Source organism: Balaenoptera musculus, chromosome 20 (assembly GCF_009873245.2).
Source record: "Balaenoptera musculus isolate JJ_BM4_2016_0621 chromosome 20, mBalMus1.pri.v3, whole genome shotgun sequence".
Lineage (NCBI taxonomy): Eukaryota > Metazoa > Chordata > Mammalia > Artiodactyla > Balaenopteridae > Balaenoptera > Balaenoptera musculus.
In genome coordinates this window covers 49,931,901-50,035,334 of record NC_045804.1, presented here as the reverse complement: position 1 = coordinate 50,035,334, position 103,434 = coordinate 49,931,901, and the positions used below count along the sequence as shown (strand labels likewise).

Sequence of the window (103,434 nt, the reverse complement as noted above, 5' to 3'; positions counted from 1 at the left end):
GGAGGTCTGAAACCCCACTCTTTGGCCCTTCTTTGTCCTTTTCTACACAGGAGATCTTGCCCCAAAAGACGGAATGGATACTCTGGTGTCTATAAGAAACTATTTCAGGGTAAGGTTCCCTAGTTGGCATTCTAAAGGTTGTAAGAATGAGCAATTTTGTACCCCTCCAAGGACTCCTGTGACTGGGATGGATTGAAATGTTTTCTGTGCCACCTTGGTGTTTACCACAGAGTATGTTGCACCTGTAACAGAAAGTTAATCAGCTCATTCCCCACTGTCAATTTTACCTGGGGCTCCTGTGGGGAAATTGGAATTGGGCACCTCAAGTCCAAGGGAGCTCCCCGCCGGGCCTCTTTGTTTATCAGGGTGTTCCTCTCTTTCTACCATCTGAGAGGCTCCTGACTTTTATTGGTTTCCTTCCTATTTAGCCTATGGCAATCTTTTTTTCCAGTACCTTTCCTCCTTACAATAAGTGCATTTGTTCCTTTCCCAATGGTGGCTGACCTCTCTTTGGGTCACTCACCTTCTGGCGAGTGCCACTGCCAGAAAAATGGCGTTGTCTTTTGCATCTTCTTTCTTCTGTTGTTGTTCTCTGTTGTTGAACCCTTTAAAAGCAAGATCTACCAATGGAGAAGGGTTCATTCCAAATTTACCACCTAACTTTCATAATTTTCTTCTTATGTCTGGGGCGTTTTGCCCAATGAAGATTAAATTTACCATTCCAGTATTTTCAGGGGCCTCAGGATCTGCATCATTGTAACATCTGTAGGCCTGATAAATCTTCATTTGGTTTTTGCTGAATTTCTTGAATTTTGTTCAAAATCTTGCTTGGATTCCCCTTTTCAAAGCCTTGCCAAGATGCACTCATGGTAGTGCTCTGATAAGGGCATTCCTCTCTCATCAGGGTCCAGTGGGCTTCAGGTGTACCATGTGGGTCTGTTAGGTGGAGTTGCTTCCCTGGCCTGATCAATGACCATTCTCCTTTCATATAGAGGATCCTCCCTATGAACAAGTCTGAGGGGGAGAAAGGACTCTGCATCTGTAGAAGCCCAGTCTGCTGGCCGTTTGCAGGCCCCTATGGGATAACAGCATAAGGGAAATTGCCCTGCCCCACGAGTGCCTCCTGGCCCAAATTGGGTCACATCTTAGATGGTGATACCAGACCAGGTCCCTGTGCCCTAGGAACTAACACAAGATTTTCTTTTTTTTATATAAATTTATTTATTTTTGGCTGCATTGGGTCTTCGTTGCTGCGCGCAGGCTTTCTCTAGTTGCGGCAAGTGGGGGCTACTCTTCATTGTGGTGCGTGGGCTTCTCATTGCGGTGGCTTCTCATTGCGGTGGCTTCTCTTGTGGAGCACGGGCTCTAGGCACACGGGCTTCAGTAGTTGTGGCCACTCGGGCTCAGTAGTTGTGGCTCACGGGCTCTAGAGCGCAGGCTCAGTAGTTGTGAGCACGGGCTTAGTTGCTCCGCGGCATGTGGGATCTTCCCAGACCAGGGCTCGAACCCGTGTCCCCTGCATTGGCAGGCGGATTCTCAACCACTGCGCCACCAGGGAAGCCCCAACAGAGGATTTTCTAATTGATCCCTATCAGAAGGGGGAGCCAGTCTGACCACTTTCTGAGCCCCAGCGTCAGGAATTGGGGCCAAGTAGGAACAAGAGATGGTGGAAGGGGTGGATGTATTGGCAAAATGGCTGAAGCAGCTGGGACAGCCAGCTCCACCAGAGGATGGAGTGACCTATCCCTCACCCTTCCCTTGGGTTTCTTTTACCACAAGGTGACAACTGTCTCACTTTTCCTCACCCTGATGTAATAGCACAAAAGCTTGCACATAGCGGATTTCATGATTCTTCCCCACCTCTTCACAGAATAGCTATTGAGCCATTCAAAAGCCACTGTAAAACCATAAATAGCAGTTGATCATCTCTAACCATTCAAAGGATGCCTTTTTGCCTGGGCATCAACCAACTTGGCTGAATTCTGGAATGGGGCTTTTGGTGATTTTAAGAACCAAGTGGAATCTTTCTCTTCTCCCTGGGAATGTCTCACTTTTGGACCAGAGCAGACAGGCTTTTTCCATTCCTTTCCTCCATCTGACATCAGTAAAAGTTTTAAATATCGCAAAACTGATTTGGCTCTAACTGAAGAAATGATACCAAAACAAAATGAAACCAAAAACCCAAAGGACAAACAGAAAACCTTAAATAAACCCTCAAGTTTGGTCTTGGGGTTTAACATATACCGATGACACGGAGACCACAGATGAACACAGCAAAGGTGGCAGTATATGGTACACAGGGTTCCAGGATAACGCTGCATAAACCCCTTGTGGGGATCCTAACGGCTACTGTGGCCACACATTTTCATCTTCCTAGTCACGGTTTCATAGCTATAATCAGACCACTTATCCAAAATGTGCCTCAGACGACTTTCTTTAGGTATACTTGAAACATCCCCCCCCCCACCCCACCTTTTATTTTTTTGGCCACATCACGTGGCTTGCGGGATCTCAGTTCCCCGGCTAAGGACTGAACCCAGGCCACAGCAGTGAAAGTGCCAAATCCTAACCACTAGATCACCAGGGAACTCCCCATTCTCCATTTCTTAAAAAACAAAAAAATTTATTTATTTATTTATTTATTTATTTATGGCTGTGTTGGGTCTTTGTTGCTGCGTGCGGGCTTTCTCTAGTTGCAGAGAGCGGGGGCTACTCTTCGTTGTGGTGCACGGGCTTGTCACTGCCGTGGCTTCTCTTGTTGCGGAGCACGGGCTTCAGTAGTTGTGGTGCTCGGGCTTAGTTGCTCCGCGGCAAGTGGGATCTTCCCAGACCAGGGCTCGAACCCGTGTCCTCTGCATTGGCAGGCGGATTCTTAACCACTGCACTACCAGGGAAGCCACATTCCCCATTTTTTAAAGACATAAATACAAGACAAACAAAACAAACAGCACAGGGACGTCCCTGGTAGTCCAGTGGTTAAGACTCTGCGCTCCCAGTGCAGGGGGCCCGGGTTCAATCCCTGGTCGGGGAACTAGATCCCGCATGCCGCACCTAAAAGAGCCTGCATGTGGCAACTAAGATCCAGCGCAGCCAAAAATAAAACAACAACAACAACACCAGAAACCCCAGAAAACAAAAACACCCAGCACACACAAACCAGCACAGCCAAAGAAATGAACCAGTTCACGAATTGGGTAAAAGGCCACCAACTATTTCCTCTTATCCTCTTTCCAACATGGTACCCCACTCAAATACAAAACAAATTGGCTTCTTCTGGAGAAAAAAGCCCCAGAGAGGAGATGAAGTCTCCAGCTTTACACACTGGAGTGACTTACCCCACAGTATGAAGCCTGCCGGCTCCCAGATGTTGATTCCTTTGTTCCAGCTGCCAAGAGCTGGGGCAGCCAGTGCAGCTTCAGGGAACTTGAAAAGGAATCTCCTCAGGACGAGCGGTCCCAACAGCTGCTAGGGCCTTACCCCAAAATTCCCCAAGCAGAGCTGGCCGGCCACGAGCAGCAAGAGCCCTGGCTGGCTTATACTGCTTGCCATACGACAGGCCAACAGGTCGAGTAACAAGTAGCTGGGGCAGGGAATCGTGACTTTATTCAGAAAGCCGGCAGACTGAGAAGATGGGGGCCTAGCGTCCCAGTAAACCATCTTCCCTGCGTTAGAATTCAGGCTTCTTTTATACTAAAAGAGGAGGGGGTATAAGTCCTGGTTCTGGCCAGACTCCAGAAGGGATTTCTTCCTTGCTGCAGCTATTCACAGGTGGGCCTGGTCAGGCAGTTTCCTTGTGAGCTAAACAAAGGTATTTTAGCTTCATGCTCATTGCCTGGGAGGCAGGGTTCCCAGAGATGGGCCATCATATGTAATTTAAGCTTATAGGCAACATTCGTTTAGTGACTAACTTGTAAGAGAATACAAAGTTTCTTCTCCCTATTACAGTCACACAAGTAGATTGGCAACAATGCATGAGACTTACTAATAAGGACCTCCTGTAGAGCACAGGGTACTCTACTCAGTACTCTGTAATGACCTATATGGGAAAAGAATCTTAAAAAGAGTGGATATATGTATATGTATAACTGATTCACTTTGCTGTACACCTGAAACTAACACAACATTGTAAATCAACTATACTCTGATAAAAATTTTTAAAAAAAGCATAGAGATTATACCTGATGATATTTACACTGAAAAAACAAAAACAAGAAACAAAAACCAAAAAACGCATGAGAATTATAATCAGCTTTTTCTTCTTTCTTTCTTTCTTTTTTCTTTTTCTGGCCATGCCTCGCGGCTTGCGAGATCTCAGTTCGCCAACGGCAGTGAAAGCCTGGAATCCTAACCGCTAGGCCACTGGAGAACTCCCTATAATCAGCTTTACTGATCATGGATACCTGTGTTCGTTTTACAGGTCACAAAACCCTTTCATGTCCACCATTTTGGGATCTCCTTCTTCTACTTCTGAGCTCCTTCATAACCGCCCCCCTGTTACAAGCAAGAACACTGAATGTCCACACAGCTTGTCCATTTCGCCACATGTCCTTGAAGCCTTGGCTCCCACTGTTAACTGCCTTTTCATTGCTTGTTTTCCACTTCAGACGCCCAGAAAGAATCTCCTTGGCCCAGCTCACCTTCCTGCACATGGCTGATACGGGCACTGAATCTAAAATCTGTGCTGCTGCTTATTCCACAGCCTCTCGGTGAGGGCTGGGCCAAGGCTTGTTGTGATAAATACAGATATTTATTTAAACATTAATAGGGGGTTTCCCTGGTGGCGCAGTGGTTGAGAATCTGCCTGCCAATGCAGGGGACACGGGTTCGAGCCCTGGTCTGGGAAGATCCCACATGCCACGGAGCAACTGGGCCCGTGAGCCACAATTACTGAGCCTGCGCGTCTGGAGCCTGTGCTCCACAACAAGAGAGGCCGTGATGGTGAGAGGCCCGCGCACTGCGATGAAGAGTGGTCCCCACTTGCCACAACTAGAGAAAGCCCTCGCACAGAAATGAAGACCCAATACAGTCATAAATAAATAAATAAATGAACATTAATAGGCACCTACAAGGTTCCCTACACAGGGCCAGATGCTCTGATTAAACAGATGAATAAGCCATGGCCCCAAGGAGGAGGGAGAGACCTCACAGGGTGAAAAGCAGAAACCATGGAGGCTGTAGGTAGGGTCCCGTGTCACTTAGCTTCTTTGCATTGCAAGAGTCAGATCCACCAGCTAGGTTTCCTGTAGGTTTCCACATAGACTGGGACAACATGGACCAATGTCAGAGGCCAGGGCAGCCCTGGGGACCTGCCCCTCCTGCCTCTGCTCTGTCTGCACTGGGCTCCTCTCACACCTGCCTTTTCTCTCTACTTTGTATATCCTCTTTCTACTGTGTGGTCTCTGCTTTCTCGTGGCTTCTGCATCATTTCATCTAAGGTCTTGGCCACAAATTGACCTCGGCTTTTCTCTTCAGGTGCAGCCAATTCAGCCTTTGCTGCCCAACGCCATGAGGCTTCGGGTGCAGGCACGGAAGGGTGCTGGGGTGGGCCTAAGACACCCCGTTTACCGAGGGTGGTGTGTGTGGCCACTCGACCAGTGCCTTCCATCCCTTACCAACCCAGCCTGCCTCCTACACATTTAGCTCCCAAAACACCCCGTCATGATTCCATTCTCACTGCCACAACTGAAGATGCACTATATCCTTCCCGGCAGGATTGAAATATCTTGCTGCCAAAAGTGATGGCGGCAGGGGCCCTTCAGAAAAGCTCTCAACCTCAGAGTCCAGTGTCCTCGGGTTTACATACAGTCTCCTCCAGGTGTGATTTCTGTCCATTCCCCAAACTATGGGCTAAATCCTCAGTTTAATCACCATCACTACATCATGTATAAATGATACATCACACACACACACACACACACCACATCATATAAGATACGATAGTGGGACAAAACTACGCTTGGACCAACAACCTGCATGTCAGAGAGTAGTCTGGGGTGGAGGGACAGTGAGTAGAAATCCTCGTCCCTGATCCCCAAACCCACGTACTGCAGCCTGCGCTGGCCCCAGGCGTCTATCACGTTCTACAGGAGAGCCCTTTGCTGCAGTCCTCGGCCAGGGCTGTAACTCGTGGGTGGAGGTCTTGCTCAGACCAGTGAATCCTATGGGCATTTCTTGCAGAATCAGCACATCAGAAAATCTGGGGAGTCTCCAGGAGGGGCTCTGACCTACCCCCCTGCCCCTCCCCAACCCCCACAGTGGTCCCTTCCTGCCAGTGCTGGGCCCGGAGCTGAGCCGGCATCTTTCCCGTGTTTGCTCAGGATAACCATTGCCTGAGGGCCTGAGACGCCAACACTGGTGGAGTCAAGCACCTGATCTAGGCCCGGGTTCTGTACGTTATAATGAAAATTCCACAGAACCTCAGTGGGCTGCCTGGCACTTTTGTTTCTGGGGACGCCTTGACTTCCAAGCTGGAGCCAAAGATCTCAGCTCAACAGGAAGCCACTCCCTTCACCTCCCGGCTCTTGGCTGGCAACTCAGAACAGCTGCGCTGCCCCCGGCTGCCAGGCCTGCCAGCTGGGTTCCTTAGCCATCAGCACCTCACAGGGGAAACGTCCCCAGGCTGGCCTGCCGAGGCCCCACCATAGGCAACAGAGGGGCTCCTCTTTCTTTCATGAACAGGGAGAGTGGGTCTGGCTGAGCCAGGACAGGGCAGTGATTTCTAGGCCGTCTCCCTCACTGGGACCTAAGCTCTCGGATCACTGAGACCTTGCTGGGTTCCTGTGTTCATGGCACATGGCACAGAGCCTAGGATATAACAGGCTCCATAAACGTTTACTGGATAAATGAGTAAGAATAAATGAATGTGTAATCTTCCCAGCACCCTCCCTTCTACTGAGAAGTGTTCTTCTCAAACCATGTGACCCCAGAGGAACTGCCAGGTACTTAGAGACACCTCCCCCACCCGGCCCGAGTCGGTGGGTCCAGGGCAGGACACCTGACCCCAGCCAGACTAAAGAAAGTCCTTCCTGGGAATTTTGTTAAACAGGAACTCAGGAAGTCAGTCTCTCCCTGCTGTAGGAGCCGCAAGATGTGAAATTCAGATGCATGAGACAGCCACGTTCATTCCTTGCATTTCACGTGGAGTGAGAGAGAATGTGGTTGATACTCAAAGACGAGTAGAGGCAAGAAAGGGCCTCCAGCGTCCTAGCCCCTGGCTCTAGGAATTCCTGAGGCCCAGCTGTGCTTGTCTCCTCCTGCAGGCTGGTTGCCCAACGATTCCTTTGATTGAATGAGGTACCTCAGTATCTTTCCAGTAAATCCCCCTTTTCTTGGCTTAAAAATATTAAGATTTAAGAAAAATAAACTGAGGGACTCCCCCGGTGGTGCAGCGGTAAAGACTCCATGCTCCCAATGCAGGGGGTCCGGGTTCGATCCCTGGTCCGGGAACTAGGTCTCACATGCCTACAGATTCTGCATGCCACAACTAAAAAAGACCCTGCATTCCACAACGAAGATCCCGCCCGCAGCAACAAAGATCCCGTGTGCCACAACTAAGACCCAGTGCAGCCAATTAAATAAATAGATAAATAAATAAATAAATAAATAAATAAATAAATAAATAAATATTTTTAAAAATTTATTAAAAAAAGAAAAAACAAAAGAAAGCGAAACAGGTATAAAAGAAAACAAAAATGCCCAGGAAAAACCTCTCTGACAATAAAAAAGCAATACATGCCAATGCTAGAAAAATGGAAGAGTCCAGAAAGAAGCAGTGAAAATCAAAAACTTTCCTCTTCCCAAAGGTTAACAGCTTCCTGTAAATCAGATTCTCCTAGACCAAAGTCCAGCATATGTGTGTGAGTATATGTATGTATATATACATATATACATACATACATGTTTACGTATTTATTTCACGTATACAAGAAGCATCAGAGTATGTTTACTATTTTGTAACTTTTTCTCCCTCAGCGTATTGTAGAGATTGGCTTGTATCATCACACACAAGTCTTCCCCATTCTCCTTAACCGCTGCAGTGTTCTACTGCATGCATGTACCATAGATAATTTAGGCAGTTCCCAATGGATAGACATTTAAGAAGCTAACCATTTTGGGTTTTGCAATCACACACTATGCAACCATATGCATGCATTTATCTTTGGCAGACCTTTATCCATAAGGTAAATTTCTAGCAGTGAAATTCCTAGGGCAAAGGGTTCATGCATTAGAAAAAAGCAACTACTGATGCCTTTTCCCATGTTGTTCTCCAAAAAGCATGCACGCACTTACATTCACACCGACACAACATGAGGATACCTGTTTCCTCATACCCTCCCCAGGACAGCATATTACCAAACTTAAAATTTTTTGCCAAACCAACAGGTGAACATTACTGTCTCATTATTTTGATTTACAAGTCTTGATGAAGAAAACTGAGTTTTTTTTCAGCAGTTATCTTGGCCATATATATGTATATATTAAAAAAAAACCCTGCTCATTCATATCAATGAACAAAATAATATTTATTCTAATATATGAGAATCTGCAATATAATGAAGATAAAATATTACACCAATGTTGAAAACTAGGGGACTTCCCTGGAGGTCCAGTGGTTAAGACTCCATGTGTCCACCGCAGGGAGCACGGGTTCAATCCCTGGTTGGGGAACTAAGATCCCACATGCTACAGTGTGGCCAAAAAAAAAAAATTTTTCTTTTTTTGAAAACTAGGTTAATCAAATAAATGCTTTGGGACAACTGGAGAACCAATCATCAAAATAGCCACCAGACCCTCATCTCTTCCACCAGGTGGATCAGATATTTGAATGTAAATTGAAGCCAAGAAAGTCCTAGAATGAAACAAGGATTGATGTATTCATCATCCTGGAGAGAAGGTCTTTCTTCCCTTCCCTGGAGCCCAAAATCAGAGGCCATAAAGAAAAAGAAAAAAAATGCAGAAAACTTCTGTAGGGTCAAAAAATCAAAGGCAAGCAAATAACAAAGTGGGAGAAAATACCTGCGACCAGTGACATCTCCTTTATTAATAAAGTGCTCATAGAAGCCCTAAAAAGCTGACAAGGTGGTGAACTCACTTGGGCTGTTGGCTCTGTCTTCAAATGTAGAAGCTCTGCTATAAAACTGTGAGAAACCCCTGGGGAGAGAGGAGGTGGTTGGTCCTGGGGTCGGAGGGAACTGGCAGCCAGAGCGGAGGGTGGCTGGCTCCACTGGAAAGAGGTGAAAAGGGTGAAGAGTCATGATAAATACCTTCAAAAAGGGAGGGCGGAAATGAACGGGTAGGGGAAAGAGAGGGAGAGAGAGAGGAAGAGGAGGCAGGCAGCACAGCTGTCCCCTTGGGGGACCCTTGAGAATCCGGGGACGCTGAGCGCATCCAGGGCGCCCGGAGGCCCGGGGTGAAGGGTTCGCTCTCCCAGGGCAGCGCTCTCTGTACCGACTTGGGTAAAGAAGAAAAAAGTCCTTGGGACTTGGTACAGGAAAGAAAGTTCATACTCGTCATCTTGTTAAATGAGATCTCCAATCAACTTTTTAAAAATTAATTAATTAATTAATGTTTGGCTGCATTGGGTCTTCGTTGCTGCACGCGGGCTTTCTCTAGTTGCATTGAGCTGGGGACTCTTCATTGCGGTGCGCGGGCTTTTCACTGCGGTGGCTTCTCTTGTTGTGGAGCACGGGCTCTAGGCGGACAGGCTTCAGTAGTTGTGGCTCATGGGCTCTAGAGCACAGGCTCAGTAGTTGTGGCGCACGGGCTTAGTTGCTCCGCGGCATGTGGGATCTTCCCAGACCAGGGCTCAAACCCGTGTCCCCTGCATTGGCAGGCGGATTCCTAACCACTGCACGACCAGGGAAGTCCCTCCAATCAACTTTTCACTTCAGGACAGAAGACAAGAAAATGAATCAGGACGGAAAGTCTCAGTATCAGCCAAGAACCGAGAGCACCTTCACGGGAAGTTTCTACACCTCGTGGGCCTGGCTTCAGAGGTGATGCCACAATAGATGTGTAGATGCGCCACCGGGATTCCGCCAATTTTGAAGGCCCAGGAGAAAATGATTCAAAGTCAGAGAAAAACCACTAAGAACTCCCAGTTCCTGACAGCCTGATGAAATGGGACTCCTCAAGCCAAGAGGATGCAAAAGGCAATTATAAATGAATTGTGTTAGATCCGGTGGTTCATACTCCTAAACTCTCACTATTGACACTCTTAGTATTTATACTTATATATTAAAAGTAGTGGCGGGACTTCCCTGGTGGTGCAGTGGTTAAGAATCCTCCTGCCAATGCAGGGGACATGGGTTCGAGCCTTGGTCGGGGAAGATCCCACATGCCACGGAGCAACTAAGCCCATGCGCCACAACTATTGAGCCTGCGTGCCTAGAGCCGGTGCTCCACAGCAAGAGAAGCCACCGCAATGAGAAGCGCCTGCACCACAACAAAGAGTAGCCTCAAATCGCGGCAACTAGAGAAAGCCCGCGCGCAGCAACAAGACCCAACGCTGCCAAAAATAAATAAATTTATAAAAGCATGCATTTCCGGGGGCTTCCCTGTTGGCGCAGTGGTTGGGAGTGTGCCTGCCAATGCAGGGGACACGGGTTCGAGCCCTGGTCTGGGAGGATCCCACATGCCGCGGAGCGACTGGGCCCGTGAGCCACAATTGCTGAGCCTGCGCGTCTGGAGCCTGTGCTCCGCAACGGAAGAGAACGCGATGGTGGGAGGCCCGCGCACTGCGATGAAGAGTGGCCCCCGCTTGCCGCAACTGGAGAAAGCCCTCGCACAGAAACGAAGACCCAACACAGCCATAAATAAATAAAATTAAAAAAAAAAAAAAAAAAGCACGCATTTCTACCTGACCCAGGAATTCCATTCCTAGGACTTTATCTGAGAGAGAGAAAAGCTTATGTCTGCCAAAGATTTGCACACAAACCAGATCAAGCGTTGCTTGGCTACGAGGACCGACAGGAAGGGGCACAAGGGAATAGATGAAAATGTCTATCTTGATGGGGTGGTGATTACACGGATGGACACATTTGTCAAAACTCATGGAACTGTACACCTCAGATCTGTGTATTTCTCTGCATATATAAATTATTTCTCAATTTAAAAGGTTATTAGGGAATTCCCCAGCGGTCCAGTGGTTAGGACTCTGCGCCTTCACCACCAAGGGCCTGGGGAACTAAGATCCCACAAGCCACATGGTGTGGCCAAAAAAAATTAAAAAGGTTATTAGTTTAAAAAATTAAAGTAAGACATTGTTTAAATGCACAACAGAGGACTACTTACAGAGCATTTATAGAGCATAGATCTCAGTATTATAATTCTAAAAGGCCATTTTAAATACAGTCAGCCCTCTGTATACGTGGACACAGAACCTGTGGGTACAGAGGGCCGACTGTATATACCCAAAAAAGGGGGAAATATCAGTAAACTGAAGCAGAACGAAGCAGTGATAAAGAATAACTAGTGATGAAATGGTGAAAGATCTCTCCTCCCAGCGAACCCACATGCAGGTAGCTTTATGGATGAGTTCTACCAAACTTTCAAGGAACAGATCATCTGTATTTTATATAATTTGTTCCGGAAAATAGAAGAAGAAGGCAAGCCAACCAGTTTTATGAAATTTTTACTCCAGCTAAGGACAGACAAGAAAATAAAAATATAGGCTTCACTCACTTATGAACATAAACGTGAAAATCCTATATAAAATACGGGCCAACCAAATCCAAAGTTTATTGGAAAAGAAATTATCCAATCTGATTGCGTCAAGTTTGCCCTGGGAATGCCAGGATGATGTGCCACCCCACATTCTTCCTCCCTGACAGAACCCCATCTTGCTGGGAACAGCGTGTGTGTGCCCCAGACCCAAAGGCTGAGTCACCATTAGTCACAGCCATTCCCTGCTCCTCTGCCAGACACTCAGAATGCAAACCTCTCTTGCAGCCAGAAGCACCGTGATCCATTTCTGACTAATGACACCAGGACAAGTCAGCTGGGGGAGGAGGCGTCTGTGAAACTTTAACCTTTCTGGTGAAAGGAGAGTCACTTATGGTTAAGCAGTTTTGCGCTTCTTTTCCTGCTCTTTCCCTTTCACCACCAGATTTATGCCTTTGAATGTGGTAGCCAGCTTGCACTTCATGAGGTGACTAGGCATGAGGACAAAAAGCAGTGTGCTGAGGATGGCAAAATAGAAAGATGGACTCCTTCTACTGGAGGACACCATCAAGCTGCTGGACCAACCTGAGATGGTCCATCTCCAGGCTGCTTGTTAAGAAGTTACTGCCCTTTGGGAATTCCCTGGCAGTCTAGTGGTTAGGACTCCACACTTTCAATGCCGAGGGCCTGGGTTCAATCCCTCGTCGGGAACTAAGAACCCTCAGGCCACAATGAGTGGTCAAAATAAAGAAATAAAATTTAAAAAAAAAAGAAAGAAGAAGTTACTGCCCTTAGGTTTTAAGATACAATTGCTGGTATTCTGTTACATGCAGTTGAGACCATTTCTACCAATTCAAATGGTTTATCATCAGAAAATCTACCACTATTATTAATTACATTAGTGGAATAAAGGAGAAAGAGCACATGATTGCATAATTTGAAATAGGAAAAGCTCAGAGTGCAATGCCTAATTTTAATCTTTAAAACTTCAGAAAACTAGGAATAGAAACAACTTATCTAAGTTGAAAGACCATATATTGAAAACTTGTAGGGGGACTTCCCTGGTGGCCCAGTGGTTAAGAATCTGCTTGCCGGGTTTCCCTGGTGGCGCAGTGGTTGAGAGTCTGCTTGCCAATGCAGGGGACACGGGTTCGAGCCTTGGTCCGGGAAGATCCCACATGCTGCGGAACAGCTGAGCCTGTGTGCCACAACTGCCGAGCCTGTGCTCTACAGCCCACAGGCCACAACTACTGAAGCCCGTGTGCCACAACTACTGAAGCCCTAGCGCCTGAAGGTCGTGCTCCGCAACAGGAGAGGCCACCGCAATGAGAGGCCTGTGCGCCACAGCAAAGAGTAGCCCCCGCTCGTCGCAACTGGAGGGAGCCCGTGCGCAGCGGCAAGGACCCAACGCAGCCAGAGATAAATGAATAAGATAAATAAACTTAAAAAAAAAAAAAAGAATCTGCCTGCCAATGCAGGGGACACGGGTTTGAGCCCTGGTCCGGGAAGATCCCATATGCCGCAGAGCAACTAAGCCCGTGCACCACAACTACTGAGGCTGCGCTCTAGAGCCTGCAAGCCACAACTACAGAGCCCGCATGCTGCAACTACTGAAGCCCATGCGCCTAGAGCCCATGCTCTGCAACAAGAGAAGGCACTGCAATGAGAAGCCCACGCACCACAACGAAGAGCAGCCCCTGCTCTCTGCAACTAGAGAAAGCCCGTGCACAGCAATAAAGACCCAACACAGCCAAAAATAAACTAATTAATTTAAAAAAACCAAACCTATAGGGGACTTCCCTCGTGGTCCAGTGGTTAAAATGCCATGCTTCCAATGCAGGGGGCACGGGTTCAATCCTTGGTTGGGGAACTAAGACCCCTCACATGCCTTGTGGCGTGGCCAAACAAAACAAAAACAGCCCTATAATTAACATATTTAACGATGCCCTCCCTGTAAACCTGGGTATAAGATGGGATTGCCACTACTGCAACATTGGGGGTCCTGACCAATGTGCTAAGATAAGAAAAAGAAATAAGCAGTATAGAGACAGGAAAGGTAAAGGTAAACCTGTTGTTACCTGTGATGATATGATCACCTATGTAGAAAATCTATCAGAAACAATAAGCAAACTATTAGAACCAATAGGAGAGTCAGGGACTTTGATGGCTACAGGAAAAATTTAATACTAATAGCTCTCCATTACAATTTTAATCAACTAGGAATTATAGAAAACAAAATAGCATTCACAATAGTAATAAGATATATAAAGTATTCAGAACTTAATTAAGAATGTTCTTTACATTTACATAAAGCGTTTCTGGAAAAAAATTGAAAATGTTAAAGGACATAAAGTTTTGGTATAAATAGATCAACTATTTGTTTGGATGGGTCAACTCAATATCATAAAGATGTTAATTCTCCCTAAAATAATATATAAGTTAAATTTTCAGGAACTTGACAAACTTATTCCAAAATGTATATGACAGTATAGAGGTACATGAATAGCCACATCGGTTTTGAAAAAGAAGAGAAAAGATGAGGGAATCACCCTGCCAAAGAGTAAAACATATCATGAAAGCCATAGCAAACAAACAAACAACAGCAAACACACACACACACAGTTGGTATTGCTCAGTAACTGACAAGAGGAGGAAACTGACCAGAGAGTGCAGAAACAGCCCATGTGCCTATGGAAGCTTGATATAGGATAAAGGTCGGATGATGTCAGTGGGATCAAGGTAGATTAGCAGATAGGGTACGTAGCCACCTCATGCTATGGAGGAAAAAAGAAAAAAAAAAAGCTGTATCCCTACCTCATACCATATACAAAAGTAAACTCCAGAGAGATTAAGGACTTTAAAACATATGGTAAAACTACAAAGCTAACAAAAGAAAATGTAGGAGAGTATTTTTGTGACCTTGAGGTGGAATCTTTTTTTTTTTAATTATTATTTTTATTTATTTATTTATTTATTTTTGGCTGAGTTGGATCTTCGTTGCTGCATGTGGGCTTTCTCTAGTTGCGGTGAGCAGGGGCTACTCTCCGTTGCGGTGCACGGGCTCCTCACTGCAGTGGCTTCTCTTGCTGCGGAGCACGGGCTCTAGGCATGCGGGCTTCAGTAGTTGTGGCGCGTGGGCTCAGTAGTTGTGGCTCGTGGGCTCTAGAGCACAGGCTCAGTAGTTGTGGTGCACGGGCTTAGTTGCTCTGCAGCATGTGGGATCTTCCCGGACCAGGGATCGAACCCATGTCCCCTGCACTGGCAGGCAGACTCTTAACCACGGCGCCACGAGGGAAGCCTGAGGTGGAATCTTCTTAAACAAGATACCAAACCCACAAACCATAAAGGGAAACATTGATGGATCTGAATACATTAAAATTAAGAATCTCTGTTCAGGAGCTTGGGGTTTCTTTGGGCCTGAGCCACTCATCTCCTTGCATGGTCCTGCAATAAACCTTTCTCTGCTCCACAAAAAAGAATTTCTGTTCAGACACACAGACATAGAGAACAGACTTGTGGTTGCAGGTGGTGGGGGGAATGGATGGATTGGGAGTTTGGGATTAGCAGACGCAAACTGTTGTATAGAGAATGGATGAACAACAAGGTCCTACTGGGGACTTTCCTGGAGGTTCAGTTGTTAAGAATCTGCCTTCTACTGCAGGGGACACAGGTTCAATCCCTGGTGGAAGAACTAAGATCCCGCGTGCCTCGGGACAACTAAGCCCACGTGCCACAACTACTGAGCCCGTGCAATCTGGAGCCCAGGCGCCACCACTAGAGAGAAGTCCACACGCCACACAAAGAGCCCATGGACGCAACAAAAGATCCTGCATGATGCAACTAAGACCTGACACAGCCAAATAAATAAATAAATAAAGAGGTCCTCTGTATAGCACAGGGAACTATATTCAATACCCTGTGATAACCATTATGAAAAAGAATGCATATAATATAGATACAAAACTGAATCACTTTGCTGTACAGAAATTAACACAACATCCTATATCAACTATACTTCAGTAAAATAAATTTTTTAAATAAATAAATAAGAAAAGAGTTTCTGTTCAACAAAGGACATCACAGACCCTACCCACTGTTGTCTGCCTCTTCTGCTTACATTCATTCACTTATTCGATAAATATTTATTAAACACTATGCCAGGCACTGGAGCTACAACAGTGAACAAAATACACAACAGTGAACGTGATCCCTGCAGAAATGTGGCTGGACTGGCGTTGTTGAGTGACAGAGCAGGGCGAGTACATTCTCCCAAAATGGCCTCTTTTCAGCAAAATGTGCAGGTAGTATTTCGGCAGGATCGTTATTAAGACTATAATAAAAAGACACTAGAGGAAGCATATAAAAGTGAGGTATGAGACACAGAGAGACAAGCCAAGGAGGTGTCTTATTTGATGTGGTCATTCCCTTCCATCCATGCAGCACTTTCTACCCCTACAGCATGGGCCATGTTTCTGACTGCCTGCTGTCCCAAAGCTTGCCGTCTGGAGGGGTAGACGGACATTAAAACAAGAGTGTCATCATAGCTTTGGCAGGGCTGTAGGGGACTTACATGCAGTAACAAATCCAGTCTAGGGAGCTCGAGAACAACTACCCACCCCATCCCAGAATTATCCAGAGCTAGAGCCACCAAACCATCATAGCCCCCCTGATGGAGCACTCACGCTTAGAGTCCGAGAGGGCCCCAGGGGCTGCCCAGCTAGTGGCTTTACCCTACAAACACTGGATAGAAATATTCCATTCCACCTGCTGACACTCAGGTTCAGTTCCATGAAACCCAACTTCTTTCTTCCTTCCTTCCCCCCTTCCTTTCCTTCCCTCCCTCCCTCCCTCCCTCCCTCCCTCCTTCCTTCTTCCTTTCTTTTGGCTGAGCCAGGTCTTAGTGTGGGCACACGGGATCTTCGTTGCGGCATGTGGACTTCTTAGTTGCGGCATGTGGACTCCTAGTTGTAGCATGCAAACTCTTAACTTGCAGCATGCATGCGGGATCTAGTTCCCCACCAGGGATCGAACCAGGCCCCATGAATTGGAGTGCAGAGTCTTACCCACTGGACCACGAGGGAAGTCCCGAAACCACACTTCTGATTCTAATTTTTGTTTTAGTTGGGTTCTTTTGGTTACAAGGAAAAGGAATGAAGTTAAGTCACCTAAAAAAAGTTTCTCAACCTTCACAGCCATAATTGACTCGTGCAGTGGGTGATCCTGGCTAAAGTTTCATTAGGAACCCGATATTTACATGCTATCAAAGCATCTCCCCACAAAAGTGCTTCTTAGTTACAAAAGGAAAAATAGTATCTTGATAATGGAGACTGGGTAGATTCCCTTAACCAAACTCTCAAGGTTTTAACATCACCAGTAATGGGTCAGATTGATATAACATATCTCCTGAAATAATGCACTGAGAAAGACACATCACTCTTGTAATATTCCTGCCAGAAAAACAACCCAAATCCAATCGTGAGAAACATCAGATAAATTGAGGAAACTCTACATAACTGAGGGATATTCTTTGTAAGTACTGGATGATAGTTTTCAAAAATGCCAAAGTCATGAAAAATAAAAACAGGTTAAGGAACTAAAGGAAACTAAGAGATATGGTCCTGGATGGATTCTGGATTGGGGATAAAAGCTATAAAGGACGTATTTCAGACAATTGGCACGATGGGAAATGAACTATGTATTGGATTATAGTATTGTATCAATATTAAATTTCTTGAAATTAATAACTATACTGCAGTTATGTAAGAAAATGTCCTTGTTTTTTAGGAAATATGTTAAAATATAGTGGTAAAGGACATGATGTCTCCAACTTACTCTCAAATGTTTCAGGAAAAAACACGTAAGAGAGAAAAAGTGATAAAGCGAACGAGACAAAATGTTAACAAATGGTGAGTCCCAGCCAAGTTGATACATAAAATTAACCATCACAATATACATGTGATGTTTATTGTCAACTGCAATAAATTTAGAAGTTTGCAATAAAAAGTTAGCCAAATCCACCTGAGAGCTTTTCTGCTCCTGGGATGATGGAATAGATTACTTTTTCCTATTCCACCTGCTAAGTACAACTAGACATTATATATAAAGCAAACATCAAGAGACGAAGAGGAGAGAAGAAGGCAGAAAGGCTAGGGACCTCGGATCCAAGGAATAGCACGAAGATGGTGAGTTCCCTGGGTTTTCTTTTGCCTCAAATGTCCCAGACTTGGAGGTAAAGAAATCAGCAACCTGGAAACACCACAGACACATCCCCAACAAAAGCCTGCTCTCTCTAGCCAAAGGGGAAGGAAAGGGACAGCCTAATAAGACAGAAAACTTCGAAAATAACCACTCGATTCCAGCCAAATATTACAGAAAAAACTTCAGCCCACCCACACCCATACTAGCAAAGACCAAGTGATGAGCATAGATTTCCACCCTCCCCAGGCTTGCCACGAGGCACCCCAACATCTCTGCCAGGGTGGTTTCCAAGAAGGCCAAGGAGGGTGAGGGGACTTTCACCCCAGCCCGCCGGTAATGAGGCCTCTCACACTCAGGGTCCATGGAGACTACGTGGGAGCCTGGACCTCATCCAGACTGGCAGTTGCGAGGCATCCCTGCTGGGGTGGTGTCCGAGGAGCCCTCCTGGAGAGAAAACTTTCACTCATTTCTGCAGTACTGAGGCCATTCTCATCCAAGGGGCAGTGGAGACCACGTGGGGAACTAGAACTCCCACCCTCATCCATGAGATGTCAACAGAGGCTGAATGGGAAACTTGAACCTCTGCCTCCACCTGGCAGTAAAAGTAAAACGGCAGCAACACCCTTTTCCCTGCCAGAGCAGTGGCAGAAAAAGCCAGCTGAAACAGAAGGGTTAAATAAGATCCAGAGTCTCATAAAATAACGTTACGATGTCCATGCTTCATTAAAAAATTAGTCATCATGGGGCTTCCCTGGTGGGCAGGTGGTTAGGAGTCCGCCTGCCAATGCAGGGGACATGGGTTCGAGCCCTGGTCCGGGAAGATCCCACATGCTGCCGGAACAACTAAGCCTGTGCGCCACAACTACTGAGCCTGCGCTCTAGAGCCTGTGAGCCACAACTACTGAAGCCTGCGTGCCTAGAGCCCGTGCTCCGCAACAGAGAAGCCACCGCAATGAGAAGCCCGCCGCACTGCAACGAAGAGTAGTCCCCACCCGCCGCAACTAGAGAAGGCCTGCATGCAGCAACGAAGACCCAACGCAGCCAAAATAAATAAATAAAAATTTATTTTAAAAAATTTAGTCATACCAAAACTGGGAAGAGCTCAAACTGAATGAAAAAAGCCAATCCGTAGCTGCCACCACACAAAGGACAGAGATGTTAGGACTATCTGAAAAATATTTTAAAGCAGCCACGATAAAATGCTTTAACAAGAAATTATGCATATGCTTGAAAACAAATGAAAAAACAGAAGCTTCAGCAAAGAAATAGAAGATCTAGAGAAGAACCAAATGGAAATTTTAGAGCTAAAAATTTAATAACTGAAATGAAAGGTCAGGGAACAGTCTCAACAACAGAATGAAGGGGACAGAGAAAAGAATCAGTGAGCTGAAAGATTTAATAATAGAAATCACCCATTCTGAATAACAGAGAGAAAGAAGACTAAAAAAAACATAGTCTCCCATGGGAGCTGTGGGACTATAACAAAAGATCTACTATTGTGTCAACAGAGTCCCAGAAACAGAGGAGAAGGAGGATGAGGCTGAAACAGTTCTCAAGGAAATAATAGCTGAAAACTACCCAAATTTGGCCAGAGACATAAACTTACACATGTAAGAAGCTGAGCAAACCCCAAACAGGATAAAGTCAAAGAATAACCCAAAGATAAAGCCCCCCAAAATAAACATGCAACTACCATATGACCCAGAAATTCCATTCCTGAGCAATTTTTCCCAGGGAAATGAAGACTTATGTTCACACCCAAATCTGCACATTAATGTTTATAGCAGATCTATTTGTAATAAGCCAACAGCTGGAATCAGTCCACACGTCCTTCCGTTGGTAAACAGATAAACTGCAGAACATACATACTAGGGAAGACTACTCAGAAATAAAAAGAAATGAACTCCTGACGCACACAACAACCTGTATGAATCTCCAGAGAATTATGCTGAGTGGAAAAAAAAAAAGTTCCAAAAGGTTATATACTGTATGATCCCATTTATATAACATTCTTGAAACGACAAGATTATAGCAATGAAGAACAGATTAGTAGTTGTCAGGGGATAAGGAGGGGTGGGGAGGTAGGAAGGAAGAGGGTGAGGCTATCAAAGGGCAACATGAGGGAGGCTTATGGTGACGGAAATGTTCTGACAGAACATGTCAGTATCATCGTTTTGATATTGTATGTACTACAGTTTTAAAAAAATATTTATTTATTTGGCTGTGCCCGGTCTTAGACGCGGCATGCAAGATCTTTAGTTGCGGCATGTGGGATCTAGTTCCCTGAAGGGGGATCGAACCGGGGCCCCCTCCCTTGGGAGCACAGAGTATTAGCCACTGGACCACCAGGGAAGTCCCTGTACTACAGTTTTGCAAGATATTACCATTGGGGAAAATTGGGTAACGAGTACACGGAATCTCTGTCTTATTTCTTACAACTGCATGTGAATCGATAATTATCTCAAATAAAAAGTTTAATTTTTAAAAGTCTACTTGAAATTTAAAAAATATCTTTGTAAATAATTCTACTTTTAAAAAAAGACAAGAAAAAATAGAAAATACAATCTTTAAGCCCATTATGTTGCAAGTAACAATTCCAATAGCAATCAGTTTAAGAAATAAATAAGAGGATTTTTGGTTCACTGAACTTCAAAATTGGTTTGATACAGCATTTCAATGATGCCAAGGAGATTTTTTTTTTCATTATACCTCTCCTGACATTAGCTTCATCCTAAGGCCAGATCCCCTTATGATCACAAGATGGGTGCCAACAGCTCACCTGGGGTTACATATTTCCTTGTCTACAGCCAGAGGAAGTATGTATACCTCAAGCATCCAACAGAAGTCTTGGGCTTCATTATGAAAGGACCAACTTACTTCCTGTGTCTGTGCTTGGACCAATCACTCTGACCATGGAATACCCTGACCAGCTTGTATCAGGGTACTTGTCAAAGGGGAGGAAGTCTAGTGACTGACTTAGGTTCACTCATGCAGCTGGGACAGAGTCATTCGCACGAAAAATTCTAAGGATGGGGTAGGAGTAATTTCTCAAAAGAAAAAAAAGAGGAAAAGCTGAATGGGTCTTGAGTAGACCTCCAACTAACGACTTCTGCTCAAACTCTTTAAAAATGAACCACAACCAGAGCCCTGAATTGGATTTCTTTGGATGCATGCAACAGAAATCAACTCTACCTAACTTAATCCAACACAGACTTCTTGGAAAGATGCAGAAGCTCACGGGGTACAAGTGAACACTGGAAATCCAGGACTGCTAAGGGATTAGGTGAGGCTGAGGAGTTAGTAGCAGGAACTATTCTACAGCTTTTCCTGAGCACTTTGTTGTAATGAATCAAGTCCAGTTCTATTTTCTCTTCTTTTGTCACCTCATTCACCATTTGAAATCCTAGGAGAGGGAGTATGGTTGTCCATGATTAGGTCACATCTCTGGGCTGAACTCAGGTGGTAACAGGAAGGATCTAGTGGAAGGAACTTCCAAAGACATTTTGGTTTCCAAAGCAAGAGGCCAGAATACCTACTCCCATCAAGTATACGCTAATCTGGGGAGGTGTAATCTCTTAAAAGGAAATGGGGGTCCTTATTTTAGAGGAATAGATGCTGGATATAAAAATTACAAATATTCATCTTAGGTATTAGATGATAAAAAATGTGAGATGGCACAAAGCAGCACTCAAATGAAAAGTATAAATTAAGTGAATTTACCTGCAAAGCAAGAAAGATTGAAAATAAGTCAACGAAGATTTCAACTCAAGAAGGCAGAAAGAGAACATGAAAATAAGCTCATCAGAAACTAACAAAATGTTGTAAATCAACTATACTTCAATAAAATAAATTTTAGGGACTTCCCTGGTAGTCCAGTGGTTAGGACTCCCTCCCAATGCAGGGGGCCCGGGTTCCATCCCTGGTCGGGGAACTATATCCCAGATGCCGCAACTAAGAGCCCGCATGCTGCAACTAAAAAAAAAAAAAAGGTCCCACATTCCCGCATGCCACAACAAAGATCCCGTGTGCCGCAGCTAAGACCCGGCATGGCCAAGTAAATAAATAAATAAACAAAAATATTTTTTAAAAAGACAATCCTTTAAAAATAAATTAGTTAAAAAAAAGAAAAGAAGCTCAAAGTATGAGAAATTATTAAAGATAAAAGTAGACATCTGTCATCAAATAAAAAAACCCAACAATTGACTAGTAAAAATAATAAATCTCGTTCTTTAGTCCAATAAAATAGACCAATCTTTGGCAAGTCTGGTGAATAAAGAAAGAAGGGCAGGGAGGAAGACAGAAAAGAGGAAGAGCAAAAATACAAACAAACAACATTAGGGGTCATAACTACACATATGGAGATTTTAACAAATGATAAAAGTATAAAATGTTCAAACTTGCAATAATAAATTGAACTGCCACATGAAATAGATATTTTATTAGAAAAATATCAGTTACTAAAATTGACTCAAGATGTAGAATCTTCAATAGACAAACAGAGTAGGAATTGGAAAGGTATTCAAGGAGCTTTCCCCCAAATGTCATCAGGTCCAGATGGTTTTATAGGTGAATTCCACCAAAACTGCATGGAAAATCCCTATGATCTCTAACTTTTCCAGAGGCTCTAAAAATTTCCAACTTATTTTACAAGGCCAGTATAACTCTGACAACAAAACAAAAGAACAGAATAAGACAAAGGCCCCTCAAAAGAAATCTATGGGCCACTCCTATTTTCTAACTTCGATGTAAAAGTTCTAAATAAAATGTGAGCAAACCAACCTATAATTATATCTAAAGAATAATTCATAATGGCCAAGTAGGGTTAATCCCAAACATTCAAAGATGCAAAATTAGAAACAATTCAGGACGTCGACAAGTGAAGAAAATAAAACATTAGGACCGGGCTTCCCTGGTGGCACAGTGGATGGGAGTCTGCCTGCCAATGCAGGGGACACGGGTTCGAGCCCTGGTCTGGGAGGATCCCACATGCCACGGAGCAACTAAGCCTGTGAGCCACAACTACTGAGCCTGCGCATCTGGAGCTTGTGCTCCGCAACGGGAGAGGCCGCGACAGTGAGAGGCCCGCGCACCGCGATGAAGAGTGGCCCCCGCTCGCCACAACTGGAGAAAGCCCTCGCACAGAAATGAAGACCCAACACAGCCAAAAATAAATAAATTAATTAATTAATTAAAAAAAAAAACAAAAAACATTAGGACCATTTCAGTAGGTGCCAAAGTATATGAATCTCTTCTCTCTGTCTGCAAAATCCTTCAACTTAGAAACCTTTGGAGAAGCAGAACCTGCCTCCTATTACAGAAGCTGAAAATGCCAGATACTTGCTTTCCCAGACTCCCTTGCAGCTGGGTCACAGGTACAAGACGAATCAGACTCACACCCAGACTCTGAATCAGGAGCTAGTATCACAAAGGGGTAGGGATGATGCAGGATTCTCTCTCTGCAGCCGGGAGGTTGTGGTAACGCTGAGTTCCTGGCTCAGCAGCTGCAGCGGAGCAAGCTTCAGGGACCTGGTCTTGCAGCAGGCGCAGAGGTTTGCTCACCAGACTGGTTCTGCAGACTGGCTCTGGGCACTGCTCCTAGCTACACAGTCCCACGTCTGGTTCTGCAGCCCTCACTGAGAAGTCTGTGAAGTAGCCAACGTATTTTTATTTTTATTTTGGCTGCACCATGCGGCATGCAGGATCTTAGTTCCCCGACCAATGTCCCCTGCAGTGGAAGCGTGGAGTCTTAACCACTGGACTGCCAGGGAAGTCCAAAATGTATTTTTAATAAATTCCTTTTCAGCCTAAATTAGGCAGAACATTTCCTGTTACTTACAACTAAAAATCCTAATTGGTGCCAAAGTGGCAAAAAAACCAACCGCCTTAGGGGCCTTACTCCACGTCAGGGCCTCTGTCTATGCAGCTCTCCCCCTCACTTCTTGCTGCTTAGTGCCTCGTTTCCTCCATGTTTTCAAGTACTTTTTGCAGCCGGCAAATTATATAAATGGCAAATCTATGGATTAACTGCATCTGGCTCAAGTGTCCACCCCTTGTCCAGTCACCAGTCAGCAGATAGGGGCAGGCTCACGCAGCTGCATGGTGCCCCTTCTAGGGACAGTTGATAGGACATTTTCATCATTGGAAGGGGCCATGGACCAACAGATATGATGGCTTACTTTCTGAAACAGGCACCTAACCTGGTCTTGGGAAATCCTAACAGGCTTTCCAGAGGAAGAAATCCTGGGCTGGAACTTTCCAGATAAGTAAGAGTTAGGCAGAAGGGGATAAGGGGTGAGAAGAAGGGTCCAGGCACAAGAAAGAGAATAACCTAGAGTGAAGGGTGGAGTGTTAAGAGATGGGGCTGGACAGGTGAGCAAGGGTCAGATCACGCGGGACCCTGTAGGCCACATTAGGGATGTTAGACTCCCTCCTGAGGGCTACAAGGAGCCATTGGTGACTTTCAGGCAGTGGAAGGATATGAGAAAATCTGCATTTCTGAAAGACCACTTGGGTGGGGAGAAGGAGGGGAGTTAGAAAGTTGGGAGAGCATTAGGGAGGCTGCTGCAGTGAAGCAGTGGAGAGAACATGGCACCCCGGACAAGGAATGGTGGCAGGGGGGATGGGAAGGGGTGGGTTTGAGGGGCATTAGGAGGTAAAATCAGGGACTTCCCTGGCGGTCCAGTGGTTAAGACTCCACGCTCCCAATGCAGGGGGCCAGGGTTCAATCCCTGGACAGAACTAGATCCCGTATGCCGCAATGAAGATCCCACATGAGGCAACGAAGATCCCGTGTGCTGCAACTAAGATCCGGCGTGGCCAAATAAATAAACTAATTAATTAATTTTAAAAAAAAGAATTCTTAAAAAAAAAAGGAGGTAAAATCAGCTGGACTTGATAGCAGGTTGCATGTGGGAATGGAGGGGGGTAATTAAGGATGACTATCAGGGATTTTGTTTATACTGGTTGAAGGGCTACATAAATGAGTGGATGAAAGAACCACTCACCAGGTTGGACAACACAGGAGGATTAGCTGTTTGGAGACAGATGATGAGCTCAGTTTTGAACATATTGCTTCAGGGCCTTTGGGAGAGCCAAGAAATCCAAAAGGCAGTGGGACATATGTGTTCGGGTCTCAGGAGAGGGGTCTGGGCTAGAGACAAAGATTTGAGAGTCACTGGGGGACAGGTGGTGGTCGAAGGCAAGGGAATGGATGAGGAGACTCTCAGGTGTTTGTGTAGCGTAAGAGAAGAGGAGGGCCAAAGACCGAATTCTGGGGGCATGTTAATTTTTCATGAAGGGCAGGGGGAAGAAGAATCCACAAAGGACATTGAGAAGGGTCAGCCAGAGAGGCAAGAGGAAAACCAAGAAAAAATTACTCTCAGATAAACAACAGGGTCCTAATGTGTAGCACAAGGAACTGTATTCAACATCCTGGGATAAACCATAATGGAAAAGAATATGAAAAAGAATATATGTGTATATGTGTATAACTGAGTCACTTTGCTGTAACAGCAGAAATTAACACAACATTGTAAATCAACTATACTTCAATAAAAAATAAGCTTAAAAATAAATTTAAAAAGAAAAAATTACTGTCATGAGTCCCAAAGTGGGAGTGGCCACAGGTGTTCAGGCTTTGGAAAACAAGTAAGATCATGTGGAGGAGTGTCCAGTGGATGGAGAGGGTTGGGGGTCAATGGTGACCATGGTAAGAACTGAGTCCATGGAGTGGGAGTGGGGGAGAAACAGCCTAGAGTGGGATGAGGAGGGAGAGGGAGGCGAGGGTTAAAGTTAGGCAATTCGAAGAACGCAGCTGTGGGACTTCCCTGGCGGTCCAGTGGTTAAGACTCTGCACTCCCAATGCAGAGGGCACGAGTTCGGGGAAGATCCCGCATGCCGTGTGGTGCGGCCAAAAAAAAGAAAAAAAAAGAAGAAGAAAGAATGCAGCTGTGAAGGGGAAATGAGAGGGGCAGCTGGAGAGGTTTTTTTAAAAGCTGGAAGAGAGTGGTGGCTGGAGTCCACTCCCCATCTCCTGGTGTAGAAGGACAGTAGGCAAGAGCGGGACCAAAAGGAGGGCTTGGGGAAGGTTGTGGAAGGAGGTGATAAAGGCCTGTGTCCGGGAGGGAGGCCGTTCCCCGGGTCCCCGGAGCCCCTATCGGGCTGGCATTTCCTCCCCATCTCCACCCCCTTCCTGCCGCTGACCAGGCCCTCCCTGGAGCTGGAAGAGAGAAGGACCAAGTCACACCCTGGAAGAAGCTCTGTGGCTCCGGAGGTCTTTCTGCTGGCCTGTAAGCTGGGGCCGGGGGAGGAGGGGGCCTGAGGGACGGATACCAGCCAAGGACCTGGAGCTAGCAGTTTAGGCTTTGGGGGGCAAGGGGAGGAGAGGGGAGTGGAGGCGGGGAGGTGTGGGAGCTGAGTTTCTGGAAGGGATCCTGGAAGCTGCAGTGCGGGCTAGGGCCTGGAGGAATACTGCCGGGGGGTGGAGGGGTGCCCACTCAAGCCCCCCTTGCCCACAGGTCCCCATGCCTCTCTTCCTCTTGCTGCTCCTGCTGCCAAGCCCTTCACACTCCCACCCGATCTGTGGCATCAGCAAAGTGGTCAGCGAGGTGGAAATGAACTGTGAAAATAAGGGTCTGAAGGCACCACCTCCAGATCTGCAAGCAGAAACCAACATCCTCCGCCTGGGTGGGAACCCTCTGGGCACCTTCTCCATGGTGTCCATGGTGAATCTGACTCACCTCACTCAGCTGCACCTGGAGAAGAGCCAGCTGACCAGCCTGCAGACTGACGCGACGCTGCCCCGGCTGGAGACCCTGATTATATCCCACAATACGCTGAGAAGCCTGCCCTTGTTGGGACGGGCGCTGCCGGCACTCTATACCCTGGACGTCTCCTTCAACGAGCTGGCCTCATTGTCTCCTGATGCCCTGGATGGCCTGAGCCACCTCCATGAGCTCTACTTGCGTGGCAACAAGCTGAAGACTCTGCCCCCGCGGCTCCTGCAGCCCACGCCCAAGCTGAAGAAGCTCAACCTGGCTGAAAACGGGTTGAGTGAGCTGCCCCCTGGGTTCCTGGATGGGTTGGAGGAACTTGACACCCTCTACCTCCAGCGGAACTTGCTGCGCACAATACCAAAGGGCTTCTTTGGGGACCTCCTCCTGCCTTTTTCTTTTTTCCACGACAACACCTGGTTCTGTGACTGCGGGATCCTCTATTTCAGCCGCTGGCTGCAGGACAATGCCAACAACGTGTACATATGGAAGGAGGGCGTGGACGCCAAGGCCATGACCCCCAACGTGACGAGCGTGGGGTGTGTCAATCTGCCCAACACGTTTGTCTACACCTACTCAGGGGAGGGCTGCCACACCCCTGGCGACAGGGACAGCATAGACTACGACGTCTACGAAGAGGATGACGAGGTGCCTGCCACAAGGGCTGCGGGCAGCTTCTCTACCCACACCAGCGCCCACACCACCCACTGGGGCCTGCTTTACTCAGTGCCGACTGCTCCGCTAGGTCCCCAAGTGTCCTCCTTGCCTCCAACTAAGGAACAGACCACGTTCCGAATTTCTACAGGACCCATCACATTCTCCAAAACTCTAAAACCCACCCCAGAGCCCACAACCCCGAGCACCCCAGAGCCCACAGCCCTGAGCACCCCAGAGCCCACAGCCCTGAGCACCCCAGAGCCCACAGCCCAGAGCACCCCAGAGCCCACAGCCCAGAGCACCCCAGAGCCCACAGCCCCGAGCACCTCAGAGCCCACAGCCCAGAGCACCCCAGAGCCCACAGCCCCGAGCACCCCAGAGCCCACAGCCCCGAGCACCCCAGAGCCCACAGCCCAGAGCACCCCAGAGCCCACAGCCCCGAGCACCTCAGAGCCCACAAGCGAGACCTCAGGACCCACCATATCCTTAACCTCCACAGAACCCACTTCACTTCCCACTATCTTAGAATCCACCACAGCCACCATCTCTGAATTTGTCAACCTCCTGAAGGCCCAGGGGGTGGCTCAGTGGAATGTGGAGAGTTCCAGAAACGACCCTATCCTCAACTCTGACTTCTGCTGCCTCTTCCTGGGCTTCTATATCTTGGGTCTCCTCTGGCTCCTCTTTGCCTCTGTGGTCCTCATCCTGCTGCTGTTCTGGGTCCAGCACGTGAAACCACAGGCCCTGGCCACAGTCACGCACACCTCACATCTAGAGCTGCAGAGGGGAAGGCAAGTGACAGTGGCCCGGGCCTGGCTGCTTTTCCTCCAAGGCTCGCTCCCCACTTTCCGCTCTAGCCTCTTCCTGTGGGTGCGGCCTAATGGCCGTGTGGGGCCTCTGCTGGCAGGACGGCGGCCCTCAGCCCTGAGCATGGGTCGTGGTCAGGACCTGCTAGGGACAGTGGGCGTTAGGTACTCTGGCCACAGCCTCTGAGGGGGGGTGGTTTGGGGACCTCGAGAGAGACTCTGATGGGCTTTCCTATTGGGATCTAGCTGGGGGCGGGTGGGTACAGAGTACAGGGTCGGGGGAGGGCTTCATTACTGCTTCTTTGTCAGGAGCCTCCTCTGCCCACCCCGGGCACACAATCCCAGACCCAGCATATCTGGAGAGGTAGTGAGATGGAGGAGTTGGGTGGGTCACAGAACAAAGAGAGCTCCTGATGCTGCATGGACGGCGGGGTTCCCAGACCACTAGGTTATTACCATCACTTTGGGGAAGTTTTAGGAAAAAGCAAACAACAAACAGAATATAGCACGGTTCCCACATGTATCCGTGTATTGAAGGAAACTTGGGAAGAGATGTCAAGATGTGAGCCCTGATTGTCTCTGGATGGTATAAATACAGGTGGTTTTATTTTCTATTCCTCTGCTTAGCATTTTCTGCTTTTCCACCATCATATATTATTTGTATCATAAAAATAATTTAAAAATAAAACGTTCGTTCTTTTGGAGAGGGAAACGAGGCTGGGGCACCGTCACCAGTATTCCCAAGGCCCCAGCTGCCCCACCCTAGTTGCACTGCTCACTCCCAAAAGCTCTAGTCTTGGCCTGCACTTCCCCTGCCTGGGGTGCCTTTTCCCTCCTCCAAGGGTAACCACCCACCAGGCCAACCACAAGCAAGTTCCAGCTCAAGATCCAGAAGTTTCCTGGGAGCTCAGTGGTACTACTGAGGCTATCTGCCTGCAACCTGCAGTACTAGGACAGGTGGGTGCCTCCTGGCACCTGTGGCCTCAGAAACGCAGCTCTCCTGCTCTGCCTGGGGCAGCAGGACTGGGGAGGGGAGGGCCTGGCAGTGAGTGCCACCTTGGTGGGTTTTACTGAACTACTCTCGGTTTCCTGCTGTCAAGCCAGGAGGTAGGCAGATGGAGCCCAGTTCTCTCCTCTGGTGCCATGGATTCTGCCATTCACCTGACCACGTCGGGTAGGGCTTTCTCTCCTGCCTCCAGCCCAAGCCAACACTTAGGGCCCAGAGAATGGGAGTGAGGGCTGAGCCTTTCTGGCTCCACGGAGACCCCTTCCTCCAGATGGTGCAGGAAGAATCCTCCTAACCTGCAACCCTGACCGCATCTTTCTCCTGCTCTGAACTCTTTCCGATATAGAGAACAACTCCTGAGCTTGGCGATCGAGGACTTCCGTGCACCAACCCATCTAACAGTGAGGCTTCCCCTCCCACAGCAGACACTTCACAGCCTGTGCTCCAGTTATTACAAACTTTGCAGAGATCACCTGCTCCCCAGCGTTTCTCCTCTAAGCCTTTGCTCTCAGTGGGCCAGGGGTGCTGCCCCGCCCCACTTGCCTGGCCAGTCGGGTACTGTGCACCGTCTCCCCTCGCCCAGGCTGGCGCGGGTGCCCCGCATCACCCTGCAACGGTCTGTTGCTGACTCCCAGTTTCCCTGTGTCATCCTCCCCTCTGGACTTAGCACTCCTTAAGGACAAGGTCCAGGCTTCAAGTGTCTCAAAGTGGCCCCTGTGGCCCAGGCCAGCATGTGCATGGAGAGGGTAAGAGAAGAGGCAGAGGTGGGAGGGCCCGACTGCACCGCCAGGCTGCTGAGCTCAACTTCTACTGACGAGGTTCTGCCAAGGCGACAGTTCCCACCTGCCGTCTGCCTGTCCCCTGGCCTGGCTCTGGAGAAGCCTTCGGGCCTCGTGCAGCCCAGCCCTCCTTCCAATTGACCTTCCTATGCCCTTTTATGCCCCAAGAGGTTCCTAAGCTCCTTGAGGGCAGGGCCTGGGAGTCTCACATCTCCTAAAGAAATGGAGAAGGCTGTCACTCTCCCCAGCCTACAGCCCACATCAAGCCTCCAGGCTCTGGGGGCCCGGCTCCGTGCCCACTCTGCCCCCGACAGGTCAGCCTTCCCCTCTCAGACTCTATTCCCTCCCTCTTCAGGCTGCGGAAACAGTCACCAGACCCCAGAGGTTTTTCCTGGGGATTACATGAGATGACCTGGGCGTCTGTTGCATTCTTGAGCGAGGGGCTGGGAAGCAACACACAGGGCCTGGAGTTTGGGTTTTTCTCACCCTTCAGCTGCTGCGACATGACTGATTTACATAACATTTGCATAAAAACAGCGGATACTTTTTCTTTAATAATTTTTCTTAAAAACTCCAGTTCCTGTTCTCCAGGGGCATCCGCTTCTTTGTCCAGTCTCCTCCCCCTCCTGCGCCCACAACTCTCCAGATTTGGGGGTGGTGTCATCAATCCAATTTATTGATTACGTCCTCAGTGAAAGGGAGGAAGGAAGGGCCATGTCCTCCCACTGCAGACCTTTGATCATCTTGACAGCTTCGGCTCTCTCCTGTCCCCTCAGCTCTGCCTTGGTTTCCCCACTGAGAAGGGGGGCCTTCTGCTGTACTATGTGCCCTGAAACTAATACCCAAGAGGAGGCCAGAAATCTGCAGGGAGCTTTCCACCTCCGTGCAAGGCATAGGCAGGGACAGAGAGATCATGATGATTAGGACAAGGAGGGCGAGCTGGAGCAGGGGCAGGACAGACCAAAAGTCCTTTATCACAGAGGAGGGAACCATACTGTGGAGGGAAAATAAATAGAGGGGCCCAGGGCAGCAGAGTCTAGGTCCCCTGGGGGGCACACTGACTGTAGGAGCAGCGGGCGAGTGGGAGCCCCGGCACAGCGGCTCCAGGCCCCTCGCTCGCCTCAGCCACTGAGGAAGAGACGCTTGTAGGCCTTGTTCATCTGCTCCAAGAAGATGAAAGTGAGGACAGTGTGGGGACCCAGGCGGGCATAGTATGGTGTAAAGCCCTTCCACAGACTGAAGAAGCCCTCGTAGCGGACGACCTTCACCAGCACATCCTAGACAGTCAGGCAGGCACGGCACTGAGGCTGGGACCTGGCCTCTGGGACCCTCTTCCTCTTACCCAGCTATCCCCCACCCCCACTCCCAGGGCATCCAATCCTGCAGCCCAAGCCCCTAGCCCTGCTTCCTCACCAGCCCGTTCTTGTATTCCGGCTTCCCGTCAATCATTCGCATGTTCTGGATCCTGAAGGAGAGGAGGCAGGGGCATGAGAGACATAAAGGGGGCTCTCCCGTCCGTCTTCAGGCCCAGGTCTGCATACTCACCGGGTCTTGGCAATGTCCACAGGCATAGAGGCAGCAGTGGTGACCAGGCCGCTGATCATGCTGGCACAGAAGTGGCACAGGATGTTGTCAGAGAAGTAGCCTGGAGGAGGCAGAGCAGGGGGTGGCAGTCAGCTCACAGCTGGCCCAGGCTAGGCTGGGAGCTGAGGGCCCAGCTCTGGGTCTCACCTGAGTCCAGTAAAAACTGCTTGGACTGGGAGTAGGAGGCGAGCTGGGCGGCATTGACGACGACGGCCCGAGCCATGGTAGGGATGCAGCCCTGGGGTGGGTGGGATGGGGGAGAAGTCAGAAATGTCCAAGACCTGACCCCACATCCCCAGTCTCCAGCCCCTTCACTCACCCTCCAAAGTGTGGGGACGCCCTCTTCTCGGACAATTCGAATCAGGGCATTAAACACGTTTTTGTAGCCACGGCGCTGGTCAGCTGGAAGCCTGGTGGGAAGGTAGGGAGAGGCCAAGTTTGGGATAGACCACCCTGCCCCCACAGGAGCAAAGAAAGGGAAGCCAGAATGCTGTGAACAGGTGAATGCTGTGCTCTAGATCTAGAATAAGAAATCAGTTCTTTCATTCTAGATTCCAGGGAATGGGGCTGGGGGCAGGCTCAGACCTGGAACTCACCGGCCATCAGCGGTCATGCGGATAAGAGCCACCTCTGCTGGTGTTCCCACAAAGGCACCAGTTGCACCTGCAGTCATGCCAATCAGGGCCTTCAGCAGAAAGCCAGGGGGTGTACCATCAGCCCCAGTCAGGCGCTCAAACAGCACAGTATAGATACCGAGGCGAGTAGTGGTATAGGTGGCCTGGCGCAGCAGGCCAGCTGACAGCCTGGGGAGCGAAGGGGTCAGTGCATCAAGCCAAAGTCTAGAGCTGTCAACCCACACCCTACCCCCATCCTTTGGCCCCAGTACCCGGTGTAAATGCCCCTCAGCCCTTCTGCCCTCAGAATGCTGGTGAGGGCATGGAAGCTGGTTTTGTATTCTCGTGTCTTGGCTCCTTCCCCACTCAGCTGCATCCGGTTCTTCACCAGGTCCAGGGGCTGCACAAAAACTGTAGCTCCCATCCTGGGGGAAGACAGGGGTGGAGTCAAGGGCTAGGTGTCCCAGATCTACCAAGGCCCCCTGGAGCCCGGCAACAAGAGATCACAAAGGGCAGGGCCTGCCATGCGATTGACTACATATATTCAGGAAGCTGGTGGGCATGTGTACAAGAGTCTCTGCGTGTACCAAGAACAATGGGTCTGAAAAGTCCAGCGGTCCAGTAGGGGCCATGCAATGAAAGTGTTCCATGCAGCTCCCAGGGTGTCAAGCAGTGACCCAGAGACTGCATCCAGTCCGACCCAAGGAGGAGAGGTGGGCATTCATGACCTAGGACTCCACGTAGTCCAGCAGGAGCCATGCAATGACCTGAAACCCCAAACAGCCCCGCAGAGCCAAGCAATGGGTTGGGAAACTCAGATGGCCTGGTGGGGGTCGTATATGCAGCCCAGAAGGGGCCCTGCGATGGGTGAAAAGATCCTAGCAGCCCATCAAGGACCTCGTAATACGATGGGGACAGCAATGACCCCGTGTCACCTCGGTTCACTGCAACACACCCAAAGAACAGGGCCCGGTTCCTGGCACCCGTCCCTGCCTCCTCCTGTCCCATCCCTGGGGCCTGAGCTTACCCGGCCAGGCCCCCAAACAGGAACTTGACGGACTTAGGAGAGGTACGGGGCTTCCCGTTCACCCCAGAAGCCCCGGGACTCGCCGTCGCCGCCATCGCCACTCAATGGCCCTCGGCTCCCGGACCCGTGCGCGCGCAGCCCCGCTCGCGCCCAAGGTGACACCGCGCGCGCAACAGGGGCAAGGGCGCGCGCGTATACCCCGGAGCTCAGGTCCAGCGCCAGCTGGAAGTTGGCGCAGGCGCGAGCGCAAAGGCGTCCGGGAGTAAGGCGGAGCTGAAGGAGGAGCTTCAAGAATGGGTGAGGGGACGGGGTGCAGCTATTTAGGCAGCCAGAGCACAGGCGCAATTTTCGTCGAATTGGAGTCGCGGGAAAATAGAGAGGAGGGTATTTGAAGATCTCGCGAGATCGAGTGAACTAGACTAGCCAGAATTAGGCGGTCTCTCGCGATAATACAGGAAGCCGTCAGCAGGTGGGAGGGAGCGTGGTGACGACTCTCGCGAGACTTGAAGGTACGGCGGCTGCGGCCAGAGGGAGCAGGAGAGGTTCGTAAACCGGACCCCTGAGGGATCCCGGGCACTAGCGGAGAAGCGACTAAGTCGTCTTCTGGGACCTCGGTGCTCCTTTCATCTCCACAGGCACTCCCTCCACCTCTAACCTTTCTTTTAATCGGCCTTTTAGGACCGGAAGTCCTTCGTCTTGAGCGTCCATTGCTGGAAGCGGCCTGACTTTCTTTGCCGGAAACCCTTTTCCAGGGGATGGAAAGACGGCCCACCTGGCCGGAAGTCCCACCTCCTTGAGCTCCCCCACCCTTCCAGAAGTTTTTCTGTCACCTGTGCTTGCCTCCGTTCTCTTTCCCCGTTTTATTCCTGTACCAGAAAGGGGTATTTTTGGTGTCTCCCAGCTCCATTAAACGGGTTGGCTGTCTCACTCCCCGAATCGGGGGTCCTTCCCCGCGCCCCCATGTAGCTGGGAAGTGGGACCTGGGGGTGGTTGAACCCCTGGGATCCTGAAGGAGGGCAAGAGAGGGCGCAGAACTCCGTTTCTGCTCCTGTTATCGGGACGCGGCCTCCTCCGCCTCTCCCCTCCCGCTACCATGCACCCTGCGGCCTTCCCGCTTCCTGTGGTTGTGGCCACTGTGCTGTGGGGAGCGGCCCCCACCCGGGGGCTCATTCGAGCGGTGAGTCTGAGGGACCGTTAGGAGAAGGGCGCTGAAGGGATAGGTTGCAGGTTGAAGGGCAAACATGGACTCTTTTGTCCGCAGATCTCGGACCACAATGCCAGCATGGACTTTGCAGACCTCCCAGCTCTCTTTGGGGCTGCTTTGAGCCAGGAGGGACTTCAGGTGATTTTCTTCCCTCTTTCCTGTTTCTCTGAATTCTCCCTACTGGGTAGGGGTTGAGGAGCCTTTCTTGGGTGAAGCTGGAGGTAGGAAAAGAGTCAAGTTAGGAACTAAGTGCAAGAGCACATCTAGTGTGGTGGAATCCAGAATCTGGAGGGAGAATACAAAGTCTACTCCTAGGACTCTGAGCCTTAGAAGGGAGACTGAAAGTGGACTAATAAAAGGCAGGACGAGTGGTGCGTATCAGTAGGGTCTCTAGAGCCAGTTACTGGTTTTATGACCTTGGACAAATTATTTCTCTGAGTCTTAGTTTGTTTTACTGTAAAATGGGATAGTAATAGAAGTTATCACATGTATTATTTTGAGAATTAAATTAGATAAGCAATTTTGTAGTAGTTTTTCACAAAGACTGCCACATAGCAAGAACTTAGTTGGGTCATAGATATCAGTATAGTTGTTTGTAAGATAGGTAATTGGAAAATTAAAGGGAGGTGTTAAAAAAATTCAACTGAGTAGATTTTAAAGCTCTTACTGGCTTTTATTTAATGACCCATGAATCAGGCAGCATTCCACCGAGCAGAAAGGATCTTTGAAGAACTATACAAAATGAAAGACTCACAGCCAGAAGGGGGTGGGGCAAGGAAGTTATACTAGCAAAGATTTGTTTGTCTGTGGCAAGATCTCCTTTCTTTAGGGGACTGCAGGGGGTCTACCAGGCAGATTACCTCACTAGTGCTGACCAAGTAACTCCAGATAGAGTGGTTTAAGATTCTATTCCTGGGGGAGGCTAAAATTATAATTAAGTATTGAGTTTGGTGACATGGGGGTCAGCACAAATAACTCCATTTGGGTTTGGTCTTGTGTATTTTTTAAACAGGAGAATATGTTCCCTAAGAGTATGTATTAGAGCAGGGAATGTGAAACAACTTGAGAAAGTGACGTGGATGAATGGAGAATTGAATTACAATCAGTGGGAAACTGGAAGGCAAAAGAATTAGCTAGGAGTGTGGAGTATATATTAGTTTATCTGGGAAAGGGGGAGGGATGATGGAGGGTCTGGTAAAGGGATGTTGTTTGATGTGATTGCATCTTCAGGAGGCTAAGAGAAGAGGTAGATGTCTGACTTTGGTGGGATGCTCAGACCCCAGGAATGAGCTCAGACCCCACTGACCTGTGGGGGCCAGTGTGCTTGGTGGGACCTGTGGGGAGCAGCACCTAGGGAGATGAAATCCAGCTGTTGTTTGCTTCTCTTCTCCAGGGCTTCCTTGTGGAGGCTCACCCAGACAATGCCTGCAGCCCCATTGCCCCACCACCCCCAGCCCCGGTCAACGGGTCAGTCTTTATTGCACTGCTTCGAAGATTCGACTGCAACTTTGACCTCAAGGTTGCTGAATGTGGAGTGGGAGCTGGGAGGCTGAGGGTAAAAAAGGCACCAGGAATGGAAGGTGGCAAGGCCCATGATGGCTCCTTATCTGCCTTGTCTCCCTAGGTCCTAAATGCTCAGAGGGCTGGGTATGGTGCAGCTGTGGTACACAATGTGAATTCCAATGAACTTCTGAATATGGTGTGGAATAGTGGTAAGGTTGGAGGATCTGGACAGCTGGGTTTTCAGTAGAGCTTAGACTGAGAGATGGCGGGAGGGCTGAAGCCTTAGGGAAAAGAAATCAGTCCTTTAGGTGGAATGGGGCAAGAGAGCCAAATGCCAGGGTTACCAAAGGATTCGTATGGAAGGTTGGGTCCCAAGTGTAATGCCCTAATCCCTGCAGAGGAAATCCAGCAGCAGATCTGGATCCCGTCTGTGTTTATTGGGGAGAGAAGCTCCGAGTACCTGCGTGCCCTCTTTGTCTACGAGAAGGGGTAGGACGTGTCCCTCCTTCCCACTCTTCCTTCAGCACTTCCATGCCAGCCTGGAGTCCAAGCCCGTGCCCCAACCATTCAGCCTCAGGCCCATCATGCTCTGCCTCTTGGTACTTTCCTCCCATCCCCTTCCGCCTCCATGGGCCCTGTCCAGAGCCAGTTACTTTGTCCCTCTTCCTTTGTCCCTTTGCCTTTCCTGCCCCTCTGATATTCGTCTTCCTTTTCCCAGGGCTCGGGTGCTTCTGGTTCCAGACAATAGCTTCCCCTTGGGCTATTACCTCATCCCTTTCACAGGGATTGTGGGACTGCTGGTTTTGGCCATGGGAGCAGTGATGGTGAGTAGCTCAGGGACCAAGATGGGAAGAGCTGAGGCCTTTAAAGCCAGACTGGCTCTGGGGTTGCAAGATAGGGCTGGTTTGTATGGGATTGTCCAGATTTTTCTCTAAGACTAATCATCCACTCCCCCTTTCACCAGATAGTTCGTTGTATCCAGCACAGGAAACGGCTCCAGAGGAATCGACTGACCAAAGAGCAACTGAAACAGATTCCTACACATGACTATCAAAAGGGTGAGGAGGGTGGAGGACAGCAGGCCTTTCCCACTATTTCCCTGGTTCTGAAGGAGTTGGAGCCCAGGAGGAAAGAGGCAGAGATGGCAGGGAGGTGTCAGCTTGAGATGCCTCCTTTCCTCCTCTTTTTACGCATACATACAATGAGGACAGGACAGGATTAGAGCAGGAGATGGAAAGCAAAAATGATTAAATGTAATAGTTGGGGTTGGGGGGGTGAGATGGAGGACCTTGCTCATAAGAGGGAAGGTGGAGAAAGCAGAAAAATGGAAGGAGTGGGGTAGATTTCGCCAGAGAAGCAAGACACAGGTAAGGAGGGGCTGGGTCTTAGGCACTGGAGCCTCCAGTGCCCATATAAGGCTATGGCAGAAGCCCTGCCCCATTTCTGCTCCTCCCACTCCCTATCTCTCCACCCTCACACCTCCCCCCAAAAACCCACTTCCCTTCTTACCTCTGTTTCTCTACTTGTTCTAACCTCGGATTCCTCATGTTCTATCCTGCTCCAGTCTCAGCTCTTCTACTGGCTCTGTAGAACCAGAGAAGATAACTTTTGCAGGGTTTAGCTCCACCACAGGCCTCCCAGAGTGAGTTCTTGTGGGCCCTGGTCCAGAATGGCTCAGTAAAAGAACTCCTTTCTTCTTCCACCAGGAGACCAGTATGATGTGTGTGCCATCTGCCTGGATGAATATGAGGATGGGGACAAGCTGAGGGTGCTCCCCTGCGCTCACGGTGAGGCCCTCACTTCCTGTGCCCGTGCCCCCCCCCCCCCACTCCACCAGCAGGCACCACACGCTTCACCTCATTCCTCTTGGCAGCTTATCACATCCGCTGTGTGGACCCCTGGCTCACTCAGACCCGGAAGACCTGCCCCATCTGCAAGCAGCCTGTTCATCGGGGTCCTGGGGATGAGGAGCAGGAGGAAGAAACCCAGGGGCAAGAGGGTGATGAGGAAGGGGAGCCAAGGGACCACCCGGCTTCAGAACGGACCCCACTTCTGGGCTCCACCCCCACACCTCCCACCTCCTTTGGCTCTCTAGCCCCAGCTCCCCTAGCCCTTCCTGGGTCTTCCACAGATCCCTCACCCTCTACCTCTGCAGCGGCCATCCTGGTCTAGTAGTCCCCTTTCCCCTCTCCCCTCCACCTCTGATGACCTATTTGCACAGCTCCTCTTCCTCTCTACAGTCTTCTACGTTGAGGGATAGGAGACGTTTCCACCCCAGGTTTCTCCCTTACCCAACTCCATCCTCTTGAAGGGGTTGGGGTTACAAAGGGATGGGGTTTTCATTTATTGGGTTAATAAAATTGTTTTTGTGGACTAAGGGTGAGATCATTCTCACACGGGTAAACTTATCATTTTGGGGAATTGCCCCTTTCTGTCATGCACGGGCAAGGGAAGCGGGGAGGCTAACCTGTAGCCCTAAGGGCAGCCCCAGTAGGCATCTGTTGTGACTCCGTGAGGGGGAGCCCCACCCACATTTGAGGATGACTCAACTGGCCCTGCCTTGCACGCAGGCCTGGACCCATTCTTAGTCTGGATGGCTCTATTCCATTATCCACCAATTCAGTTAGCACCCTGAGGACCTAGGTACGGCTGGCCCACCTGGCCAGGTAGGCCTGAAGCAGGTGTTTAATCCTGGACATGAAAGCAAGCTCAAAACCCTAGACTTTGTAGTGCCTCAACCCTTCTGCTGCTTCTAACCCCAAGCCAGGATGAAGGAGGCAGACCACAGTGGCTGTCCTCCATCCTGACACCCAGGCTAAAACCACACAGCACCTTGTCAGTATAATCTTTTTTATTCAGGAAAAAAAACCAAAAAAAAAAGTTTTCCAACCACACACAGGAGGGGTATGGGTTGGGGGAAGGGTGTCTGTCCATCCAGCCCAGGCCCCCAGCCCATGTGGTTTTGGCAGCAATAAGGGGTGTGGGGTAATGGCCCAAAAAATAAAAATGGTGTATGTATGTGTGGGAAGGAGAGGGGTGCAAAAGCAGTGGGGAATGACAGACGAGGTCAGTACTGGGAACGCCGCAGGTGGGAGGCCATTTCATGACATTTCTTGTTGATCGTACCACCGTGGATACCTTCTTTGCCCATCAGCAGGACTAGCGCTGGAGGAAAGAGAAAGGAGGCTAGGACCCAGGTGTCACAATCCCACCCCCGGCCAGCTGTTCAGCAGCTGTCCAGCCCTGGGGGCTGTAACCCAACCTCATCTCTCCCAACCCCCCACACACAGGCAGGCTGTCAGTCACCCTGAAACAATAGGGCTTTTCAAAAGAGGAAAATCAAGCTTAAAGGCTGGAAAGGAACATAGTAAAATTTAGAGGTCAAAGGCTTGTGGACAGTTGACTCGTGTTCAGGCTAGAAACGGCTGTGGATGAGCCTGCCACCTCCAATTTTTAAGAAAAGAGCTCAAAACACAAGAGCTAAATGCTGGCTTATGACCAACAGTCTACCTCCTCCAAGAAAATAGTTTCTCATCTGAAAAGGCTCAAGGCAAGAAGGAACTTAAGAGATAATACAGTTCAACTTCTTCACACTGTAAGATGAGGAACTGAGAACTGAAGGGACAATCCAATGTCCCAGCATCCAGCAGGCTGGGAGTAGAAACCTGGTCTGATCCCTTCATACTGGGTGATCCACACAGAAGAACCCAAAAGATTAATAGAAGGAAGTACATTAGATTTTGGAGTTAGAGAAAGGGTAAGACTCAAACTCACTCTTGGTAGTCAGGGTGACAGTGATATTGAAGGTGGGGGCTCCGCAGCTGCTCTTGGTACGAAGATCCATGGTAAAGTCCCCTTCCTGCATCATTGAGTCCCGGATCACAGAACATTTCTGGCCCCCAAGCGTTAGCCCATTCACGAAAAAACTTGACCGGTCTTTGCCAACCAGGGTACCAACCTCAGCTGGCTGGAAGGGGAATCAAGCACCCATCAAGTTAGTCAGTACACCAAGGTTCCCACCTTCTTCTCCAAGGACCCACCTGCCTTCCATTTCTCCGGGAAGCTAAACCCCTGGGGGGGTAGATGTGTATGTTATGTGCTTTGTACACATCCATGAAATTTGAGATACTCAGGACTGTTGGAAGTTAGTACACCAAAAAAACACGATCTTCAAACCTAGAGAACGGTAATAAGGGACAACATATTCCTCTGGAGACTTAGATGTCGTTTACTAGGGAAAGCAAACCCAGGAAATAAAGGGGGACAAAAAGCAGTTAAGAGACTGGAGTGGAATGGAGTGGGGAGCCTTTGGATGCTCAGAACTCCTTCAGGAAAAGCAGAAGCAAAGAGGGGAAGGGAGGGGGCGGGCAAAGCAGGCGAAGCAACTTTGCCCTTATTTGGTCAAAGGTTCTGCAGGAGTTGTTAGGGGCCCGGACGCCTGGGTCTCCAAGTAACCTAGAGTTTAGGTCCAGGTATTTATGCTGTAAGATGAAGCAGATGCCTGGGGGCTTTCCGGGAAAGTTGAAAAACTTTTGTAGGGGACCTGGGTCTAGACCCGGCAAGCCAGCTCTCGGGTCTAGATACCCAAGGGAACGTATCTCCCCCTCCCCCTTAACACCCCAAATCCCCACATCCGGTACCCTCCCGCCCGGAAATCCCCTTCCCCCCCATTTCGAACTTCCGCTCCCCCTCCCCACTTCCGGGCAGTGTGGACAGAGGAGGTGGTGATGGGGACAGCAGTAGTCGTCCCTTGTTCCTTCACTTATACTGTCCTAGAACTTCTCACAAAGTTCCCCTGCTGCAGGCCCCGCCGGATGGCGGGAAGGGAGGGTGAGGGGACTTCCGGGGCTGGCCTCACAGGAATGTTGAGTCCAACGTGCCTACTTGGGGTGGGGGGAGGTCGTGTGGCGGCCTAGCCCTCTCTTACGGACTTGGGAGGGGCAGGGAGCCCACGGAGGACGGGCATGGGACCCAGGCCATGCGACTGGGGCTCCCTCCCCCATAAAAAGGAACAATGTGGTGGAGGGGGCGCGAGCTGGCGGCCGGAAGTGGAGCTAGGGGTCCAGGGGTCCCCAAGTCCCTTCTCAATCACAATCCCGAGCGGAAATTGCGGTGCGTGCCCGACCCACCCTGGAGGAGGCGGAAGTGGGCCGCCGCACCGGGCGGTGCGCCCCTCCCCGCCCTGTGTCCCGGATGTAACGCCCCGTCGCGGAAAGCGGGGCGGCGGGCTGGCTAGGCGCCGCCGCCCGGGGCGTAGGACTCAGGCGGCCAAGGAGGGACCCGCTCACGTGCAGCCGCCATTCGCGCCACTTCCAGGACAAGGACCGGGTCACGGCCTTTCGCTGCCCTCCCCAGACCGCGCCCGCCACCACCCAAGTCCCTCCCTCAGGGTGCAAGCCCGGCCAGTCTCCGCGCAGGCCTCGCAGTACCGTGATGTTGACGAAGGTCTTCCCGGGGACGGCGGCCCAGACGGAGGGCGAGTCCTTATAGCCCACGATGGCCGCGTCCTGACACATCCCGTCCGCCATGAGGTTTTCGATGTAGGCGTTCCAGCCGGCCATGGCGCTGCTACTGGGGTGCTCTCGGGGCTGCTGCTGGGGCCACGGGCTGGGCTCGGGCTGCCTCGGGCTGGCGGGCGGGGGAAGGCGGAGAGCTTGGGGCACGCGCTGCTGTCCGGACCGCGGCTCTGCTAGCAGTGCAGCAGCCCTCGCACCGCCACTTCCTGCTCCTCCCCACCCCCCTAGATTTTTATTTGCAAAGGGAGGTGGGGGCGGGGCCTGCTCCCCATCCCCTCCCTCCCTCTCCTCGCCTGCCCAGATAGCGAACTTTGCAAATGCAATTTAAAAAATCCCTCCCCCTACTGCAAAATTTGCAGAGTTCGATGGAAAGCGACGCAAGAAGGATGGGGGGCGGGGGTGGGTTAGGGTTAGGGCTCCCTCCACTTCGCATAGAATATCAGTCAGACTTTGGTGTACGGAAAGGGAGTGAGCCAGAAGGAGGAAGGAAAGTGAAAAGAGAAAGAATTAGCAAACTGCAAATTTAGCAAATTAAAGAGGGTTCGGGTAACTCAGGGTTAAACGGAATGACTCCCCCTTCCCCCACCTCTGCCGGGGCGGGGGGGGGTTGGGGGAAAGGAACGGCGGGCGGCGGCGGCGCCTGCGCCCGCGCCTGCGCCCGGGCCGGGAGGGAAAGCGCGTGGCGCGGTTGGGGTTGGCAGCTGGCTTCGCGGGCGCACGCCCGGGCGCACCGGGCGGGACGGATTTGGACCCCTTGCGAAGGAAGGCCGGCCGGGGACGTGTCTCCCGCGGGGCGGAAGGGGCGGGGGCGAGGCGTGCGCATTGCCGCTTCTAACCCCTTGATTTTTATTCAAGAAATAAGGGAGTAAAGGGAAATTTGACAAAATACCCCGGCCGTTTTCAGAGTTGAAGGCATCCACCAGGGACACTTCTGTCCCCAGCATCTACCCGGGCGGCACAAGTGGCACTGGCTGGAGCCCACCTGGACTCCAGGGGATTATCCCTCGCGCTGGATCAACTCCAGCCTCAGGCCTCACCCCCACGTCCCAGCTCCGCCCGTCCCCCGGTCAGCAGTTTGGGTCACCGGCCGTGCCCCTTGGCCCGTCTCTGCAGAGGTCACTGAGCGACCGTGGGGCGAGACTGGCGGACCTATTTTTCAAGGCGGAAGAATACTAAGTGGTTTCAAGATTGCAACTTTTTCAAGAAGGGGAAAGTCCCTTCTACTTTGGCCCGTTAGGTTTTTCCTTCTTTTTCAGTAAAACTTATGGTAAGAACTTGTGTCCGACTAGTTCACTCACCGCCCACCGGGAAGAGGGTGGGGCAGGACCGGAGGCCTGCTTAGGTGAACTAGCCCTTGCTGGCCGCCCGGGCAGCTGAGGGGCTTGGCCACTTCCGGTCCCTCGGGGGAGGGGCGCCTCCCGGGCGGGAAGGGGCTCCGCTCCTCTCCGGTCCTCCGCAGCGAGCGCGGTGCCCTCGCGGCCACTCCGAACCCCAAGGGGCATCCGACGCTCCCCGAACCCCTGTTCCTCGACAGCCGCGGTGGCTGAGTCACTGGGCGGCTCGGGCGGGGCCGCATGCGGGCACGTGGCGGCGCTCCCCGCCCGCCGTCTCCTGACCCTTGGCCTGCCGCACCCACTACCCCAGGGTGGAAATCTCCCGAGAGGGAGCGGCCAGAGATAAGGCGGGGAAGGCGAGATGGAAGACCAGGGGTAGGGATCCTGAGGTGGGGGCTGGGAGACACACCGCGGGGCAGGCAGGGCGGGGAGGGGAGCTCGGGAGAGAGCCCGGGGGTGAGTCACCGGGCGACGGCCGCTGCGGCGCCGGCGGGAAGGGCTTCCAAGTCGGGGGCGACGAGCAGGGAAGCCGATGACCCTCGTTCGCCGGCCGGCCGGCCGGAGCCCGGGCGTGCCCTCAGCTCCCGGCAGGGGCTGCAGCCAAAGTCGGGGCAGACCTCACTCCCGCCAGGCCCGCCGAGGCGGAGAGAGTCACCGAGTGCAGAGACCCACTTCCCTGCAATGCTGCTAGCCGACCACCCGACTGGCCCCCGGCGGTCAGACGCTCAGAAAGGGCCACCCCCTCCTCCCGTCCATTCATTTTTTTCACTTTTGATTCAGCATCATTCACTGATGGGCTGGGATCACGACCTGAAGCGCCTGCGGTCGGTGGGGAAACGGCTCCTGACTGTCTCCACGCAGAGCGATAAGTGCTGTCCTAGCGCTATCAGTAGGGCGCCGCGCCAACTCTGAGGGCCTGTCTAAATTCGTCAGCCCGTCCCCTCCCCCACTGCCCTTGCTGGCCGAGAGAGGGTAGGATGGGGTGGAGCCGAGGGAGGCCGCAATGGGGACCCTGAGAGGTGAGGCTCTCTCACCTTCTGAGTGGGGAGTTCAATTTTAGAGCTCAGAGCTTGCCCAGAACCCCCTGCCCCTGCCCCCATTGAGGACAGAGGCAGTCCCCCGCCCTCTAAGTGAGCTGAGCACGTGTGGATGTCGTTCCTGCAGCCCCTCTTCCAGGCCCCCTCCCCAGCCCTGCAGGACTCAGGTTACCCCTGGCCTTTCCTAAAGGGCACTAATTCCTCAACCTTTGCAAAACAGGAATAGAATCCTGGGGAGGGGAGAAACACCCCCCCCAATTCTGAAGCCCCTCCCCTGTTTCTCCCCAGGAGTGGAATTAAAAATAAGGATTTTATTGGGGAACAGAGAGAAAGGAGGGGGTAGTCATTGATCTTTTGGGAAGGGGGCAGGTGTCTAGGGCCAAAGGCTTCTGTTTTAGGCTATAGTGGGCACTTGGCTGCCAGCCCGGCTGGAGGGGGATGATGGAGAGGGTGAGAGGCGGGGCTGGCTGGGGTACAGGGTGGCTGGAGGATAAATGCCCAGCCTGAGAGGGGGTGAGCTGACACTGTCCCAGCTGCCACCTAGACTCTGAGCCCAGCGAAGAAATCCCAGGTCTGGTGAATCTTTCAGCCCTGGGGGGTAGGGGTGGTAAAAGGTGAGGGTGGTGCCACTTGGAGAAGGGGGAGAAATGTCAGCATTCTTTTCCTTCTGTGACTGGGGGTGCTTGAGAAGCCTGGAGGGGTTGGAGCAAGCAGGATGGGGGTGCCCAAGGACAGGGAAACAAACGAGACTGTGAAGAGAGGCAGGCAGAGACGATGGAGAAGCGTGGTTAGAGTTGGAGCCAGGTGGGGGAATCTGGGGCCCCTGAGGATTCGGAGAAGGCTGAGGAGCAGGAAAATGAGGTAGACTAACAGGAGAGGATCCGAGGGCTAGGAATCCGGGGAGAACAGAGTACTTGGCCAGAGGGTGGAGGGAGAAGGCAGAAGTGCAGCTTTGCAGGAGGTGGGGTTGAGCAAGTAGTGGAGTTTTAAGAGAGGCCTCCAGATTCTTAAGATGGGAGAGTGGAATAGGAGCTGTTCTGAGTGGGGGAGGGACTGAGCCTGCCACTTTGGTCTGTGACCTTTTTGTGGGATATTTTTAGCTCCAGCACCTGCCTTCTTGGGGCGGGAAGACTCTTAAAGGGCAAGGGATTTGGGGTTCCTTAAGGGGTCAACTGTCCACACTCACTCACACCTCTCGCCCTGCAGCCATGGCCATGCAGAAAATCTTTGCCCGAGAAATCCTGGACTCCAGGGGCAACCCCACAGTGGAGGTGGACCTGCACACGGCCAAGGGTAACACAGGCCCATTGAATGGGTTTACCTGGGAAGACCCCAACTCCATCTGCCTTTGCCCCCCAACTCTATGCCACATCCACTCCTTTCTCTGGGATCCCCTCTCCCAGCCTTCTTCCCAGGCCTTGCTCTTCCAGCCTGCTCCCCAGCAGGGAGCAGCACAAGTCTCTCTACACTGCCTCCTGTCCCTGGGCTCAGAGAGGAGACAGCAGCCCTTTGGGGGTGAATGGGACTGACCTTCTGTGATCTTCCAATTCCTCCCACCTCAGGCCGATTCCGAGCAGCTGTGCCCAGTGGAGCTTCCACAGGTATCTATGAAGCTCTGGAACTAAGAGATGGAGACAAATCTCGCTACCTGGGGAAAGGTGAGGAAAGACCAAGGGGGTGGTTTCAGGACGTGGTATGCGATGTCTGCACAGGGTAGAGGACGGGAACCCAAAGCTCTTGAGGAGCTGGGGGCCACGGGAAGAGACCTAATTGAATAGAAGATCTGAACCCCCTGCTTCGGCCTCTAGGGGTCCTGAAGGCCGTGGAACACATCAATAAGACTCTAGGCCCCGCACTGCTGGAAAAGGCAAGTGGAGGGAGGACCCTCTCTCCCCCTCATCTGCTACCTGGTCCCAAGCAGCTCAGGCTTGGCCAACCATCCCATCCGCCCCAAATACCTGCACTTCTGTTTCCTCCAGCACATGCCCTGACTCCTGAGAAATCTAACCTCTGTTCTCCCCTCCTCAAACCTGCCCTTCCAGAAACTAAGCGTGGTGGATCAAGAAAAAGTTGACAAATTTATGATTGAGCTGGATGGGACAGAGAATAAGTGTGAGTGAAGGGCTAGGGACAGGGGACGGGATGGGCTGTGGGAGGGGCAGGGGAGAGACCGCGGACTGAGGTCTGGTTAGGATTATTTCTGTGTCTCGCATTTTGGGGCACACCGTAACTGGCTGGATTTGTATTCATCGCACAGGCATTTCCTGATGCCTGCCCTGTGCCAGGCTTGGGCCGGGCTGTGGACACAGCCGTGAAGCCGACACATTCCCCTGGGCTGGGTGTTCCCAGAGCACCTCAGGCTGCTGGGGAGAGATCTGTTAACAAACTCGGTGCCCAGTGGTTTGGAGTTCTGGATTCTTTCTGGGGGTGACCAGAAGGGACGTTCTAGGAGCTGACCCTAAACCCTGTGCGAGGGGCCCTCACACTTTCTTTGTACTTGCTTCCTCCAGCCAAGTTTGGGGCCAATGCCATCCTGGGCGTGTCCCTGGCCGTGTGCAAGGCCGGAGCAGCTGAGAAGGGGGTCCCGCTCTACCGACACATTGCAGATCTCGCCGGGAACCCAGACCTGATCCTCCCAGTCCCTGTGAGTGCAGCTGCCCCGCCGCATCCCGCAGTGACCCCACCCAGCAGGGCGGGCATAAGCAGCCCCTGGAAAGTCCACCTTTCAGACCCAGCTCCAAAGAAATGGTTTCCTGAAATGGAACCTCTCCAGCTGCGGTCCAGCCCTCCCCCTTTCCCACTATCCAAACCTTCCCTTTAACCTCTCTCTGCTTCTTTCCCTTGATGTAACCGGGTTTTCACATTCCAGTCCCAGGCTCAGTAACTCCAATTTGTCATTCTGCCCTGTGCCCCAACCCCAAATCAGATCGAAAGCTTCTTCATGGCAAAGATCTTGGCATTTTATTTTTGTATCTTCTTTAATACTTATCAAACCAAATTTGCTCTTTATGGAAATCCTTTGAATTTCATTGCAATAATAATGTTACCACTTATTGTTACTTACTAGCTAGATTGTATAAGAGCGTGAGATCTGGAGACAAGCTGCTGGGTTCGAATGCTGGTTTTGTCCCTTTACTAGTTGTGTGATTTTAGGCAAGTTTATTTAATCTCTCTATGCCTCCGTTTCCTTATCTGTAAAGTGAGGGATAATAAATTGTACCTAGTTACAGGGTAGTATTGAGAATGAAATGAGCCAATAAAATATATGTAAAGCACTTAGAGCAGTGCCTGGCCTGTAGTAAGTGCCATATCAGTGTTAGCTGCTACACCAGGCACAGGCTAAGAACTTTACATCCAGTTGCTCTAATTTTCCACATAAGATCCTGCAGGTAAGCAGGTGGTGTCCCCATGTTATGGAAATGAGGAAGGAGTCTCTGAGGAGTAAAATTATTCATCCTAGACCATTCAGTAAGTAGGGGATCCAGGATTCCACATCGATGCCCAGGTCTAAGCACCCTCTCCCCATCTCAGGCCTTCAATGTGATCAACGGGGGCTCCCATGCTGGAAACAAGCTGGCCATGCAGGAGTTCATGATCCTGCCCGTGGGAGCCAGATCCTTCAGGGAAGTCCATGCGCATCGGTTGCCGAGGTTCTACCACCACCTCAAGGGGGTCATCAAGGCCAAGTATGGGAAGGACGCCACCAATGTGGGTGATGAGGGCGGCTTTGCACCCAACATCCTGGAGAACAATGAAGGTCAGTGTGAGCACTCGGAGGGGCAGAACCCCTGGGTCCCCATGGAGACAGGGTGCACCGGAGCCTCAGGTCCTCTCTTTCCCTCCCCCAGCCCTGGAGCTGCTGAAGACCGCCATCCAGGCGGCTGGTTACCCCGACAAGGTGGTGATTGGCATGGACGTGGCGGCATCTGAGTTCTATCGCCACGGGAAGTATGATCTCGACTTCAAGTCACCTGATGACCCTGCACGGCACATCACTGGGGAGAAGCTGGGGGAGCTGTATAAGAGCTTCATCAAGAACTATCCTGGTGAGACCCTGGGTGTTCCATTGCTCCTGCTTGAGTCTCTAGCAGCTGCCCTACACACTGGCTTCGGCATCTGCACTGCCACCACCTCAGTCCTTCCAATCCTTAGCGCCATTGCAATCTCCACCCAAACTCTTCTGACCTGTCACTCCTCTGTGAGGCCCTTCTGACCTTTAACCCGAATCTGCTCCCCTTTCCCACCAGTGGTCTCCATCGAGGACCCTTTTGACCAGGATGACTGGGCTACCTGGACCTCATTCCTCTCGGGGGTCAACATCCAGATCGTGGGGGATGACCTCACAGTCACCAACCCCAAGAGGATAACCCAGGCCATTGAGAAGAAGGCCTGCAACTGCCTGCTGCTGAAGGTCAACCAGATCGGCTCAGTGACTGAATCCATCCAGGCGTGAGTGCCTCTGGCCCTGGGGCGTCATGGCCTCCCTCCACCCACACCCAGTCCAGCTACAGTATTGCCCACTAACTCCAAGTCTGACTTTCCCTTGGCTCCTGACCCACCCTACCCTTTCGACCTCAAGGCTTTGATTAACTCTTGACCTCACCCCAAGAGCTTTGCCATTGTTGCCTTGCCATTCCTCATCCCCACCCCGACCCTATGCCATCCCTGTCTCCCAGATTCTGCTTCTTCCCACCAGCATCTCAGGAGCCCAAATTCAAGATCAAGAATCTCCCCTTCTCTCCTGCTTCCCAAAGAACTTAGTCATCACCCTCCCCTCAAATCTCCCACTCCCCAAAAGAGAAGGGAAAAGCCCCACCTAGCCCCTGGCTTTCCCACTGAGGAGGTCCCGCCGGACCTTATCGAGTGTCCTCTCCACCTAGCTGCAAACTGGCTCAGTCTAACGGCTGGGGGGTGATGGTGAGCCACCGCTCCGGGGAGACCGAGGACACGTTCATCGCTGACCTCGTGGTTGGGCTCTGCACGGGACAGGTACTCGTGGCCCCCCTCTGCCGACTGTCTGACTGAGTTTTCTTGGGATCCCTGGCCTCCTGCCCTGGAGTTGAATGCCACCACAGGCTGCTCCCTCAGGGCCAGGCCCAATCCCTCGTCCCTGGTCTCATGCAACTCCTGGAATTCCTCTTCCCTCTTCAGATCAAGACTGGTGCCCCCTGCCGCTCAGAGCGTCTGGCCAAATACAATCAGCTCATGAGGTACAGTGGGTGCAGTAGGCCTGGGTGTAAGGAGCTGAGGGCTCTTGGGTTGGAATATCACAGCCCTGACTTTGTCTGCCTTCCAGGATTGAGGAGGCTCTCGGGGACAAGGCTGTTTTTGCTGGACACAAGTTCCGTAACCCAAAGGCCAAGTGAGAAGCAGGAGGCCCCAGGATCCCACGGGACAGATCTAGGCCTTCAAGCCCTTCCCCCTGAAATAAACACTGGTGCCAACCAAGGCAGTGGCCTGCTCGTTTGTGGGAGGGAGGGAGGGAGGAGATGCTGGTCTCTGGGCTGCATGAGACAGGAGGTGGCGAAGTAGGGGCAGGAAGGGAAAACGGACGTGGAACCTGCTGGGACAAGGAAGTGAGGGACTGGCCAGAGAGAAAGCTGGGCTGGATCTAGAACCACAAAGCTCACATTATGGAAGGAGGCTGGGGGAAGCAGGTGTATTATGTGAAATGAAGCTGAAGAGGAACTGACAGAACACTGAACCAGCTCCAGAGAAGGGGAGCAGGGTGGGGGGGCCAAGGCCTGACATCACCATGAAGGGGAAACTGGATCAGACCTGCCCATAAGTTGAAGTGCACGGTCTGCAGAGGGCACTGCAGTGTGAAGTCTGAGTGCTCGTCCTTATGAAATCGAAGTGCTTGGTGAGGATGAGAGTGTAACCAGAGCAGCTACCATTTCCATGGAGCTTGGAGGATGTGAAACTATTCTAAATATTTGACATATACTGGCCTGTGTCATCTCTGAAACAGTCCTATCAGATAGCTACCATTTATTATCCCCATTTTACTGGTGAGGAGACTGAGGCACGAAAAGGTAAAATACTTTAACCAAGGTAACAGTAAATGGCAGAGCCAGGATCCAAACCTAGGCCCATTTGGCTGTAGTGACTGTGCTCTTAAAATACTATCTCTTATAAATGTCTACAAAAGTGCCAATATTTGGACATCTTGGCCCACAAAAACAATCTTATACTGTTCAGTCTATACCCTTCTCTGTTCAAACCAACCAAGACATTGGGTCAAACAGTGTTTATTTAATGTAAAGTAACCCCAGCCCCATGGGAAAGAAATTTCCAGGGAGAACAGAGAATAATACAGATTAAATACCCACCTGTACATTCACACACACACATACACACACACAGAGACATCCAAGCTCCAACAGTGACAAATCAAACACCTCTTTCCCGCAGCCTGAGTGACAGCTGTTAGGAGGTGCTTCAGAGGTGGGGCTCCAGGATGGGTTCTAATAGCAGCAGCCTCGTCCTTCCCTGCCCTCTGCCCTGCCCCAGGGAGCTGGGGTGTCTAGGAGGTAGGTGGCAACTCTTCCCCGCTCTGCCGCAGACCGCTTCTTGGCCGGATCTCATTTCATGGCCTCTTCAATGGAGCGTGTGTCCCTCTTGTTGGCCACAGGCACTGGGGGCAGAGGGGAGGGTGGGAGGGCCTAGGAGCCCTGTGCCTCAGCCTCACTCCCCTCCCCCCATCCTGTGCTCCTCTCCCCTGCCCTCCCAGCCCCCACTGTGGCCTCACCACAGCCGTAGGTCTTGTTGGCCTGTAGCATGTGGGCCGCATCCTTGGCTGCCCCCTTCCCAATGAGGTGGCTGTACTTGTCCTTGTAGTCGCTGGCAGGGCTCACCACCACAGGTCCCTGCTGGGCTGCCTCCTCCTCCTGCCGCTGGGCCAGCTCCTAGGGGTGCCAAGGTGAGGCACCAGAGCTCAGGGCCTGACCCCAACCCCTCCCAGGTGGGGAGCTGCAGGGGCCCCAGGGACTGCCAGGCGTAACTCACCTTCAGCCTCCGTTTTCTCCTCAGCCTTCTGGGGGTCCCACTCCTCGCCACGACGGTAGGAGTCCAGCTCTTCATCTGAGGGTGCAAACTCCTGGGAAAGAAGGAGATGATGGGGTCAAGGTTCCACATACATGTTTTATCTCATTCCTCTCCCTCAGCGTGGGGCACAGGCTGAAAAGGAGAGAGGAGACAGCGGGGAACTCAGGCCTTTTACCTTTTTTTTTTTGGCACTGCGGCGCGGCACGCAGGATCTTAGTTCCCTGACTAGGGTCGAACCTGTGCCCCCTGCAGTGGAAGCTCAGAGTCCTAACCACTGGACCACCAGGGAGGTCCCCCTTTTACCTTTTTGAAGATCATGACATATCGACATTCATCATCTTCCCCAAGGAGAAGGATGTCAGGCCCAGCCACTTCCACCACATCGTGTCTGGGAAGGGGGAGCAAAGGGGAAAGGCTATGTAGAGCCACGAGGGGGCCCAGCACCCTCCTCTGGAGGGTTCTCCCCTCTGGCCCTTTCATGCCTCCTTGGCCACCCATTTCTTGCCTCCCCAGCCCAGAGACACTCACAGTATGCTCCTCTCTATCTTGTTCATCGGCTGAAACTTTTTCTTGATCTGCCACTGTCTTGGATGAAATCTGGACACCTCTTTCTCCATCTTGGTAAAGGGAAAAGGGAAGAAGATATGAGATGATGGCCCCACCCCAATACCCCTCTCCCCCGCCGGGCCAATAGACCTTGGCCTCCCACGCCTTTCCCAGCCGCCGTGCCACTGGCTTCTGGGTTTCACCTCTCTCAAGACAGTTTCCAAACAAACTGACTCTTCAACCTTCCAATTCTAACTTATTGGAAGTCCCTTCTGAGGCTGCCTTTGATCTCTCCAGTTGTTCTCACCCTTTTACGAAACTCCACTTTCTGCTGTTTCTCTTGTTCCTGTAGTTTCTTCAGGCGGGCTGCCTGCTCTGGGGGTGAGAATGGCAGCATGAGGCCAGGGGTGGAAGCATGGGTGGGGAGAGTTTGTAAGGCTTTAAAAGGGATCTCATGTCCACTGGGAGGGTATCAGGCTAGGAAGGTAGGATGACTGTTTATTTGCCAAGCATTTATTGATAGTTCCTCTATACCTGGCACTGTGCTAGGACCTGGAGCACAAAGAGGATTAAGACATAGCTTTGCCCTTTAGGAGCTCACAGTTAGTGGGAGTAACAAAGATTAGAATCATGCTCAACCCACCTTCCCAACCCACTGGGGAAACCAACTAACAAACATTTATTTAATGCCTGCGACATACCAAGAACTATAAAGCACTTGGGGAGGTAAGGTAACGAGAAAAACCGAGCCCTGGCCTCAAGGAGCTTATCATCTCATTGTCTACATAGGGAAGGGGAAATTATTTAACTTCCTATATGTGTAACACCCCCACTTTTACTTCTACAGCCAAGAGGAAGCTGAATGGCCACTCTGACACTCTTCTCTCCTTGGGAGTGTAGGTGTCTGAGGTGAGCTTGTAAAGGGAACTCCTACCCTTGGGTCCTCACTGTTCCCTCTTCTCTCTTCCGCCATTTCAAATTCTTTATAACCTTAAGGCCCACTTCTTCCACAGGATTGGAATTCCTTCAGCTGCACTGAACCTCTTCCCATTTTCTTAATCACTTCATGTCTTTGCACATGTTGTTCCTACTGCTTGAAATGCTCTTCCTCCTCTTGCAAACTTTGAGATCCACCATGAGTCAGAGTTACTCACTTCTTCCTCTGGGGCCCAAGCACATTCGGTTCAGACACCCACTACAGCATGTGCTGAGAGCTAACAGAGTGTAACTTTTGTCCTCCCTACCCCACTCTGAGCTCCTAGAAGCTACAGACCCTGTTCATCTCCTATCCAGTTACTCTCTGTGGCCCCAGGGCCCCGACAGCTCAGGAGCTCTCCTCTCTCCCACCTCAAGGGCTCTGACCATCAGCACACCCCATATTGGTCACTGACTGTTCTCGAACTGGCTTATGAGTCATCTCTCTGCATCTGAGAAAGTGGCATAAGATTATGGTTAAGAACATAGCCTTAAAAGTCACACATGGGTTTGAAACCCCACCACTTAGTAACCGTGTAACGGCAGGCAACTGACTAAACTCTGAACTTCAGCTTCCTAGTCTGTCAACGGCCGCTGGTGAACCCACCTAGTCAGTCATGGTGTTAAATAATCCCAGTTCCCAGGTCCCATTATGCTCCCTCCTTCCTCAGAGCTTTCAGAGCTCTGCCTGGAGCACTGCGCTCCCCTCTCACTCACTGACTTACCTGTTCTTCGCATCTCAGCTCACTGCAGACTAGGTTAGGACCCCTAGGTAGCCCCTCTCATAAGTTATTTTTAATTCAGAGCACTTATAAAGTTGGTTATTAAACTCCTGTGTGATCGTTTCATCAATGCGCATTTCATCGATGCTCCAGACTGTGGGCTCCTTGAGGGTACCCTGGCCCCCTAGCAACCATTCAGTAAATATGGATGTTAGTTCGATATTAAGCAGCACTTGAGCTCTTTGAAGGCACCCAGGCTGCCCTGGCCTCCCTCGGACGGGTCGGGAGCCGGTGTCCTCCCCAAGGTAGTCAGTCATTCTGTCAGACTCATTCACACTCCGCAAAGCGAGCAAGAGAGGCCTGCACCGACCGGCGGGCCGCCGCCCTAAGCTTGCAGCCCAACTTGAGCCGCCTGCTGGGAAGTTACTCGGAGAACACAGGCGAGGAGACCACGGGCCAATCAGACCGGGTAGGTAGGGGCATTCGCATCCCTCCAATCAACATTCACGACCCCGCCCGGGGAGCTCGGGAATTTAAGGGTACAGATGAGAGAAAGGTTGGAGGGCGGCCCCAAGTAGGAGGGGCATAAGAGCACCGAAAGGACCCAGCAGCCAGTTAGAGGTGCTGAGGGTAGGGTGGGCTAGAGGAAGGTCGAACAAAACTTATAGGTAGACCTTTAAGTTGAGGTGGCCAATAGGGGAGAAAGGACTGCGGATGGGCGTGTCCTGGATCCAATCGGAAGGGGGCGAGGCGCAGGGACTCGAGCGACGAGAGGTGGGCGGGGCCGAGCGGTCGAACTCACACCCCCCCCCCTCCGATCCGAAAGCGGGCCGAGGAACACCAAGGGGTTGGGTGGGGTTGAAGGCAGCCTACCAATCAGAGCACGCCACCGGCGGACAGGCGAGCGCATCAGCGAATTGAAAACAAGGACTGAGGAAGGCTAGGGTAGAAAGAACCAAGGGCCTGCCGCTGGGCTTCAGGTAGCCAATCATCGTCCGCTAAGAACGGCGGGCGGGTCGGCACCCCTTTTAGGGAGTCGGGGGGTCTCTGAAGGGGCCCGTGAGGGGTCTTTCAAGGTTGAGAAGGTGGGGTCGTCCAAAGGGGTAGGAGTGCGGTCCTGAGAACCGGGCGAAGAAAGCCGGTTGTGAATTTGGGATCCTCACCTCGGGCCTTGCGCCGAGTCTCCTGGTCACCGAGGCTGGGTGGCTTCTCCATGGAGCTCAGGATGGAGCCCAGTAGGTCCGCCATCTTGGGAGTGACTGAGAGGGGGCGGCGCGTCTTAAAGGGAAGGGCAAAATGCCTTTAAGGCCGGAAACACGTCGGAGGCGGAAAAGCACGCACCCGCCCCGGCGCGGCTTAGATCCCTGCCCCGCGCGCCTGCAGCCTCCCGCCGGCCGAGGCCCCGCCCCCCCGCAGACAGAGGCCGGAGGCTGGCTGGTGCAGCGATGTTTAATGGCAATTCGTAGAAACCAAGCCCATGCACAAGTAGAAAGTGCTCGTGGAGCCGGCAGGAGGCCCCCGCCGCGCCTGGAGCCACAAGCCCGGCCGTGCAGCCCTCCCTGCGGCGCCTTAAATAGATTCTTCACTATACTCTGTATGTTACATTATGTACAAGCCCCCTCCCCTCGGGGACGGGGCGGGACTCCGCAACGCGTTCCTATATACACCCCCCTTTGGCCCGGAGGTTGGTGGTCAGAATCTGTCGGGGTGACGGGGGAAGACAGGGCAAGAAAGGGAGGAAACAGACGCAGACATGCGGAGTCGGGGTGGGGGCACGGTCAGCCCTGAAACACGAGGGGCGTGCGCGTAGCGAAGGCAGAGTTGGGACCGAGGCGGATACATTCAGAGACTCGTCGAACAAATAAATAAGGCAAGTCAGGAAGGGGCCGAGGTGGGTACAGGCAGGGAGGGAGCTGTGGAGAAGGGGCAGGCAGGGCTCCGGAGGTCACAGCTGAAGATGCAGGTATGTGGGGCGTGGGTCTTCTGGAGCCAGGGACTAAAAGAGGGGGGGCACGACCCGGAGGGAAGAGGAGAAGGAGCCGGGGGTGGGAGAGGGAGTTCAGCACTTCGGAGGGGGAGGGGGTGGAGACCGAGGACGGGCTCCAAGAGAAGTGATGGGAAAGCTGCCGACAGGGGGCTCCCCCTCCCCCAGAGAGCCCTGTCCCTGTTAAGACTGCAAGAAGCGGCCCCCAGGGTGATGAGAAAGGCAGTGGAGAGGTCAGGTGGCCAGTCCGGGTTGGGGAAGCCCTTCCAGCTCCTGGTTCTGCTTCAATTCCCTCATCCTGCGGAGAAACAAGGAAGGAGTCAGAGGAGACCCGCAGATCGGGGAGGTGGGGTGGGGGAGGTGGCAGGCCCAAATCCAGTGAGGGAAAGGGCAGCACCTGTGCCGGCAGCGCCGCAGGAATCTCATGATCTTCCGGGCTGCCTGGTCCTGCTTCTTGGTGAGAAAGGAGCCTCTGGTGGAAGAAAGAAAAGATGAGACCTCCCACGACACTCAGGCATCCCCTGCCCTCCGCCCCTTAGGGACCCTGGCAAGGAAAGGCAGGGGGGCAGGATGATGAGTCGGGAGTCCACGGGCAGTGGGCATGGACACAGTGGGTGGGCAGAGAGGGCCGAAGGGCCGGAGGGCTAGCGCCGTACTTGTTGCGAGCAGGCAGGGTGCCCGTGGGCCGGTGGGGAGGCCCGGGCCGGCGGCGGTAGGAACGGTAGTGCTGCTGGATGAGCACCGCCGCTCGGCGGCTCTGCTGAAACCGCTTCTGTTCATAGTAGCTTCGGAACTTGCTCTGGATCAGGATGGCCGCCTGGGTCATCTTCTTATAGAGTGCAAACTGCAGGAGTGGGGAGGAGGGGCAGGGGCTGAAATGGACAGAGACCCAAACCCCTGAGGGTCACCCCCAAGTTCAGTTGATGCAAGTCTATTTCTCTAATCCACACGCTCATGGAAAGGCTGAATCATCACAGACAACCTCACACCCAGGTCTCACGCCTAATACCTTGAGTGCAATCCAGGTCAGCTTGTGGAGAGAGAAGGGGAGTTAGGGCTCCGGCAGCATTCTGGATGCTCTGGGCTGGAATGGGTGTGTGTGGGTGTGGGTTGGTGGGTATGCTTTCAAGAGAAGACGGTCTCACCTGCTTGTACTTCCGGTAACAGCGCTGGATCACAGCTGCTGCTACCTCCTGCTGCTCCTTCAGCCGCCGGCCCTAAGGGGAGAGAAGGAGGTCTCAGCACTTAACCGCCCACCTAACGGACATCTGACCTGCCCTTCCAACTTGCCTGGGGTCCCCTGACCCTTCACCCCATCCCAGGCCTGTGTGGATGACTGTTGTCCCTCCCAAAGTCCTGGGAACCTGTAATCTCCCCACTCAAGATTGTGTAATTCATCCCCTGAAACGCCCAGCCCCCTGACCTTGTACTTTCGGAAGGCCGTCTGGATGACTCGGGCTGCCTCGTACAGTTCCCGCTGCTCGTGATCCGATAGGGTCAGCAGGGCAAAATCACTCTCCATCTTGCCACTGGCGGATGCAGAGAGAAACTCTGCCCAGGAAGGTGCCGGAGGGATAGCCAGGCGACCCCGCTCAAAGGGCAGTTCACTGCAGGGACAGGGAGAAGGGAGGCCGTGGGGCATCTGAAGTCCCTCTTCTCCCACCTGGAGACTGCTGTGAAGGCACAGCCCCAGCAACAGAGCCTGCAGAGTGACTTCAGAACTCAGCAGCCAGTGCCAATCCCCTTTTGAAAGGCCCTGGGGCCTGAGCCAGGATGGAGCTCTGGCCATGAGGAAGCTTCCTCCCTCCCTCCCATGTTCCTCTGAAGAAGGATGTGGAGGCTTTGTCCTGAGCTGGTCACCTGGGAGGGGCTGAGCTGGGGAAATGGTCCACATTCTCCAGGTAGCTGGCCAACCAGGACATGGTCTCGCTGAGCCCCACGGCCCCTGTCCGCTCCCGCATTGGGGCTCCGGCCTCAGGCAGCCCGACAAAGTCCTCCCGTTTAATCCGCTCTGGTGTGGCTTCGATGATCTGCTTGGCCAGTGAGATCATGTCCACCTGCATGGAGGAGAAGCTGGGTGAGCCTCAAGGAGCCCCGACTGCCAGCTGTTCCAGCCCGTTCCGGCCAAGGCCGTAGCGTCAGTCCACTTTCTATCTTGTTCCTCCTCTCAGCACCAGACGATGAGGCCTCAGGGATGGCTGTCCCTGCTAACCCTGTCTTTCTCCGCCAGTGTTCCAGATTCATTTATACTTCTTGAGGTCCCACTCAGGAGTACAGCCCTCTGTGTTGAGGCATGGAAAACATAGGCTAGGAAGGACATATACCACATGGGGATTCAGGAGCTGGGCAAATGAAGGGCTTACCCTTCCAGGCTGACTGCCCACTGTCCCACCCGGCCTGCCCCATGCCAGCTCCCACAGACTTGGCCATGCCCGCCACCCCGTGCCACGCTCCAAGAATCAGCTCAGAGCCTGCCAGTCACATGACACCCTATTGAATGGCTCCAGCCTTGCCTTTGCTCCAGGCCTGAAGCCTGCAGCACTTCCTGCTGGCCACGCATAAAGCAGCCTACCTTGTGGAACTGTCTACATTTTTTGTGCTCCAGTGCTACCCAGTTAATCCGTTAGCCTCTCTTAAGCAGATATGTGCCCAGTCCTAGCGGAGGATTGTGCTGCTGCACTTGAAAATTCACTCTCTCGTGTGTTCATTCATTCCACAAGACTCTCTTAGCTCTTACCCTGTGCAAGCCTCCCCACCCCACCCCACCCCCGCCCCCTTGCCCCAGGTCATTGCCAGATGCTTCCATCTTGCCAACCTCTCTGCGCCTCACTCCTCCCAACTTCCTGCCATTGCTCTCGTTCCCCAAGAACCTTGTCCCTTCGTGGATCAACAAGTAACCCCTACAGCCCAGCTCTAACTGAAGATATTCCCCAGAATTTTTAACCTCGGATGCCTCATGACTCTGAGTCAAAGCTCTGACAGGAGCTAAGCAGAGGGTAACTTGCCTGTCCCTAAATGAGGGTAAAAATGGCCCCTTCTCCCAAACTGCAGCCAGACTCTGATTCTGTTTCATGGAATGGTCGGCATCACCCCACCCCGCGCCCCACTCTACTTCTAGCCCTCGTAATTCCATCAACATAAGCGGTACCGGGATCACATCCACAGCTGGTGGGCTGTCAGTTTCCTCTGGAGCAGCCCCACCATCTGGGGCTGGTGGGAGAGGAGGCGGTGAGGGTGGGGGCCCTTTGGGATTGGTGGCTTCATAGTCCATGAGGAGTAGGGGGGCCTCTGGGGCACCAGAGGAGAGCCGGCCTGGGACCATCTCCATAGTAATCTCAGAGGTTGGCAGAGGAGCAGGGGGAGGACTCCCATCCGGGGCACTAGAATAGGCTGATGTGACGGAGAAAGTGCCATCCGATAGCTCCGAAGGCGAGGAGACGCTGCTCAGACCTGCGAGGTGAGGGAAGGGGGTGAGGACAGAAGACGCCACCTGCCCCCTTGCTGCTCTCAACCTCCCTGGCCTTGCTGCTCTTACTTCCCAATCCCCGCTGCCTCCTCTCGCACTCTGTCTCCCACCCTCTGGCTTTCCCCTGGCCTGTCCTCCCACCCACAGTCCCCTCTTAAACCCTCACCAGTGTCTGGGCTGGAGGAGGGTGGCGACAGGGCAAGCGGGGGCTCAGCTGAAGCTTCCTGTCTCTGAAGTTCCTCAAGGCAGCGGGCGAGGCGCACGTGACCCCGGGAATGAGCCACGGACAGGGGCAGGCGGCCCAGAGAGTCGGGAATGCTCAGTGCCTGTCTGTTCCAACGGAAAAGGAGCACGGCAGCCTCCAGGTGGCCCAGGGCACAAGCCCACATCTGAGGAGAAGAGGGTGGAGGTGGAGGTGGAGGTGAGGCCTGGGGCCCGTCCTCACTCCTCCCCTGTATCCCTCAGAGGATCTTCCCTTTGAAGAGCCGTTCCCGTTTCCCATTGCCCACGTGCACTCAGGAACCCAGCATCCTCACCAGAGGAGTGCAAGAGAAATGGTCCACGTTGAGTGGGTCAACCTCTTGCTCTAAGTCCAAGCTTCCGGTCTCCACACTCCTGGAGGGTTTGGGAAAGGGACAACAGGGTCCAGTTAGGGAGAAAGGGCGCCCAGTAGGAACTTCAGAGTCGAAGGGACTGGGAAGCACTAAGGTCAGTGGGATAAGCAGTCAAAGAGATTAATAAATGTAAGGAGGTCAAGAGGTCAGCGTTGTAAGTCTGGGGACATTAAAACTCCCCCAAGTGCAAACCCTCTTCCAGCCCCTCTTCCTTTCCACAGTGACCCCAGCTCCCATGGCAGGGCTCCAGTTCCTCCTCAGTCCCTGGGCACCCCCGCCCTGCACCCGCTGGCCCCGGCTCACCGCCACTGGCTCAGGGTCTCGATGAGGCGGGCGTAGCCCTGGGCAGCGGCCAGGTGCAGCAGGCTCATGCCCCGGAAGGGGCTTCCATGGGCCAGACGTTCAGGACCCCTCCAGGTGGAGCGCGGGATCATGCTCTCTACCAAGACTACCACCCGTGCCTCGAACCCGGGCCCCTGGCCTTCATCCTGTGGTGCACACACCCTTAGGTAGAGACCTGAGCATCCCCAGCCTGGCATGGCCTTAGCCACCCCGCGCCTGTCCTCTCAGCTTCCAGTTCTGCCCTCTCCCCACACGTCCCAGTCTAGGTTCCCACCACTCGGATCTCTGATGGCCCATCAGTCCTCCCAGTTCAAGTTCCTGGGTGTCCCCTCCCCCCCCACAGGCAGCTTCCTCCAGGTGCCAGACCTCACACCCACTTGCCCATGTTGTGCCTTCACTTTGGCTCAGATCAGTGCCATATCCACAGATGACCTCTCCCCCTCAGAACTCAGAGTCCTCTCCCAGCCTTCTTCCCTCCGAGACCTGGGACCCCCAGAGCACTGAGCCCCAACTCCCTGGATCCCCTCCCCCACCCTCTCCCTCACCTCCACCCTCCGTCAGGCCAGAAATAGTCTGAAGCCTGTCATGCCAAGAGGGTGCCCAGAATAGCCACTCTTGCCGCGGGGCGGGGGTGGGAGCAGGATGACGTCAGGGAGCAGGGAGGAGGACTGGCTGGGGACCGGAGAGCGAGGGGAGTCACACACTAGAGCCTATTTCTACAGGAAGACCCTCCCCCTGCTCCCTACCGTAGAGTGCCCTCCTCATGGAGGTACCTGAATTGGAGGGGCATCAGGACCCTGGTAGGGGGCCTGCCCAGCTGCTGCAATCTCTGCCATCCGCTTCTCCATCTGCTCCAGTCGCTCCAGGATGGACATCCGGAACTGGTTGTCTGAGAGGGAGTGGACATGGGGGGCTCAGTGGGCATAGTCTAGGGGATGCTCTGGACACCAAAACTGGACCCTGTTCCAGAGTCTGGGTGGTGAAGACACAATCATATCCTTTCCTCCTCTCCAAACAACGGCCCTTTACCCACCCATCTTCTGAATACAGCCCCCCAGGACCAGTCCTCAAACTAGGGGTCTTCATACTATCCATCGACCTAGGACCTGAATCCAGAACCAAGACTGTGTCCTTGAAGACACAGACAGTAGGACTCCCCACAGGGAATCCAGCCCTAGCTGCCCCAGATCTCACACACACACACACACACACACACACACACACACTCCCAGCCTTCTCCCAGGTGGACAGTTCTGTCCCTTCTTGCCCCAGACACTACCTCTGTAGTGGGCTGGGGCTCAAGGACTCCAGGGTCCCTCCTCTCTGTTAACCACTGCCCCAAAGAGCTCAGAGACTGTGATTTGAAAAGCACCACCCCCTCCTCCTGGCCCCTCGCAGCTGTCCACAAAGAGGATGGCAGGGAGGGGAGGTGACAGAGATGGATGGCCACGTCCATTCCTCCTCCTCCTCCCCCACCCCATGCACAAATGCACACGCGCACATGCACACATCCCAAGCTATATCTGTTCCCTCCTGAGATCACACAAGGACAAGGAGGGGAGGCAGGAGGGGATCAGAGCCATGGGGAAACAGAGAAACCGGTGCAGGCTGGGGATGTTCTGAGATGCCAGGACAGAAGGGCATGAAGGTAGAGAGGGGACAGTGGGGAGGAGGTGGAGAGGGATGAGCAGAGACTCAGGTGTGACAGGAGAGTGTGGAAGAGGTAAACAAGGAGAGGAGAGAAAGGGCAAAGGAGAGCTGGGGGATGTACCAAACAGGCGATAAGGAAGAGGGGAAGTTAAGACAAGGGTCCAAGGAGAAATGGAAAGAAGAGGGAGGCAGGAGACCCACAGGAGAGATGGTAAAGCACAGATTAGACAGGGACAGGAGGAGACGGAGACAAGCAAACCTTGAGAAAGAAGCAGATGCGGAGAGAAACAATTCTGAAAGCCACAGGAGGGATAACCAGTAAAAGGGACAAACACAGTTCTGGATTTAAACAAATACACACACGTACACGTGTGTATGTATGTGCACCTCTGTAAGAAAATATATTAAAGGTGGTGTATGTTACTGAGCAATGTTATAGTCAATTTTCATTTTCTACTTTGTGCTTTTCTATAATTTCAAAATTTCCTATAATAAATGGCTATCTTTATAATTACAGGGGAAAATGATAAGAAAGTTTCAATACGTGTTTAGGTACACGTATACACTCATGTGTATTCCGTGTATGTTGCTCTAGACCCTGTCGCTGCCCCTCCCATCCTTTGAGATGCAGAGGACAGGACAAGCACTGGGACAAAGCTGGCTCCAAGATTTACAGGGAAGAGGAGATGAAGGAAGTTTGCTGCCTCACCCAGAAATGACCAGTGAAGCGGGAGCTGGGAAGAGTGGTAAAGGAGGGGCAAGGCAGTGGCTGCCTGAGTCCTGAGGGGTCTAGGAACATGACATGCTCAAAGGTTGTGGGGGCAGAGCGCTAGGTACTCACCGTCCAGTGACAACCAGTCAAGCTGAGTACTAGGCAGTGACAGGAATCGGCGGGCTCGATACTCAAAGAGCACAGAAGCAGAAAGGGGTCCCTCCCGCCCTGCCACCTGCAAAGACACCAGCCCAACCTCATGGGCTGGGAAGGGCAAGGATCAGCGAGGGGGCTCTCTTTCCTGGGCTCTTTCTCTGACCCCTGTGTCAGGGTCACAGGTGATCATTTCACATCTACCTCCCCTACTCCCCCTGCTGTGGGCCCCAGAGGCTCCTGGCTTCAGTGGCCTTGGCACTAACTGGGGAGGGATTCCCTTCATTTGAGAACTTAATACCTACTATAGGCCAGAGACCCCTTGGATTCTAGACCCTGTACTTAAGGATGTTGTTGTTCAGCACCAAGGTATAGAAGCAGAGGATCAAAAAACACCTATACTTATAAACAATTTGATGATGGTGAAATCTCTTGATTCCCCAAGATCAAGGTCCAGAGGTCATAACCCTGTTACTAAGATGTGGGAAAGGAATTAGCTGCTCACCAACAGAGTCTAATAAGAGCTCTTTCCCAGGGTCTCAATGTCTATAGCCTTGAGAATGAAACCACCAGGCCCTGGCCCCAAGACCAGAAGCTGAGACTCCCAATTCCTAGCTTCTCTGGTCTCAGCCCCTCTCCTGCAATCCAGGGCTGCTGAGACTGGGGGAGGACACACTCATAGACAGCAAAGCTGTCAACCTGTCACTCTAGTGGTCCTTAGGGTCCCACAGCAACATTGCTGAGTGCTGGGTAAGGGGCAAAGTTGGTGGCAAAAGGGCAGAGATGAGCCTTGGCAATGACATCTAGACCGGGGCTGTCCAAAAGAACTTTTCCTCAGTGATAGAAACATTCTGCATCTGCACTGTCCAATAGGGTAGCACTAGCACATGTGGCCACTGAGCACCCAAAATGTGGTTAGTGTGATGGAAGAAGTGAATTTTAGGGCTTCCCTGGTGGCACAGTGGTTAAGAATCTACCTACCAATGCAAGGGACACAGGTTCGAGCCCTGGCCCGGGAAGGGCATCCCACATGCCAAGGAGCAACTAAGCCCGTGCACCGCAACTACTGAGCCTGAGCTCTAGAGCCCGCAAGCCACAACTACTGAGCCCACGTGCCACAACTACTGAAGCCTGCGCACCTAGAGCCCGTGCTCCGCAACAAGAGAAAGCCATGACAATGAGAAGCCCGTGCACCACAATGAAGAGTAGCCCCCTCTCACCGCAACTAGAGAAAGCCCGCGTGCAGCAACGAAGACCCAACACAGCCAAAAAAATAATAATAATAATTAATTAATTTAAAAAAAAAAGAGAAGTGAATTTTAAATTTTATTTAATTTTAATTCATTTCAATAGGCACATGTGGCTAATGGCCACCATATTGGACAGCACAGGTCTAGAAGCCAATGTCCTTCAGTCCCAAGACTGGTTGGAGGAGACCAACATCTCTCCCTTCTCATTCTCCCAAGAACTCCCTGGATTGGAGCCAGAGGGCCTGGACAGACATTAGAGACTCCTTGGGTCAAATGCCTGACCTTACAGGAGGGGAGGCCAAGGACCTAAAAAAAGAACAGACTTACCCAAGGTCACCAGTCAGCTAAGAAGTAGATTTCTTAGACCAGAACTAGACCTTCTGACACCTAAGCTCAGAGTCATCTGCCTGCTGGCGGACCACAGGGCTCAGCCCCAGGACTGGATGAGGTCCTTCCACTCTCAGCAACAACCCAACACGTTTGTTCCCAGTGCTTCCTGGAAGTCCTAACTGTCCTATCTTAGTCCCTTCCCCTACCATTCCCAGCCCCCATACCGGGACAGTAGCAGCGTAAGACACCAGGCTGGACAAGGGAGGCTGGCACTGCGATATGATCGAAGACGCAGGAGTAATGCTCGGCGGCCTCTGTCCAGGGTCCAGTGATGAGCACCTTGACCCCACCCTGCAGACGGAAGTCAGAGAGCTGTGTGACTGGGGCTCTCTCTGTTGATTAGCCCTTCACTCACTCACTCATTCATTCATTCAGACCCTGAGAGAGTATCTACTGTCCTCTGTACACCCCTGGGTCTGGGGTGCAGGGATTGGACAGGACCCAGTGGAGTGAACTCAACCCACTGTCCCTTCTCCCCACACTCCTGTTCTCTACCTGAATCTGCCAGAAATGGGGAACTCATTGCCTCCCCCAAGGCTACCAACCCATTTGCAGATAGCTGTCACTGGAAGGAAGTCCTTTTCTCAGGCCCCCTCTGGACCCCCACTGAAGTTCCTGCTTTCCCTCCCTGGAGCAGCAAAAAGCAGAACTTCTCCACTGCTGAACACAGTCTTTCAGCTTGCCAAAGTCTGCAATCACATCCCAGTTGTATTTTCTCTTCTCCAGGCTGAGTTGTCCCAGTCCCTCCCCGGCCCCACCCCACCCCACCCCACCCCACCCCATGAAACAGTCACCAAGGAATGAAGTCCCCTGGGGCACTTGAGAGACTCATGCAATCACAATTCACAGGTGGAAGGAGGAGGGAGGGAGAAAGGGTTAGTCAGAGGGCCTATGAAAACAGGAAAGGAGCTACACTCTACGAAAAATAGAGGTTGGGAAGAGAACTAAGCAGCCGTGGGAATGGAGGGAAACTAGGTCACAGACCACGGGGTAAGAGGGATGCAAGAGGGAGGAGAGAAGCCTGAGACTCACCTCAGGGTAGGACCACTCTGGGGAGAAGTCTGTGATGGTGCTAAGAGCAGGAGAGAGCTGGGGGGCTGGGGCAGGGCCACTCGGAGCTTCGTCACTGATGAGTTCTCCCATGAGGTCAGGGAATGATGAAAGACTGAAGGGCTCCAGTTCACTGGCCCCACCAGCTCCTCCAAACAAGGCCTCCCCTCTTCCTACTCTGCCCGATGGCTCCAAGGGGGAAGGTGAGGGTGCGGGTGAAGGAGGGGGTGAAGGTACAGGTGGGGCAGCCCCCTGGGCCTTGAGCTCCTCCCCATCGTCATCATCTTGAATGAAGAAGCAGTTTCCTCTTCTCCCGCCTGCTCTGGGCTGTGGAGGGGGACCCCGAGCAGCTGCCTGGGGCTCCAGGGCAGCAGCGGGCTCTAGGGCAGGACAGGGGGTATGGGCGGCCTCTGTCTCAGGGAAGTCTGGGCTTACCCCCTGCCCTCCTCCATATGTCTGGCCCCTCTGTGGGCTGTTGAGAAAACGATCCGGGTCAAAGGCAGGGCTGGGAGGAGCTGGCGGGGCAGAGGGCTCAGAGCCTACGACTACAGCCAAGCTCATGGAAGGCCTAGGATCGGCCTGGGAAGCCAAGTGCCTGGTGGGCGTCAAGCCCCCAGTTCGCTGCTCCAGTCCCGTCAGGAGGAGGATAGCGGTGCCTCCTGTCGAAGAACCCCCTCGGGAGGTGGGAGGGCTAGGTCTGATCTCTAGGGGTTCCGCAAAGCCGGAGGAAGAGGAGGAAGAGGAAGAAGAAGATGGGGAGGTATGTGCCTTGGGGAGCTCTGGGGGAAGTGGGGCTATCAGTGGAGGGGGTTCAGGGGGATGGGGATGGGGGACAGAGGTCAGGGTTAAAGCTCGGGGCTCCACTTTGGGAGAGATGATGCGGTGTTTCGTGCTGCTGCATTTGTGGGTAAGGCTCCCAGAACCTGCAGTGGAAGGGGTGGTGGGGAGAGAAGGGATACGACACATCTTTCTCCAGCCTTCCCTTACTGGAAAGCTTTCATGCATTTCCTGAGATGTCACTAAATACCAGAGGTGCCATACTGATTATGGCCACTGGGAGGCGGCAGAAATATTTCTCCTCCCCCTCCCTCCCCCTGGAGGAGCACTGCAGGAGAGGATTGAGGGCTTGGCAGAATAGCTGAGAGAAATAGGTAAAGGCATAGAAAAAGGACAAAAGAACAGAAGCAAATGGGTACCAACTAAGAATAAAGCTAAGCCTGTGTGTAAGTGGTAGTGCTGGGGTGGCCAGGAGCTGCTATATGAAGAAAGCAAATAGAGAGCCTGGGCTGCCAGGAATCAAGTAAAAGGAACTGGGCAGTGTGCAGATGGGAAGGCCTCTGCTCATCTGGCCCATCTTTCTGGAACATGCAAAAGACATGCAAATAAGCATGCAAATCCCAGCTATCCCCCCTGGTGTGAGTAAGGGCAGCACACTAGGAGGGAGGAGGGTTCCAAGGTCAGGGGTCACTAACCAAGGCCCCCACTGCAGAGACAGGCATGAGTTCGGGGTGCAGGCTTGGTCGGGTGGGTGTCCAGGATCTGCTGCACCAGCTGCTCTACAGAGAACTCCTCTGTCCCGTTCCCACAGCTCCACTTGATGCCATGAACTAGAGGAGAGTTGGGGGGAAGTGCTGTGGGACCCCCACAAAATAGTCACCAGGGAACCTTAATGGCTCTTCCAAGCACCTGAGATGCTCTAAGACTTCTGGCCGGGTGAACAGAGGCCAGCAGCCTCAAGACGGCTCTGACCTGTAGCTCACAGCTGCCCTCCATATTCCAACACCTTAGATCACATCAGGGACCCTGGTACCCACCCACCCACCCAGGAAAGACCCCTCCTGGCTTGGGGGGAAATGGTCACCCCACAGACTCCTGAATATAGAACCCTGGTCCCTTTGGGAGCTCCCTATGTCCACTCTCCCCATTGAGAGCCGTCCTAGCCCTGCTGCCTTACACATGGGCTTCAGCTGTCCCAACAGCTCCTCCCGGGACCACCTGAGCCACTCTCGACGGTCGCTGCTGATGGAACAAAAGATGGGGCTGCAGCCCTTTCCACAATCCTCCAGGGCTGGGACGTTCAGGTAGTGCACAAGGACGATGTCAGGGTTCTGAGAGCACAAGGGTACACGCAGAGTGCTATGGGGTCCTGCTGCCCAGGGGTTCAGCCTCCTAATCCTCACTTTCTTCCCAGCCACCCCCAACCTCAGCCCCCAAGTTCTGGCTCTCTCCATCCCCAAACCCCTTTCTCTTCTTCCCAGTCGCCTTTTCCCACTCAGAACCTAGTCATCCTTCCACTTCATTCTTGCAGACCCCCACCTCCCTCAAAGAGCCAGGTAGACTCTGTCTCCCTGAGCTCTTCCATCCTCACCTGGAGCAGCCAGTAGCAGCGCCGATGGAATGTGGGGACGATGGAAGAGTGAACGTAGCAGCCATAGAGACACTGCCAGGAGACAGGCTGGGGTGGGGGGAGGGCTAGTCTGCTCCCCAACTCTTCCTCTGTTCAGTCCCTTTGCAGGAATCCCAATCTTTCCACCAGTTCCACTTTAACCCTCACCCACCCCCACCTATTCCCCACACCTTTCAAATCCCAGCACCCCAAGTCACCCCGGGACGGAGAGGAGGGAACAGTGGGGCCAAGGCCTTACAACAAGGACCAGATTTGCCATATGGGACTATCCAAAAATCAGAGAGCATGGCAACAACACATCCAAGATGAGGAGCAATGATTTGAGAGAAGAGAAACCTGTGCTTAGAGGGTCAGTACTCGGACCCCTGCGGGAAATGCAAGAGAAGTAAGGGGACTGGGCATCTGTGTCCTCCAGAGGGAGGTGTGGCCTAAGTCCTGGAGAATTGGGTCACGGAGGGAAATGGGAAGCAGCAAGTGGGCTAAGCAACCACCTAGCGGATCCAAAGTGAGTGAGAAGGGAAGAGTGACTGGGAGGGTGGTAGACAGAGAATGTCACCAAGCCCTGGCAGGGCTGGAACCCAGCTAGTGGGGAGAAGGAGGGCCAGGGCAGGTGAGCTGGAGGCCTCGCTTACCTCCATGCCCTGGACCTTCAGCTTCATGTGGTCCTCTCGGGTGGTCTTCCCGTCCTTCCGCTTCTTCCAGAGGTAACCATCCTTCCGGTATTTCACCTTCTTGCGGTTGTAGAGGATAATAGAGCCGTTCTGAGGCCTGAGGAGGGAAGGATTGGCCTTGAGTTCTGTGTACAGAACCCAGGATCTCTGCCACTCCCCACCTTCACAAAATTTCTCACCTTGTCTTGGGTGCACAGGATAGCCACTCATCATGCTTCTCGAAGGTGATCAAGTAGGATGCAATCTCCTGCAGGAGAAGAGGCACTCAGGTGGGTATCCCCTTTCCAAAGTCTCAGGCTGGCCTCCTGGTCATTCTCATCTATACCTCGGGGATAACAACAGCATCTGCTCTACAGCGTCCTTGGAGGACTGAAGGAGATAATACAGGACGAGTACGGAGCAGAGTGCTTGGTTTGTAGGAAATACTTTGTAAGTGGTAGATAGTATCTTTACACAGGTGGATATGCCAAGGAGAAGCAAGCTACTACAAGATGCAGGGCTTTATACCTCTCCTATGATCCTCAAAGAGCCTAGAGAATGTCGACAGGCACAGCAAGACCCCCATTCACTCTCCTCCAGCCCACCAGGCCCTGCTACGCCCTAATCCCCCAGGCTCCCTAGAAAACCTCATTTGTATTCCACCGTAGCCGCTCTGGAGGCAGCAGCGCACAGCGAGGAAGACACTCCAGCAGCTTCTTGGGTAGAAAGATCTTCAGGTGGTGGCTGTTCTCTAGAGGGGATGAAAGGGAGGACTTAGTGTGCTGCTCCTGATATCCCTGTGATAATCCAGGGGAAAAGGGCCAAATCCAGAGCATGGGGCGGGGTGGGGTGGGGCAGGGTGGGAGGGTGGGATGAAATGATGACAAGGAGAGCAGAGATCCAAGAATTAGAAGGTCACCACTACTTGGGGAGAAAAAAAGGCTGTGCCCAAACTGGGAACCTGGATTGTGAACTTACCAGCAACCTCAGTGGTGTCCTTGGTATTCATGGTGAGGGCTCCAGGGGGCAAGGTCACCCCCGGCCTGAGGGGCCGGGGGGAGGGGGAGTCTGTGCTGGGAAGGGAGAGAACAAGGTCATGGCAGAAGCCTCCACACTATCCAGGATGAGGAGGATGAGGTGGGAGACCAGGTACAGAACTGGGTCGTGATATCTAAGAAAGATGAGGAAGTGAGAGGAAGGGGCTGGGCTATGATGTCAGAGTACAGCCAGGGAATGGAGGAGAGGGAGAACCCAGACATGGTGCCAGGAACCAACACGAGTGGGAGACACAACAGAACAGAGTAATCAGGAAGAGACTGGCAGGGTGGGGGAGGGGCGAAGGCCGGCGGGGCTGGCGTTGGGCTCTTGCGAGTCTGGGGCTACGGTGGGGTCAGGTCCTGGGGCTGGGACTCAGAACATCCGGTTCTTGGAGGATGCTTTGGCAAATGAGAGCCTGGATGCTGGGGGGAGGGCAGGAGATCTAAGTCCGGGTGGAGAGCTAGGCCTCAGAAGACACACCCTGAGCTACTTCTCTATTTGATTTTTTCGAAGGGGAAGGGCATATCTGACAACTGATCTTAACCTACACCCTTCCCTCCAGATTGGTCAGGGCCTGGTAGAATCTGGGCTAGACACCAGGACCCAGCTACCCACCCTCAGGACAACCCATCCTCCATCCTGAGGCTGACAGCCCTGTGCACCCCGCCGCACCTCTCTCCCCAAAGCCTCTGTCTCCCTCGGCCTCCAGGCCTACTCTACCCCATCTACCACTCTGGCTCCAGCCTGAGCCCCCACCCTCCTGGGGGAACCGATGGAGGCTGGAGGATGCTCTCAGCGCGGGCTCCACCAGGTGTCCGGGGATGGGGAGGGGGAAGAGGCCCGTCCGAGCTCGGCTGTGAGCACTGGAGCCTGGGTTGGGGTAAGGACTCCGCCCTAGGGCGCAGGTGCGCAGTCCGGGATGGGGAGCCGGCCAGGGTGAGAAGCGGGCCCGGGGGCGGACCCCCCACGGCGGGGCGGTGGTCCCCGGAGACGCTCCGAGGTGGGAGGATCCCGCCTCCCTCCCGCACGGAGGGATGTCCTGCAGGAGATGCGGAGCAAAGTCTGCGGGCGCGTGGCGGGCAAGGGGCAGTGCGGGTGCCGGGGTGCGGGGGTCCCCGGGACGGTCCGGCCCGGCAGGTCCGCCGTGGGGCCCTGCGCCGAGCTGCGCCCCCTGGCGCGGGGAAGGAGGACGGAAGCGGGGAGTGGGGGCGAACCGGGAGAGGGCCGGTGGTCCCCGGCGCGGCGCACAACGTCCGGACCGGTGGAGCTGCGCCCCCTGGCGCGGGGGCGGAGAGGCGGGCGAGAGGCCCCGGCTCTTACCTCCCGGGGTCCCGCGGGTGACGGCGGCAGCGGCCATTCTACCCCACACCGACCCCCCCCAGCGCCGGCTGACAGCGGCGTCCAACGTCACTGCGCACGGGGCGGGGCCTCCCAATTAAGGGGATGGGAGTCGGGACGACAACCTGGGGTCAGCACACGTGGGGCTCTGGGTGGGGCGCTGGCTGGAGGGACTCGGCTTCCAGGGCCCCGAGCCAGGCGGAGGGACGGACTGCCGGGAAGTCCCGGAAGGAGCAGCAGCGCTGAGGGGCAGGATGCGGGGTCCCGGAGGCGGAAGCTGGGCCGATTGACGTGACCTCGGCCGGGGGAGTGGGGCGCGGGCGGCCGGCAGCTCTGGGCGGGGGACGCTGGAGCCGGCAGGACTTTTTTCGGGCACAACTCCTTGAATTTGGGGGACACAGCCCGACTTCATTTTAGCGGGGTCCTCACGAAGGTGAAAGGAGCCCTCCCGCCCCACGAGCCTCTCCATCACTACTTCGCGGAGAGAAAGACAACTCCAGGCTCAACTTGCTTGCTTTTTAATAACAGAACAAGAAGAGAACACAGTGGCAGGGAGCCGGCCTGCGGGACGACAGGCCTTGAGGAGCTCCTGTGAGAGCGGCGGGTAGAGATGGGAGGCCAAGGGAGCCCCGTTCGTGCCTAGTTCAGAGGATGGGAGAGGAAAGTGAGAAAGGTCAGGGAAAGGGGGAATGCCTTGATGTCAGAAATGCTGGAGATTCCAGCGCCCAGAACTAGTGGGCCCTGGAGCACGCTAGCATCTTGGGCGTGGGCGGTTTCTCCTTACTCCTCCGACAGCAACTCCACCCCCCAGGGATTGTAAAGGGGGTCCCTACTGGTTGTGACAGTGCTGAAGGAGGCCAGAGAGCTCGGCCGCCCGGAGAGACAAGACCCCTCCTGGCCCAGGGGACTCCAGGGAGACCAAAGCAGCTGTAAGAATGAGAAATTGAAGGAAAAAAAAGGAAGAATCAAAAAATAGGTCTCTCCAGATTTCCTAGTCCCCAAACCCAGGCACTCCCAAGTCTCTGGCTCTCGTCTACTTTATTTTTGTTCCTCTCAAATCCAGCTATCCAACGTGCCTCTTGGCTCCCGCTGTCTCTCCACGCAAGACGAGGCATCCACATCACCCTCCACCACCCCACCAAGTTCCTGCTCAACCGTACCTGGGCCCTGCCAGGAGCGAGGAAGTGGTCCTCTTCCCGTGGAGAGTTTGCCCTCTCCTCTTCCAGACCAGGGTGTTCGGTGGTGTTGGGGAGTCCACAGCCGTCGTCGTCAAGCACCAGGGGCTCAGATGCAGCCCTAGAGCTGCCCCACTGGGCCTTTTTCAGTCTGTGGAGACTTCAGACTTAGGAAAGAGGTGTCTGGAGGCCAGGCTTCCTGTCTCTCCATTCTTCACCTTTCTGCCCTGAAATACTTCCTGCTGGGACCCAGGAGTGTTGTCATCTGACTTCCAACTCTCCACTCCCAACTTTCTGCTCCCCTCAGACTGAAGTATTTTCAGTCCAGGGGCTCAAGAGGTGACCTCTAGCTCTGCACTATCCTCCAGTTGTATGGAGTGCTTTCCTGTCTTCAGTGTATCCTCCAGTTGTATGGAGTGCTTTCCTGTCTTCAGTGACCTGGTTTCCACTCCTTTCAGCTCATGTGGCTCATCCCCCATCCCTTAGTTCCCTCCTCATTCCCATACTATAGAAATTTTGCTTCAATCTCACCAAGACCATGGCACAGTCCCAAACAACCTCCAATTCCTTCAAAGCTCTCCACCTCTTCTTTAGTTCAAACCGTCCTGTCCCCATACCCTGTTTGGCTCCCGGAGCCCAAATGTCTCTCCTTACTCATTGATGATTCTCTGTCGCCTCCTTAGATCCTCCAGGTGATAAGTGACAGCCCTTACCCGGGCTGGGATGCCCCCAGATCCCTGCTGCATTCCCGCCAAATGTGGCCTCCTTCTCTTTCTTCTGCAGAGCACCTCAGGGGGTGGGAGCCCTTCGGGGGGGTACAGGCCAGGCTGGGAGCAACCAGTGGCTCTCTGTGCCAGAGAATAGGGAAAAGGAGCTAGAAGGCAGAACTGAGTCTCTCAGGGGAGCTGGGACTGAAATAGGGAGTCAGGGGTCTTGGGAAGCCCAGATCACAAAAACACAGCTGTGATCTGGAAAACATGGTGACTGATTCATAGGAAGGAGGGCCTGGTCAGTGCACTGGCTGGGGGACACCAGAGGGAAGGGGTAATAAGGAGAGCTGGGGATAGGATAGCAGTGGGTGCAATCTTAACATGAGAGGTGTCAAAGGGCAGAAAGTTTGTCATACCAGCAGGGGTGGGATGTACTGTTCCTCCATCCAGGTGGGGCTGTGAAGCACAAAAAGGGGGCTAAGTACAGAGAGAACATCCCCATCCATACTGTTTCTCTAACAACCTCTCCCAACCACCTATTTGGCATTAGGAGCTAAAATGTCCATCAGCTGGTGGGGCAATTATCCCCAGACTAAAGCTTATTGCTACCATAAGGCTTTATGGTAGTTTAAAATTGTAGAGCTTCCCCTCCCTACCTCCAGTTAATCCCCATTTTCTCCATTTCTACCCACCTGGGCCTTTGACTAAGGTTCTCCCAGAAGGTGTCTCCATAGCGCTGGGCCGTCAGTCTGAGGCTCCGGGAAGGCAAGCTGGGTGGTGGAGATCGGCTGACCACTCTGGAACACCTGAGGTGAGGACAAGGTAGGCTCAGGTCTGGCTCTTCCCTTACAGCATCTACTCACTCCAGGAATTTAGGAGTCTTATCTTACAACGGGACCATACAGCTGTCCAGGCTCCCTCAAGCCTTGTCCTCCCTTATCCATTTTAGCTGAGGAAGGTGGTGAGGCCTTTTATTTGAAAGGAGATTGGAGCTGGAGTGAGCATGGAGATTAGCAACTGTTTGAGCTTCAGATCTCGCTGAATCTCAAACGAGTACACCTCGCAACCAGGGAACATCATATTGAGCAAGCAGGGCTGTCAAAGACGAAGGCCCCCACTACTCAAGTGATGCGACAGGTTCCTTTTAGTCAATGTAAGTATCCAGGAGAGCAGGGCCTCTGTTCACCCCTGCTTTATCTCCCCATCTCAGAAATACTAATATCCTTTAGGTAGGGAGGGGTGTGCAAAGCTGTTTGAGAACAGTTCTCATCACTCCTAAAGCCCCCAGACTGACTGATGTCTGCTCTCCTGCTCTCTAGAAGAGTATCCTAGGGCTTCGTCTTCGGCACTTTATCTTCTTCATCTCTATTCCTCCTTAGGTGATCTCACCCAGGCCATGACTTTATTTATTATCATCTTTTTAAATTGAAGTATAATTGATTTACAATGCTGTGCCAATCTCTGCTGCACAGCAAAGTGACTCAGTTATACACATTCTCTTTTTTAAATATTCTTTTCCATTATGGTTTATCACAGGATATTGAATATAGTTCTCTGTGCTACACAGTAGGACCTTGTTGTTTCAGGCCATGATTTTAAACCACCAATGTGCTGACGACTCCCAAATCTGTATTTCTTGCTCTGGCTCCTCCCCTGGACTCCAGACTTGCAGGTTCAACTGCCCACTCAACATCTCCTCCCTCGCCTTCCCCATCTCGCTGAAAGGCACCCCAAATGCCCAGTTGCTAGGGCCAAAAATCTGGTATGCCTTACTTCCCTCACCTCCCATATCCAATCTATCAGCAAGTTCTGTGAGTTCTACATCTAAAATACACTGAAACAAAGAAAAAAAACCCGATGGCGCAGTGGTTGAGAATCCGCCTGCCAATGCAGGGGACGTGGGTTCGATCCCTGGTCCGGGAAGATCCCACATGCCCCGGAGCAACTAAGCTCGTGAGCCACAGCTACTGAGCCTGCGCTCTAGAGCCCGTGCTCCACAATGAGAGAAGCCACCGCAATGAGAAGCCTGCGCACCGCAACGAAGAGTAGCCCCCGCTCTCCACAACTAGAGAAAGCCCGCGCACAGCAACGAAGACCCAACACAGCCAAAAATAAATTTTTTAAAAAATCATTTTTTCTTTTGGCTGCCCCACACGGCTTGTGGGATCTCAGTTGCCCAACCAGGGATCAAACCCAGGCCCTTGGCAGTGAAAGGATGGAGTCCTAACCACTGGACTGCCCAGGAACTCCCCCATAAAATACACTCAAATTTGACTACTCCTCACTATTTCCACTCCCACCATCATATTCCAGCTCATCTTCCCCTCTCTGGACTACAGAGATAGCCTCCTCCTCCATTCCCTCCTTCCATCTGAATCCCTCAATAATCTATTCTACACAGAATAATCTTTTTTTTAAAAATTTATTTATATTGGCTGCATCAGGTCTTAGTTGCAGCATGTGGGATCTTTAGTTGCGGCATGCATGCAGGATCTTGTTCCCCCACCAGGGATCGAAACCAGGCCCCCTGCATTGGGAGCACGGAGTCTTACCCACTGGACCACCAGGGAAGCCCCAAGAATAATCTTTTTAAAATGCTTATGTGAAATGATATATGGTTTAAGATTTGCTTCAATATAGTCTGAGTAGCAGGAGGCTGAATGGGTTTATCAATAAAAAGATTATCTATGTAATGATAATTAACTGCAGCTGACTAAAAAGGATACTCCAGGTTCATGATTACTATTTTCTCTACTTCTGCAGTTGTTTGAAATTTTCCATAATAAAAAAGTTGAAGAAAAAAAAAAGGTCTGCTTATGTCATTACCTTGCTTAGAACCTTTCTCCTGTCCTTAGAATAAAATTCAAACTCTTTTCAATGGCCTATAAGATCCTGTAGATCCTATATGATCCGGCCTCTGCCTGTCTGACTTTACTCCACTTTTCCCTTAATCATTAAGTTTCAGTTACGCTAACCTGCTTCCTGGTCCTAGAAGGTAGCAAGCTAGTTTCTTTCTTGGGCTTTTTTTTTTTTTTTAAACCTACTATTCCTTCTTTTGCTCCCTGGTTCTTATCAGACTGGCTCCTTCTCATTTTTCAGATCTCAATTCAAACTCACTTCCTCCTCCTCTTCCACAATCACCCTATATAAACTTGTGTCTCCAAGACGGTCTGTTTTACATTATGTTGTAGGTCTATTTTATTTTTCTCGTGTACTTATTACTATTTGAAATTATATTTATTTGTATGCACATTCTATCTCCTCCCCCTAGAATGTAAGCTCCATGAGCAGGACCCCTATGTTCTAATTGCTGAATTCCCAATGCCTAATATACAGTGCCTAAAACATTGTAGTGTTCAAAAGCAATTTGCTGAATAAATTAATAAATCACCAATCCCCTGAGACCAGGCACTGAGCTTCTTGTTCCTTATTTCCTACTCCTCTTAGAGAAGAACCCAGGCATGCAATCTTCCCTCCTCCCCACTGGGGGGGAGGACTCACTTGGCAAAAGGGATAAGGTTGTCTCCATCTTCCTGCGCTTGCATGACTGGACTGGGCTGGGCGGCTGGACTGAGTCTCCTCATTGGTGCTGGGGGGATAATGGAAAATGAATCATTCACTCATATAATGGCTGTAGGAATGAACCTGTAGCAGGTCTAGAGATTGGAAAGAAGATGTATGGGGCCAGAAAAAAAGAAAGAGAGCTGAAAAGGTATTTCAAGTACTGAACATTTCTACTAGCTGAACATACAAGTTCAAGATGGCAGACACAGGAAATGTGGATGTGGTAAAAGAGAAAAGAAAATAAATGTTCTGAAGCCAAACATACAGAGTAAGTGAAATTTACAGATGGCAGTGGAGTGAATTAACTGGCAACATGGGATAATGAAACGAAAAAGGGTGACAGGGGGACTAGATAGGGCAGAGGCATTTGGGGATAGTTGGTACAGAACTGGTGGCTGGGGTCAGTTAGAGAATTCAGGGTTGGTAAATAAACCAGGTACGAGGGGTTAATAAAAGGTAAGTGTGGACAGAGTGGTCAGTTGGTGACAAGGAAGGAGGAGGCAGTTGGGAAAGTCTATAGGTGAAGAAGGTGAGCAGAGAGGTCAGTTACACAGAGCCAGAATTCGGGACAGCCAAAGGTGACCTGACAGCCAGTGGGGGGTTGGCAGAAAAGGCAGATAAGAATGTTAGATGAGTTAGGAGAGTGACTGTAGGCAGCATAAATGTCAGAAAATTGGAAACTGTTGCAGGTGAATAAGTATTTATCCAAAGGCAACTAAGGATGGGCTGAGAAGGGAGTTAGGCGAAGTGAAGAATGGGGAGAGGAGTATTTAGAGCTGAGGTGGCAAATGCCGTAGTTAAAATCTGGCTGAAAGGGCAGATGGGATCTAAATTGGATGTCTTGGGCCAGAGCAGGGGAAGCTGGAGTAGAGGGCAGGTGGGAGCTGAGGGGCATTCAGACCTCAGGTAATTGGGTCTAGGTGGGTGACCCAGATCTATGAGGAGAATGGGCCTAAGGAAGCTAGACAGAGGACTGGACAGTTGGCCTGGGGGCAGCCAAGGCTGGGAGGGCAACCTGAGCCTGACAAGGCAGCTGAGGACCTGAGGGGTCCGGCTGGTCTGAGGAGTTGGCCAGAGCCTGGGGGTCTTGGGGGGTGGGTCCCTGCCTGGAGGGAAGGCCAGGCCTTAGCGGGCTCAGGGGACCCTTGGCAGGTGGACTGGGGCGTGGGACACAGCTAAGCCTGAAGGCACAATTGGGGGCCTGAGGAGTCGATGTGGCCCCCCAGGTGGTGGGCCCGCGCCTGAAGGACTGCCTGAGGCCCGCGGGGGGCCAGGCAGGGTAGGCAGGGGTGGCCTGGGCCTGAGAAGGCACCCAAGCCTGAGGGGACGACCCGGGCCTGCGGGGCCTGTCGAACGTGAGGGCCAGGCAGGGACCCAGCGCCCGGGTAGCCGTGCCGCCGCCGACTGCCCTTGGCCACGGCACCTGAGGCAGCTGCGCGGCGAATTCTAGAACTATACGCCGGGCGCAGAGGAGGAGCGAGGCGGCGTCGGGAGCCGAGGGCGGAGCCGGCCGGCGCCGCGCGCCTGGGGGCGGGGCCTGCGCCGAGCCACCTCCTGGGCGGGGCCCTGCGGGCGGGTCCGCCCCCTAAGCGCGCCTCCGACGGCGGTGACGTGCGCGGGTCCGGGTCCTGGGTCTCCTACCGGGGTCGGCCGCCACTTTTCCCAGCTATTTGGGCGCTGGCCACCCTCCCGAGTGCCTGCGTCCTGCTCGCCCTCCCGTGTCCGCAGCTCGGTTCTCCCGTCTCCGCCCGGTGGGCCCCGCAGTCCTGGGGACATTGCCCCTTTAACAGCTGTCCGGGTCGCTGCCTAGCCCTTCTCGGGACGGCGCGCGCCCGCCCGCCCATCCGCGCGCGCGCGCCCGCCGATCCCCCGCCCCTCGCTCCCGCCCCAGCTCGTGCTGCCCGGGCGGGCGCCGGCCGCTGGCGCCGCTACTGCTGCCGCCCCCGGGGCGCGAGTCCGCCGCCCGCCGCCCGGGGACCCGGCGAGGGGCGGGGGCAGCCCCGAACCGGCCCCGGATCGCCCCCGCTCCCGTCTCACGCTTCCCGGAAAGTTTGTCCCTTTGCACTCTGCCCCGCCGCTCCGGGAGCCCCGCCGCGACGAGGTGAGAGCTGTGGGAGAGGGGGGGTGAGGGAGGGGACGCCCGCGGAGGAATGTGCCGGGCTGGGGGGCGGGGAGCCGGGGTCCCGGTTTTCACCACCCGGCGGGGGCCGGCTGGCCGCGGGAGCCGGGATCATGTGCTATTTGTCCCGCGGAGGCGCAGAGAGGTGCCAGGCCCGGGGCGGCCGTCGGTTGGCTGGACCGGAGGACACTGTCCGCATGGCCGCCCAGAAAGGCCGGGACGGGGGCCTGTGTGAAAACTGCTGGGTGAGCAAGGTGCAGGTGGCCCTAGGCCCCCTTTCGGGTCGCTCGGCCTCGCCCCAGCCGCGGCTTCTCCCTGTACCCCACTGACCTATTACGCTGCACCAGCCGACCCCTGTACCTCTCTCTTGGTCCATTACCCCGCCATCCACCAGCAGTGCCACCTCATTCCCTGCCCCGTTAGCCACAACGGCGTTACAATTGCGTGTCTCCATCAGTGTCCTTTCCCTCCCCTGGTCAGGGTCTGGGGGTCAGGGCTGTTCTTCCTGAGACAGCCTCTGTGGTTTCAGCTACTCCCTTCCTGTCCTGGGACAGACCAGCCCTCTCACCCCTCCCATGCCCTGGCCAGAAAGGCTGGTGAGGTGAGGCCCAGCAGGACAGGGGTTTGAGGCCCTTTGGGGCCACAGAAGGGGGCTCAACATCTCTGATCGCTCTTCACAACCCTCCCACCCTGTTGTCCGTGGGTGTGGGCTGCTCAGCCTCTCCTCCCAGGGTGTGGGCACCGGATCACCTACATTCCTGGGCTCCAGCCTGGCACTTTCCCCAGGGCAGTGGATGCCATAGCACTAGCCCCAGGCTGGAGCTGGGACCTACCTGCTTCCTTTCCCTTCTCTCCCTCTTCAGGGGGACCCTACTGCTATCCTCCCTTCCCATAAACACAGGTATTCTGGATCCTCCAACAGAGGACCCTGGTGGTTGGTAGGATGGTTACAGGATGACCCCACCCTCTCCTGCCCATTGTCCTGGATCCTAAGGAGGAAGTGCTGGGGGCTGGTCAAGGGGTTCGGGGCTTATAGGCAGGCCCTGTGGATCCCAGTTTTGGGCTGTACCTCCAGCCATTGGACTTTGCCCATCAGCAGTCCCTCCTGTGTGGAGGTTATGGACCCTAGGTGGGAGCTGGTTTCTACTTGTCCCTGGCTGACCCTGTGGGGGAATTTTAGGGCAGGTCTTATGTTTGGGATTTTCTCGCATCTTGTTTCTCTTCTGGGCTTCCAATTTGTGCTTTCCCCCTACCTGTTCAACATTTCTGTGTTTGCTCTCCTCTTGTGTGTCCCCTTCTTTTTCTTCCATTATTTCCTAAGTAGCATGACCTCAGTCTTCTTGTCTCTCTCATTTTTTTGGTGTTTGGGACTTTCTGCCTCTCCTCTCCCCGCTTCCCACCACCCTCAGTGTCTCTGCCCATGTGTCTCTCTCTCTGAATTGCTCTCTGTCCAGCCTCTTTCTCTCTTCTCTCTCTGAACGTTCAGTGCACTTGTGAGTGACGAGGAATAAAAATATCACCGTCCCTGCCCTTGGATTCACGTTGCATTCGACCATTCCAGAGGAACAGCCATCCGCACCTTTCCTAACATTACCCCCACCCCTTGTCCTCCAACCCTGGAACCCCAGACACAGCTCTGGAGCCACGGGTGCCTCCTAACCACTCTTCCCCCGCAACCAGGGTTTCCCCTACAGCCCCAGCTGGCGTGGCCAGGCCCCCAGTGTAGGATGGGGCTCCTCCTACGAGGGCCGGTGGCAGCCAGAACTGATACAGCCCCCCTGGTTTGGGGCCAGGACACCAGGTAACTCTGGGGTGACATCCCAGGTCCCTGCCTGCTGGGAAAAGGCTGGGGAGAGAGGCAGGAACACCTCCGGGAGTCCCTGAGGAGAGTGACATTGGGGAGGAAGGCCAAGGAAACAGAAACTGGGTCCTTGAGGGCCTGGGTAGCCGGGGAAGGGGGTGTGGAGAGACTGGTTCCTGGGAGAAGTTGGGAGGCAATGTCTGGGTCCCCCAGACATTGCCTCCCAATAGCTCTGACCTCCTCTTCTGTCTCTGTCCTCCAGCTAAGGAGGGTGGTAGTATCTGGAGCCATGGCTGGCGCCTCGGTGAAAGTGGCAGTGAGGGTTCGGCCCTTCAACGCCCGTGAGACCAGCCAGGATGCCAAGTGTGTAGTCAGCATGCAGGGGAGCACCACCTGTGAGTGAGTCCCACGGGCCCGTCTGGGCACAGGCAGGGCAGCCCGGGCCCACTGTACGGGCCAGTCCTGCCGGGCCGAACCAGGAGGAGGGCTGTGCTGGGCACGGAGCAGGTGCTAATTGTAAGGAAGGAGGCTGGGACAGGCTGGCCTTTCCGTGCTCCCAGTCCCTGGGAGGGGGAATGTTGGCCTGGAGCCCTCCATTGCCCAATCCAGGGAGGCAGCCGGGAGGGGGGCGGGTCCTGGGAAGCCAAAATTAGCTTGGGTGGCTGGAGGGGGTGGGGAGTATTAAAGGGGAGAGATGAACTAGGATAGAGGTGGGGAGTGGGATGCCTGGCTTCTGAGGGCTTGTGGGGAGTGGGCAGCGGTTGGGAGTACCTGACCTTGGCCTTCATCCCTTTGCTTTCTCAGCCATCATCAATCCCAAACAGAGCAAGGATGCCCCCAAAAGCTTCACTTTCGATTACTCCTACTGGTCACACACTTCGGTGAGGTTGTTAGGTTGGGGGAAGAGCTAAGCAAAGAGGGACGGGGGATTCAGGTCCTGGGGAGGGGGCATAGCTGGGAAATAGGACCTCCAGGGAATTGGTTGGGAGGACCAGGACCCTTGGGTGGGGGTGGGTAGGACCCTGAACTTGTGACTAGGACCAGGATGGGGGAGGCAGAATCCCTGGGATAATTTAGGGTTGGCAGGAGACTAGATAGGATCCTCAGGGATGATTAGGACCGTGAGGGGGGTGGGGGCACACAAGATCTTTGGGCACCTAGATACCAAGGACAAAGTCATCTAGGGTTCCTGCTGTCTTTCTTGCCCCCCTTCCACCTAGGCCGAGGACCCCCAGTTTGCATCGCAGCAACAGGTGTATCGGGATATTGGAGAAGAGATGCTGCTCCATGCCTTTGAAGGCTACAACGTGTGCATCTTTGCCTACGGGCAGACGGGAGCTGGGAAATCCTACACCATGATGGGGCGGCAGGAGCCAGGGCAGCAGGGCATCGTGCCCCAGGTACACTCGGGGCCTGGCAGGGTGGCCAGAGCTGAAGCATCTTCAGCTGACCCTAGGGGAGTAGGCTGGGTTCTAAGCGTTGTGGAGCAGAGACCTGGCTCTCTGAGGTTGTTAGTAGTAGGGAAGGTGATGGGGGATGAGGTTGGCTCCAACCTGGACATCAGGGCCAAGAAGGCTCAGTGAGAACAGCCACACCTTTGGCGGCAGAGCGCCCAGGGTTTGAACCTTGTTTCTACCACTTACTGCTGTCTTACCTTGTCTCGTAATTACTTGTGAGTGTAGTTCCCATGTAGGCTTGTGTACCGCAGTCAAGGTGTTTACTGTAGGAAAAGCCAGTTGTGGATAACTGAGAGTTGACCATAATCTCCCTGACTGCAGCATAGTGACCTTGCATACAGGCTCCGGGTTTGCATTTTGGCTCACTGAATACTAGCCTGTGACCCTGGGCAAGTGTGAACCTCTCAGAGGTTGCTTTCCCATCTGTAAAATGGGAACGATCCCGTCCCTCCCTTGGGGCTGTGGTAAGGGTTAAACAGGGTCACTTGAGACCTGGCCTGGCCTGGGTGCTGGGCGCCACAGGTGTGCCATGAACAGCAGCATCTTTGTGCTTCTCTGTGTCCCCCTCCAGCTCTGTGAGGACCTCTTCTCTCGTGTTAGTAAGAACCAGAGCGCTCAGCTATCCTATTCTGTGGAGGTAAGCCCAGGTCTTGGGAGGGGCCTGGGAGGGGAACCACAGTGTCCCCTGGGTAGGGAGGAGGTGAGCAGAGCGATTAAGACAAGTGCAGTCTCTGGAGTCAGGCAGCCTGGGATCTACTCTAGGCTTTACCAGTTAGTAACTGTGGCTTTGGGCAAACGATTTCTCTCTCGGCTCCTGAGTGTGTTTATCTGAAATGATAACGATCAGGGGTCCCCTCCTAGGGTTGTTGGAAGGCTCAGTGAGTTGCACATGTAAAATGCTTAGCAACACATAGTAAACACTCAGTGTAGGTCACCTGTATTGTATCCAGTGGAGTCCGGGTTAAGTTTCACATTGGGTATGGTTGTTAGCTTTTTTACTTTTTTAAAAAATTTATTTATTTATTATTTATCTTTGGCTGTATTGGGTCTTTGTTGCTGAGCGTGGCTTTCTCTAGTTGCATCGAGCGGGAGCTATTCTTCGTTGTGGTGCACGGGCTTCTCGTTGCGGTGGCTTCTCTTGTTAAGGAGCTCGGGCTCTAGGCACGCGGGCTTCAGTAGTTGTGGCTCGTGGGCTCCAGAGCGCAGGCTCAGTAGTTGTGGCACACGGGCTTAGTTGCTCCGCGGCATGTGGGATCTTCCCGGACCAGGGCTCGAACCTGTGTCCCCTGCATTGGCAGGCGGATTCTTAACCACTGCGCCACCAGGGAAGCCCAGCTTTATTACTTTTTATTTGCTTCTCCCACTCAGGTGAGCTACATGGAGATCTACTGTGAGAGGGTACGAGACCTCTTGAACCCCAAGAGTCGGGGCTCTCTGAGGGTCCGAGAGCACCCCATCCTGGGCCCCTACGTGCAGGACCTGTCTAAATTGGCTGTGACCTCTTACGCAGACATTGCTGACCTCATGGACTGTGGAAATAAAGCGCGGTGAGGCAGGCTGATGGGGCGGAGAGCAAGGGAGCCGGGGTTAGGAAGATGAGGGGCCGGACCCACTGACCATTCCTCCCCCCCCCGCCCCCCCCACCCCCAGGACTGTGGCCGCCACCAACATGAATGAGACCAGCAGCCGTTCCCACGCCGTCTTCACCATTGTCTTCACACAGCGCTGCCACGATCAGCTCACTGGACTGGACTCAGAGAAGGTAGGACCCCCCCCCCCCGCCACCCGCTGCAACCCCATCCCACCTGGTAACAGAGACAGAGATGTGATCAGCGGGCCTTGCGTCCTCCCTCCCTGTCCAGGCTCGGTTGAGTGCCTCCTCTGAGCTTCCACAGCCCCCTGTGCTTCCCCTATCAGATCAGTGGGATAGTCTCCTTTTGCATGTTTGTTCTTCTAGCTAGGCTCCTTGGGGCAGGTCTTGGAGCCCACTGTGTGCCGGGACAAGGCACACAGTGGGCATGTGAGTATCTGTGATTGAATAAATGAAGAAACGGACAAGTAACCAGACCCTCACTGGCATCTTATGTATCCCCCTTCCGTCCCCCACTCCTGGCTTTCTCCATCCCTTGCCAACCGCCTAGTCCCCTTGCTGGGTGTTCCCTTGATATGCCTGCCCCGCGCTGACCCAGTCACCTCCTGTCTCTTTCCTCTGACCCAGGTCAGTAAGATCAGTTTGGTGGACCTTGCTGGCAGTGAGCGGGCTGACTCCTCAGGGGCCCGGGGCATGCGCCTGAAGGTGAGGCGCCTGGGAGGGTCGGACAGGGCAGTGTTGGGGGCTGTGTGCAGTGGTCTCAAATCATAACCTGGTGCTCTGGCTGTGGGGGGAGCGGGGGAAGGGGATCGGAGTGGGAGAAGAAGGCCTCATTCCCCCCGTTCCTCTTGCCAGGAAGGCGCCAACATCAATAAGTCCCTGACTACTCTAGGGAAGGTGATCTCGGCCCTTGCGGATATGGTAAGACCTGGGCGTGGGAAGAGAAGGGGCTCTGGGTAAGCGGACAAAGCGGGTGGCCCACCGTAACCCCCTTCCCCCTTCCGTCCCTCAGCAATCAAAGAAGCGGAAGTCGGATTTTATCCCTTACAGGGACTCTGTGCTCACCTGGCTGCTCAAGGAGAATCTGGGTGAGGGGCTTCTCCTCTCTGTCTCTCTCTGCCGACCCTGCCACCCGTCCTGCCAACCTCCTTTTGATACCAGTCGCGTTGACACCCCTGGAACCTCAAATCCTCCAGTGGTCCTTTGACTCTGCCCCTGATCCCCAGGGGCATCCTTTGAAGGTGTCCTGATGCTGAGATCAAGGCCACACCCTCCCTGCCAAGCCAAGGGCCTCGCTGACTTGGCTACCCATGACTGCTCTCTGACCTCACACCCACCTTTGACTTCACCCTCCTCCCACTGATCTCTGACTGTCCCACAGATGTCTGATGTCTCCCTGACCTCACCCCCACTTCCTCTGACCACCAGATTTCACGATTAGCTCCACAACTCTTAGCTTTACCCTACCTTGGACAGTGACCTTATTGGACCCCTGCCTGAGCAATGAGGCCCCCCTGACCCTGTGACCCAGTCTGACTTTTCTTAGGACCCTGCCCAGCTCAAGCTTTCCCCTCCTTTCCATTCGTAGGTGGGAATTCACGCACAGCAATGATTGCGGCCCTGAGCCCCGCGGATATCAATTACGAGGAGACTCTTAGCACCCTCAGGTGGGGCTCTAGTAGGGGTGGGGCGGGACATGAAAAGTGCCAGGAGCTCAGCGGCTGGTAGCTCAGGACCCTCCCCATGAGTTAGGGTTGACCCTCAGCTCTACTGCACTATGATGAAACCTGGGAGGGAGAGGGAATCGGGCAGCAGACCAAGGTCACCCGTGTCTAGGCCTCACCGGTCCCGCTCCTCCCTCCTCATCCAGGTACGCCGACCGCACCAAGCAGATTCGCTGCAATGCCATCATCAACGAGGACCCTAATGCCCGGCTGATCCGGGAGCTGCAGGAGGAGGTGGCCCGGCTGCGGGAACTGCTGATGGCCCAGGGGCTCTCCGCCTCTGCCCTGGGAGGTGGGACTCCGGGAGGGGCAGCTCAGGGAGGCTCCTTGGCCCAGCTCATCCCTCCTCATTTGCCTTTGCCCAGGCCTGGGACCAGGGAGGGACCACTGCCCAGAAAGCCCAGCAAGTGCCCCTTGACTTAGATGCAGATGTGGAGAGGGGACAGGTCACGCCTTTAGGTGTTACAGAGCTGGGAGGGACTGATCCTCCTGGGGAGAGGCAGGCAGGATTCAGAGGGACCTTAACAGGCTCCTGGAACTACTGAAACGACAGGAGCAGGAGTAAATGGCAAGTCGTGCGTTTATGATTTAAACAGTAAGTCATTAAGAATAGGCTGCTGGGCACCTGCCTTGACAGACGTTCTTGTGAAACATTGGGAATTAAATTGACCGTAAGCTTAATAATAGTCAACAGCAGACTAATTTCTGAAACGTAAGGCTCAGCCTCCTTACTGTGAAATGGCGTCTGTATTAGAGAATCTGTGATCCGTGTTGGCTGTGCCTGGTGTGACTGTGCATTCAATCTTGGGGTCCATCCCACTGAGGAGTTGGGGTGCTAAGGGGCACGGTGGGGAGAATAAGGGTTCTTGGGAAGAGAAGGTAGACACGATGTTCGCCTCTGCACGTTTGAAGGGTAGTCTTGAAAAAGAAAAAGCAGTGTAGTCTTTCTCATCCCAGAGGGCAGAACTGGAAACAGAGCTACATGTAACACGGGGCAGATTTCAGTTCAACACAGCTAAGAACTTCCTGACGGTACGAGTCATCCTACGATGGAAGGAACTGGCTACCTTGTTCAGTAATGAGCTTTCCATCCCCGGAGGGGAACAAGCAGAGGCTCGGTGTCCACTTGTCAAGGCTGCAGTAGGAGGGTTCTCTACTTTGTGGAGGTGGACCATGGGTCTTCTGCAGTCCTTCCAGGCTGGTCCGCTGTGAGACCTTCCCTGTTTCCGATCAGTTCCATCTTTCCTTGGCCTCCTTCTTTTACCTTCTTCTCCCTCCTAGGCCTGAAGGTGGATGAGGGGAGTCCCGGAGGTGCTCTGCCAGCTGTATCATCTCCCTCTGCCCCAGCTTCGCCCTCGTCCCCCGCAGCACACAACGGGGAGCTGGAGCCATCGTTCTCCCCCAGTGCTGAGCCCCAGATTGGGCCTGAGGAGGCCATGGAGAGACTGCAGGTGGGAAGCTGGAGCTGGCAAGGGGTGGGGCTCTGGGGGCTGCTGGGAAGCACCCCCTGGGAGGTGCTTGTCCCAGACTGTCCTGATCCCCGCCTGTCTTGTGCCCCCAGGAGACAGAGAAGATTATAGCTGAGCTGAATGAGACCTGGGAGGAGAAGCTACGTAAGACGGAGGCCTTGAGGATGGAGAGGTGTGAGGATGGGGCCGACAGCTGGAGCCCTGGAGGGAGCGGGGTGGGGAGGGAAGGTCAGGCCCTGCAGGGAATGGGTTCATGGGTACCGATGACAAGACCAACATTTGCCTCTCCTTTGCCTACAGAGAAGCGTTGCTGGCTGAGATGGGGGTGGCTGTCCGGGAAGATGGGGGAACCGTGGGCGTCTTCTCTCCGAAGAAGGTGAGTGAGGAGGCCTCGGAGACTCTGGATGCTGAAAGAAGAGGGTTGGGGTGGCAGGGTCATGAGTTCTAACTCTGATCTCAGGTCTCTGAATTGTCCCTCCATCATCTCTGTCCCCACTCCTGCTCCCTCCTCTCTGTGTTGTCCGGCCATCCCTGTCTTCTCCCTCCCATCTAGGGACCACAGGATGCCAGGGTCCCTGCCCTTAGGGGGATTTCAAGAGCTGCTTAGAATCTAGGTATTTATAAACAGAAGCCCACACACGTGTGTGTATGAGTTCATGCGTAGAACGTATCTCTGGATTCATAAGAAACTGGTTATGGCGGTTACCCCATGGGGAAGGGAGAGGACCTGGGAGATTGCAGGTTGGTTGGGATAGCAACTTGTCCACCATGTGCTCTTTTGTATCATTTGGATTTTGTAACCTGTGTATGTGTTAGCTATTCAAAAACAAACAAACAAAAACAAAAAACCTGAAAAGTACGTTTTGAAAGGATAACTTGGGAAGACAAGACTGTAAAAGGAATAGGGGAAGAGTAAGCACTAACCTGTAGGATGTTGATTGTAAACGCAGCGAGAGGCTTTTTTTTTTTTTAAACTGTTGAGCTGTTCAGAATTCTTTTTTTTTTTTAAATTGGTGAGTGACTATCTGTTTATTTATTTTATTTATTATTTTTGGCTGTGTTGGGTCTTCGTTTCTGTGCGAGGGCTTTCTCCAGTTGCGGCAAGTGGGAGCCACTCTTCATTGCGGTGCGCGGGCCTCTCACTGTCGCAGCCTCTCTTGTTGCGGAGCACAGGCTCCAGACGCGCAGGCTCAGTAGTTGTGGCTCACGGGCCTAGTTGCTCTGCGGCATGTGGGATCTTCCCAGACCAGGGCTCGAACCCGTGTCCCCTGCATTGGCAGGCAGATTCTTAACCAGTGCGCCACCAGGGAAGCCCCAGCGAGAGGTTTAAAGATGGAAGCGTCAGTGCAGCCTGGAGATGTATGGAAACTGGTTTCCTGGAGAAGGTGGTCTGGAAAGTGGAGCCTGAAAGATGGACGGGGGTGTGGTAGAGAGGAGCAGAGAGAACATCGGGCCGAGCAAATGTCGGGTATTGTCGGCCGAGTGGGGCGCACCAGCACCTGTCACGTGCCCGCTGTGTAGTAAGTGCTCAGTAAGGCTTTGTGGAGAGGAAGGAAGGGAAGAAGCAGGGCAGGAATGATCAGGCTCAGTTGGAGGCAGGAATGGTATTCAAAACCTTTAGCAACCAGCACAGCACGGGGACCAACCAGTCAGAGTGGACGCTGGCTTCCGACGGCCAGCACAGCTGTAGCGGTGCACACTGGTGAAGCGGTGATGCAGAGGCCAGTTTGGGCAAAGCAGGAACTTCCAGTCCCAGCCCTGGAATGGAGCCAGCCACGCCTGTCAGAGCCGTGGTACGAAGCATCATAGGATCAGGCTCTAAGTGAGGTACACCTCTTCCAGGCAGTGGGTTACTGGAAGGAGACCCCTCCGATTTTCACACGGACAAGGCATCTGGGTGACTGAGCAAGCAGGGACCATTGAACAGGGATCCAGACAGAGGAGAGGGGTTTGCCTGGCCTGAGGCACAGCCAGGGGCGAGAGAGCTGTCGGTGGGTGATTGAGCGTGGCAGGCAGGGCTGAGGGGTCAGGTCCGGGGCTGGGCACCCAGGGCTTTGGGATCCCCCAGAGGCGCACATCTGGGAGGAGGGACTGCAGGGGGCTCTCAGCGTGGCTTGCCAGCCACCTGGGGGTGCCAGGTACCTGTGGAGCTTCTGCCACAGCTGCAGGGCTAGGGAAAGGTAGAAAGGGATGGACAGACTGATGGATGGGTTTTTCTTTCCTGGAGAGGTTCACACTGTGCAGGGTGCCACCTGCTAGAGCTTGGGACCAACAGGAGGGGCTTTTGTTTTGTTTTGTTCTTAGTTGTTCTTGTAAAGGTGGCACGCCCCACAGGGAACGTTTACTTCTTACAGTGAGGTGAAAAGGAAATCTCTTTCTTTCCCACCCTCGGGTTCCCCTCCCAGAGGCGAGTCCTGTTGCCGGCTCCTGATGTGTTCTCCTAGAGGTAGTCTCTGCACGTACAGGCGTGTGTTATAATCATCCACGTACGCACGCACACATCGCCCCTCTTTGCCATGGTGCTGGTTCCATACTTGACATGTTACTTTTTCACATAACAGTGTATCGCAGTTGTGTCCGTTTTTTTTTTTCCCCACAGTGTCAGAATATTCTATTGTATAGACGTAGGATAATTTTTTTTAACCAGCTTCTTACTGATGGACATTTAGGTCGTTTCCCATTCTTTGATACTATAAACAATGTTACAGAAGATAGTTTTACTAATAGTCTGCTGTCTGTAGAACAAATTCCTAGAAGTAGAGATTTGGGGTCCACCAGCAGCCAGGTGAAACTTTGATCTCTTTTGCCAGCGTGCCTCCAGAGATTGTAACCATGCCCACTTATACTCCCAGGAGCAGCATACAAGAGAGCCCGTGTTCCCTCATCCTCTTCAACTTTTTCATCTTTGCCCATCTGATTGGTAAAAAAAAAAAGTGTCTTAGGGGAGGTAACTTCTGCATTTTCTCCAGGTGGCAAGAATGGACCCACTCTCATAAGTTTAAAAGTCATGTGGATTTCAGAGAGAAAGCTGTTAGACTCACAGGAGAAACGGGTTTGGTGGGGGTGACTCCAACCTAGGAAAGGTCGAGTGGAGAATTGGGTCCTTGGGGCAAAAGCTCCAGTTTGTCCCAGAGAGAGCCAAGGGCCTTAGGGAAAGCCCCTTCTTTTCTGAGACCTCGCCACCAGGCCTAAGGACTTCCTAAGTCAGTAATTTTCAAACCTGGCCCGGAGCTTCCTTCACAGGGAATGGGGAGGGGGGAGCAGGACTGGACTATGGGTCCCCTGCCCCCACCTCGGCCTGAGCGGCTCTCTGCTTATCTGCTTGACGTGTTAGGCTTCTAAGGCTTCTAGGTAAGGTTTCCTGTGAACAAAGGGTTCCAGGGCTGAATAAAGATTGAAAAGCACTGCCCTAAATCATGTCCCCTCTCCCGAGGGATAGATCGCTTTCTGCTTCCAGGACCCATCCGCGTTTGCCATTCCCAAGCAGGCCTGACACTGCAGTGTCGGGAGGGGCGTGGTCATCCCTCAGGAGAAGAGGAAGTGTTGCAGAGTCTCGTTGGAGGGGCCGACACACAGATACACAACGCATCCACCGTAGACATAGCCTTGGGCTTCCTGTTCAGGGGGCTCCCAGAGAACTATGGGGCCTTGACTGCTGGCTGTCTTCCCCTACACCCTGTGCTCCCCTGCCTCCGTGCCTTTGTTCAGACTCCTCTTTCACCTGGAACCCTCTTCCTTCTTCATGTCCACGTCCTCCTCATCATCAGAGACCAGCTCCCGCACTGCCTTTTCCATGAAGCTCCCCTGACCCCCATGAGCTCCCATTGGTCTTCATTTTATCCATTTTTGTGTATGAGCCCCTCCCAGGATACAGTGGGATGAATGAATGAATGAATGAATGAGCTAAGTGAGGGCGTGAAAAGTTCAGGAAGTCTGTTATGAGGCATGTGTCTCTCACCTGCAATGGTGTTTCCACACCAAGTCTTATCTCCCCAAGTTGACTCTGATTTCCTGACCGACGGGGCAGCAGCCTCTGGGTGTGACTCATCTCTGTGTCCTGCTGGGCACCTCAGTGGGGTCTTGCACATAGAAAGGCCACGGTATATCCTTGCAGAACAGAGGCAGGGGATCTTGTGTTCGGGTGGAAGGCTTGGGAAAGCTTTGTGGAAGAAGTGGCATTTGAGACGCACCGTGAGGGACGGGAAGTGAATGATTTTGACAGGTGGGGATGGGGGTGGGGCCAGGAGGGAGGCTGTTCCAGGCGAGAGGATGGGCAGGGATGAGCCCGGCTTTTTGGAGTGAGTGCTCAGAGTACACTGGGTGCGAGCACAGAAGGGGAGAGGGGGCCCCGGAAAGGGGCTTGGATAAGTGGGCTGGGGCCCTGCCGTGGAGGAGGCCCAGGAGTACCGGCATAAAAAGCAGACTCAGGTCAGGCAAGCATGCGGTGCGTGGGCTGGAGAGGTCTGAGCAGTCCCCTCTCGTACCCTCCCGAAGTGGCAAGATACATTTTGAGGGAAGAAGTGATGAGCCCTGGGGCCAGAGGGAGTGCAGGGAAAGCAGAGAGAGGGCAGGTAGCTTCTAAGGTTTCGGGTCAGGGAGACTGGTGTGTCCAGGTGCCTCTGGAGAAATGGGGCCTGGGGAGGGGCTAGAAGGGTGAGGGCATCTTGTGTGCGAGGAGACGGTGGGTCAGGCTGCCCCAAAAGCATTGGGGTAAGTGGGAGCAGGAGGTGGGAGAGCTCGCCCTCCGAGGGAGGGGGAGGGGCGCAGCGGGGAGCCTGCAGGGATGTCTGCGAAGCGCCTTCCCTCCCTCTTGGCTGCACCCCTGGCGGCTCTCCCCTGACTGCCGCCCCCTCCCCACCAGACTCCACACCTGGTGAACCTGAACGAAGACCCCCTGATGTCTGAATGTCTGCTCTACCACATCAAAGATGGTGTCACCAGGTAGCGTTTGCTCGGGGCCCCTGGGGCAGCCTCTCCTTTTAGGGTGTGGTTGCAGAGGGAGGGCCACGCTGGCGACTCCCTTCTCTAGTGATCTCCTGGGGACGCCCCAGGTCTCAGGACAGCTCCACTGCAGCCCTGTTAGCTCCAGGCTTCCTGAGAACTTGCTGAGCCTTCCTCCACCCACCGCTTTGGTGTGGGTGACACCCTTCCTGGGACCAAACCAACCCAGCGCTGGCAGGGATAGGTCCTGATCTACTGGGGCAGAGAGTGGGTGGGAGCTTGGACTGCTGCGTTTTTGGCCCCCAGCACCACTGCCTGGGCATCGCTTAGTGGGACCTTCCCTTGGGGTGGGAGAGAGAAGGGAAACATAACCCTGGCCCCATGCTGTTGAGGGCAGTGCCCACATGACAGGTAACTTCACTGGCTAATGCTAATGAACCCCTGGGGCTCAGCGCCTCCAAGGTCACCTCCTGGAGTTAAAGGGGTGAGGGTGCTCCTTCCTCTCCCGGCACAGGCTGTTCAGCTGTCCTTGGTGATCATCACGGGAAGGATGCAGGAACCCAGGCTGAGGGCACCCACCCCACTCCAGGTTCCCTTCCCCCTTTGCTGTATAACAGTGAGGATGTGGGCTTTGGAGCCAGGCAGATCTGGGCTCACATCCCAGCTTCACCACTGCCGGGCTGCATGACCTTGGGCAAGTTACTTACCTCTCTGAGCCTCAGTTTCCTCATGTGTGAAATGGGAATAATTATACTCGGCTTACTGAGTTGGTTGAACTTGTGTTCAGAAGGGGCTTGGCGTATGTATGACTGGCACATGCTCAGAACATGTTGGCTGTTGCGTCCCCAGGGTCGGCCAGGTCGATGTGGACATCAAGCTGACCGGGCAGTTCATTCGGGAGCAACACTGTCTGTTCCGGAGCATCCCTCAGCCGGACGGAGAAGGTAATGGCTAAGGGGGCGAGACTGGGGTGACCCGACAAGGAGAGAGACAGGTCCCTCACTGAATACAGAGCCCTGGCTCGGGCGCTGGGAGTGCAGCCGCCGCGTGAGAGGACGTGTCCTCACCCTGAGAGGGGCCTTGAACTCCTGGTCAGCAGTGGGGGCCCTGCTATCTGCACCTGCCCTCAGGGCGCAGACTCTTATTATGAGCTGGGAGTGGTGAGGGTCCCCAAGGCAGAAACAGAAGACTGGCTTCAGAGGGTGAGGTTTTGGGAAGAGGAGATCCTGCCCTCTTCCTTAATTTTTTAGCCTCAAATAGCACCCTGGTCATTTTTTATGAAAACCTGTAGGTTTTTCAGTGGGATATCTGAATTTATCTCTGAAAACCTGATTATCTACGTAGCTATGACTACAAAAATTTCAGGCAGTTAGGCAACCCATGTCTCCCTTTGGTTCCAAAACTTTCAGAGATTTTTAGCGGTTTTTGGCCACAGCAGCAAAAGCTTTTAGGAATCACAAGCCCTCAGGGTGTAGGTAGTAGTCTGTCTGACAGGTAACAAAACAATGCTCGTGGTTAAGTACCACTTAGGGCATATTCTGAGGTCAGTGTTTTGTTCTGGTTCAGTCTTTTTTTTTTTTTTTTTAATATTTATTTATTTATTTGGTTGCGTCAGGTCTTAGTTGTGGCAGGTGGGCTCCTTAGTTGCGGCTCACGGGCGCCTTAGTTGCGGCTCGCTGGTTTCTTAGTTGTGGCACGTGGGCTCCTTAGTTGCGGCAGGCAGGCTTCTTAGTTGTGGCTCAAGGGCTCCTTTAGTTGTGGCTCGCCAGCTCATCAGTTGTGGCATGCGAACTCTTAGTTGCGGCATGTGGGATCTAGTTCCTGGACCAGGGATCGAACCCGGGTCCCCTGCATTGGGAGCGTGGAGTCTTAACCACTGCGCCACCAGGGAAGTCCAGGTCATTTTTTTTTTTTAATGGACTGATTTGGGTTCAGTTGTGCCCAAGTGAAGTCAAGCTCTGGGAAGTGAGTCGGGCAGGGAGGCTGGCCGTGTCACACCTGAGGTCTCCCTCACCTGGAGCCCGTGCTATGTGCCTCAGGTCTGATGCTTCTGGGGGACAGGAGACAGGGCACCCGTGGTCAGCATGTGTTTTAAAATAAGAAAAGATGCTCTCGTGTGGCCTGCAGCTCAGGTTGAAGACCTGCCCAGTGGACTTCAGTTCCAGTTTCTGGTCAGTGGATTAACGCAGTTGTTCTGGTCTCGTTCAAGTCCCTAGTGGCAGCAAATGCTTCCGGCCCTGTGGGCTGCGAGCTATTGAATCTGTTCAGCCCAGTGAGTTATTGCCGAATTCCTGTTCTGCGGTTCCCTCAAGCCATGTGCTGGGGTGATACCAAAACCACACAAGGCCTGTGGAGGCAGCCCACCCTCGGGAGCTCAGGGTGTGTTTGGGGAGGTGACAGGCCCGAATAGGTTACGTCACAGTGAAAGCAGCAGATGGTTCTGTGCCCCAAATGATGGAGGCTCTATAAAGGGTCAGTCCATTTGGGCCTTTAAGATTTAATACTTGACCAAAGACGCCTAGAAGAGCAGGCAGCGCGGATAGAGGTGTGAACACAGAAGAATAGTTATTACTTACCATCTACTTTGTGCCTTTGCATTTTCGCACACAGCTCACAGGTAAGGGAGCTGAGGTTCCCAGGGGTTAGGGAATTTGCCCGAGACTACACAGCTAGAAGATGGCAGAACTGGATTGGGACGCAGCATGGCAGGCTCTAGGGCCTGTGCTGTGAGTCCTGGGCTGCCTCGGTTCAGATCGCTGTGGGTTCGTGTGGGTTCTCACCTGGCCCCATTTCCCTCCATAATAACTATCCCCGCCCAACCCTGACTTTAGATTACTTGCTCAATTACTTGTTTATCATCTTTCTTATCAAGTGGAAATGATCTCTGTAAGAGCAGGCATTTTGGTTTTTATCTCTCCTGTATTTCCAGGACCTAAAATAGTGCCTGGCATATTATAGGGGTGCAATATATTTGTGGAATGGATGGATGAATTTGGGGCGTGGTGGGAAATAAGGGTGGGGATAGACTGGTACCCTTATAGCCACCTCATCCTCTTCTCTGCCACCTTCTTCCATTGCTGGTCACCGATGTGGTGATGCTTTAGCTCTGTCTGACATCTTCTTCTCCATCGTTTCTGCCCCTTCATCCAAGTTTCCCTTTGAGCATCAGCTCAGGAGTTACCACTTTCCCATAATCATTTCCAGTCCTCTGCCCCTAAGCCGAGTTACTCTTTGCTATTTTTGTACTCCTACAGCGTCTGTAGGCTCGTCTCTGCCTTACGTTACCATTCATTCTGGTTTCTCTGTTCCTTGTAAGGTAAATAATATTTCCCACATCACTTTATTTGAGCCTTTCAGCCACTCTGTAAAGAAAGACTTTGTTATCCCATTTTATAGCTCACAGAAATCGGGTGACTTGCTTAATGTCCCTCAGCTAAGGAGTCATAGAGTCTGGGTCTTTGGAACGCGGGGGCCCCTCTGTGACAACGGGGCACTGGTCCTCAAGGACAGGGAAGTGCCTCAGGCATCCTCGTGTCCCAGCAAGCAGCAGGCTTGGTGATTTGTACAAGGAGCACCTTGAGAGAGATGTTTGGGTTGGGTTGACTTTATCTTCTCCCGTGAAAATAGTGATCTTGACTGAAGATAGTTGACTGTGGCTTAAGGAGATCCGTTAGGTAGCAGTGTGCAAGATGCATCAGACAGAAGTGGGGCTAGGAGCCTGCTGGAGGAATCCAGACCTGGCCAGTAGCAGTGTTGTTTGGGAAGGAAGGAGTGGTCATCTGGAAGGCAGAAATGACAGGGCCTGCCGACCAGCTGGACCTGAGAGACCACGCCCTCTGAGAATTCCAGGCTTGCTAAGCCGCTGCTGGGGAGGATGGCAGAGGGTGAGAAGGGAGCCCCCGCAGAGGCTCCTGGGAACTGTAGCTGGGGCTCTAACCCTCCTTCTGCTCTTCCTTTCCCGTGCTGCCTGCCACCAGAGGGGCCATGGCACCCCGACAGGTACTGGGTGGTGGGACTGGGGGTGTATGTGTGTTTTGGGGGGAATGCAGGGTGGGAATCTGTGACCATACCCCTCCTCCCCCAGGGTCTGATCGCTCCCTCTCCTCTCTCCCTGCCTCAGTGGTGGTCACCCTGGAGCCTTGTGAAGGAGCCGAGACCTACGTCAACGGGAAGCTTGTGACTGAGCCCGTGGTGCTGAAGTCAGGTAGAGGAGGGGGCAGTGAGGGTCCTGGGCCCTGGCTGTGCAAGGAAGAGCTTCTTGGGTGACTCCTGGGCAGGACCCAGAAACAAATAGGAAACAGCGTGGGCATGTGAAGACGGAACTGGGAAGGGAAGAGAGAGGGAGTCAGGTTTTGGTTTGTCTCGCTGCCTCAGGGCAACAGGAAGAGGATGCCAAGCTCCTGATTTCCTTTGGCTGTCAGCGATAGGGCGGTTCCTGGGGTCAGCTAGGGGAGCCTCGGCTCCAACCGCTCTTGGATTTGGGGTGATGGAAGAGATTGTGTTGGGGCTCCTGGGATTTGTGGGCAAGGCCCTGTGCACCTCGGGCATGGGGAGGGGTGTGCTGCCGTGGGCGAGTGAGTCCACTTCTCCATCCTCCTATCTCCAGGGAATAGGATTGTGATGGGCAAGAACCACGTTTTCCGCTTCAACCACCCGGAGCAGGCGCGGCTAGAGCGGGAGCGAGGGGTCCCCCCGCCCCCAGGACCGCCCTTCGAGCCCGTCGACTGGAACTTTGCCCAGAAGGAACTGCTGGAGCAGCAAGGCATTGACATCAAGCTGGAGATGGAGAAGAGGTGCGTGGGGAGGGTGCTTGCGCCCTAGGGCCCTGCTGACCGTCCCCCCCAGGTGCCCAGCCCCCAGCGCCCTCCTGTTGTGAGGCGCCCTACTGAGGTGGCTCCAGAGCCTCACAGCTCCTCCTCCCCTCCTCACCCAATCCCAGGCTGCAGGATCTGGAGAACCAGTACCGAAAAGAAAAGGAGGAGGCTGATCTTCTGTTGGAGCAGCAGCGGCTGGTGAGGGGCTGGCCAGGGGTGCGGTGGGGCAGGCAGAGGCGGGAGGTGGGCTGGTGGGCACTGGAGCAGCTGGCCTGGCAGAGCTTCAGCCTGACTCTGATTTTGGTCACACTGCCTGAGCCAGAGTGGGGAGTGGGCCCGGGGCTGGGGGGTAGAGGTGGCATCTAGGAGGAGACAGGAGAGAAATGTGACCCAGGGAGGAACCCATGCAGGGAACTAGGGTTCCTCCCAGGTGACTGGGGCTTCCTGGACTCTAGCTGATCCTGTGCCACCTTTATGATTTTTACCAAATCCAAGTACCGCCCGTGTTGTTATTTACTTAAGATTGTTCTTTGGGGACTTCCCTGGTGGTCCAGTGGTTAAGACTCCATGCTCCCAATGCAGGGGGCCTGGGTTCGATCCCTGATCAGGGAACTAGATCCCGCATGCCGCAACTAAGACCCGGTGCAGCCAAATAAATCAATAAATAAATATTAAAAAAAAAAAAAGATTGTTCTTTGAATGGACTTACTTTTAAATCTTGAACCGCATCCTGAGCGATATATACACACGAAACCCATACTTGGTACGGCTACAGCTAATACTCACTTTCTCTGTGCCACACGCTCCGAGCATGTTAATCTTCAAAACGTATCTGTGAGGAGGTGCCGTCATTTCCTCTGCTGTGCAGACGAGCAGAGGTTAAGCCGTGCACCCAGCACCGAGCCGCTCTGACCACGGTGTTTCCATGTTGCTGGGACACATGGCTCTGGGGTGCCCTTAGCCCTCTCCCCGTCTGTCTTCCCTCTCTGTGGCCCCAGTACGCGGACTCTGACAGCGGGGACGACTCCGACAAGCGCTCCTGCGAAGAGAGCTGGCGGCTCATCTCGTCCTTGCGCGAGCAGCTGCCGCCCACCACGGTCCAGACCATCGTCAAGCGCTGCGGCCTGCCCAGCAGCGGCAAGCGCAGGGCCCCCCGCAGGGTGTACCAGATCCCCCAGCGACGGCGGCTGCAGGGCAAAGACCCCCGCTGGGCCACCATGGCCGACCTGAAGATGCAGGCAGTGAAGGAGATCTGCTACGAGGTGGCCCTGGCCGACTTCCGCCACGGGCGGGCCGAGATCGAGGCCCTGGCTGCCCTCAAGATGCGGGAGCTGTGCCGCACCTACGGCAAGCCTGAGGGGCCCGGGGACGCCTGGAGGGCCGTGGCCCGGGATGTCTGGGACACGGTGGGCGAGGAGGAAGGCAGCGGAGGTGGAGGTGGTGGCAGTGAGGAGGGAGCCCGTGGCGCAGAGGTGGAGGACCTCCGGGCTCACATCGACAAGCTGACGGGGATCCTGCAGGAGGTGAAGCTGCAGAACAGCAGCAAGGACCGCGAGCTGCAGGCCCTGAGGGACCGCATGCTTCGCATGGAGAGGGTCATCCCCCTGACCCAGGTAGGACGGGCCCTGCCCGGCTTTTCACCGCCTGCATCTCTCCCCTGTAGGAACCTGAACCTCCCACCTCAGAGTCCAGCCTCCTTCCTCCTCTTCCTTTAAAAAATCTTATCGAAGTTTAACACAGCATAGTTCGTGAATCACCTGCCTCACAATCATCAGGGCACTAACTGAAAATGCAGATTCCTGGGTTCTGCCCCAGACCTACTGAATCAGCATCTTTGGGGACAAATCTGCATTTATAATAAGTACCCCGGGTGGTTCTGAAATACAATGAAGTTTGAGAACCATTGATATAAAGGGTACAGTCCTTAAGTTACCACTTTCATTAAGTGTTCCCATAGGTGTCCACTCTTAGAACCACCCCTCTCCTGGGTGACCCTTTCTTTACTCTGGTAGCCGCTGTGCTGAGCACTTCTCCTGTGTCACCGTGTAAATCTTCACAATGGCCCTGCGAGTGGGAGTGTTCTCACCTACCCGTTTTCCATGTATTCACCCAACAAGTAAACAGTTGAGTGTTTACTGTGTGCCAGGCATCGTGCTAGCTACTGGGGTTACTCACAACAGACGGAATTTCTGCCGTGTTCCCGCTTGCCTTCTAAAGGGGGATGACAGGCAGCCAGTCATAACAGCAGTCATGGTTGTTGAAGGCTTACGGCTCCAAATGCAGCTCTTACCCCTCTCCTCACCCTCCCCTCTCCACACCCTTGGGCTTCCTTGCTGTTCCTTGAACTTGCTGGGTGCACTCCTGCTTCAAGGCCTTTGCACATGCTGTTCCCTCTGCCCAGAACGCCCTTCCCTCTGAGAGCCATAGAGCTCGTCCCTCAGTCCCTTCGGGTGTTCCCTAAAATGGGAACTTCTCCGTGAATCTCTTCCTGTCCTTTCACTGCATCTACCCCCACCCTGGCCTCCTGTCCTTTTCCTTGCTCTGGTCTTTTCCATGTGAATATATATTTTTATATGTGTATTAAAAATATATATATATACACATTTATATAAAATATATATAAAATATATAACATGGTACTTATATATAATGTAAATAATATACATTAAATAACTTAAATACATATATTTATATTTAACTTGTTATGGAAGTACAGCATATGTACCATACTATATATTTTTCTTATTTATTTATCAACTGTGTCCGTCCACTAAAATGATGGCAGGTATTTTTCTTCCCTCTTTGTTGACTGCTGTATCCCCAGGGCACGTCATTTATTCAGCAGTATTTGCTGAGTGCCCACTAGGTGAGGCATGGTAGAATTTCTCAGGTAATCTTACAACAGCCCTATGTGATGGGTACTATCACTGTGGATGTCATCTTACATGTGAGGACACTGAGGCACAGAGGCTACAAGCCGGAGATCCAGACCCACAGCTAGGAGGTGGCAGACCTGGACTGAGTCGGCCACCTGACTCTGGGTCCGGGCTCCTAAACCAGTGTTCCTCCAGCTTCCTCGTCCCCATGCCCCTCTCTCTCAGGACCCCTGGACGTCCAGCTGCTCCAGGGCCTTCCAGCTTGTCCTCCCGAATCTGCACGTCCTCAGGACTCCACTCTCCTCACGTGTCCCCTCTTCTCTCACCCCCTCTCCCTCCCAGGATCACGAGGATGAGAATGAAGAAGCCGGTGAGGCCCCGTGGGCCCAGCCCCAAGGGTCTGAGGTCGCGGAGCAGGAAGCCCCCAGTGACCGAGCACCTCCCGCGCGGCCCTCCTCGCCGCCCCTGTCGAGCTGGGAGCGGGTGTCGAGGCTGATGGAGGAGGACCCCGCCTTCCGTCGGGGGCGCCTTCGCTGGCTCAAGCAGGAGCAGCTGCGGCTGCAGGGACTGCAGGGCTCCGGGGGCCGGGGCGGGGGGCTGCGCAGACCCCCCGCCCGCTTCGTTCCCCCTCACGACTGCAAGCTGCGCTTCCCCTTCAAGAGCAACCCCCAGCACCGCGAGTCCTGGCCGGGGGCGGGGGCCGGGGAGTCCCCAGCGCCTCCGCAGCCCCCCGAGGAGCTCACCCCTTCTCCGGCCACCCCTGCCCGCAGGCCCCCAAGTCCCCGCAGGTCCCACCGTCCCCGCAGGAATTCCCTGGACGGAGGGGGCCGATCCCGGGGAGGGGGTTCTGCACAGCCCGAACCCCAGCACTTCCAGCCCAAAAAGCACAACTATTATCCCCAGCAGCCCCAACCATACCCAGCCCAGAGGCCCCCAGGGCCCCGCTATCCCCCATACACTACGCCCCCGCGGATGAGACGGCAGCGCTCAGCCCCTGACCTCAAGGAGAGTGGGGCGGCCGTGTGAGCCCCGCGTCTTGGGCAGAGAGGGCCTGGCGGAGCCCCTCGCTGGGAGGAGATGCTGCTTCCCCAGAAGCCCTGGGGCAGGAGGCCCTAGAGACCAGAGAGAAGGTCCGAGTAGGTGATAGAAGATGTAGGGGTAACTGGGCCGGAGGCTGAGGGAGGAAGAGGGCACGGAGCTGCCAGGAGCGAACCAAAGTGAAGGAGAGCGATGGGAAGCTGTCTCGGGGCTGCCCCTTGCGGGGGAGGGGGTCCCACAAACGCTGCTAGGGTGGGTGGGGGGCTGGGGTGCCGCGTAGTCGGTGTTTGACTTTCTTTTCAAGTGGGGGCAAAGGGGAGAGAACCTAGAGGGAGGTAAGGTCTCCCCACCTCCTGGCCCTGTCTGTCTGTCCGTCTGTGGTGGGTTTCTGTTTCCAGGGAGGTGTGGTGGGATCATAAGTCATTCCTCTCCCCTTTCAGGCCTCCTGCTATATTTGGGGGACCTGTCTGGCGTCTGGTTTGCCTGGGGTCCCTGAGGATGTGGGACCTTTCAATAAAGGATGGAAAACAGAGGGAGCTTGTGGCTGGTGGTCATTTGGTTTTGGTTTTCAATGGAGGTTTAGATTATATAAAAGTAAAGTGCGCAGATCTTAAGTGCGGCTCAGTGAATTTTTGCGTAGGTCACCACTCAGGTTAAGGTAGAAGAATGTTTCCATCATGGTTTCTGGAATGTTCAGCATCACGTCTCCTCTTGAGTGTGTAACTCATTCCTTATATCCCTTTCATTTTTGCTTACCCAGTGTCTCCATCTCTGCCCCCAAAACGGCTGTCATTGTCCTGGAGGGAGGTGAGGGAGGGATGAGAGGGGAGGAAGCGGGAGTCTCAGCCTGGCAACGCCCAACTGGCCGTTCAGAACAGGAAATAGAGGAATTTGGGGGACAGGGCGGGGGGGAGGGGGTTCTGCATCTTTGAATCACTTAGCTGTTTGAAAGGTCTCCCAAGCAGCCACAACTTCCCCAGGTTCTGTTCTGTCTTGGGCGTGCTTTACAATGAACGTGTTGATCAAGCTTACTGCACCCGCCTGATTATCTCATCCCGTTCGTGTTTCCTGCCTTTTATCAGGGTGCATTCAGTATTCCAAATAGTATTTTGTCTTAAGATTGCTTTCGAGGAGGATGCTGCCTGCTTGTTTTAACGTTCTGGCTTGGAGGAGCACGTCCACTTAACGTACTGGCTTGGAGGAGCACGTCCACTTAACGTTCTGGCTTGGAGGAGCACGTCCACGGCAGTGCCGTATTGTGCGTGTTCTGCAGGTTAAACTGCAACCCTGCTCTGCCTGCGCCAGGCCAAACCCCAGAAGCCCCCTGGTTTCAACCTCCGGAAAACACTTCCACCCATTTGAAAAATTGAGCTGCTTCCCCACAGCTTCCTGATGTCAGTCTTGAGGTGCAAGCAGCCAAAACCATAGACATTATCCCAGTTGCAGCCAAACCGCAGCCCTGGGCAAGGCTACAATTGTTTACTCTTGGTTTCTGCACCCTGATGCTGGCTACCTTTATTTTGGCAACTTTGAATGCCAGGTCTTCAGGGATCTGTTGACAGTGACCCAAGATTTGGAATGTAATGGATGGTTTGTCGACTGTTGTTTATTTGAGCAGTTTATAATCTGGTCAAGGAGACTAAATGTGAGCAAGAAAATGATAGACTACAAAGTTCTCTGCACGTCAGAGCAAGCTGAGTGGTACAGGCAGTTTGTGGGATTTGAGATGGGAAAGATAGCTCACTAATTTAAAATACAGTGGGATTATTTTCCCCTCAAGACTACCTTGTAAAAAAAAAAATACCTTGTATAAATGTTTTCTACCATTTTTATCCATTTCTCTCTTCCAGCTCAATCTTTTTTTTTTGGCTGCATTGGGTCTTCGTTGCTGTGCGTGGGCTTTCTCTAGTTGTGGCGAGTGGGGACTAACTACTCTTCGTTGCGGTGCGCGGGCTTCTCATTGTGGTGGCTTCTCATTGCAGAGCACGGGCTCTAGGCGTACAGGCTTCAGTAATTGTGGCATGCAGGCTCAGTAGTTGTGGCGCACGGGCTTAGTTGCTCCGCGGCATGTGGGATCTTCCTGGACCAGGGATCGAACCCATGTCCCCTGCATTGGCAGGCGGATTCTCAACCACTCTGCTACCAGGGAAGCCCTCAGCTCAGTCTTTTAAAATGTGATGAATTTTAGATTTTATTCAGAGAATTGCCCACTAATCTCTTATCTGTTCTACACATGCTAGCATCCCTTATGCATATCAGCCTTAAAACTGTAAAGGACTCTTTTTGTCTCCATTTTTCAGATGGGAAGACTGAGGTTTGAATAGATTAATGAGTTGCCCAATGTGATACAGTTCCTAAGAGGCAAAGTTAGGATTCCAACTCAGGTCAACTTGACTGAAGCTCAGACTGTTTCATGCCTCTAGGATGATCATCTTTCCTTCTAGAAACCATGTTGCCTTCTCCTCACATGAGTCTGCCTCTAGTTTCTGGTCTCTTCCAAAGCTGCCCTGAGAAGAAATGAGAACCACTATTTGTAAGCCTCCTCCAGGATCATGGACAAAAGTCACGCAGACAACCTGCCAGCTTTCTAGCTCCCTCAATTTTACCCTTGGTTTCCTTGGAAATTCAGGCCAGCAGCCTCTGCCTCATTATACACATTCTTACTCCCCCCACCCACTTCTGTCTCTCTTGAAAGGCAAGAGGAGACTGTGGCATCATCTGGGTAGTATGTCTCTCCTAAAGATCTGGTCACCAGATGGATGTTGTAGAAGCTGCTTCTCTCATCCCTAAACAATCCCATAGTTATAGGAGCTGACATTAACCTGCAGTGCCCCGATAGCCTCATCAATGAGGATTTCCATCTCGACTCCTCCAGGTCCTTTCTTATGCTCCCTCTGCCCCCAAACCTGGAGAAGGACTGTGTGTTCCGATACCTGGGAAGGTCTTGCCCTGAGCTCCCATAGCTCTTAGGCTGCAGCTGGGTTCCTGCCTGATGCCCCAGGCACATGGACCAGCCTGAAAAGTTCTCATGCCTAATGAGCTAAGCTTCTTTAAAATGACCATGGAAACGGTTCTGGCTGTTCTTAAAGAGACTTCTCAGCCAGAGAGGAGAAGCAGGGTCTCGTTCTTTAAGCCCAGGGCCCCATCTCCAAAAGGTTAGGGCTGCAGTCAGACTTTGGAGCACATAGACCTGGGTTCCAGACTCATCACTAGTTAGCTGTGTTACTCTGGGTAAGTCACCCCCTCTGGGCCTCAGTTTCCTTCTTTGTAAATAGGACTAATAATCCAATGGGAAGATTTAATGAGATAATACATGAAAAGGGCCTGGCACATATTGGGAGCTCAAGGTTGGTGCCTTCCCTTTTCCCTTGTTATGAACTGGAAATGAAGACTGGAAAAAGAAGGGAGGTGTCGCAAAACGAGGTCGGGTCCCCCAAAATGTCAAAGGTGTTCTTCAGCTCAACCCTCCACGATGGCTGGTACCCCGTATCCACCAAAGCCTCGCCCCCAAGCCCTGTTGTTCCACTGTTGTCCGCGAGGGGGAGAAAGGGCGCGCGTTCGCTTGCGGGTAGCTTTCGCTAGCGCGTTCACAGAGCCTTGAGAGAGCGCGGCCTTGCGCGCTCCTGAGCCTCCGGGGGGCGTGCACGCGCAGGAGGCTGGGCGTGACGCGGCGCTAGGTTGGGCTTCCCTTTCCCGCGTGCTTGGAGCTGCCCAAGGTTGAGGCTGGGGGACTCGGGGGCCCGAGGAGAGCGGCACGGGTGTGGAGTGTAGGGCCTGGAGCTCTGCGGGCATTTCTTCTTCCGAGACCAGCTATCGTCTTCGTTTTCCAGAGGGAACGACCTGACTCCCTTCAGAGTTAGTATTTTCTTCCCCATCATGGATGATCAGGAATTCCAGAGAAAGGGAAGAGAAGCGACATTCATTGGGCACCCTCTGACATAGGGACGGTGCAAGGGGAAGTGGACCAACCTTAGGGGCAACGATGCCCCTCTACTAGAGGAGCTTTTGGATTGGGGTTTACTTTGTTCGAAATTTGGTAAATACAGAAAAGTAGAAGGAAGAAAATGGAAATAATCCACATTTCCTCACCACAAAGGATCTCTTGTTGTCTCCTATAAATGTAC

The 103,434-nt window shown here is 53.1% G+C and overlaps 9 protein-coding genes across 29 annotated transcripts; 4 read left to right on the top strand and 5 right to left on the bottom strand.

Annotated features, from left to right (window-relative positions):
* Positions 1 to 26,029: 26,029 nt before the first annotated feature.
* Positions 26,030 to 28,346, top strand: GP1BA (glycoprotein Ib platelet subunit alpha). The gene is made up of 2 exons (XM_036836633.1): positions 26,030 to 26,147; positions 26,376 to 28,346. The coding sequence occupies exon 2, from the start codon at positions 26,382 to 26,384 to the stop codon at positions 28,278 to 28,280; it is 1,899 nt and encodes a 632-aa protein (XP_036692528.1). The 5' UTR covers positions 26,030 to 26,147; positions 26,376 to 26,381; the 3' UTR covers positions 28,281 to 28,346.
* A 2,185-nt stretch (positions 28,347 to 30,531) lies between these two features.
* Positions 30,532 to 33,349, bottom strand: SLC25A11 (solute carrier family 25 member 11). The gene is made up of 8 exons (XM_036836641.1): positions 33,104 to 33,349; positions 32,349 to 32,501; positions 32,059 to 32,265; positions 31,782 to 31,872; positions 31,610 to 31,700; positions 31,424 to 31,523; positions 31,292 to 31,343; positions 30,532 to 31,155 (listed from the first exon to the last, which is right to left on the bottom strand). The coding sequence occupies exons 1-8, from the start codon at positions 33,196 to 33,198 to the stop codon at positions 31,000 to 31,002; spliced, it is 945 nt and encodes a 314-aa protein (XP_036692536.1). The 5' UTR covers positions 33,199 to 33,349; the 3' UTR covers positions 30,532 to 30,999.
* A 116-nt stretch (positions 33,350 to 33,465) lies between these two features.
* On the top strand, positions 33,466 to 38,183 carry RNF167 (ring finger protein 167). Of its 3 annotated transcripts, none has more exons than XM_036836639.1 (10): positions 33,466 to 33,612; positions 33,782 to 34,280; positions 34,365 to 34,445; positions 35,701 to 35,826; positions 35,932 to 36,019; positions 36,209 to 36,299; positions 36,529 to 36,634; positions 36,775 to 36,868; positions 37,517 to 37,597; positions 37,684 to 38,183. In XM_036836639.1, exons 2-10 carry the CDS (start codon positions 34,197 to 34,199, stop codon positions 37,980 to 37,982), a joined length of 1,050 nt encoding a protein of 349 aa, XP_036692534.1. In that variant the 5' UTR covers positions 33,466 to 33,612; positions 33,782 to 34,196; the 3' UTR covers positions 37,983 to 38,183. The 3 variants fall into 3 exon arrangements, with proteins under 3 accessions (XP_036692534.1, XP_036692533.1, XP_036692535.1); XM_036836638.1 differs by having other exon boundaries at positions 33,466 to 33,645; XM_036836640.1 differs by lacking the exon at positions 35,701 to 35,826 and having other exon boundaries at positions 33,466 to 33,645.
* Positions 38,184 to 38,643: 460 nt separating this feature from the next.
* On the bottom strand, positions 38,644 to 41,528 carry PFN1 (profilin 1). Its single transcript, XM_036836818.1, has 3 exons — positions 41,240 to 41,528; positions 39,585 to 39,777; positions 38,644 to 38,975 (listed from the first exon to the last, which is right to left on the bottom strand). The coding sequence occupies exons 1-3, from the start codon at positions 41,369 to 41,371 to the stop codon at positions 38,878 to 38,880; spliced, it is 423 nt and encodes a 140-aa protein (XP_036692713.1). The 5' UTR covers positions 41,372 to 41,528; the 3' UTR covers positions 38,644 to 38,877.
* A 2,558-nt stretch (positions 41,529 to 44,086) lies between these two features.
* Positions 44,087 to 49,146, top strand: ENO3 (enolase 3). Its single transcript, XM_036836817.1, has 12 exons — positions 44,087 to 44,268; positions 44,904 to 44,990; positions 45,260 to 45,355; positions 45,506 to 45,564; positions 45,740 to 45,809; positions 46,208 to 46,341; positions 47,229 to 47,454; positions 47,546 to 47,743; positions 47,945 to 48,146; positions 48,578 to 48,686; positions 48,849 to 48,907; positions 48,994 to 49,146. The coding sequence occupies exons 2-12, from the start codon at positions 44,906 to 44,908 to the stop codon at positions 49,061 to 49,063; spliced, it is 1,308 nt and encodes a 435-aa protein (XP_036692712.1). The 5' UTR covers positions 44,087 to 44,268; positions 44,904 to 44,905; the 3' UTR covers positions 49,064 to 49,146.
* A 786-nt stretch (positions 49,147 to 49,932) lies between these two features.
* On the bottom strand, positions 49,933 to 54,381 carry SPAG7 (sperm associated antigen 7). Its single transcript, XM_036836365.1, is given in 9 exon segments — positions 49,933 to 50,109; positions 50,112 to 50,286; positions 50,288 to 50,334; positions 50,449 to 50,605; positions 50,689 to 50,796; positions 51,048 to 51,132; positions 51,273 to 51,361; positions 51,598 to 51,665; positions 54,151 to 54,381. Coding segments are annotated over 9 exon segments (906 nt in total). The 5' UTR covers positions 54,236 to 54,381; the 3' UTR covers positions 49,933 to 50,017.
* A 41-nt stretch (positions 54,382 to 54,422) lies between these two features.
* CAMTA2 (calmodulin binding transcription activator 2) lies at positions 54,423 to 70,170 on the bottom strand. Of its 13 annotated transcripts, none has more exons than XM_036836350.1 (23): positions 70,014 to 70,170; positions 68,634 to 68,728; positions 68,303 to 68,406; positions 67,856 to 67,923; positions 67,638 to 67,773; positions 66,967 to 67,053; positions 66,553 to 66,706; positions 66,071 to 66,205; positions 64,581 to 65,521; positions 63,713 to 63,839; positions 61,885 to 62,019; positions 60,167 to 60,282; positions 59,355 to 59,539; positions 58,974 to 59,052; positions 58,604 to 58,826; positions 58,120 to 58,421; positions 56,832 to 57,028; positions 56,395 to 56,578; positions 56,117 to 56,188; positions 55,981 to 56,001; positions 55,628 to 55,815; positions 55,369 to 55,443; positions 54,423 to 55,269 (listed from the first exon to the last, which is right to left on the bottom strand). In XM_036836350.1, the coding sequence occupies exons 2-23, from the start codon at positions 68,662 to 68,664 to the stop codon at positions 55,206 to 55,208; spliced, it is 3,624 nt and encodes a 1,207-aa protein (XP_036692245.1). In that variant the 5' UTR covers positions 68,665 to 68,728; positions 70,014 to 70,170; the 3' UTR covers positions 54,423 to 55,205. The 13 variants fall into 13 exon arrangements, with proteins under 13 accessions (XP_036692245.1, XP_036692246.1, XP_036692247.1 ...); XM_036836351.1 differs by having other exon boundaries at positions 66,967 to 67,038; XM_036836352.1 differs by lacking the exon at positions 55,981 to 56,001.
* A 257-nt stretch (positions 70,171 to 70,427) lies between these two features.
* INCA1 (inhibitor of CDK, cyclin A1 interacting protein 1) lies at positions 70,428 to 78,646 on the bottom strand. 4 transcript variants are annotated; one of them, XM_036835856.1, is made up of 7 exons: positions 77,930 to 78,646; positions 75,418 to 75,505; positions 72,609 to 72,722; positions 72,333 to 72,372; positions 71,861 to 72,054; positions 71,192 to 71,357; positions 70,428 to 70,958 (listed from the first exon to the last, which is right to left on the bottom strand). In XM_036835856.1, exons 1-7 carry the CDS (start codon positions 78,051 to 78,053, stop codon positions 70,812 to 70,814), a joined length of 873 nt encoding a protein of 290 aa, XP_036691751.1. In that variant the 5' UTR covers positions 78,054 to 78,646; the 3' UTR covers positions 70,428 to 70,811. The 4 variants fall into 4 exon arrangements, with proteins under 4 accessions (XP_036691751.1, XP_036691752.1, XP_036691753.1 ...); XM_036835857.1 differs by having other exon boundaries at positions 77,960 to 78,646; XM_036835858.1 differs by lacking the exon at positions 77,930 to 78,646 and adding an exon at positions 76,904 to 77,296.
* On the top strand, positions 77,439 to 99,850 carry KIF1C (kinesin family member 1C). Of its 4 annotated transcripts, XM_036835852.1 has the most exons (24): positions 77,443 to 77,581; positions 77,741 to 77,844; positions 79,280 to 79,400; positions 79,663 to 79,795; positions 80,205 to 80,281; positions 80,621 to 80,800; positions 81,429 to 81,494; positions 82,226 to 82,404; positions 82,508 to 82,619; positions 83,076 to 83,153; positions 83,304 to 83,369; positions 83,461 to 83,536; positions 84,037 to 84,115; positions 84,319 to 84,464; positions 85,454 to 85,623; positions 85,734 to 85,813; positions 85,942 to 86,017; positions 90,503 to 90,582; positions 91,432 to 91,526; positions 94,703 to 94,786; positions 95,189 to 95,375; positions 95,522 to 95,594; positions 96,395 to 97,009; positions 98,615 to 99,850. In XM_036835852.1, exons 4-24 carry the CDS (start codon positions 79,690 to 79,692, stop codon positions 99,296 to 99,298), a joined length of 3,309 nt encoding a protein of 1,102 aa, XP_036691747.1. In that variant the 5' UTR covers positions 77,443 to 77,581; positions 77,741 to 77,844; positions 79,280 to 79,400; positions 79,663 to 79,689; the 3' UTR covers positions 99,299 to 99,850. The 4 variants fall into 4 exon arrangements, with proteins under 4 accessions (XP_036691746.1, XP_036691750.1, XP_036691747.1 ...); XM_036835851.1 differs by lacking the exon at positions 77,741 to 77,844 and having other exon boundaries at positions 77,439 to 77,581; XM_036835855.1 differs by lacking the exons at positions 77,741 to 77,844; positions 81,429 to 81,494 and having other exon boundaries at positions 77,439 to 77,581.
* Positions 99,851 to 103,434: the final 3,584 nt, after the last annotated feature.

What these genes read in the sequence shown, in the direction of transcription:
- GP1BA (XM_036836633.1), top strand. Translation starts at nt 26,382, where the DNA reads ATGCCTCTCTTCCTCTTGCTGCTCCTGCTGCCAAGCCCTTCACACTCC.
- SLC25A11 (XM_036836641.1), bottom strand. Translation starts at nt 33,198, where the DNA reads ATGGCGGCGACGGCGAGTCCCGGGGCTTCTGGGGTGAACGGGAAGCCC. An exon ending in GTGGACATTGCCAAGACCCG is followed by an intron (nt 31,344 to 31,423) that starts GTGAGTATGCAG and finishes CCTCTCCTTCAG; the next exon opens with GATCCAGAACATGCGAATGA. An exon ending in CGGAATACAAGAACGGGCTG is followed by an intron (nt 31,156 to 31,291) that starts GTGAGGAAGCAG and finishes CTGACTGTCTAG; the next exon opens with GATGTGCTGGTGAAGGTCGT.
- RNF167 (XM_036836639.1), top strand. Translation starts at nt 34,197, where the DNA reads ATGCACCCTGCGGCCTTCCCGCTTCCTGTGGTTGTGGCCACTGTGCTG. An exon ending in GAATATGGTGTGGAATAGTG is followed by an intron (nt 36,020 to 36,208) that starts GTAAGGTTGGAG and finishes TAATCCCTGCAG; the next exon opens with AGGAAATCCAGCAGCAGATC. An exon ending in TACACATGACTATCAAAAGG is followed by an intron (nt 36,869 to 37,516) that starts GTGAGGAGGGTG and finishes TTCTTCCACCAG; the next exon opens with GAGACCAGTATGATGTGTGT.
- PFN1 (XM_036836818.1), bottom strand. Translation starts at nt 41,371, where the DNA reads ATGGCCGGCTGGAACGCCTACATCGAAAACCTCATGGCGGACGGGATG. An exon ending in AGACCTTCGTCAACATCACG is followed by an intron (nt 39,778 to 41,239) that starts GTACTGCGAGGC and finishes TTCCCCTTCCAG; the next exon opens with CCAGCTGAGGTTGGTACCCT. An exon ending in TGTCACCCTGACTACCAAGA is followed by an intron (nt 38,976 to 39,584) that starts GTGAGTTTGAGT and finishes TCTTTCCTCCAG; the next exon opens with CGCTAGTCCTGCTGATGGGC.
- ENO3 (XM_036836817.1), top strand. Translation starts at nt 44,906, where the DNA reads ATGGCCATGCAGAAAATCTTTGCCCGAGAAATCCTGGACTCCAGGGGC. An exon ending in GCCCCGCACTGCTGGAAAAG is followed by an intron (nt 45,565 to 45,739) that starts GCAAGTGGAGGG and finishes CTGCCCTTCCAG; the next exon opens with AAACTAAGCGTGGTGGATCA. An exon ending in AAATACAATCAGCTCATGAG is followed by an intron (nt 48,908 to 48,993) that starts GTACAGTGGGTG and finishes TCTGCCTTCCAG; the next exon opens with GATTGAGGAGGCTCTCGGGG.
- CAMTA2 (XM_036836364.1), bottom strand. Translation starts at nt 68,664, where the DNA reads ATGAATACCAAGGACACCACTGAGGTTGCTG. An exon ending in TCTCTGCAGTGGGGGCCTTG is followed by an intron (nt 65,522 to 66,070) that starts GTTAGTGACCCC and finishes CTTCCACTGCAG; the next exon opens with GTTCTGGGAGCCTTACCCAC. An exon ending in CTGATGCCCCTCCAATTCAG is followed by an intron (nt 59,540 to 60,166) that starts GTACCTCCATGA and finishes TGTGCACCACAG; the next exon opens with GATGAAGGCCAGGGGCCCGG.
- INCA1 (XM_036835856.1), bottom strand. Translation starts at nt 78,053, where the DNA reads ATGGAGACACGCAATTGTAACGCCGTTGTGGCTAACGGGGCAGGGAAT. An exon ending in AACCTTATCCCTTTTGCCAA is followed by an intron (nt 72,723 to 75,417) that starts GTGAGTCCTCCC and finishes TCCTCACCTCAG; the next exon opens with GTGTTCCAGAGTGGTCAGCC. An exon ending in TCGCTCCTGGCAGGGCCCAG is followed by an intron (nt 70,959 to 71,191) that starts GTACGGTTGAGC and finishes TCATTCTTACAG; the next exon opens with CTGCTTTGGTCTCCCTGGAG.
- KIF1C (XM_036835851.1), top strand. Translation starts at nt 79,690, where the DNA reads ATGGCTGGCGCCTCGGTGAAAGTGGCAGTGAGGGTTCGGCCCTTCAAC. An exon ending in AGCAGGGCATCGTGCCCCAG is followed by an intron (nt 80,801 to 81,428) that starts GTACACTCGGGG and finishes GTCCCCCTCCAG; the next exon opens with CTCTGTGAGGACCTCTTCTC. An exon ending in TGTTGGAGCAGCAGCGGCTG is followed by an intron (nt 95,595 to 96,394) that starts GTGAGGGGCTGG and finishes CTGTGGCCCCAG; the next exon opens with TACGCGGACTCTGACAGCGG.